The sequence below is a fragment of the Falco biarmicus genome, chromosome 16 (assembly GCF_023638135.1).
Source record: "Falco biarmicus isolate bFalBia1 chromosome 16, bFalBia1.pri, whole genome shotgun sequence".
NCBI lineage: Eukaryota > Metazoa > Chordata > Aves > Falconiformes > Falconidae > Falco > Falco biarmicus.
The window spans coordinates 3,566,481-3,705,167 of NC_079303.1; the positions used below are offsets into that span (position 1 = coordinate 3,566,481).

General features: G+C 56.3%; 2 protein-coding genes across 4 annotated transcripts in view; both read left to right on the forward strand.

Moving 5' to 3' along the window:
- The first annotated feature begins 48,376 nt into the window (after positions 1–48,376).
- FOXP4 (forkhead box P4) lies at positions 48,377–110,326 on the forward strand. 3 transcript variants are annotated; one of them, XM_056361828.1, is made up of 17 exons: positions 48,378–48,514; positions 70,695–70,911; positions 79,781–79,870; positions 88,197–88,319; positions 90,271–90,357; positions 96,200–96,347; positions 96,891–97,095; positions 97,360–97,464; positions 99,959–100,046; positions 102,078–102,161; positions 102,947–103,148; positions 103,252–103,328; positions 103,550–103,651; positions 107,958–108,079; positions 108,207–108,273; positions 108,400–108,566; positions 108,795–110,326. In XM_056361828.1, the coding sequence occupies exons 2-17, from the start codon at positions 70,711–70,713 to the stop codon at positions 108,937–108,939; spliced, it is 2,013 nt and encodes a 670-aa protein (XP_056217803.1). In that variant the 5' UTR covers positions 48,378–48,514; positions 70,695–70,710; the 3' UTR covers positions 108,940–110,326. The 3 variants fall into 3 exon arrangements, with proteins under 3 accessions (XP_056217805.1, XP_056217803.1, XP_056217804.1); XM_056361829.1 differs by lacking the exon at positions 48,378–48,514 and adding an exon at positions 49,463–49,661; XM_056361830.1 differs by lacking the exon at positions 79,781–79,870 and having other exon boundaries at positions 48,377–48,514.
- Positions 110,327–134,098: 23,772 nt separating this feature from the next.
- The window catches only part of MDFI (MyoD family inhibitor), a 6,475-nt gene continuing 1,886 nt past the window's right edge, over positions 134,099–138,687 (forward strand). The window contains exons 1-3 of the mRNA XM_056361848.1: positions 134,099–134,128; positions 134,336–134,636; positions 138,546–138,687. The exon at positions 138,546–138,687 is cut by the window's right edge and continues 113 nt beyond it. Coding sequence (XP_056217823.1) covers positions 134,099–134,128; positions 134,336–134,636; positions 138,546–138,687 — 473 coding nt within the window. The remainder of the gene's footprint in view (positions 134,129–134,335; positions 134,637–138,545) is intronic.

Consider the following 138,687-nt stretch of genomic DNA (forward strand, 5'->3'; position numbering starts at 1 on the left):
CCTCCAAGGGGCTAGAAACCAGACCCGGCTTCAGAGCTGAATTTTCCTAGTCACTGGCTTTTAAAGCTAGGAAGAACCATTATGATCATCTAAGCTGCAAGTACCGGATCGCCTCAGCACCTGGGGTGTCAGAAATCCTGATGTGGATTTTATAGTGGCAAACCTATCTCTGCAGAAAGAGGGGCACGGGTCTCCAGGCTGTCATTTTGCAACATAAAGATTGGGGGGAGCAGTGATTTCTGCTTCTGTTGCTGGCACAGAGAGCCCCCACACCAACGAAGCACCTCTACGCTGTTGATACTAGCATTATTAACCCTGTTGCAGTTATATCTCCCTTTGGTTCAGCTGGCTAGTTTTGTCCAGCCATGAAGAAATTTATCCCAACTTTTGACAGTGACTCAGTTGTTAATTTCCTGAAAAAAAATCTGCAGTCTCAAATCTCTTTTGAGGGATTTTGCTTTTCCCCTTGATGGCTGGTTAAGGGGGAGAAGAAACACACCTACATCAGAGACTAAAAAGACTTCCCTTGAACAAGCCAGAAATTGCCCAGCCTTTCCCGAGCCCGGAGCTGCCTCCACCTGTATTTATGGAGCGAGCACTCGCCAAGCTAAATCACAGCCACGTCACCCAGTTCAGGTCCAGTTGGACCAACACCAGTCCACAGGCCACCACCTAACCAGCCGTGTCCATGACTGCAACATGTCTTGAAAGAGGACTTGTGCTTGCTGACACATCTCCAGCTGCCCTTTCGCTCCCTGTCTCACTCATGTGAGAGAAATGCACAGAAAGAAACTGCAACCAAAATTGGTCTTGGGATAAAAATCCCTTTTTTCACCTCTTTGTATGGAGACCACAGTTATATTCTGTAGTTGATCCGAAATTTAACGTCGGTGCATGGACACACACTGCAATGTTCCTGTGCTCTAGTGCACAGGAGCTTATGGGAAGGCTTTTATCCATCAGCTGTTTATTTTCTAAAAATAAAGTGGTAGTCGGAAATGTATCAATTATTATTATAGTGTCTGAGGCTTGCGCAGGAATCATATTTTGGCTGCCGTTCTCTTATCAAGCAATTTAGCATCCTTCAAGGTGAGAAGGGCCCAGTGAGTGAAAATCAGCTCAGGTCTGTTGATCTCGGCAGAACTGGAGTCATTTGCACCAGCTTGGGATGCTGCTTTCACGCTTGCCATTCCCTCTTTCCCCTGTAACTCCATTGTCCATCCCAGGCTGTGCAGAGACACTGGCGAAGCCCCGGGCCGTGCATCCAGATGCTTTCCTGATTTCTCTGCATTTCCACATGGGCTCTTTCCAGGCTTCTTTCAGTGGAAAGGATCCTCTGGCAGTTCATGGAGCTGATTTTAGCCCCAGAGCCACACACTGAACTCCTTCCCACAACATCAGGTATTTACCAGCTGAATTCACCATGTGGGAGGCACCGAGGTCCCCTCACTGCGGGTTTCCATGTGACGGGACTCCGGGAGTATGGCTGTGTCTGCTCATTCCCGAGACTACTCACCACCCATTTCTGGGAATTTCACCATCTCTAATGCGCATGGGAAGAAGCCCAAAGGGCTCACAGGGAGCAGAGATTTCTATTTATGTGGCTGCATCCCACAGACACCCCAGACAGGCTGGGCACCCGAGCCTCTGCCCTTCCAAGGAGTGCCTGGTCAAATTCCCAAATTGAGATGGATTTTGCCAGCCCCACCCCGAGCTGTTTACCCTGCCCTTGCTATCAACAAATCCCCTGCTTAAAGCATGCCTGGATTTCCTCGCCTGGCTCGCCCCAGGCCTGCAGTATGAGACGGGGACCAGCCACAGGCAAACCCGGAGCGCAGGAGGAGCTCACAGCCTGGCGGAGAGGTGCGGCGAGCTGGCTGGGCTGCGAGCGCCCTGCCCTTTGCCGGGAGAGGGATTTGGATCCAGCACGTGCGCCGGGAGGTGTCTAAATCCAGAGAGAGACCCTTGAGGGCGTGAAGGAGCCATGTAGCGGTACGCTGAAGGAAGGATCCTGGTCAAAATAGGATAATCTCATCTCTCTCCTATTCTATTTTCATCACCGCGGTATTGGACCACTTCCCACTAACATATTTACCCAGCGAGGTGACTACCATCTGTCTCCTCTTTATTAAAATACTCCAGGATTTTCCCCCATGAGTCGTCACCCTTGGGAATGGGAAGAAAGGATGTCAGCGAGCTGGAGGGAGGACTGGGAAGTGGGTCATACCCTTCAGGAGCGCTCTCAGCCCCTCCAAACTGGGGCATGCCGCGAGTCCGGGGACACGGCGCTGTTTGGACTCGGCTGCACAACGGATCCTGGGGCTTTTTTTTTTTGCCTAAAGCAGCCATTTCGAACGGTGCCATGTGAGTTGCCAGCCCCCACCGTGCAGCAACTTGTTCCCCGATTACGTCACCCTGCATAAAAGGGAATTATTCAGACCCTCGTTTCAGCTGAAACAATACTGCAAATTAGCTAAACGTGTGCTCCGCTCCCCTCCCGCCCCCCACCCGCCCATCTTCCAAGAAGCAAGACCTGCCTGGTGCAGGTTGAAGTAAGACCTGCTCCAAGGTTCAAGGGATTAAGTCACTGAAACCGATTTTGTGGAGTTTAGAAAAACGCCCATTTCCTTTGGAAAAAAAAAAGAAAAAAAAAAAAAAAGAGAAGAAGAAGAAGAAGAAGAAAAAAAGGGTCTTGAAACAGGCCCCACCAGCAGCAGCGCCTGCAGCAGCTGCAGTGCCCCAGGGACCCTCCCGCGGCGGCGAGCTCTGCTCCCAGTACCTGGCCCACCTCGGCTGGGCATGGATGGGCTCCGCAGCCTCTTTGCATCCCTCCCACTGCCCTGTGCCCCCTTGCCTGAAACCCTCCGTGTATTGCTAGCTGGAGGTCTGTCTGGCAGTTGCCCCCACCAAAGCCTCAGCAGCCTCCATCACCAAGGAGGTGGCCATGCCCTCACGTTGCCACTCCAGGGCCCTGTGCAGCTCTCAAGGGGGGCCCGACACCCCCAAATTATCTCCTGGGCAGCAGAGCAGCCTCCGCACCCTCAGCCCGCTCTCTGGTCAATGGTGGGATGTGGGACATTTCCCAGCACATCTTCCACCGCCGCCGTCCCAAGCCCCGCTCACCCCAAGAAAGCACCAGAGGCAAAGTGGAGCTTAAATATTTTTGTTCTCTCATTCACTTAGAGGTTGGGGGGAGGAATGAAGGGGGGAGAAGGGAGAAGAAGGGGAGGGGGACAAAGGGGGTTTAATAGGCTCCAGTGACAGCACAATGTCCACATTGGGAAAAGATTAATGACGAAAATTAATCGCATGACCTTTCTTTCGAGGAGCTGGAGGTGAGGCGAGCCATTAAAGCCTCTTATGTTGTAATTAACGTTTGAGGGGAGAAAAGACTGGCTTTAGAATGGATGCGATCATTTAATTAGGGTTATGCGTCAGTGCCACAACAGGTTCAGAGAAGTCATAATTTAACTATAGCTTTAAATTACACAGTCAGAACGCGGATGGCAGGGTTTAATGGCAGGGAAGCGCTGCCACTGAGGAGTCGGGAAAACAATTAAATAAACATCTCGAATGGGAGAAGGAGAGGGGAGACGGCCGTGGAGGCGAGGAGGGCATCCTGGGCAGGGAAGTTGCGTCTTGGGTTTGTTTGAAAGGGAATCCTGTTAAATCAGAGCAGGACAGACCTCGAGCCGCCTCCGTCCAGCTATACGCCAACAGGCTCGTGTGTTCTCCTTGACCAGAGTTTCCAGGGTAGTGGGGTCTCTTCCTCAGCCTGGTATTAATCCACCAGCCCTGATTTCCCCTTCTTTCACCCCAGTGGACACGGGTCTTAATGTGATTCATGTTGAGGCACCGTGGCCCAAGACACTCTCTCGGCAGTATTTATTTGATGCTTCTGTGCAAGGCACAAGGCATCTCACGACCAACATTAGCAAGCAAAAGCAACGTATCTTTACAAATACAAGATTTTAGAAAGTCAGGATTTCTTTTTCTCTTTCAGGAGAAGAATTCACCAAAAATAATCCAGACAAATGCCTAGCTTTCCCTTCATCTAGGTAGAAACATCCACTTGGTGAGAAGCACTGGCTGCTTTAGCACTGCTGCAGAAAGCAGCTCTTTTTGGTCCTTGAAAGGGGAGTGAAACGCTGCTCACAGCCACGCCGGGGCTGTGCGGCATAGCATCGGCACCGTGTCCTGCTGGGCTTTTTTGGGGAGGGTTGATTCAAAACGGAAAAGTTGGATTGCGTTTGACTTTGGCGCAGGGAGCAGGTTTAACAGCTACTCGGTGCGGCGCAGGCGGGTGTATATGTTAGAGAGAAGGTGAAGGTGGATGTGTAGAGTCTTGGAAAATTATATGTGAGAAATGAGTGTCATGATCAAGTGCTGCATATTGGATGGATTATTAAGGTTCAAAATTAAAACATATACAATATTGCCGATGCCAAGAGCTCTCTAATCATAAATCAGTTCCCCTGACCCCTTCATAATCATGAGATTGCCCTAAAGAGCATGAGATTTTACATAATAATAAATGTGAAAGGGTTTTTTTTTTAATTGGCCTTCTGGTTTTTTGAGCCTGCAGTGGTCACATTGTCAAACTCTTCTTGGCAATCGGAAGGATGTTTTATTTGTTTTTTTAGTGAAGGTGGAGGTTTATCTGTAATGCTGTATCATTGTGAAATTATGCTTTAGGAAAAACCCGTACATTTCTCATGAGCCCCTTCTTTGGCAACACAGCAAACAGAAGCGAGAAAACCGAAACTCTGCGATCCCAGTGCCGATGCTGAGCTCCCTGTGTGGCGCAGGCTGGGGGAGCAGCCCGGGAAACGGCAGGTTGAATCCTTCGCATCGGTGCTCCTTAACCCGGGGGGTAAATCACAAACAGCTCTGTCGCCTTCAGCAGAGGCAGAAGTCTGGAGTAAATAGTTCTCTGAATCTAACCAGCTGCTTAAAACCAGTATGATACTCCTGCTAAAAGGGAAGAATTTTTTACATTGTCCTTTCCTTTCATCATTCACTTTGGTTTTCCTCTTGCTTTCGCTCACTGAGGGACCATTATTACTGATGTGCGCCTCTCACTTTGTTTTTTATCCGCTTTGCCTTTCAGTGAAGGTCCTCCTGTCTTCCCACTGCACCGTCAAATTTGGGCTGCAAACCCTTGCTTCTCTTTGGGGACAACTTGTGAAATCCTTACAACGCATAAAAATTGTGAAGGAAACCCCCAAACACTAGCACACGATTAACCGTAAATTCTGCAAAACCCTTTCTCTCCTGGCACACATGGGCTGAGTGCCTCTCACTGAAGAGGTGCTGCCCCAGGTAACACAAACCACCTTTGTGTCACCACCACTGTCATCTACAGCTTCTGCACTGCCCTCCACAAGCATCAGGTCTTAGCATTTTCATCCTGTTGATGTTTTACTCTCAAATGAGGGGGAGAAGAAACGAAAGGGAGAGCGCACAACACCCCCCCTGTATCTTGCCCGCTCGCTCTCAGCAGAAGGCATCTCAGGCTGTGCTGGGTGCGGTCACTGCACCCGTTTTGATGCAAAATGCTGAATTTTCCACCCTCTGCATTTTTGCAAGACCTGCCTCAAAGGGGGAGCGTTCACTTCCATCACGCCGCAGGGCTGCATTTCGTTCCCCTCACCTGCAGTCACACACCGCTGCAAGCACGGCCCGGCTCCTGCTCACCACGGTGGGAGCTGGCGGACACTGCCAGCCTGCCTGGATGGCAACTCGTGTCCTGGGGCTGGCAGGAGGGCACCATCCTGCCTTCAGGAAAACTCAGCAGCGAGTGGCTGTGTTTGCTCTGTAGCCACTACAGTTGCGGTGCCTCCAATTCAGCGACGTGCACAAGCACCTGCTTAACTCGGAGAGCGGGGTGAAGTCCATCCCTGCTTAGCGAGAAGCACTTGAGACAAAGTGCTTTGCTAAATCTAAATCCAAATGCAATTCTGGGCCGCATAAACAGAGGTATCCACTTGTCAGCGAGGCCATGAGCATGCCAAAGTACCTGCTTGCAAATAGCCCCAGCTCTGCACCTCCTGGCTGAGCAGTAAGTGATTTGAGCCAAATAGCCCCCAGATCCTAGCCAGCAGCAGTGACCCGACATCCAGCATCCCTCGAGCTCTGGATTTTGGGGAATGAATTCTCAGATCACTTCTGGACTGAGTTTTGGAACAAAAAAAACCCAAGCAGTCTCCCCGCTCCGCCTGTCTCTGCAATCTGTGCGTGTGCACCAAGCCTCCCCAAGGACAAGGTCATTTTGCCCAGCCCATGCAGGACTGTTCAGGTGACCAGGGTGTTATTTCTGCGCTTGCATGAGCTCAGAACCAGCACAGGCAGACAGGACAGGTGAGTTATTTTCCTGTGGGATAGAAGTGAAAATATTTACCATGTTTCTCGCCGTAGTGCTGGAGAGATACAGAATAAATAACAAACAGGTCTGCTCTGGAGCAAGGGATGGGATGCTTCAGTTGTCCAGTTACTTTGCGCTCAGCTGGGATATTTGCATGCTTAGACATGTAGGGGGATAAAAATGCACAACAGGATCTCAAGCCCATTGCCTCTTTCATCCCACGTCCTCACACTGTTGGGTGTCAAAGCCATTGCCTAGTTTTCCCCTAAACACCTGTCTCTGCAAGAAAGCCTGGGATTTGGGAAGAACCAAGTGCAAAAAATAAAAAAAATCAACCACTCCAGCCCACATTATTGCAAACCCCATCCTTGGGGACGTACCAGGACCCACAACACTGCTGCCCTGGGCCCTGCCCTCCCCAGCGAGTGTGGTGGCCCCAGTGCTGCCATGCAGAAGCCTCGTCGATCCCAGTTGCTGACTGCCCCATAAACCCCAGCACCCTCGAAAGAGAGAAAAAAATGGAAATGACTTCTCTCCTTCACGGAGGTCTCGTGGCCTTAAAACTTAATAGTCTCTCAAATGCCGTAATGCAAGAGGGGACTTTTATGGACTCGACAAGAGATAATATTATTAAGGTGTGTTATTATATTAATTCCAATATTTCATGAGATGGGGCGGGGGGAGAGGGTGAAGAATAAAACCTTTCGCTGGGGAGTTCTGCGTTGTCTTATCCCTCCCCAGGGATGCGCAGAGCGGTCAGTGAAGGCTGCTGGGGCTCCTTGGGTAGCAATGCCACTGTCACCAAATGCATCTTCCCCTCCTCCTCTGCCCTCCCCTTGTGCCAAGGCAGACGTCGAGGGTCCTGGTGGGAGGTGCAGTCCCAGGGTGGCTCTCCACATCTGAAGTGCAACGAGTTCAGAGGGGATGGCTGGGTAAATTACCAGCCCTTTGACTAGTGACCAGTCATTTAAAGTTTGTGCCACCATCAATGGGGAGCAGATAGAGAGGACTTGGGAAGAAGCAACTTCCACTGTGCTGGGAGAAGCCGTGGCTGGATCCAGGGATCTCCTGGGAAGGGCAAAGCTTGCACCCAGTTTTCTTGTTGATGCTTAGCTCTGGCTGCCCCTAACCCAAGCTCTGAGGGCTGGGCTATTGGCTCTGCATGCCTGCGGCAGTGCTCACGGTGCTGCAGGGCACCCTGGTGTTACTGGGCTGCGGCAGCATCCCCCAGACCTCTGCTCACGTGCCAGGCAGCAGCGTGGGTGAGGCACCCTGTGCCCAGGAACCATGGCTGGCTCAGCTCTGGAAGGATGGAGAGTGCTTTTTGGCACTGAAATCCCTTGAGGAAGACTGCACCAACTGCAACATTTTGCCAGAGCGGGCAAGGAAACATCCAGGGATCTCCCTGTCGGGTCATCTCCACCACAAGCAGAGGCAGACGCAGTCCCTGCGATCTGCCATCACCCCATCCACTAAATGCCTTCACTGTCCAAACAAGGGCTGCTCGATCGTTTCCTTTCCTAATCCCATCTCTTTCTCCTTTTTTCTGTATTTCTCTCCTCCCTTCTTTTTCCCTCTTTCTACTTCTCCTTACCTCTCCAAGCCAAAGCGCCTGCTGGGATTTTGGAGTCCAGCCACTGCCCAGCTTTCACCGTGTGTGGGCAACACCAAACAAACAGACTGTAAATAAAATACCCTCTCTCTCACACACACACATATTTTCTCCATTACCTCCGCTAATACTGTCTTTCTTCCATCTTGAGTTCAATGTTGTTTTTTGTCTCTCCCAAACCCCTCCTCCTCCTCCTCCCTGCAATTTATTCCAGCTGTGAAAACCTTTCTGCCATCCCCTCTGCCACACGGGCGGATAGGTGAGTGGCAGCGAGAGAAGCCCCTCTAAGCCACTGTGGCTAATCTATCCCACATGTGTGACTTGGCGGGTGTCCCACGCCGGAGCCCGGCCGGACTGTGCGGCTCCTGCTGGAATCAGCCGGGCTCCTTACAGGCTCCGGCCCAGCCGCTTCCCTCCCTGTGCCGGTGGAGAGCAGCACTGGGGATGAAACGGGCCATCTGGGGCTTCTCTGCTCTGCATCCTCTTGTACCCGGTTTGTCGGTGTGGTCTGAGCCAAAGGAGGGAGGTGGAAGCCTGTGGGGAGGAAGGGTCACCACGAGGAGGACAAGAGAGGACAAGCCACGAGCACATCTAACCATCATAAATCCCTGTGCTGGGCTGAAGGATGTCATGAAGCCGGCCTTTGCTCATCTCAATACCTTTAGGTAATGTTTTCCACTTCAACATCAGCCTGTTGGGAAACAGCTACCACCCTCCCCATCAACTGCTGGGGAAAGAGCACTGCACACCTTGGGGTGACTTGTCCCAGTTGCCACCCTGAGCCATTCACAGGGCTGAGGGAAGAGTTTGGCTTTTGCACGCCCTGTATCCACACACAGATTCACCCTCCCCAATCTGGGAAAGGGACCTGGGAGCCCTGACATCCCAGCTGGATGCACTAAACTGTTCGGCTCTAACATGTTTGGATCCCTCTGTCGCTGATGGAGACAAAAATGAAGTAAACCCCACACATTATTCCAGTCCCATGACGCTGTATTAGTCAATAACACATCCTCGTTCATAAGCACGGGCATGCATAAAAAGATCAGATCATCAAATCCTTCCATCCCTCTGTTGTGTGTGGTGGTGGTTTTTGGTTTTTTTTTTTTTTTTTAATAAATACACATTGAGGCTTTTGCAAAATAGAAATGAGAAGCGTGTTTGGCAGTTGGCAGAACTTTGTGCGGGAGCCAAAGCGCCGTCCTGCCTGCCAGATCTATTTGTCTATCACTTGGAGCTGCCAGTCAAGGCAACGCTGCCGGCACCCAGGGGACGGCTGACAGCACGAGCCCTGGAGACTTGGTGGGGGAAGAGCCTCGCTAAACCTTTAAAGACCACTTTATTTAACAGATAGCTTTAGTTAAGCAGTGGTTCCTGCTGGGCTATTTTCCTGGCTTCCCTGTGGTCTCAACACCAAGCAAATAGACAGGAATTTCCCGTCGCAGCCCAGGGATGAGGCGAGAGGAGAGGTATAATCCTCGCTTTCCGGCAGGTTTGAGGCAGAAGCGGGACATGTCCGTTGTCCTGCAGTGCTAATTGCCACCCTCGTCGTGGCCTCGAGGCTCTCTGGAAGTTGTGTCTGCCTGACCATGTGTCTTGGCCTGATTTTAGGCTAATAAGGATCTTGAAATGCCCCTTTGCTCCGCTATTCTCCATCCCAGGCAGCTTTTCCTCGCCTAAACTGTGCTACCACCCACGCTTGGAAATAGGAAAGACCTCGAGGAGGCCGTGTCCTCCTGGTGACACCAGCTCAACCTGGAGATGTAGGGAAATAAGCACAGCTGTGAGTACCGATCCAAAACCAAGTGACCACTGGCCCTTCACTAATCCTCCACCACCGAGACAAAGCCTCCTGCAAACCCCAGATCCACACGTGTGCACACACCAACACTGCAACATGCACAGGGCGTGCAGCCTTGTCACCCTCAGATGACAAGTTATCTCTGATCGCCTAGAAAGAAAGCAGGGCAGATCGATCAATCAATCCACCCATCAGCTTTTCTCACCTGCCTCTCACCTTACTATCGGGGCTGCAAAAACGCAGAAAGAAACCAGAGTCCGTTGGAGGACTGGTGTGAGGGTGAGCTCCGTTGCACCGTGATGAGTTGGTTAGCTGCAAATTGTGTTTTTAAATAAGGATTTTAGAAAGGCAGGAACTTGTAAAACAAATAAATAGGAGCTCTTCTTAGTGAACCTGTCTCTGAGGCAGAGCAGAGGGTTGCTGTGCTAAAAGCAAGCCACGTTTCCCAAATGAAGTGCATACTCAGACGGTGCATTGCTCAGACACACCAGCGAGGTCCTGACTCCTCCAAAGTGAACATCTGCTCAATAAATGTTGTCTCCCACCTGATGGAAGCAGTTGAGTCAAGGTGTGGATTTGTTCCAGATGGGGAGCATAGGTGCCATCGTCTGAATTCAAACCAAAAACCTACGTGTTGAGCCCTGCTGAAGGGATCGTCTTCCTCCCCACTCCCACCGCTTCCACGCAGGAGGCAATGCTGAAAATGGGAGAAAGCGTGCAATGCGGAGGTACAAGGGTAAAGCACCAGCCTCTGCTCTCTTCCCCTGCCCCCTGTGCCTTTTCCCCGTTCTCCTCCTCCCTCTGGCCCCCGTCTTGCTTTGCACAACCAAAACGGGGTGTTGAGGTCCCTTCGTGGGGATTTCCCTGGTCATTTTAAAGAGCAAAAATTTGACGGCAAGTTGGAAATCCCACTGCCCAGAGGAAAACAGCTTATGCAGCGTGTAAAGCCCCTTTAGCACTTGTGCAGGGTTTGGGGCTCAGGTGATGGGGAGCGGTGGCAGGGAAAGGACCCGGGGGGTGGAGGAGCGGAGAGGGTGCAGCAAGCCCAGGGAGGGGAGCAGACCTGTCCTGCGTTAACTCTGGGGGTATTGACTGCTGGGACGTGAAGGTGGGGAGAAGAAAGGAGAGTAATGGCCCTGGATTTCCCCCAGATGTGTGGCGGACCCACATGATTGATGGCATCTGTCTTTTGCTTTATTAAACTTGTGCAGCCATGTTCAGCCAGGGATTTGCAAGCGGCTTAATGAGTATTAGGGAGGAATCTCCTGGCAGGACGGGGAGATTTCAGGGGTTTGCCGAGCCACTGGCAGGAAATGTCCTGCACAATGCGGCGTGCCCTGCAGGACAGGAGCTGGGACACCGGGAGCAAAGGGAAGGGCGGAGGAGTGATGCCTGCCGGGGCGCACTGCTGGGGGTCCTTACCTCCCCCTGCAGCCTGCAGCAGCGAGACACACGGGTGCTACAGGTCTGGAGGTGGGTGCCAGCGAAGGGAGCCGGCAGCAGGCTGGGAGGAGGGCTGGTGCTGACCAAGGAAAGCACCTTAGCGCACAAATGGGCCAGGACACGGGCAAGAACTGATGACAGCAGCCCTGGTTTGCTGTCTAGGTCCTGAATCCAAACCCAGAGCTCAGACTGGAACATCCCGAGTGACAATTTGCTGGTGTGTTCGGGGACAAGTTGGCATTTGGGTCCTTTTTCTGTCGGGCTCAAAAGGCACTTTGAGAGATGAGTTCACCCAGAACCTGAGGTCTGTCCTGGTCTCCGCTGCTGGATCAGACCTCTCCTGCGCACGAGCTTGTCTACACAGCCCCTTCCTCCTCTTTCCCTCTTTGATGGGGGGTTTCAGAGTGCCAAGACCTCGTGTCATGTGCCTGCTTATCCTAGTTAGGGCAGATGTACGTGCACATGTGCGCAAGAGTGCACATATAGATGCGTACGGAGTATTTGTGCGTATCCACATGCAGACTGGGGAAGACTGACATAGAACTTTTCATCTGCAAACATTTGCACCTTAAAAGCCTGGTTAAACGGCAAAGTTTCTCAGCTGCAGATGAACACAGTGCCTTCCCCACGCCTTGCTGACCCAGGAAAACACTCCAGGATATTTCCAAGTTGATTCTCCATCCATATTTATAAGAACCACTATGTGAGGCTCCACTGGCACAGGGTACCATCGCTGTGCCAGTGTAAGGCCACAGAAAAATCTTCCCTTTTCTCTGCCCTGAGCCTTGAGACATAAAGTACCTCAGTGTTCTGCCAGCCCCCACCACTTTCCAAACCCTGCAGGGTACGTTCCCTTCTTTCAGTTCTTGTGACCCTTTCCTGCATCACTTTAAAGCCTGTTTGTGATGGAAGGCACCCCTGGACTAGATACTGCAGCGTGAGACGCTTTGCTTTCTCCTCTGCCAACCTCTCTCCTTTAATCCCTTACCTACGTCACTCCCCGTCTCCATCCACACCCTCCCCACCCTGGGCACGTCACGATCACAAGTCTCTGCACAAACTCAGGCCTCTGACGCACAAACAGCATTTTGAAATGAAATCAGTTTGGTTTCTTTCCATTCAAATCCTGATTTTCATTTTGTGGGGTTTGGGGTGTGGGGTTTTTTTTGTTTGTTTAAACCATCTACCTTGGCCACAGCAGCTTGATGCTTCTTTTTGCATTTTAAACAAAAGCTGCGAGTCTTGGGTACCGCTTCCACTGTGTTAATTTCAGAGGGTTTCCAAAGAACTTTTACAAATATAAAGAAAAGGGATTTCAGGAGAAAGTGAACCCCGAGCAGCAGGATCCCGGTGAATCCTGGTGAATCCGTGCAGTGGCAGGGTGGCCGGGGAGGCACAGGGAGGCGATTCCCTCCTCCAAGCCAGACCCAAGGAAGCAAACCCAGGAGCTCCAGCCCAGCCCCGCTCGGGAACGTGCCCTCTGGCCTCCCATCCCTCCTTCCTCCCCGCGGCCTCCACGCTCCCTCCTTCCCCCCAGCCTCCCCCTCCCTGCCTCCTCTCCAGCTCAGTTGTTTTTCTTATTTTAATTTTTTTTTTTGCAGAGATTTTTTTTTTTTGGTGCCTCTCTTTGTCAGAATTAGTCAGGGCTGAACTGCCTCCACTCCCCAAGGAGACCCTATTTCACCCTGCCTAAAGTTCACCGCCTTGTCAAACCGAGCTAATCTCCTGCCGGGGAAGGAAAAAGGCTCATTTCAAACTGCTGCACATTCGGGGAGCGGCTGGGGGAGGAGGAGGTCTTCCTGGCTCCAGCCTGAAAAGACCCTGGACAATAATACCCCTTTTGTTCTAGGACAGTGGGAGGGGGCTCAGCGGTAGGAATGAAAGATGGGGGATATTAAAGGAGCAGGTGAAAGACATGCGTCTTCAACAGTCACAGATAAGAGCTGACCCCCTTCTAATCTGACTGAAGCTTATTATCTTACTGCCACAGTCATTACTATTAATATTAAATATGAAAAAAGAAAACTGCATGAGACAACAACCTTAAAGAGGCTGCGCTAAGGCGTCAGCAGATGCGGAGGTGAAGCCGGTGGCTTGGGCCGGGTAAAGGAGGTGTTTCTCCAGGGACCCCCGGCTGGCGTTTGCCGGTGGAGGAGATGTTCTGGCTGCAAGTTGTCCCTTTGGGCCGAAGTGTTTGATGCCACAAAACTGTCTGAACCAGAGCCTCACTTTTCTTAGCAGAAAGCAGCAAAACTGGGGTTTCTCGGCATACATGGGGACGTGTAAGGTGGCAGAGGAGCAGGAACTGGGGGGTGCCTTGCTCGGACTCTTTGTGGGGGGCTTTGCTGGATGAGGCTGGGCTGGCGGCTGGCAGCCGGGCTCAGCAGCATCTCCCCCAGCTGAGATGTTTTATAAGAGAGGCCAGAAAGTTCGGAGCGGTGCGTCTGCATGGACTAGCACAGCACAGCCAAGGGAAGGGGGGGGATCCGGGAAAAAACAGGCACATGGAGAAACTAGCTCCCCGTTTCCCCCCTGTTTGTGCCCTCTGCTCACCGAACATCTCGCCAGACCTCGCTCAGCCAAGGGCTGCTAACTCTCCGCCGTGTCACCAGGCTGCTGGGGGGAAGGTGGCCCCGAGCCCACCATGAAGCGCCAGCAACTGGGTCTGGAAATGTCCCCTCAGCTCCATCCCTGCCACAGGTGGCCTTGGGAAAGGCACTTGGCGGCTCTTTGTCCCCTTTCCCCCTCTGGGAAGGTTTCCTTTGTTCCAATTAGTCCATAGGCTCTCCAGGGCGGGGGGATCCTCCTGGAGCCTGTTTGCACAGCGTTCGCCCCAGCAGCCCCGCGCTGCCTCTGTAAATACCAACCATGCAGCAGCCGGACGCTCCGGAGGTTCCTCTCCCACCAGGAGTCCTGCCTGGGCAGGAGGGGAAGCAATTTTCCTCCCGGCACAGGAGAAGGAAGAGGGATTTTTTTTGGGGGGGGGAAATTTGACAGTCCCTGTCTCTGGGGCGCTGATGCTTTCTGTGTATGGAGGGGAATGGATGGATTTGGCAACTGGGCTATTTGTTCTCCGTGTCAGGGGGTTACCAAGTGTCAGCCCAGCATCCCGGTTGCACCAGCCCAAGGAGCCATGGTCCCAGCCTGGCTCAGGGGCTGAGCTCCTCTCCCAGCTAGGGCCAAATTTGCTCCCAATGAGCACAGCTGGGGTGGTTGCTCTCCCCGCTGACCTCTCCTGTCCACCTCCTGCTCTCCCTTGGCAGCTCCTCTGTGGCACGGCAGGGGGGCAGCGGGGATGGAGGGTGGCTCCTGCCAGGTGTGTGGGGGTTTCCCTGCCAGAAAGCTTCAGGGGGGCCTTCGTCACCCTGGAGAAGAGATGCTAACGGCTGGGTAGTGGTGCTGCAGCTCACAGTGCTCACTGGACTATCATTTATTAACCACACTGGGGTACCAAGCAGGGAGAAAGGCCCCAGGAGGGGATTTGCCCGCTGGTTTGGGCATGGAGCTGGGGGCCATAACTCCCTGCCTAGTGCTGATGTTGCAGTAGACCTTGAGTGTGAGGATGCAAAAGGATTGGGGCTGAGGTCTTGGCATGGCCGTGCCTCCGGGGAAATGCAGCCTGCTCCATCGTAGGAAGGAACCAGCATCGTCAGGCCCTTCATCTGAAGGCTCAGGGGTCTGATCCTGAACGCCACCAGCCTCATTGCAACAAAAGGGCCTCTGAGAGGGGGGCCCTTTCCCCACCGGCTGCACCTGCGCGAGGCGGGCAGAGCCGGCTCTGCGTCCGGCAGCCTTTCCCAGGGCACCGGGACTGCCCGACGCGGTGGGAGAGCTCCCGCCCGGGTGAGGCACCAAGGAGGAATGTTTGCAGCGGCCTCCTTCCCCTACAGTAAACATGAACGGATGACCCCGCAGCGACATGCTAGGGTTGAAATAGTCTGTCTGTGCACTGGAGAGCCGTGGGAATGCGGCGGTGGTTACGTCACGCCGGGGAGACAGCACAGCCTCAGGGACCAGGGGCGCAGCCGTGGCCTCCACGAGTCGGGGCTGGGGGGTCCCCAGTCCGGCCATGCCCTGGGCAGCAAACGCGCGCAGACCTTGTCTTTGCAAGCAGGAAAAGATAATGTGATTATTTATTATCAGCAGCTGGCTAGGATGGATGGAGTTGACAATGGCTAAGCTTGCGGCAGGATGCTAAGATGCATTCGCTAAGTTATATCAAAATATCCTTCAGCGTCTATAGCTGGCAGAATTGGGCGGGATATGTAAGGGAACAACTTTTGCACAGCAGTATGGCTCTCTTGTTTCCATCTAAGACAAGCTTCTGGAAAGAAACGGGAAAAATCCCTGCAGGGAAATCGCTCAAAGCCTTGCAAAAGTTTGCTGGGATGGAGCAAAATGGGAAGTGCCTGTTCTTCAAGCTGACGGGCCGGTCCAGAAAGCAACAAATAAGGGCTCATTCTGTGACACTTTAATATTGCTTTGTGAGTTTTAAGAGGGCTGTTCCAGGAGCCCAGAGGCCTCTGAGCAATTTTTTACCGTTTGCACCCAAAGCAGATGTACATTGCTGTGCTCTGAAGGCGGCAGGAGCCTGGGGGGTTGCATGCAGGGGGTGACATGTTGGTGGCATGATCACACCGCGCACCAAGGGAAGCCAAGCCACACTGACCAGCACAGGCAGATTTACCTCCCTTTTGGGTCCAGAAATCAGAAGTGAGGGCTAAACTCCACTTATGGGAGGGAGCCCACAGCCTGCCACCCTGTGAACAGCAACTGGCACCTCCAAAAAGAAAAAGCTTGGCTTTTACCACTTGCAACTCCCATTTCAAAACCCCTTCGCTCAGTTGTATCGCTTTGCCCTCCTACAGGCAGACAAAATTCATCGTATTAATATTACGGGCCCCGCGTTATTATGTGTTAAGTGCTAAATATCTGCGGACACTAGCTCTGCATATGGCACATCTGCCCCCAAAGGGCACAGGAAATCCCATGGTTCTTGTTAAGTCAGACATGGAAGGGTGACTTGTTGCTTAGTTTCAGACCGATGTGTGTTTTCATAAAATTAGTCCATTGAAGCAGGGATGGAGGCCATAACAATATCATGCGTGCCGGCAATTTTCCACTCCTGTTTTTCAAAGCTAGGTACATTTTTTTCTGCTCTAGACAGCCTAAATGTGCTGTTCCTTATCTAATCTTGTATTGATGTGTCTGTTAGACAAGGTATGCAGCATGTGTCACTTCTGAATACCGTCATTCAGGACCAGCAAGCTACTCTGGATAAGCTATTAATATTTTTGCATTTCACACCACACAAGACTTTTTCTTTGCAGATCTTAAAGCACTCGCTTAGTTAGTTAGTTCATTATTCTTCCAGTTTATAAAACAGTAATAAGTAGTGTCTATAGAGACAAGCCAGCCTTTGACACACACATGAAACCGCATCAAGTCGAGGGAAATGATGGCAATACCATACGTATAACAATAGCAGAGAACCAGACAGCCCCCAAAATAAACCTAATTCCCCGTGCTGCACGAAGCGTTGCCTAATAATGTTCAGCTCGAAAGAGGCAGGACACCCTGCAGTTCCTGAGATGTAGGCTATTATTTTGGCCTTAACAAATATTAATTAAGCCTCTGAGGATGGATATTTGTTGTATTTTTTGCTCTTGACACAACAAAAATAATCTGAAGAAGCTACAAAAGCAGACAAATAACTGTGTTTACCAGATATGTGCAAATACCTTCATCCAGCTGGAGATATAGGGATGTTTCGTCCTCCTCTCTTGCAAAGGCTGTGCCCGGCACTGGCTCGGCTGCACCCTGTGTAATGCTGTTCCAGTGATGGAAACAGCTGAATTTTTGACAGAAACTGGCTTTTGCTCCTTAACTTTAAACGCTGGGATGAAACAAACCAACCTCTGCTCCGAGAGCCCCAAACCACTCACCCTTTGGGCAACACAGCTTGAGCGGGCAAAATTTTTCCAGCTCAAGAGCCTGAATTTGGGCTCACAAATCCATTTTTAAGCAGCTGAACAAGAATCCTCGGGAGTCCGTAACCCCTGGGGGGATGGAGATGTGCTGTGGTTAATGCTGTGGTGGTTGTTGTCATCACCAACCCCCCAAACAGGGTGTCGGGTACTTTATAGCTCATTGGAAGGAAGAGTCTCTTCTCCGAGCACAGCAAAATCTGCCTCTGTAATTAATTCTAGGAGCGGTGGGTGTGGAAGATAGCAGGCAGACATATGTACGTACTCATATTTGCACCACAGTAGGTCAGGAAATGAGGGTTTTCTCTACTGAAAATGTGAGCTTTTTTTCAGGGGAGAAGAGAAATTGGTCTCAGAGCCACCCCAAAACGCGGCAGCGGGAAGAGAGTGGGGGGATGCGCCCGGTCCCTGGTCTCTGACTTTCCCAGGGTGGTCACTGCCTTTTTGGAAGGGGCAGGGGGGCCCTGGCCCTGGTATGATTTGGTTTTCAATGAAAAGTTGAACCATTCCTGGGGTAAAAGGCACATTTCACCCCCAGAAGCCCTTGCCACCCATACTGGCATGGGAGAAAACAAATTGTCCATTGAAAACCCCCTCCGAGGCGGTTTCTGGCTGAGAGCAGGTTTATGCCCACACACCTCCTGGGCCATACGAACTGCACGGCTCCCATTTTTCCAACCTGGGGAGCTGGCTCGGGGCACACACATCTGGATTTGGGCAGCTAAACCGGGACCCTGACTTTTGGAGGAACCGAAGCACCATCAATCCCACCGGCGCTGTACCCTTCCTGGGCACCGAACCCCACGGGGTGGGCACCGGGGCAGGATTCGGTGGGTTTGCTTGTACATCTGTGGGTACCAGCAGCCACCGGCTTTGTCCGTATGGGCTGTGCCACTAGATTTTCTAACTGATCCTAGCCAAAAAAAAAAAAAAAAAAAGCAAAAGAAAAAGCAGGAGGGGGTAAGGAAGGTGGAATTAATAAAAGAATGGGATTAAAAAAAGAGCAGAGAAGAAAGTTTTCTGAAAAAGAGAAAAAGGAGAAGTAGCTTCACAAAGTGACACTTAATTCAAAGCTTTTACTTTGGCTTTTCCACTTTGGAAGCATGAAAGCAGCTAAATTAGCAAAACAGAAGTAAACTGTTGACTGCTTCATTGCAGGATTAAGTGTGATAAATGGAGGTTTTGTTCAGCCTCTGTCCAGATGTTGTGTCTACGCTGGGTGTTTTTTTTTTCTTTTTTTTCTTCTTCTTCTTCTTCTTTTTTTTCACATTCTTGGCCTAAGGCCCATATATATTTTGGATACTGCAGGGAGTATATAATATCATTGGAAAATGATGTGGTCTGGTAACCTTTTAAATAACATTTCCTCCCTCCTCTCTTTTCTAATAGTTTGTTTTTCTTTCCATGTTTTCCTTTTATTGGGGGGAAATTTTTTTTGGAAATTAATGAGGCCAAGGTTTTAAAACAAACAAAACAAACAACCCCCCCAAACAAACCAAAGCAAAAAACCACATTATTTCCCTCCCCATTTGGGGAAGGGGGGGAGCAGGCGGGGAGAGTTAAGGGACTTGTAAGGGCGCAGGCTAAGGATGTGTTTGGGACTTTTTTTTTTTCCTGTCTAGAAAACCTTCCTGATTATTTTTTAACATTCCCAGCTCACTTGGCCCAGAAGCCAGGCTGGGTTTGGGACAGCAATTTCAGTTCCTCGCTCTGTTAGCGTTGTCAGAGCCCCCCGACCCCTGAAGCATTTTTTTTTTCCGCCTCGCATTTCGTGAATCGGAAGTACCTGTCGCTCCTGGAAGCGCTGGATGGAGAGACCGATGACCAGCCTTTCCTGAATCTCAAACCCAGCATCCAGCAGGAATTCAGACCTCCCAATTTTAAGCAAAACAAGCCAGGGGAAGGTGGCGAGGACCGTGCCCATGGAGCTGCACGGCCACGGGGCAGCCATCCGGTGGCACTGCCGAAGGGAGGAGGAGGTTGCCAGCCCCTTCCCCATGGCCGGGCAGTGTTCCCCAGGGTTTTAGCATCCCCCCCAAAAAATAGCAAATCTGGATTTTTGCATCTCTGCCATGCTGCCTGTTCTGCAAGTGGCTGGGTGCTGCCCAGAGCAGCGTTACCCCACCACTACGGCTGCTCCGGTGGGAATGGCACTCCCGCTCCATGCTCCCCTCCTGCCTCCGGTGCTCCCCACGGGGCTCCCAGGTTTTTTTCCAGAGTCCACCTTAAAATCCCATCTCGGCGGCAGCTGTGCCTCCCTTGGCTCAGCCTGGCTCTGGGAGAGGAGCCCGGCCCAAGCTAAAATTGTGCTATTGACTCACCCGCTGGCAGCGGGCTGCGAGGCCGGCACGCCACTTCAAGGCAGTTAAAAGAGCATTTGGGGTCTCACCCCACGGCAGAAGGACCATGCTGCTTTAACCCTGCGAAGGCAGAGCCCTGCTGCCCGCGGGGGGAAGCCCTCTCCCTTAGGTGTTAGGCAGGCAAAGGGGGCTAAGTAGGGGAGCAGCATGGATGGTATGGGGGAGTACCGAAATGGGTTGATTTAAGCCCTTGATGCCATCTAGCATGGGTTCACTGCTGGGGGAGTTAGGGCAGGACAAAATGAGGGTGTTCACCACCCAAACATGGGGATTTTCCCCCTTGGAGCACGATCTGGATGTCAGCACCTACATTACTTAGGGCTAGATTTGCGGCAACTTTTAACAGCCCTTATTGCTTCCCACTCTGTCAGTGCAAGGTGAAGGGCAAACCCGCTGGCTCCCCCGATCAGTGCCAGGGCTGTTGTGCCTGCAAACATCTGGGAAGGGATAGGGAAGCATCCCTATGGGATGAGGCATGAGGGTGGGCAGTGCAGGAGCCCACTGTGGCTCTCAGGTGCTGCCCTTGGCCGAGGCACAGAGCCTGGGTAACCCCTTCCCGGCACAGCTGGGCTATCCTGGGATTACAGCTGGACCTGGCTGGCCGTGCCACCGGGTACACCCCAGGCTGCAGTGGGACAAGTCCCCGCTCCCCAGCATGGCTCCATGTCCTGTGCGTTTTGTGGGTTTTTCCAAGGTGATGTTAAGCAAACGGAACCCAAAAAAAAGAAAGAAAAAAAAAAAGGGTGAGAATTTCAGCAGATAAAAATGCAAAGCGGCAGCCATTCGCAGCAGTAAACACCTTGGAAAGTCGCTCTCAATTTTTCTCCCCACCATCACCTCCCTGCCTCCCCTCCTCTCCCTCTCCTTCCCTCCCTCTCTCTCTTAAGGTAGCAGCATGGGAGCTTTGCCAAAACATTGTGGTCCCGTGGGGAAGCTTTGCTCTCACTGAAAGAGCCCTTGCGCCTGCCAGCCCAATTAAAACAACGTGAAAGGAAAGCAGCATCTGGAATTGCGCTGCCTCTCACAGCCAAGTCACAATTGTTTAGTCTGAAAGTCGTTTCAGGGAGAGCGGGGCTGGCTGGCTGCGCAGTGGCCCCCACATCTGGATTTGCGGCTAGACAGCCTCTTTGGCTGCAGTCCTGTGTGCATGTGCATTTTTAACTTTAGGATATGCTGACAAGTTAAGAAGTCAGAAAGTCAGTCACAGTAACAGCCTCCGCGGCCCCTTCCTCCCTCCGCCCCTTTCTAACACACACACGCAGTTGACTAAATACAATTTTCTGACATCCTTTCATCTGGAGAGAGTTTCTTCCCTTTCCAGCCTGCAGCTCAGGTCCCTGATGAGTTATTTGAGCTGAGCCAACACATGTGAACAAAAAGTCTTCTCTTCGGTCTATGCTCAAGGGCCCGTCTGTGCTACCCACATTTCGCCGGCAGCGGGGCTCTGTCACGCTCACACCGTGGCTGCCCCACGCGGGGACCGTCACGGCCACCTTGCCACTACCCACAGGGGACAGGTTGCCCACGGGGTCTTGCTCCTTGCCGGCCGTGAGGCACTGGTGACGGTGCGACAGGGGCAAGGATGTGTTCAGGGCTGAGCTGCCCATTGAGGCGTGCAGGCTGATGGGGAGGGCAGGGGTGTGCAAAAAAAAAATAATTCAGCTACTGATCCCAAGCTGCACCGTGGGAGCGCTTCCAAGTCAGCCTCACCATGTTTTGGCCAAAGATTTTGCCTGCATTTATGGTTTTTTTTCCTCTGAAGGTCTGGCTGTGGCTGAGATGTTGGGGTGTTGGCCATTCCTTCGGCAGGCAGGTTCCCCGCCAAAAAAAAGGGATAGGAAAGGCAAGTCTGAGCTTTTATAGACCCGGTTCAGGAAAGATCACTGACCATGCTGCCATTACTGCTTTCGTTTGTTCCCACAGTGCCCAGAAACACGCTGAGCCCCCACCGGTGTGGTTTTGCCATCCCAGGAGCCAGGGCAAACAGCAAAGAGAGCAGGGCTGGCGCAGGAGCCGATGCCCAGGCAGCACCGAGCTCCAGCTGCCTGCAATGAGCCCTGCTCACCAAAGTGCTGCTGGGCAGACCCCTCAGGATGGGTGCACATCCCATCCTCCTGCAGGACCAGCGCAGGAGAGGACCAAAGCAGTGAGAGGCTTCAGAGAAAGCCCTTTTTTTAATGACCGACTTCCCTTTGAGCTTCCAGAACCATCAGCGCAGCCGAGTTTGCAGCATCTTGTGTCCCTCCCTTTGCCCAGCTGCGCTTTGCAGCATTCCCTGCGCGCTGCGTCGAAGCAGTAAAAGGGCGATAAAATAAGGGTAAAACAGTGGTAAAATAAGGGAAAGTTTCCATCTGAAGGAGGAGGGTGGTTGCTGTCGGCTGAGGGCCCCCCCTGCCACCTGGACCCATTCCAGGCTCTGCTTTCAGACCTGCATCAATGGCACAAGTGCTGCTTCATGGTATGGCCACCAGTTTTCAAAAGCGGCTACTGATCTGGGGACTGGGCACAGTCAGGGTTCTGTGAGGAGATCCCAAAGCTCATGAATTCCCATCTACCCACCCCATTAAAGCAAATGCCATAAATCCAGGGTCGGAAAAGCCCGGGGGGCAACGCTTGGAGGTTTCCCCTCTGGGAAAGCAGCTTTCTGCTTTTTTCCCTTGGTTTCCTTCTAAAACTAAGCTTATCCTGCCCCTCACCCCAGCGTCAGGCCACGTTGCTTGGCCTTTGCTCAGCTCAGGTTAACCAGCACCCAGAAACGGGGCTCCCCCCTGCACAAAACAGGGCTGGGGGGGGTCCCAGTGAAGAGGGGGCTGCCCTGAGCCCCCGGGGTTTGGGGTGAGCTGTACAACCCCTGACGGCTGCTTTTCCTGCTGCCCTTGCACACGCGCTGCCGGGTGTCCCTCGCGCTGCCCGCGCCTCTGCCTGTGCAGGAGTGTCGCTACCAAACTGGTTTAGCAGCTCTGTAGGGTGAGTTATGTTGTTTCGAAAGGCTCCCAAATACATGTTGTTCACAAAGTTCTCCTGTACAAATAAATAGCAGCATTTCTCTGCTGACCTTTGCTCTTTTGCCGGGTTTCTCCTAAATGCAGAGCATACAAAACCGCCTTTTATCCCCCGAGAAGCCCGAACCACCCTATCTCCGTGTCTCTGTGTGCGTGGTGGTGCAGAGAGACATCTGGGAACTGTCTTCTTCATCCTCCTCCCTCCCCAACAGCCTCGGACCTTGGGCTCACGGGAGACCCAGAAGCATCTGAGCTTCTCCTGCCTGGAGCTGAGGGGCCGGAGAAGGGATGGAAAAGCAGTACCATCAATGCCAGCATTCACAAATCCCATGTGAGGCCTCCAGCTTATTCTGAAATAGGCTGAAAACCCGTGCCATGATGCTGTAATGGCTATCCCCGATAAATTTCTTGGGGTTTTCTTTATTTGCCTTCTGCTTTCCTGGCCTGCTGCGCTAGTGAGGTCATATCTCCAAGGGTGGCTGGGTGACCAGAGCTTTTGCAATTGTATCAGGAGTTTCATCGTAGCCAGTGTTTACTCTGAAACCCGTCATGTGGCTTTGTTCCCTCCGGCTTGCTAAAACGCTGGGAGATCCAGGGAGCTGGAGAGCCACAGAGGAGAAAAAAATATTCATATAGCAATAAAAGAAAATAGAACCTTTAGGAGCCCAGGCCTGATTGCAACCTCCTCCCTGCGGCGCCTGCAGCGCAGGTTGCTGATTTTCAGTGGTGCAAGAACAGCCCCTCGTCCTCTGTGTGGCAGAGACCCCAAGGATACTGGATGACAGAGCATCACCTGCCTGGCTTAGATCTCTCACCCACCCTGAGGTTGTTCTTGCCATTGGGAAGCAGTGCCTGCTATCGATAACTCCCTGATTGATGACTGAGTAAACTTGCCTTGTTTACCAACGTGGGTGTCATACTGACAACAAACAGGTCTCTACCTGAGTGTGTCATAAGCGAGGGAGGACAGTAAATAAGAAATGACACGTAATGCTGCAAAGCCCTGAGCTGCTGGAAACAAGGGAACAGATTCCTCCTCTGCACGGCACGTTGCAGCAGAACCAAATTGAGGGCTCGGTCATCTCCTTGGAAAACACTGGAGAAAATGACATAAACTGCTTGAAAAAAAAAAAGGAGAAAGAACATTGAACCCTGCAGCTAGATTGCAGGGTCTCTGGGGCAGGGACTGTCTTTATTCAGAGTTTGCCCAGCACACAGGGGCATTGTGGCAGGGCTGTCGAGACAGCTCCACGTGGGCATGGTGCAGCCGGCCAGACGGCACTGCCCTGGGCACAGGCACCTTGTGCAAAATCCCCTCGGAGCAGCCCCCGCGCCGTAGCTGTTGGCACATGGACAGTGATCCAGGACACCCAAGCCAGCTGGCCAAGGTCCCCCCTATACCTGGGGCCGTGGCAGGAGCCCAGATCATGCCTCGCCGCATCCTCTCCTGTGCTGCATCCAATGAGTGGTAATTACAGCGGTGCCAGAATCTCCTAATTACACTGTTGTGGGTGCCAGGAAAACCCATGGCTTTGGTGAAATTAGTCTGGGCTTCAGCAGAAAGCCAAAGCCTGCAGAAAAAGCCTCACTGAGGCAGCTCTCCTGGATATACATGGGTACAAGTGGGGACAGAAAATGCCCCTTCTCCTGCCAGCTGCCCCAGGCATGGTGCTGGGAGCCAGCACGCAGGCTGCCAGGGATGCTCCCCCCTTCCCCAGGCACCTCCGAGCAGCCCTGCAGCATCCAGCCTTCCTGCTCCAATGCTGCCAGCCCTTCCCAGGACCCCGGGGGGCAGCCCTGTGCCCCCACGTGCTGCTTTTCTCCCTGCGTAGCATGGGCTGTTCTGCTGCTTGCAGAGGGGGTGGGAGGACCAGGGGCTCCCAGGCATGAAACCATTCCAGGGGTGATCCCTGGCTGATGCTGCCAGCGCTCAGGAGGCCTCAGCTCTGCCCGTCGCAGACCAGCTTGACAAACCCTCACAGCCCGTGTGAGGGGCTCTGGAGCTGGTTGAAACCCAGAGCCGTCACTGCAGAGCCATGGGCAAGATGCAAAAGGCCCCAGTTAAAATCCAGGTGTGATTTCTAAGCACTGTGGGCAAATGCTCTTCCCACTAAAATGGTTCAGCTCCTCCAGAAGCACTTTCAATCTGCCTTTTCCCATTTCTTCATGTTGGAGTCAGAAGCAGCCGATCAGCCTTCCTCGAAGCAGGACCATCTAGTATTTAAACTCAGGTCCAATTCCTGCCATTTGCTTCCCAAGTGTCCTTGAGCACATCATTTCCCTCTCCCTCAGGTTCCCCACCTGTGAAATGGGGCTGAAAACGCACCGAGACAATATAAAGTGCTTCAGGCTGTACAGACACCCTCGCTGCTCTGGCAGTAACTCTGATGTCTTTCGTTTTTTGCCGGTGGTTTAATGAAACCTGCTCTGTGAACCGGGCGGCGTGACGGCGGCGTGCCCCGTGGAGGTGCTGAGCTGTCTGTCACGGGTGCTGCTGAGAGCTGCTAGAAATGCTTCATCTCAGAGAGACCCACACCAATTGCTGGGATGAAAAATTTCATGGGAATAATGTACGCCATGGGATAACAACGTGGGATGCTGGAGCCACGGACCGGAGAAGCTGAGCATGACACTAACAAGGTCGAAACTTTTCATTTACTCCTTGCCTGGACCCCCCCACCCATGCCACGCACCCGCGCGCGCGCACCCACACGCACATACAAAGTTTCTGGGTTTATTTTATATTTTCCCTCGTAAAGATTTGTGTCCGTGCTGCTCTCGTATCAAAGCCAGCAGTGGCCCCTAGGATAAACATGCGGTCAGAAGACAGAAAACTCCAGGCTAAAACACTATTCGTTTCACCCATAGCAGCATAAACTGAGAGGCTTTTAAGAAGGGCGAATGGTTTTCTGTAAATCTCTCATATCAGCAGAAACCTTTGAAAGAGTTTGTTTAAAGGCTGTGGAGATAAACAGCCCGGCCAAGTGTTTGTTTAAGATGTATGTACTCTGTGTCGACTGGTAGGCTGGTATTTATATCAAGGGGGGGGAAAGGAGGGCTGGGATCTTTTTGACCCTTTGGTGGCTACGGCTGCGTGAACTGGAGTGTTTGGAGAGCTGGGGGGGCTGGGCTGGGGGTCACGCAGGACCCTGGGCTGGAGCTGGGGACAAAGCCAGGCAGGTGTGCGAGGGCGGGCGAGGGGGTTTGGGGCAGAGTCAGCATTGCTGTGCTGTGCAGAGGTCCTGGCTGAGATCCCCGTGCCAGGCACGGGGTAGATAAATGTCTGATGAGGGATTCCCCCCGCCCTGAGCAGCCTGGAAGCTAAATAAGCCCCACGCAGGGAAGGGGAGGAAGGAAGGATGCGCAGCCCCGGGAAGCAGACGGGCAAAGCTCAGCCCAGATGGCCCTTGGCCGTGCAGCAGCCTGGGGCTGACTCGGGAGCTCAAAGTCATCGCCCGAGCCCCGCTCTGCGCCTTCAGCCGCAGCTGGAAATGGCCTTTCGGCAGCTTGGCAGAAGGCGAGTTGAGTGAAGGTGTGTTGGATTTCAAGTGACGTTGGCTGCAGAGCCGTGGGGCTAGAGGCGGTTAGCAGCGCGCTGGCACGTCCCCACCGCGGTGGTCCCAGGGACGGGACCGTGCTGGCAGAACCGAGGGGGTGGAGGGCTCTTGCGCAGCCCCAGAGGTGCCAGGCTGGGGAGGTGCCTGCCTCGCTTCTTGCTTTCAGTCGTGGCTGTCTCCAGCCGGGTCCGAGAGCCAGCTCTGCCAGCAGTCCGTCCTAGCCACACACACGCCGAGCACCACAGCTCAGCACCTGTGGGGTCCTGCGCCGGGGCCCCTCCTGCATGGGAGAGGTTTGGGGGGGTCAGTCTGCCCTCGCCTGCCTGGCCGGGAGAACGCCCCAGCAAAGAAGGCAATGGAGACTTTCCTGGAGACAAGCCGGTTCTGTCACCTTCCCTTTCAGACCTGTCCCTGTAAATCATCTGGATGGCTTTTTCCCCCCTAAACTAAACAAAACGTGGATGCTTAGCAGCCTGTCTCTGGGAAGGAGGTGCAGTCAGAAGGGACTTGCTCTAGATTTACCCTTGTGTAACAAGAAGCAGAATTTGGCCTGTTTCCTGGACTGGGAGGGTATGCAATATCCATCAGCTGAGCCGGGCACGTGAATAACGCTTATAGCATCTTCCCTCATCCTGAGGGATCCCAACAGCACATACAAATCTTCCAGGTGCACTCAGTGCTCCTTCTGCCACTTCTAGGACAGATCCTGAAGTCAGGATCAGGGTGTCCTGCATACCTGCTGGACATGAGAAGTGAAGGGAAAATGCTGCAAACGGCCAACTGTCAGGTGGAAAGGAAACCCTGGGAGCTAAGAGCTCAGCTGGTTTAAATCAACATCTGAACAGTGGTGCTGGTGGAGTAGCACCAATTTACACCGGCTGATTTGGCCCAGGGTGTTTTAAAACCCAGCCAATGCTTGCAGCTTCCACCACAGGCAGCCCAGGGGCACCTGAATAAAAGGGGCTCAGTCTTAATGCTGTGCTCCTCTGGAAGGATGGAGCCTCTCTCCTTGCAGTGGTGTTTACACCCTCCAGGGCAGTGTGCTGGCTCTGTGATCTGTAACTCCTTGTGTGATGGATGAGGTTTGTGTGCCTATCACAGGAGCATTTGCTCTGCAAGGTGAGTCTTGACTTGGGTAACAAGTCCAATTGCATGTGATGTTTTATAGCCAGAAATTACATAAACTGCTCTCCTAGCCTGCTGTGTTTTGAGTGTTCAAGCTGTTGGGGCCCCAAGCTCTTGCAGGCATCATATAGATTCATAATCAGTGCAAGTCCCACAACTTAAAAAGAAAACTCTATCCATGAACAGAAAAGAAACTTTTTTTTTTAATTAGCATGAACTGAAGCTTGGAAGAAAACCCCCAACCTTCAACTGACTGAGGGTTTTGTTTACAGAAAATCAGGTGATCCTGTTTTGAGCTTTTAAAACAGTTGTCATATTTTTAAGTGTTAGAGGCACTAAACGTTCTCTAAACAAACCTGTTCAAAACTGCCCCCCACACACACCTCTTCCCCCATTTCTGAACTGCTCTCAGCCTGCTCCTGTTTCCTTATTTCTGCTCTGAGGAGGCTGCTGAAGCTGACCTGCTTTTGAAATATTTCAGTTTGGCCCAAACCAGCAATATTTTTTTTGTATTTACCCTCATTACTCGCTGAACTGCCTGTTTGGATCGCCTGGCTATTGAAGCATCTCAAAGTTTGTTACGGAAATCTTCATTTTAGTCCCACCGCAAACATTAACATTCAAGAGCAGCTTGGGGTGGGCGCCCAGCACTGTGCTGCCAGTCTGGAGCCCGCGGTTCCCAGCAAGGCAGGGAGGCTCAGAGGGTCAGGTCTTCCTCGCAGGCGGCATCGACACCTTCCACTAGCCTCTTCTTTTAAGTCTTGTTACGAAAAATATTGTGACCTTCCTTGGCCCATATTGCAGAACCTTCGTACCAAGTTTTCCCTGTCCTAAAACTGCAAGCGAAGCCCCTTTCTGCTCCTCCCGTGCTGTTACGGAGAGCAGTTGATCCCTGTCCTCATCACAGCAACCTTTTATACCGTAAGGCTGTTATCATCGGCCCTCCTTGCCCTTCCCCAAGCTAGACTAAACACACCCAGCTCCCTCAATCTCTCCTTGTGGCTTGTGTTTTCCAAACCTCTTATCATTTCTTTTCTGCTCGTCTTTGAACTCCCTCTAGCTCGCCGATGTCCCCCCTGCCAGGCGACGTGGGCTGGGTACCTGGCTGAGCCCCGCAGCATCCCCCCGTGCAGGCTCCCTCACCCTGGCTGCACTAGGCAATTGTTGGCTCGTATTGAGTTGGTGATCAGATATAAATCTCACTCCTCGTTGCGCGGCTGCCTTGCCAGCCTTTCATGAAAAAGTTATAGTTCGGCTTTCTGCTTCTTATTCCCTGTCCCTTTGGCCTGGCTGCAGCTCATTAGGTCATTCATTCTTTTTATTGAGAAGGTTTTGAGCTCCAGTCCTGTCCCCCCAGGTGGCAGCCCCTCTCTGGGGTGTTCTCACAGACATTATACGTGTCCTTTCTGTGTGCAGCTTAACTCACCACCAAAAAACCCAGCCTGAGCTGAAGACTATGCCTCCTGCCCCAGCCTTGAAGTCCTTTCTGTTCGATAGCAGGTTGCTGATAACTCCTAGCATGGTTTCCCACCCAGCTGTGCCTTTGGGATGGTGATTTCATCGTGAGACCGTGTTACCTTTACTTATGAGAATACTGGGGAGGCTGCACCAAAGCCTTCCTGCAGCCAGCCTGCTGTGCCTGCTGCTCTCCTCGTTTCAGCCAGGCTGGCTGCCTGGGCGAAGAAAGAAATTGCCTTGACGCAGTATTCTAGACAAACCCATCTCCTCGCCATTATCTTCTAACTCCTTACAAATTGATTGCTTAATAATCTATTTGTGTATTTTTCTGAGTATCAATTTATTCTGACTAATCCCCACCCCCTTTAATCATAGATGTTATGATTGCCTTTCCCAGTCCTCCGGGAATTTAACATCTGACTTCCTATAGACACAAACCAATGGATCAGAGAGGGCTTTAGTCCCTCCTTGTGTACGAGTGGGGACCACCGAGGTTTCTCCAAGCCCGGCCTCACTTGGAGTGGTGACAGCATCTGAGGGGGGAGTTTGTGCCTCCCCCTGCCCCAGCCTGGGGGTCCTGCGTGAAGAGCTGCCAGGGCAGATGCTGGGGCAGGGGCCCAGGGCTTGGCTGGGCTTTGGTGCGAGGGCATTGCTCCTGCCGAGGGATGGAGATGTGCCAGCCTCCCTCGCAGCAGACCTCTTCACAAGGCCAACTCGCTTCTGCTCTTTGCCATGCCCGTCATCTCACTGTGTCTCACAAAAGCAAACCCTGAGAAACCACTTTCTCCGCTCAGTGGGAATTTGGAGCTACTTGGTTCTTTTTCCAGCCCATAAAACGCCCAGTCCCCACCCTGGCTTGGTTCTCCTCCACCCCCTTTTAATTTCTGTGCAAAGGAAAGCCCTGTGTGAGATAGTGATTTAAAACCCAGAAGCCAACACTTTTCTTTTCAAACCTCGATATTTCATCTTTCCTCTAAGAAGGAAGGAAGCCCCTTTTGTTGAGTACACAGCCTGTAATTTCCCTGTCAGATCCTAGCGGCAGGTCAGTGTTGTGACTGACTGAGTGAGGATCGCTCCCTTAAGGGTAATTACACTAAATTTCCTTTTGAAGGACAGCTTTCTCTGGATATGATACAAGGAACCCGCTTTTTTCCATTCACTTAAATTCATGAATTCAGTGGCTGTCACCAAGTGTGCAGCGATCCGGGACTTACACCCCTTCCAGCTCCAGGGGGAAGCCTGAGGAGGTGGCGATGGGGACATGTGGCAGAGCCCCCACCGCATCCCCCATGGAGGGGCTGAGCTGGGATGGACCACGCTGAGGATGGGAGCTCATCGTGGATCCAGAGGACGGAAGAGGATCACAGAGCAACCTGGGCTTTCTCTGCCACCTCCATGCATCATTGTGATCTTCCCTTCCTTCCACCTGGGTGGCATCGCAAGGCTTCATCCGTTACTTTCTGGCATCTCGATTGCTCCTGTGGGCTCACCCACCATGTGTCCAGGAGTCACTCATCAACAACAAACAGTTAAAAGGAAGAAAATAGGCTGGAAATATCAATGCACTTTGGTAACAATAAACCCTGCTTTTAATTTATGCTAATATGTAGGGTTGTGGTGACAGTAAGAACAAAATTACAGAGTGGCTTTCTAGCTGGTAATTATCCCTCCATTTTCGTTGCTCGGGAAGATGGACACACAATTATGCTCTCTTGCTGTATATTAATACGGATTCTTGACATCTTCAGCAGACCTGGAGCTGTCATCGGGCTTTTTGTCTACTTTAATTGAAAATTAATGGTTACTGTGTTACCACGGAAACCGTGGCAATGGACGCCAATAGCGCTCACATATCAAACAGGCACTGGTGGCATTGTCTGTCCGTGTTGACCTTGAAAGTTAAAAGAAAAACTTAAATTAAAAAAAAAAAAGGGGGGAGAGGGATAGGAAAGAAGGAAAAAGGGGGGGAAAAAAAACCAAAACCAAACCCCTTGAAAACAGAGGGTTGGATACTGTGAATCAAGGGGAATGTGAAGGAAAAACTTGGTGGGGTTTGTGTCTTGACAGGGAAACAAGAGGGAGCTTCGAAATGAGAGTTGGAATGGTGAAGCGGAGAAGGATGTTTGAGTCTATAAACTATACGGGAGTCTCGCGAGCAGCTGCGTGGGGCTCTGCATCCTTGAGTCACTGTGCGAGCAAGGGGTATGTGCGGGGATGTTGGTGTAAACCACGACAAAAAGCTGCAAAGGAGCCCCAAGGAGGGGAGGGAGGAGGGTGGGCAGGATGGGGGGAAAGTTAATGGTCTATGTGAAGATAAGAGAGAAGGAAACAGAGGGGCCCGGGGGGGGGGGGGGGGGGGGGGGGGGGGGGGGGAAGGCAAGAAAGGAGAGAAATAGGCTGAAGGGAAGAGAGTCCAGATTTGCTTTGACTGAAAATATCGCCTGGATGCGGATGGTTGCAGAGCCCGCGGATTAAAGCAGCCCTGCCAGTGCTCTGGAGAGTGTTTGGGGCCTGCCACCTCCTCCGGCTGCGCAGCACAGAGGGACCCTGCAGCCCCCTCCCTCCCCCAGAGATAAGAGCTGGGGGCGCGAAGGGGGACCCTGCTCCAGCGCCTGGGATCGCTCAGCTGTGGGGAGTGCTGGGGGGGCTGAGCCCAGCCGGGGACACTCAGCCTGCTCCGCCTGGGTCAGAAGCGGGTGGGACTTTTTCTTCTTGGAAATGCAATTTTAGGGATGTTTTCCTTTCCCTAGCATCAAACTTGCGCTGTCTCCTCTCTTCCCCAGCTCACCCAGGGGAAACGCGGCAGGGGCTGCTCCGTGCCCTTTCGCAGGACTGCAGCTGGGGCAGGAGGACCTTGGGGCAGCCTTTGGGAAGGTGGACCTCCAGCCCTGCTTGCCAGGGTGCAAACACACCTTGGGGACAGGCTGAGGGAAGCAGAGCAAAGTTGTGACATTGAGTGTGGCACGTGGCTGGGTCTCGGTGACGTGGTGGAAAGCGAGCAGGGGCCAGGCAGCAGGGGTGGGCAGTGAGGGGCTCCCTGCCTGCGGTGGGTCCCAGTTGCCTGCACCAAAATGAGCTCCACAGCTCACCTGGCTTTCCCTCTTCCTTTCCTGCTCTCCTTGAGGTTCCCATGACCCGCGGTCCTGCTTTTAGCAAGGGCTGGAGCATGGGGAAAGGCGACTGCTCGGCATTCCCATGCGTAACAAAATGCCACCTTAGAGCAAAAGGATTTACAGCTGGTAAGAAAGTTGTCACCACCCCAGGTGTGCCTGCTTATGTGGCCTGGAAGGCAGGGACATCTTGGCCGAGAAGTGCTTGTGGAGAATAGAAATGGGAACAGTTTAATCAGGAAGCGAAACGATGAAATTTTAGAAACCCCTGTGAAAAGGTGAGTAATCCCCAGGTACCCACGGCTGCTCGGTGCTGCTCATTGCATCCTCCCATAGGATGCTGTTGGGTCTGCCCAGCCTCTCCCTGCTGCCGCTGGTCCAGCTGCACCAGGAACGTGCCTGCTGCATCCTCGCTCCCCTCACAAATGTCACTGTATGAAGCACCGAGGTGTACCCCAGCCCCTTCAGGAAGGCGACTGGGGGGCCTTTTACAGCCAGGAGCCTGTCCCTCGCCCAAGCAAACAAGAAGACAAACACAGCAGAGGCACGCCTGGAAGCCGGAGTCTTTTTTCATTTTCCCCGCATCCCCTGATCCCAACCTTAATCCCCATTCTGAATCCTGTCAGCCCGGCTGTTCTAGCACTGACATTGCTGCAGGCGTCTTCTCTGCTGCCTTCCCTCAGATCTGCCTCCTCCTGGGACATCTAAGAGGACTCCGAGATTTCTGTGTTACTGGATGATTCACTCCGTGCCCTCCAGCAAAGCGCCGGGGTTCCCCGGGGAAGACACAGGAGAGGGGGGACGGGGTTGTGATGCTTTGCTGGTGGATGCTCCAGCACGGGGGCTCGGGGCTGGTGTGTGGTGGCTGTGGGCTCTGGCCATCTCGAGGCGGGGGGGAGCTGCCAAAAGCAAAGGATGGGCAAGGAAAGGGTGCTGGTGCCAGTGCCCAGTGGGGAAAATGAAACCATCACCACAGGATGGCATATACCAATTTTGCTGTCAGGTTGTTAAAATAATGATGCACTGGAGTAGTTTGCCCAACCCGCCATCGATCGGATGCTGTAAATGCTCAGTGATAGACACGTCACCGGGCCAGGGGCTGCTGCGGGAGAGTGGCTCTGAAGGAGCCTGTCTGCCTTTCTGCTAGCCCCACACATGCAGCCAGCCTCGGTGTGAGCAAGCCCATGACCGAGCTGGGGTGGGGATAGACTGCAGGAGAGCAAAGGGGTCTCCCTGGAGGGGGTCTCTCAGCCCTGCATCCAGAGGGACAGGTGCAATGAGCTCCCCTGTTTGTGTGATGCTGGGAGCAGATGCTCCTGGTGATGGTGCAGAGACCTGGGCGAAGCCCACCTTTGACCCTCCGAGAGGGGGGAAGGAAAAGAGGGGGGGAAAAAAAGTCTTTAGGCTGAAATCTTCTTGCTCAGCTACGTCCAGCTGCAGCAACAGCACAGGGTCTGGATTGCTGCAGCGTTTGGGGGATTTCTGCCTCTGCGCCTCCGGAGCCTGGGCGGCACCAAATCCCGGATCCAAACACCTCTGCCTCTGTGCAGGTGGAATGCTGAGATTGTTCCATGACTGCGAGTCACAGGCTTCCCCTTCAGGCAGGTTTCCTCAATAAAAACTGGCCAAGCCGAACTGCAAACTCCCCAGTAGGCATCCCCCTTGGCTTTGGGAGAGATGAGGATTTCTCACACTCACCCTCAGGCTCTGCAGCCCCTTCCCCACCCCCCATCAGCTTCCAGCAGGGAAGTGGTGGGGTGGGACTGAGACTGGCAGCCCCCAGTACCCCTGATGTTGTAAGCCCCCAGGATACCCCAACTTCAACTTGTGCATTGCAGTAAGGAACTGAGCGGTGTCTTTAGGATGCTCAAGCTGGAAAAGAGGGGCAAAGCTCAGTTACAGGGTCAGGGTAGGGTCTGCCCCACTGCTGATGCCTATGGGGAGGGTCTGTCCCCCTGCTAAACCCCCCTGGGGCAGCTGGGACACCCCCAGGCACTGGCACCTTCTCTCCGTACTTTAATCGCCGTTGCTGCACACGCATCTGAGCGGGTGTTGGTGCAGTGGCATAAAGCTTTTACTGTGTTTTATGTGGGCACTTGCAATATAGGCTGTGGGTGGGTTGTTTTTTTTTATTCTGTATGTGGGGACTTTAATAGTACATGTTTGGATTTTATTACCCTGCGTACGTGGGGTTTATGACAGGAAAGGTGGGCATTTTAATGAACTGCTCAAGACACAGGAACAAGAATGAAAGATGTTTTCGATGGCCCTTTAATAAATAACAAAGAACTCATCCATTTAAACATTGTAAGCAATAAAACCCATGTATACGTTGTTGAACATACATAGTTCCTGTGAAGTTAAAATCCGTTATTAAGCTATGTCCATTAGCCAGGCAAGAACAGTTTTACTTTTGGGGTTGGCAGTGCGTGATGCTGGAGGCTCTGAGGTCCCCAGGGCAGGACAGACCAGCACGAGGGTTGGTCCCTCGCGACTGAGCAGAGACTCTTTGGAGCAGCCCAGCAGCTCCTCTTTGAGCGCTGCGGTGCCACACAGCAAGTGCCAGGGTGGTAAAGAGGCAAGAACTGTCTATCCAGGACCATTCAGGCATTTTCTCCCCTGGGAAATTCCCCTCACTGCCCTGCCCTCTGCTCTTCCCGGCTCCCCGCGGGCAGAGCATCCCGGCCGGTTTGGGCACACGGCTGAGCCTGGCTGCCGTGGTGCCCTGGGGATGCTCCACCAGCTGCCCGGCTGGTGCCAAGGCGGTTGCATCGCCGAGCGAGCCCCGTGCCAAATCCCAGCGCTATCTTTCGGTTCAAGTTCTCCTGCTTTTTGAACACCCGCAGATGAACGTAAAGTGGGCTACGAACGCAGCCGAATCCTGCAGTAACCCGACGCGGGTCGGGGGGAGGGCTGGATTCCTGCAAGAGCCTGAAAATATCTTTCTTTTTTGAAATGTTTGTATAGCATGACTTGGCCGATTTACCTCATAATATCTCACGTTGGCCTAAAGCCGAGGGCATTAGCGAAACTGTGAGCCAGATAAATGATTCTAGCGCTTTTTCTTCTCCGTATCTGCTGTTACAATAAAAAAGGGCCTTTTCCATCCAACTGCCTCCCGTTAACCCAGGCGGTGCCGGGCGGCAGGAGCAAGGGGAGGCGGAGGCGGGGTGCGGAGGCGAACGAAGCCGGCAGGAGCAGGGGCCGGGTGTTTGCACAGCCAGGAGTGGAAAAAGCCATGGAGAGCCTTTATGCTTCCTGGCACGGCCGCCGTCCGGCATAGCTGCGGAGGTGGGGGCTGGAAGCCTGGAGACGTGAGATCTGTGGGTAGGAACGTTACCCGGGGGGAGATGGTTTGATGTTCCCATGCAATTGCATTAGATCCAGTTCCCAGCTGATGGACATCTTCTCCAGAGGCTGCAGACCCCTTCCAGATGCCATCTAGGTGGTCTCCAGGATAGCATCTGCAGCGGTGTTCAACAGGAGGCAAGAGGATTTGGGGTCATCATCTCCTGGCTGATGTGACCTGCAGCAGGAGGTGACGCAGGTGAGGAGGTGGCACGTCCCACGTTGGCCAGGACAAGCCACCTGGGGCTGCAGGAGCTGCTGGGGGAAGCATCTGCATCTCCTTTGCAGAGCACAAGCCCCCTCTGCGCCAAGAGAGGTGTAACAAGGCATGTCGAAACCACCAGCGCTGCGCAGCAAAGGTTCAGTTTACAGAGGCAAAGGGGTTTTAATATGAAATAACCCCAATTAACCTGCAACAAATTCCCAGCCCTTATTTTTTTATGCTTGCGGGGAGAGAGGAGCAGGACCTGGAGGCCTGAGGAGTGGGTTTGAGCTGCTTGTGGAAGGCTGTAAAAATAGCTGGGGCAGGAAGGGGGTCGGGGGGACCAGTGGGGTCCATCTTCCCCCCATCTCCAGCTCAAGCCCCACAATGAGAGCTCGCTGTGACCTGAACTGAGAAAATACTGATTTTTACTCAGTTAAATTGCTTTAAAAAAGGACAACTCCATCAATACGACGTGTGTTCAAACACTCGGTGTACAGTTCGGGCATGGAGCTGCGGTATTTTTTCTGGGACTGTGGTGGCTCCATTCTGGGTCACTTTTCAGCATTTGGGTGAATTTGAGCACAGTTTTGACAACAATCTGGCTGGCGGGACCTCACCTCCGAGACCTGGAGGATGCTGGTGCAGCCAGTGACGTGCCAGCCTCCCCCCAAACCAGCTGCTTCCGTGTATCACTAGAGCACACGCAGCAACCAGCGAAGCAAAGTGCCGTGCAAACGCCTGTGTCACGCAATTGCACGTGTGTGCGTGTGCAGGGCTGGGGGAGCAGAGGATGATTCTCTCCCTTTCAGGCACGCCGGGATTATTACACACAAAACCTCTGCAGAAATGGTTTTCGTACGTTTTCAAAAGTAATCGGCCGTATGAGGAGGTGTATTTGCTAAATTTAATTGCGGTAATTCAAACACAGCGAAGGGCTTTGGGATTCTGGTTGTAGAGATTAGGTATCATAGCTAACATCGTGTACACGCCGTGATTACACACTCCGTAACAGGACCTGGACCCCGTCGAAGGCAGGCGGAGCGATGGGTCAGTGGGTCTTGTTTCAGGAGGTCTGTGTGAGGGAGATATGATACTGGGTGCGATTTCAGGATGAAGGGGCACATTCAGCGCTGGCACAGCACCCCCAAAGCCCAGGGCAGTGCATCGGGCAGGGACGCTGGGAATCGGCACCACTCGGGCTCTTACACCCACCCAACCACTGCTGCATCTGCACCCAGGTACCTGATTCGGCTTCTGGGATTTACACCACAATTAATTGCCTGTTTCCTTGGTGTTGGGATTGGGCTCTGGAGAGAGCCCAAGTGCGGGATCGGGATGAGCCGAGCTCCCCGGCACACCCCGTTTGGCCTGGGCTAGGTGTGCACCTCCCCGAACGTTGGTGACCTCATGCCGCAGACATGGATGAGGTCACTTGGATAATTGCTCTCCCGAAACGATGTATCTTGCGGGAAGAGGATGTTATGAAGCCGGAGAACTTGCTAGGGCAAAAAAATACACTGCACGCCCCTGGCCAAGAGTGCTCCGAGGGGAAACTCATCGGCAGAGCATGCCAAGACCTCCGAACAACAGGCTGCCGGCTCCGGGGGCATGGCAGGAGAAGAGACACCGGCAGGCGAGATGCAGCGCTGGGGGAAGCCAGGGGGATAATTGCAGGAGGAAGATGTGGGGTACCTGGCGGGGAGGGAGAGGGGTCCTGCAGGGACCTGCCCTCCCCAGGGCACACGCGGCGGGCGGGCAGAGCAGGGTGCACGCACCGAGCTCTCCCCATCACCAGCCCCGGCTGCGCAGGGCGCTGCAAGAGCTTTTCCTCGGGGAAGGAGCTGTGCTCATCGGAGATCTCCTTTGACTGCCAGGCCGCCTCCTTCCCCTCACCAGCTCCTTCTCCCCCAGTTAAAACTCCGCTTCTGCCACTCTGGAACGGATCGGTGCGGGTGCCCGGGGTGCTTGGCTCTGCCGCTGCATGTTCGCTGCCTGGAGGAAACCTCTGCAACACATCGTGCCTCAGTTTCCCCAGCTGCAAAACCAGCAAGAGCGATGCTCTGTCACCCTTGCAAAGCGCTCAGAGAGCCTTGCTTGCAAAAATGTCCCAGTTATCGCTCACCTAGCCCTCCTTTCCTTTGCCAGGGAAAACTCCAAAGGTTTTATCCTCCCGTACAAAGTTGTTGCAGCCCGCGAGACACGCAGGCTCAGCTCTTCTCGCAGACCTCACTCAGGGTGGTGTTCCTTCGCCAGCCTGTTTTCAGCTGTTTCTTCTCCCTGTAGCCCCGTGACAGGTATTTGAAAAGAAGCTGAGAATAGTCCTATCAAACCTTCACAGTTATTGGGACAAGCCAGACTTTAAGGAGACTGAATATGAGTGAGTTTCACAGGCAAACAAACAGAATTACTTTTGTCACTGCACCAGGAAAAAAAAAAAAAAAAAAAAAAAGTTGGGAAAAAAATAGCCGCTCTATGGAAAAAATCAACTCTTTCCTGAATAAAGCAGAAAAAAATGCTGCTGTATTGAGCTGTGACATATGGTTACACAAATAGAAACCACAGAGGGGAAAATCATGTTTTCTCTTTCATTATTTATCACTCTCTAACTGTCTCCAGCTGGGTGAGTAAACAGCCTCATTGGGCTGTAATGAGAACAGCCTGCTGCCATAATGAGAACAGCCTGCTGCCACTGTGCTCCGGGCTGCCGGAGCCCGCTGGTGCACAGCGCGCGTGCGAGCGTGCGAGCCGGCGTGTGACACGCCAGGCCTCGCCTGCTGCTCACCCCGCCGCCCCTCGTGGCATCGCCACCCGCGCTGCGGTCCAGCGGGATGCAGGCACGTGGCGCCGGCACCCGCAGCATCCTCCCTTCGGCAAGCGCTAACTAGGTGCAGGCTCCGAGTTCAATTAAGCAGGCTGCTCCCGGTTATTGTTCAGGGGAATTATGTGCCCAATTTCCCCCCTGAGCCACCTTGCAAATTGACTCCTAAGTGTCCCGTGAAACGGCTGCATAATTTGCACATTGGAGGAGCTGCAGCAAGAGCGGGGCTGAGAGCTGGGTGCTTTGCTTCCTTCTCCACCTCCATCGTTTTTAGCCGGTTTTATCGCTTGCTTTCGCCCTCCCTGCGTCTCTCACAGGGTTTAACCGCAGGGCCCATGGGTTCTGCGGCTCGCGGAATGCATCTGCCCTCCTGTCCCGTCTTGAACGGCTCCAAAAAGTGAAGATTTGCAGCTCTCCCCTCCCTGGGGACCAGACCTGAGGCCACGGTCCTTTCCCACACCCAGAGCCCTGGTCCCTTCCCGGGAGCCCCAGGGAGGAGCGTGTGTAGATGCACGGCAGCTGGCCCCCGCCTCCCCAGTTTTCCCATTTGCTTTACTGGGGGGGATCAGACTTTAAGATTCAGATCCCCCCTGATTAGGGCAGGCTTTGGATTAGGCTCTGAATTAGGTCAGGGTATGGGATGTTTCAGCCTCCCAGTTGCTTTTGTCTTTCCATCCTGCATCTTTCCCGGGGCACAGTGGAACTGGAGGCTCCCTGGCCAACGCGCAGCTCGTGCATGTGAACCAAAGGGCAAGTTACACACGTGAGACGGGCACAACCACCACGGCCCAGCTTCGAGCAGCCCCCGTCCCTCCCCGGTCCTTGCACCCAGGACCCTGGGGAAGGTGCAGTCACCGCAGGCACTGCGTAGCACGGAGGCACCGCGTCCATCTGAGCCTTCCAGGGGAGAAAGGTCTTAGCTAAGAGCCAGAAAGTCCTTGAGCATCGGCAGCGGTGACAAGTGATTTCCCATGAAGATTAACCCATTTCTCAAGTCGAGAACGGCAGCCGTCCCCTCTGCGCCGAGCGGCGTTTTGAGCGGTGCCGAGTCCTTCCAACAAATGAAAAACTATTAGTAAACGGAAGCATTTTTAATGAAAACTGACCCAATTTTGAATGGCACTTCTCCTCCCACCTCAGGAATAGTCTGTGCCAGAGTTTGAGTGAAATTAGGTCATTGTTGAACAAAGGTCATGAAAGAACATGAAAAGCTTTTCAATGGGAAACCCCAGTTTTTATGGCTTTTTGTGGAAATCCCCTCCCCAATAAAGCCGTAAACAAAGTGACAAAAAATTGCATGGAGCAAATCATCCCTGTATTTATCCATTATGCCCAACTGGGTGCAGTTAAAAAATCCAGTTTGAACCAACTGCAGATTTCACCCTTTCTGAACTTGCAGTGATTTTTGGGAAGGAAAAAAAAAAGAACCTGGAGAGAACCTGACTTTTTTTCCTGCTAAAACTTTGCATACTTCAAACCTGGCCATTGCAGCCTTCCTGCAGGACTGGGATTTGGGTGTATGTCCCAAGGGAGCTCGGGGAGGGGGGGGAGAGCAGGGAGGGCTTGGGCTGCGCCTCTGATTCAGCCCTGCACATGCTCCCATCCCATTGACTTAGCACTTAAACAGCCGCCTTGCTGAATCAAAGCCCTCTTACAGTAAATACTCACTTAGCTTTCACAATCGCCATGGATGATCTAATCCCTGCCCCTTTCCCTGGGAAAGGATTGCAGAAGCAGCTCCCTTCTGCAGAAAACCAGTGCAGATGAGTGCCCGATTCGGAATCCTTAGGAAACTTGCACAAATAAGTAAATAGATGTGAAAGTTTGGGGTCAGGCTCGCCCAGGAAAGTTTTCCAGAGCGCAAAGGATAGCTGAAGGGGTCTCCTGTGGGATTATGGCCCTGCGATGCCCGCTCAGGCACAGATGCATCCGATTGTCAGGTGTGTGCGAATGGAGCAGCCACCTGGGAAACTCAGGTCTTTGGATTTTGGAATGAGCTGGGGGAGCAGGAGGCCTGATCCTGCGGCCAAGGCAGCTCCGATTCATGGTGGGACTTGATTTGTAAAGGCTTCCGCACCTGTGTGCGTACACACACACATCTGCAAACGCAAAACTCGGTGTGTATTTTCCCCTCGCTCTTTAACAGAAGTTTGGCCTCGATGGCACCTGGTTTGGGTGGTTGCTCAAGGTGCTGGTGGCTTCTTCCCCGTCTGGTCTTGCAGGAGCAGCTCCCTCCTGCCACTGCCGTCCTGTGCGTGGTGAATTCAGTGCCCTGCTGCCATCCCGTCCCCACCCGTGGCACCTCTGCAGGGGCTGGGGACCCGGCCCCAGGGCATGGCGAGCACCAGCACGGGCTGCACGAGGGCTCGTGGCACGTGTCCCTGTTGTCCCCAAGCTCACGGGAGCTGCTCTGTGGCCCCAGCCAGGATCCCGGGCTGGCGTCGGACCTGGGGATGCTGCAGTATTGTTAGAGTGAGGCGGCGGCGGAGCCCTTGGTGTGGGAAGCAGTGCCAGAAGCCGAACTCCAGCCCCAAACAAAGCGCTTTTGTGCTCCCGCCGGAGGGCGAGCAGGGATGGCTTCCTGCTGCCCAGCTTTTGGGGGCTGTTTCCCTCGTCTTCGGTGTCCTGTCCTGCTGCTGGAGCATTAAATAGGCCAGATCCTGACCTCCAGAGCCTTCCCCTAACCCCACATTTTGATGCGAGTGCATTGCAATCCCAGGACCGGCTGCTTTGCCATCTTCCCCTCTCCTCCTCTTCCTCCCAGCCACGTTGTTAGCATCCTCCCTGTGTAAATTTTAATGAATTGTCATCAGACCAAAGTAATCACCAGTCAGCAAAACTTAATTTTACAAAAAGACAAAAAGAGGCTTCGCTCTAATTGATGGAAAATTGGTCGTTTCTTGTCAGGTTATTGTTCATTTCCCGTCCGCTAATGACTCCTCTCCTGCCAGCCATGCCTGGCCCAGGAGCCTGGCGAGCATCACGGCTGCCCCACGCAGCAGCTCCGGCGGCTCTTGCCCTAAACAGAGCTCTTACAAAACCTGAAATAAAGAGGAATATTTTCATTAATAAACTTTGAAAGGGCAACGCAATGGAAACTTGAAAAAGGCGCAAGGAAGATGAGCTGATGTCCTGCCCGGCAGCCCCAGGGGAAGCAGCAGGAGCGATGGGAAGCACTCAGCTGTTTTCATCAGGGCACACAAGCAAGCAAACAGTGCTGATAAAGAGAGAGACGAATATATTTTTGGATGCCTTTCTGTTTGAGTCACCCAAGATGAGAGCCAGGTAAACGAGGCTGGAGCACCGGTGCAGATCCAGCAGAGCTTTGCTGAATTCCTGGACCCACACATCAGAACTGGGTTTTAATGAACCAGGTGCTGTCCCATTATCCGTGGTGATGGGGGATTCTTGGGATGGGGAAAAAAAGGTGGATAACTTTCTTTCCCTTCAAATATTGGCAGCCCAAAGGAAACCAGACCTGCCTCACACCATCCCAACCACTGTTACTTACGGATCATATTGCAGTAGTGCCCAGGGACCCTGGTCTGGTCCCATCTTGTTCGGAATGGTCTAAACACACCCGTGGACTCCATGGAGTCGCATCCCGGGCGTGAGGCAGCCCCCAGCCTCCCCGCACCGCTCCATGAGCTTGGTCTACACAGGCTATTACGGTAATTTGATAAGCCAGTTCTTCGTGATATGAATCTTCGCCTTCGTTAAAGGGAGGAAAAAAAAAACACCATTGCATTTTGATGGCTCACAGGGACAGTTCATTAAGCAATCAACTCTTTTAATGAAATATTTCTTTGTTAAAATATTCATTGATCTGCCGCGGTTTTGCATGGAGAAAGGGAAGGACCGTGTCCCAAATGCTTTTCTGTTGAGTCTTCCCAAGCACGCACTTAAAACAGCGGGTTGTGCCCCAGCATCACAAACACGGTAATTCACACATCAGCCCTTGGCAGGCACCCTTCAGGGAGCCCCTGGGCTGGAGCAAGGATCCAGGGCTTTCCAGAAATGGTTTTTTTTCCCCACCTCTATCAGGCTGTTATGCCTAAGGACGGCTGAGGATTTACACACCCGCTCTGGGTTTCCCTGGGAGGAGGCAACGGAGGGATGTCTTGGGCATCAGCTTGGGCAGAGCAGCTTGTGCCGCATGGCCGGGCACCGGGTGCGGACGTGGTGGCAGAGAGGGGGCAAAGCTGGGCCAAGTGTGAATAGAAATGGGAGCGGGCAGAGTGGTGGTGATGGGCAGAGTGGGAACAGGGGCGTCCCAAAGTGAGGGACTGGTTCTCCTGGTGGGGTACGAGGGGACGCAGGACCCCTTTGCACCCATGGGGCAGCACAGCAAAGGCCATTTTATATCCCGCAGGGATGCTACGGCCCCGGTGTAAGAGCAAGGAAGAGGGAGCTCGGAGAGCCAGGGTAGAGAGCATTGGCAGAAGAAGAAAGAGAGGAGGGAAAAAAATATCAAAGAGTAAGAAATGAACAACTGCAGACAAAGCGCCGAATCTGGCCTCCCCCCTCCTTTCTCAAACCTTACACCATGAGTAATCCCCGCCGCTCGGCACCGTGACGGCTCAGACAAGTAGTCACCACGTGCGGGTAAGCATCTCCCCGAAGGAAACAATGCAGACAAACACGGTGAGTGGTGCATGCAGACGTCCTGCTCTGGATGAGTAATGTTATTTGAAAAGCAGATAAATAAAAAAAAAAAAAAGAGAGAAGAGAGGAAAGCGGGGGAAAAAAAACCCAACCAAAAAACCCTCGGTGTGTGCTGGTGGGGAGAGGGAAGCCATGTGTCCTGTGTCCCTGTGTCTCAGTGTGCTCGTGGCATGGCACGGCACGGCACGGCAGCTCCCGAGCAGGGGGTACGGCTCCGTGGGGGTGCCACGGACCCTGCAGCGGGGGGATCTGCGGCCCCTCCGCTCACGGGCTCCTTCCTCTCGGGCACTGAGACTTTGCAGGCACGAGGGGAAACGGGTCACTGCCTGGAGCCCCCCACACCACGTCCCCTGCTCTGCGTGTGGGAGCAGCACACGCAGGCGCTGGTGGTTTTGCCTCTCCGCTGTCTCTCCTTTAACCAGCTGCTTCAGCTCACTAAAGCCCCCTGAGCCCGCTCTCTCTGACCTTCCTCTCTCTGTGCAAGTAGGGGAAACTGAGGCACGGTACAGCTGCAAGCCAGAGGGCCTTCAAAGCCCCTGCCTGGGCTCTCTGGCTGTGCTTGGGTTGCTGCACCCCATTTCCCTTCATATCCCTGCTCTGCAGACAGCTCTGGAGCAGGTGTCGGGATCCCCCGTCCCAGGGGGCTGCTCTCCCAGGAAACTCCGAGGGGTTTTCTGGCCAAGGGTGATGGGGGACACGCTGGCAGAGCAGGGGGGAGTGATGCCAGAGCCCGGACAGACAGCAGCCTGTCGCTTTAAAAGGGAGCCAGGAGCCTCTCATCACTTACAGTAACTCGGTGCATCATTTCTTTGCCTTACGCAAGAGGCGAGTGGGGTCCAAGAGCTCAGCGTGGCCACGGCCCTGCCAGCACGTCCGGGCAAAGCCGGATTCCTCCGGGTGCTCAGCAGCCAGCGAGCACGGGCTGAGCAAGGCATGTGGCCACGCCAGCACCCTCCCTCGGGGGCCCTGGGGGTCTCCTTGGGACCCCCGGCTCTGCCAGCCCTGTGCTGGCTGCGGATGCAGCAGCTGGAGCTGTGGGCTTGCCCTGGGGGACTGATCCTGCACCCTTCACCGTGGGTCTGTGCATCCTGCCGTGATGCTGAGATGAACCCCGAGGTGGTTCATACCCGGACCCCGGGGGAGGTGAGGGTGCAGGGGCTGGGCTCAGGGTGCTGCCTGGCACCGCGGTGTCACAGGGTGCTGCAAGAACTGCATGAAAGTGGCTGGTGGAATTTGGGTGGAAAAACAGCTTTTTTGCTCATCTATTGAAATTTCCACCCTGGAAGGGATGGGAATTTGGGGCTTAGCTGTGTCAATGCACAGCTCCCTCTTCAAAACACTACTCTGGAAGGGAAAAAGTAACTTTCTTCCCTCATTATCCCTATTTTCCCATTCCCAATTGTCTTCTTTTTCTTCATCCCATATGCTTTTTTCTTTATTTTGCCTTGGAAGAGGGAGGGAGAGAACCCGAGACAAGGCAGGAAGCAGAGGAGGGTTCAGGGGACTTGTTTGCATCATCAAATACAGATTTTTTTATATAAGCATCTTTTAAAAAGTCAGGTTTTCCTTTCAAAGTTACCCTTCCCATAGAACAAAAATTAGAAAACAAATGAGATGTTCTGCACCACCCATTTGGCAGAAATGGCCAACCCATAACCTGTGGCAAGTGGCTTTGGGTTTCGGCTTGGAGAGGACTCTCCTGGAAGGATGAGGGTACTGCCTGGTTCAGAGCTGCTTTGTCTTGAGTAGGACTTAAGACAAACCGAAACTGACCTTTTCCACGGAAGATTTCAGCTTTCTGTCAACCTTACAGCAAGCTGAGAATGTTTCCATCCCAGGCAAGCTCAGGAGCGAGAACCTTCGGTTGAAATTTTTCACTTTTCAAAGGTTTTCAGCATTCTGGTTGGAAGAGCAGACGCTTTCTGAAGGAGAAAAAAACCCCAAACAACTTTGCCAGGAAAAGCGATTTCCCACAGGTAAGAGTTTGGGGATCGATCGCAGAAGCATAGGAGTGAGGGTGAGCTTGGAAGAGGTGGAACGTGGGATGTTCCTAAGAGCCGTCACTTGCCCCACACCAACTCCTGGTCCTACAGCCACGTGTCTCGGTGCTTTCTAACCAGACATGATGCAAAACGTTTAACCTAAGAGCTATAAATCCTGCTGCCCCATCCCCTCCTGAAGGTGCTTTGCCTGTTGCAGAACAAAAGGAAGTTTTTCCCTTTTTTTTCACTCTCTCTCTCTCTTTGGGGAGTTCAGCACTGTATCACAATCCCCCATGGTCTCTCCTGTTGTCACCTTCCCAGGAACCTCCCGGCCACCTTTGCAGCATCCCTGCTGTCCCTGCAGCCATCGGCTGTGGCGGAGGCAAGGTGGTCCCTCGGGGACCGAATCCCACCGGGCAAGGTGCCATACAAAACCCTGGCTGAAGCCTGGTCAAGCCACATCTCCTCACCCAGATTCCTGCTCACTCCTAGGTTTTTTTTTTTCCTGGCTGACACAGATGAACAAAGAGGGATCTTTGGGCCACGCTCAATTCACAAACTCCCCTTGGTGGAAGGCTGCCCGTGTCTTTTTGTGCAAATCCTTCCCGCTCAGATGCTATTTGATGTCTTCAAAGGGGCTATTCTTATGTTGAGAAAAGAGGGCAAGCGCAGGTTTGACGAGGCTCGTCACTCAAAGCTATTTTTCACTCGGAAAAGTGCCAGTTTGGGATTAAAAAAAAAAAATATTCTGTTTTTCATAGGCTGATATTTGGGTGAATAACTCATAAAGACAGAACACTGGGTATTAGGGTGTAAACTTGGGGAGGGGAAGGAGAAAACAGCTTTTTTGTGTATCTGGGAGGGAAACAAAACTCCTTGAACCCACAAAAAAAATGCCTGAAGAGAATTGTCTCGGCCGAGCCAGGGGCAGGCCGCAACTTGCGGTGTCTCCATTTTGCTGTTGTGGGTCAAGGCTACATCCCAGAATGATGGTGGGGCAGGAGAGGGCAGTGAATTTCTGCGGGGGGCTGCCCCTCTGCTTGTGGGGAGCAAAGACATCGCCCTGGGCTCGAGCTGCCAGCGCCCCGTGGGTTTGTGATGTGCCAGGAGGGATCTGGTCCAAGCTTGGGGGGGAGCGAAGCTGCCCCTCTTGCCCTGTGGTACCCAGCCCTGAAACGGGTCCGGGTGTCCCATACTGCTCCAGCTGGACCGCGGAAAGGATGGAGAAGTGTTGAGTGTCTCCCCCCACTTTCTATGATTCTTTAAAATGTCCCTTTTGAGCAAATTAATAGCAAAATCAAGGGGGAAAATGCCCCGACAAGGGTGCTGCGGGGTCCCGGGAGGTGGCAGGCCAGTTCCCGCAGGAGGTCCCATGGGTGATGCTGAGGGATGCAGAGCCCGGCCACCGCGGCCGTGGGTCCGAGGAGCTGCCCGGGAGCATGGAGGGGGCTGGCTGGAGGTTTTTTCGGTTCTTTTCATTGCAAGGGAGAGGGGAAAGCTGTCTCTCCCCGCGAGAAAACGCACTGGCAGGAAGCAGAGCCCCCACCTTGTACACAGCGCCAGTGCACAGCGCTTCCGAGAAACGGGTCCTGGGGGGCCTCTTCCAAGAAAGCCGGGCTCCTGCCACCAGGACCTGGTTCTGCAGAAGTGGGTGTGCAGCAAACACTCCTCTGGAGCCTGGGAGCTGCCTGAAAACCAGCTGAGCCCTCCGGAAAATCCCAGGCCTCCAAACAGCTCATCCTGCTCACCCTGCTCGTCCTCTGAGGGATGATCTTCAAGGGGGCAAAACTGATGCTGGGGCCACCAGAGCTTGTAGCCTGGGAGGGGGGGAAACCAGCTTTTCCACCCCACAGAAATTCCCAGCTACAGGCTTTCAATTCAAGAACAGATTATTTTTTTTTTAACAACAGCTTTCCTGTAAAAAATTAAATTATAGGGGGAAAAAAATCCAGGTGGGTTGAAATACCTTTCATTCCAATTTCACCTTTTAAAACTATTTTATCTGTCCATAAAATGGAAATTTCAAAAAAAGCTACTTTTGAAGTAAAAAAAGAAGAACATAGAGTGGTCCCACATTGGTGCTGTTGAAATATACCGGCTTTGACATGTCGTGGAAAACTTTGTTTCACTCCTTCTCTGCGAGATTTGGACCATCCACCCCCAACCCACATGGATGGCTGCGGGTGGGGGGAATGGCACCCCCCAGCCTGCTGCTCCGAGCCAGCCTCAGCGGCAAGGCCAGGGCCCCGAGCCCCCCTCCACAGCTGGCTGCATTCCCCCGATCTGCTTGGTGGTGGCCCCAGTGCCCGTTTGTGTGCAGCACCTGGGTGATGGTTTGGGTCCAGCACCCAGGAGATGCTTTGGGTCCAGCACCTGGGTGATGGTTTGGGTCCAGCACCCAGCGCCTGGGTGATGGTTTTGGGTCCAGCACCCAGTGCCTGGGCAATGGTTTGGATCCAGCACTCAGGTGGTGGTTTGGGTCCAGCACCCAGCGCCTGGGTGATGGTTTGGGTCCAGCACCCAGGAGATGCTTTGGGTCCAGCACCCAGGTGGTGGTTTCGGTCCTGCACCCAGTGCCTGAGCAATGGTTTGGGTCCAGCACCCGAGCAATCGTTTAGATCTGGCACCCAGGAGATGGTTTGGGTGCAGCACCTGGCTAATGGTTTGGGTCCAGCACCCAGAAAGTGGTTTGGGTCCAGCACCCAGAAGATGTTTGGGTCCAGCACCCAGGTGGTGGTTTCGGTCCAGCACCCAAGTGCCTGAGCAATGGTTTGGGTCCAGCACCCGAGCAATCGTTTAGATCTGGCACCCAGGAGATGGTTTGGGTGCAGCACCTGGCTAATGGTTTGGGTCCAGCATCCTCACGGAGGTTTGGAGCCTCCATCCAGAAGATGTTTGGGTCCAGCACCTGGGTGATGGTTTGGGTCCAGCACCCTGGCACGGACTCTGCTCCCCTGGGGGCTCTGGGGACCGGATCTGTGCTGGTGGGACGGGATGTTGGGGTGTGACAGAGCCGGGCTGGGGGCTGTGGGGGTCACAGGCTCAGCCCCTCACTGTTCCAGCTGTAATTTGGGGTCAGCGCCTGTGTCCCCGTTCACGCTGTGGGTCGAGGTGTGCCCCCCCGGCACCGCCCAGCTCCCCGCTGCCCCCTGCCTCAGTTTCCCCGTCGCAACCCAGCCCTGGGGCATCGCCGCGCTCGGGGGGGACACACCAAAAGCAGCAGAAACCAATTAGCGCAGGCGTTAATGAGGAAAAACGCGGAGGGGCAGAGACTGGGGCACGTCGCACTGGGGTGGGGGCATCTCCCCCCTCCTCAAAAGCGCGAGCGGGGGGGCACGCACACCCACCCACCCTCCGCCGGTTGGGGGAGGAGGGAGAGAGCGGGGGGGGGGGTGCGGGGGGTGGTGCGGGCGGGGAAAGCGGCTGCACCTGCTTTAGAGGAACTATGGTAGGGCGGCCCCCGCGCTGCCGCCGCGCCGCCGCCGCGCCGAGCCGGACCTGAGCGCGGCGCGCACGGCCCCGGCCCGGCCCCGGGCTGCCCGCGCTGCACGGCCCGGCGCGCCCAGAGCCGCAGCGGGGCAGGGGCGGCGGCGCCGGTGCCCGCAGCCCCCCGCCATGCCGCGCCGCTCCTAGTGCTCGCAGCCCCGCCGCGGCCGCCCCGTCGAAGTTTGGGGAAGGTGCGGGGGCTGGGGGGGGTGGAGTGGGTGGGCGGGCTGCGGGGGGGTGGGGTGGGGGGTGTTGGGGGGGGCGCCCCCCCTCCCCTCGCCGCGGACCCCGGCGCTCGGCGCGACCAGGTGGGTGAGAGCGGAGCGCGGCCGGGGGGGGGTCCGTGCCCCGCGGGTGGCCCCACGGGGGGTGCGCGGTGCCTCCGCCCCACCGCGCCTGGTGGTGGCGGGGGGGGTGTCGTGTCGGGGTGGGGGGGTGTCCCCCAGGTCCCCGCCAGCAGGTGTGGGGCGGGGGGGGGGCCGCCCTGCATGTCCCCCCCCCTCCCGCGGAGCGCGGCGGCGCCGTCCCCCCGCGCTCGGAAGTTTGTTGCCGGACAAAGGGAGCGGGGCCGGGGGCTGGGGGAGGCGGGGGGGGGCGGAGGGTCCCGTTGTTTTGGGGAGGGGGGGGTGTCCTCGCTGCGCCCCCGGGGCAGCCCCGCCGGCGGCGGGCGCGGGGGTCTCAGCCGCCCCCCCGAGGCGTTTCGGCGGCCGGTGGAGGGAAGGGGGGAGGGGGGGCAGCCCCCTCGGGGGAAGGGGGCGGGGGGGGTCGAGCACCGGGAAACTTGCGCTGCCGCCGGGAGAGCCGCGCTGCCGGGGCCGGAGCTGCCGCTGCTGCGGCGCCTGGGGGTCCCGCACCCCCGGGGGGGCTTCGCGCCGGGCGGCTTTGAGCCGGGGGTAGGGGGGGGGACCCGGCCGCCCCTGCCCCGCCGGCCGCCCCAGGGGCTCGCTTTGTCGTTCCATCCCATTTCCCCCCTCATCCTCCTTTTCTCTCCCGTTTGCTTTTAATCCCGGCTGCTTGAGAGGCTTGGGTGGGTTTCCCCCCCACCCCCCTTTTTTTTTTTTTTTCTCCCCATCCCCCGTCCCGTTGCATTTTAACTCAGTCCCCCCCAGCCCTCCCCCCCCCGTGGATTTGCCTCCCTGGGGGGGGGGGATCAGCCAGCCCCAAGTTTTGCAATTCCTGGGAGCAGCCGCCGTTCCCGTCAACCTGCCGCCAGCCCGGCCACCGCTCCGGGAATCCGCCGCCTCCCACATCCTAACCCGGCCGGCGAGGTGAGGGGCGAGGAGGACAAATGCCTGGCTTCGGATGGAGCTGGAGAATATTCCCGAGCAATTCCCGCAGGTTTGGACTCCGGCGAGGGGGGGGGGGGCGGGGGTTGAGGGCACCGGCTGCGCGGTGCAGCGCTGCCCCGCGTTTCACCCGTGCTTGTGTTCCACCCGGTTGCAAAGTTTGAGGAGCTTCGGTGTGGCTTTGTTGGAACAGGGAGCGAGGGTGGGGGTGGTTTTTCCAAGGATTTAGGGGGGTCTTTATAACTGGACACGATGCCGGCTGCCTGCGGGAGGTCCCGGCGAGCTGGCTGGGACCCCGCCGGGCAGCGGCTACTCGTGCTGTCGGCGCTAAGCATGTGCTTGGAAAGAGTTGGGATGATGGACTTGGCTTCTGGAAATTCAGAAATTCCCGGGCACGCACGGTTTGGCGAGGCTGGCGGCGGGTCGCCTGGAGCAGCCTCTTTCATCCCATTCCCACCCCGGTGTCCGCCTTCGTTGCGAGATGCTCTCCCAACCCTGGCAAAGTTCAGATCCTTCTATTCTTCCCTGATCCATCTCTCCCGGCTGTGGGATAAACAAACGCGCCTCTGTCTCTTCTCCCCTCTCCCCCTCTCTCCCGCTAAAAAAGAAAAGGCACTTCAGAAAGTGCTGCCTGAGCAGCAGATTTGTTCGGAATATTTCTTTTGGTGGTAGGAAATCTGTTTTGAGTTGGCAGGCGCGTTTCGAAGGTGTGTATAGGAGAGAACAAGTGGAGTGTAATTGGTTTTTCTTTTTCCATTTGGGAGTGATTTTTTTTTTTTTTCTTTTCCTTTCCCCTTTTGAAAAATAAAAATATAAGCGGAGGGTTGTCTCTCTCCCTCTTTCCCTTCCTGTGCACTTTTTAATACAAATGAAAAATGTGCGTAGGAGAAAGCAGGAATAATTCACAGGCATCTGCAAACTCCACTTTGCTCGGAGTAGTGGTTGGGAAGCGCCCGCTTTGAAAACTTGCGCTGGGATTTTTTTTTTTTGCTGCTCTTAATATAGTCCTAGAGGAATTTGTGTCTGAATTCCTCCCTGGGATCGCTCGTCGGCTTCGGGCAGCTCTTCCATCGCCATCGGTCTGGCTGGGAGACCGCGATTCCCAGGGATTTGCCTTTTACCACACTCAGAACCAACTTAGCGTCGGATTAAGACCTCACTTTTCCGCAAGCATTGTAAAGCTGTGGGGCATACAATAAAAATGTTATTAGTTTCTGTATGAAAAGGTTGGGTTGTTTTTAACCCAAACCAGAAGTAGGATTTACTTTTACAAATTTCTTCTTGTGTGTTAAAAATTTACACGAGAAATATGTTATGCTGGAGGAACAGGCATTTGATGTTAAATCAAGCCAACATGTGTCTCGCGCAGGCGGTGTGACCCTGGTCCTTGTGTGTTCGCAGAGACGTGTTGTGTTCCCTTTCGTGCCTCCCGGTATTCGCAATTAAATGTAGCGAAGTCTCAGGCTCTTGTGAAATCTAACTCTTAATTTATTACGATCTATTTTTTGGTTGTAATTTCCACCCCACCTTCAAGTCCATAAAAAAAAAAAAAAATAAATCCAACGAGACCCCAGGAGTGGGTGGATGGAGAAAAGAGATCTGAGAGAATTGCCCCCTTCCCCCCTTTTTTCTTTTTTTCTTTCTTTTTTCCCCCCACTCCAGGTCACTGAAATCAAACTGGGAAGGGGGGATATGTGAGGGAGAAGGGACGGAATGTCTTGTGCTGAGCTGGGGAGCTTTTGTCAGGGCTGCGGAGCCCTCGGTGGCTCCGGCTCCTGCTTTTCTTCTGCCCTTTGTGGTGCTGGGGCTGGGGTCGAGGCGGGGAAGAGCCTTCCCCAGCCCTTCTGCTTCAAAATAATGGTCGGGACCTACTGGTTCGAGATGCTCCCTATTTTTTTATTATTTTTTTAATTTGTATGTATTAGTTGTTGTGGGCGTTTTGTTGTGGGTTTCCTCCCCCCACCCCTATCCTGCCCCAGCTCCTTGTGCTGGGGTGTTTGGCGTGGGGATGGGGATACCCGGGTCGAGCATCGCTCCAGTGATAAAAGCCAAAGCGCGCCCAGAAACTGGCTGGTGCGAAGCTGGGACTCATCAGGGGGAGTGTGGGGGGGGTGTATGTGAGAGAAGGGGATGAGCACGGACCCCCCCCTCCTTAACCTGCGTTGCCCGGAGGGGTCAGGGGGAGCGGTAGGTGCCCCCCGAAGGAGGTGGCGGTGGAGAAAGCGAGGGGAGGGCTGGGACTGTGCTGGAGGGGGGGCCAGGAGGCTGAGCAAACAGAGCGAAATGAAATAAAACAGATTAAAGTTGCTGCTGGGGGGAGGCGGGGAGGGGGCTGATACTTTGGAAAAGAAAAATAATGTAAAAAGTCTCTGTAAACGCCGTGTCCAGCCCTAGTCACCTCCCTGGAAGACGGGTGACTGTAGGTTTTCCGTCCTCCTTTGAGAAGGGAAGAGCAGGGTGGGTTGAAAAAAAAAAAAATATAAATCTGTGCAATGTATAAAATCAAGTGACACTAAAATATCTACTCCGGGCCCTCGCCCTTTCTCTCCTAATAACCCGGCAGGAATGCGAGTGCACTCAGTTGTGAAGTTGCTGCCCGGAGAGCCCGGGAGCTTTTCTTCTCCGCCGCTGGAGAGGGGGATGCTTTGAGTCTGCTGATGTTTGTGTCTCGCTGTGGGGCTGGGGGGAAAGGGGGGTGGCAAAGCTCTGGCTTTCAGGGGGGTTTCTTCTTTTATTTTATTTTTCTTTTCCCCCCCTCTTTCCTCTTTTCTTGTTGGTCTGGAAGGGGGGAGCGAGGCCGGAGGAGGAGAGGTGCAACGCTGGGTTCGCCTTTGTAGCGACAAGGTGGGGGGTGAGCTGTGCCCCCGGCCGGGAACGGGGCTCATTCTTCCGACGGGAGGAAGGCGGGAGAGCCCGCAGCCCCCCGGCTTTTCTTTTGCTCGTTTAAAAGTAATACGCGTTTGTGGCTCTTTGCGTGGCGTTCGGGAATTTGGAGGAATTCTCTTTATTTATGGAAGGGAGAACTGGGGTGGTTTTCGTCCTTCATCCCCCTTGCCCACGGTGGTTTCAAAGCGTGGGAGACCCCCCCCCCTTCCCCCGCCCCAGGTTGTGGCTGGCGGGTTTGTGCGGGTCTGGTGGGGATGCTCCCCACTGCTCACACCCCAGCATCTCCCCGGCTGCGTGGGGGGCTCCCACCTCCTCCCTGGGGGCCATCCTGGCTTTATCCTCTGCTCAGCACCGGGGCTCCCGGAATGACCCTGCTGCTGCCTCGGCATCACCTGCCACTTCTGGAAGTGGAAACTTGAAATTTCCTGTCCCGTCCTCTTTGATTTCCAGCTCCTTCCTCCGGCGCGGCCGCGGGGGTTACGGGGGGCTGGGGGGTACTGCCCCGGCGGGGTCGTGCTGTGGGCATCCTCCCCACGGAGGGTCAAGCGCTGTGTTAGCAGGAGAGGGAAGGGAAAAGGGGGGAAATAAATCCACAAATGCGCTCGAAGCTTGGAAACCCATACGTTTGCCTCCGAAGGTGTAAAAATCCTCAGTGTGCCACTTCGGGAGCCCCCCGGTGCACCTGAGAGAGACGAGGGGGGTAGCTACACACTTGGCAATAAAACGGGGGGCTGTGCCGTCAGGTTTGCAGTGAGTTGCCCTGTGGCTTGTGACCCTGTCGGGCTGGTCCCTGCCGGCCCCTCCAAGCAGCCGCGGGGGCTTCGGCCACTACAGCTCCCTCCTCGGCCAGCTGATGGGCGAGCGGTGTGGGGAAGGGCTCGCACCCATTTTATCATCTTACAAAACCTTCCCCCTCCCCCTGCTCACGGTGCTGCACCTTTTAAAGTCAAATATAACTTGTAGATCAAGATGGGGCTGGGTGCAGCTTGAAAAACTTCCTAATTTTTCTTTTTCCCCTGCTGCAAGTGTGTAAAATACAGTGAAGACACCACTCGAGGGTTGTGTTTGTGCTGGGGTTTGGGATTTTTTTTCCAATTTTTCCTAATATAAACCCCTTTTGGCAATCGCAGAGGCGAGCCCCTGTGATAAAACATGTTGCTGGTAATCAGACTGCCCGTGACAAAAAGGTGTTTGCGAGTGGAACGGCACCAGGGAAAGGGAAGAATTACGAGGCAGAAGCGGCGGCGGAGGAGAGCTGCTCCCTTCGGAGGTCGGCAGCGCGATGCTGCGGAGGAAAAGGCAACCCGTCCGTCCGCCACGTTATTATTTTATAAAGATCCTGCTGGAGGAGAGATTAGATCTGGGGACGGAGCTGGAGGGAAGTCATTAAGGGATTACGATGCCTTGCGCCGGCAGCGCAGACGTGGGCATGGGGCTGGCAGTAACGGTACCTGGATACTGGGGCAAGTGAGCCCGGCATGCGCGAAGCACTTGGCACAGGGAGTCGGGATCCTCTCTTCTGGTTTGGGTTTTTTTTTGGTTTGGTTTTTTTAATTTTTTTTTTTTTTTTAGGGAGAAAAAAAAGCCTGTGTTTGCAATCCACTCTTGGGTAAAGTGAGGTGGTATTGCTGCCCGGCGCTCGTGCCCTGGCAAGTTGGCGAAAAGTCTGTGGCGTGTTCCGGCGGAAACCTCCTCCTGCGTGCCGGGTCCGGATTAGCAGCACAAACATGCCGGTTTTTTAGCAAAATAGGGAGTGGTGGGTGGCTGTGGGAGGAAATTTCACCTGGTCCCGACTCTGCTGGCGGCTCCTGGGTGTGTTTATCGGAAGGAAAAGGCTGAAACTTTTCTTTGGAAGATTACTTGCAAAACCGTGGAAAGGTGCAAAAAAAAAAAAAAAATTTCTTTTTAGGGTGCTAGAGGGGGAAGGAAATCCCACGGGTGGTTTGGAAGCTGTTTATTGTGCCTCATTGGCAAACCTTCTCCACGTGACCGGCTTCGGCTGGGTGCTGGCACTGGGCAGCCAGAGCTGGGAAAGCTGGGAAGCACTGGGCTGGGCCGTGAGGCTGACTGGGAGCAGGGGAGCCACAGCCCCCCAGGGAGGAGGAGGAGGAGGAGGAAGGTCTCCATGTGATGGGTATGTGCTCTGCGTGTGTTGTGCGGGCTGTTGGGCAGCTCCCAGCCTCCGGGAGATGCCGTCCCCCGGAGTGGTTTTGCTGGGGAACGAATGCCCCTGTTTAAACGAACAGGGGGGGCTGCGGCTGGGATCAGCCGGGATGAGCCGCTCGGCTGGAGCGGGTGGTGTTGAAACGACCGATTTCAACACACCTTTGCCAGGTCACTGGCGGAGCTGGGGTTTATCTGGTGGGATTTAACTGTACTGAGGGCTAATAAAGGCATAAAACATCACCGGTGCCGTTGGGGGCAGCGAGCGCCTCGGATGTGCTTGGGCAGGGCTAGCCGAGCATCACCCCACGGGCTTGCCTGGGGGGCCAGGAGCTGCTGAAGCTCTGACCCCAAACCCTCCAGCTGTTCGCTGCTGCCTCAGAGTCCGGCTTTATTCCGCAACCTGTAGGTTCTTAGGTGAGTGATTTTTTTTTTTTTTTTTTTTTTTTTTTTTTTTTTGCCTGCTTACTGTGAATCTGCAAGCAGGGGACTGTCGTGTATTTGCTCGCCTGTGGGGAGATTGGGACGGGGACCACCTACGAGAAGCTGTCATGGGCTTGGTGAGAGATGCCTTCAGCCTTGGGAGAGAGGGACAGCGGAGGGAGGCTCGAGGTTGGTTGCTTAATGCAAAATAGAAGGCCAGAACCTGTGCTTGGGAGCGAAGGACGCGCTGGGATCCCATCTACCCAGGAGCATCTCCTTTTGGTGGCCCCTCCGCTTTAGTTTGCTGTCTCTAAGTGGTCCAGTGTGGCCCGTTCGTGGGACTGCACTTGCCCGGTGACCCTCTGCCAGCGTTCCTTGGCCCAGGGGCCGGCTCGCTGGTGTGCTGGAGCCTGCGGTGGGCTCATGGCTCGGCTGCGAGGCACCCATCGTGTGCCGGGATCACGCCGCATCCCTGGGGTTGCCCCTGTGGGATGGGGTTTCCATCATGGGCAGTCCTGCTTTGGCCGTGTTGTCCTGGGTGCCGCTGGGAGGATGCTCCTGGCTGCGGGACTGTCCCCAAATCCTGTGGGGACGTGGGGCTTCGGGGGCACCTCGGCTCATGGCTTCACCCCCAGCTCCCAGGGGAAGGAGGTGCATGGCTGGGGGTGGCCAGGGACATCTTGCCACCTCCCGGGGTGGGGGGGGAAGGTGCCCCATTGCTGCGTTGGCAAAAGCCTTTGAGGCTCGGGATGGTCACGAGAGTGTTGAAGGAGCCACCCTCTGGGCTGAGGGGACAACTTCTGGCAAGAAATACCTGGCAGGGATGAAGTTTCTTGTTCAGCATCGGGAGTTTTTGCCTGAACTGGACCAGATTTTGGGCAGGAGTGGTGGGCAGAGACCTTGTACTGGGGAGGGAAAAACCTTCTGCTGGGACCTAGGGCTTCCCACGTGGTGGTGTGTCCCCTCTGGGTGCCACTTATCAGGCTGTGCCCTGGCAGCTGCTTTGCCAGGGAGCTGTGTGGCACCGGGGGCAAGGGCTGCACTGGCTGCTGGAGAAGCGCCCCCCAAACCTCACTGCTCTTAAGCACGGTGTGGAAGCAGCATGGAAATCTCAGTGCCTTGAACAAAACCAAAACAGCCTTTAATAACTTGCGAATTTTTTTATTTTTTGGACATCTCCTTTTTCTCCCAGGGGCGCTCCATGCAGCCGGTGAGGGGCTAGTGCTGCTGAGCATCCCGTGGCCCCGCATCCCTGCCCCGGCTCCAAGCTGGGAGAGAGGCAGGAGGAGGCGGTGAGATGTGTTGTGCCACCCAGAGGGATTCCCGGTGGGTGGCCGTCACCCAGCGGGCTGGGTCCTTCCTCCGGAGTCCAAAGTCCCCCAGCCCATCCCTCCTGGATGCAGCTGACGGCAGGAGGGAAATTCCCTGAAGTGCAGGGTAATTCGGATCTGGAATATAAATACGGCATCGTCAGGCCTATGAAAAAATGGAAGAGAAAATAAAGGTGCAGGGGGAGCGTGTCCCATAACTTTTGTGGCAGGAAATGTGGATTTGGAAAATGTGGATTTGGAAAATGTGCTGTGCCAGGCGTAGCTGCCAAAAACGCCGATTTTGCTGAGGTGGGTTTGGGGCGGGGGGGGGGGGGTGGGCGAGTCTGTGCTTTTCTAAAGTGCCGTCTCCAGCTTTGTTCCCAAAGTTATTTGCTCTTTCTGCCTCTGCTCCCCCACCTGCTTTCCCTGCGGTGAACTCTCTTCCCTGACCAGAGCGGTGACACTTTCATCCCGCATTTCTGCGGCCGGATCGCGGTGGGATGTGGTTTGGTTTATGGGCATGGGGAGGGTCTCCCCCTCCCCATCTCCTGCTGGTGCTGCTGTGCCCAGCGCTCGGCTTCGGCTCTGCTGGGAGCAGGGTTTGGGGGGGGCTGGGCTGCAACTGCTCTGCCTGGCACAGATGTTAGCTGCTTATAAATTAAAACCTCAAAATCAACATGATTTCTGATTTGGAAAACAAAAGGGGCGTATGTCCCCTGCTGTGCAGGTACATCGGGGGCCAGGAGGAGGAGGAGGAAGGTGCTGCTGTGCATCCCATCGCTCCCGATTTGGCTCGGGCTCTCAGCACCCGCGGTCCTGAGTGCTCGTGCCTTGCTCCTGCCCCCGCAGCGGGTCCCATTCCCGTCCCTCTGACCCCCCCAGCGCTGGGGTGGGTTTGTAGGGTGCAGCTTGTGGAGGGGGGTCTGGGTCTGACAGCAGAGCCCTTGCTGCCCCGTGCGGGTGCAGGTGGAGGAGAGGAGCGGGCAGGCTGTGCGTGGGGCCACATCCTGCACCCGTGCAGCCCTGGCTGGGCTCAGCGCTTTCCTGGCTGCAAGTGGATGGGGGTAAAAACGCCAAAAGTCGCTGTGCCCAGTGCCATCGAGGAGGGGGCTGGCCCTGGGAGCTGGGCTCCACATCACCTCCTGGGAAAAGGGCAGGGGAAGGTGGTTGCTTCCCGCACGCCGGCGGGTCCCTTACGTGCACTGGGTGCAGGGTCCACCAGGGCAGGGACGTGGGGGCTGCAGAGCCTGGGACATCACTGTTGGGTACAGGGTGCGCGAGCAGGTGCCACCCCCCGGCTGCCCTTTGGGGGCTCGTCCAGCCTGTGGAGGCATCTGCACAGGCTCGGGGAAAATCTCCCCAGATTTGGGGTTTGTTGTGCATGTTGGGGAGGGGGATGCCCGGTCAATGCACTCCCAAGAGAAACAAGTAAAGGAAAACATCCTAAAATTATGCCAGTGGGGGTGAGGAGCCCCAGGAAGGGATTTCTGGCCAGGCTCCGCGCTCGTGGGGTGGCAGCGGGTCCTCTTCATCCCTCGTTTGCCGAAGCAACAGGTGGAAGGTCTGTGCTGCACTTCGGGTCTGGGTTTCCCAGCTCCTCCGCTCACCCAGGCAGCGTCTGCGGTGCTGTGGGACCAGCCCGGCCCTTTTAATGGGACAGATCCTGGGAATGGATCCTGGGGCTGGGCTCTGCCTGCCCTGAAGGCGCTCAGGACCCTCTGAGTGCAGCGGGCAGGTTGGGATCAGCACGGCTCCATTCGGGTTATTCATCCTTCTCACTTGGAACCGGGATTTTATTTATACCTAGCGTGGCAGAGCCGCCTCTTAGGGGCCGTTCTGAAATCCCTTGAAGCCTTTCCCTGGATGCTGGTGGGCTCGAGCCCAGGATAAATGTCCTTTTCCTTGGGAAGTGGAGCCGCAGCTTCAAATCTTGCTCTGTCAGGGCTGTTGGAGCAGCCCCATCCACAGATGGAACACCGCGTTACCCCGTACCACGCAGGGATCGCACCGGTGCCGACACCGGCATCGCTGGCAAAAGCAGTGCCGGAGCAATTTTCCCCCAGGTTGCAGAGCTGGTGGGTTTAAAATACTCCCTGATGAGGCCAGTCCATTTAGAGATACAATGAGGGGAGGTTTAACAGGTGAGGGAGCTCGTTTGGGCGTTGGTGCTGGTTCTGGGGGAGGACGGTGCCACCTGGTCACTTGTGTCCCCACCATACCGGAGCAGCGATGCTGCAGTGGGGACCACCTGAATTTGCAGCCATAGATTTGGGTTGCTGCAGGAGGAGCTGGTGGCCGTGCCCGGCTGTCTGGGAGAGGGACAGACCCCTCAGGGGGGATGAGCGTCTCTGTCATCACAGGATCGGTCCTTTCTGACCGTAGCAGAGGTGTCTGCTGGTCCTCACTGTTGCAGATACAAACGCTCCAGGAACTGCCCTGGGAGCGAGCAGGGGGTCACTGGATTTTGCCAGGGGGGTTAGAATAATTGATGTTGTAAAATTCCTGGCAGTGGGCAGGAGCCGTGGTCTGTGCTGGGGCTGGCTGGGGGCGTGGGACCAGGGTGGCCGACACAGGGAGGTGGGTCGTGTCCCTCAGGGAGCTGGTGACCGAGACTGTGTCCACTTCGTGTCTTGCCTGATGCTTTGTGCTGGTGTCGCGGTGATTTTTGGTCTGGGGAGGAAGGGGGACATCCCCTGGGGTGGTGCCCTGCCTGGGGCGGCTGGTGACAGACCTGGTGGCACTGTGCCCTACAGTTGGTGATGATGGAGCGCTTGCTTCCCACCCAGGGGCATGTGCTTTGGGGACAGGGCTTGGCTGTGACCCTGTCTCAGCAGGAGATGCAGAAAGATGTTGTGACCCGGTTGTGGAGGAGCGGTGCCGGCGGGGAGCCCAGAGCCACGGTGCTGCTGCTGTGGGGCTCATGCCGAAGCCACCCCTGCGTGCACCCAGCTCGAGGGGGGCACCCTCGCCTGCGACCCCCTGCAAGAGCCCACGCATGCCTGCAGCTACGTGGTGCCCTGGGCTGGGGTTTTCTCGGTCTCCCATTAAAACAAGGAGTTTGTGATGCCCGAGCTGCTGCTGGGGTGCCTTGTTGTGGTTCTCAGCAGCCGGTGGTGAGTCCTCCCCAGGCAGGGAGGGCACATCAGGAGCCAGCCGGGCACTGGCCACCTTGAGCCCCGTTCTCTGCCCCAGCACCCATGGGTGCTCACGGGGCCCCTGGAATTTGGCAGCTGAGAGCTGCGGGCCAGGGCGAGGTGCAGGGTGTCACAGCTTGCAATTGGTGAATCATAAACTAATATTTTAAAGAATGAGGATTATTTTTAGGAAGGGTGGAGGGAGGAAAAAAACTCTTATTTTTTTAAGTGTGCTTTGTAGTAAGGATGTATCTAACACCTCGTTAATGGTAATAATCCCCCGGATTTGCATGGTGCTTCTGTCCTGTGCCAGTGGCTTCCATGGCTGCTGCAGCACGGCCATATCTGGCCCGGAGCATCAGTGGCCACCGGCGTGCTGCCCTTGGGTGTCATCTCATCCCAAAGCTGGGCTTATTCAGGGATCTGGCTGTTCTCAGGAGGGAAGCATCGCCCACTGCCTGGGACGAGCAGGGATTCGGGAGGTGCAGATCACCTCAATTCACTTTGTCCTTCCAGAGCTCTGTCCCAATCCGTAAAGCAGGGATGCGCTGCCCATATTTGGGAAGATGCTGTGTGTCCCAGTCTGGTAAGGGCTGAGCTTGGGATGCACAGGGCGTGAGAGCCTGGATGGATTGGCATCGCCTGGGAATGCTGTGGGTGACACCAAAGTGGTGCTGTGGGACCAGATCGCCTTCCTGTGTCACCGGCCTGGCAGCAGTCCAGAGGGATGCTGAAGCTGTGGAGGTGTGCCGGCATCCCTCCGGGAACAGAGGGGAGAAACTCTGGATGCATTCGCGGCCGTGGGTGCGCTGGGCAAAGCGTCACCCTCCTGGATTCCCCAGTGAAGGGTGCTGGAGCGGGGATGCTCACCCAGGGAAGAGGACATGGCAGCTGAATGTGGCTTATCCAGGTGACACAGAGAAGGAGCACGGGGAACCTTGGCGATCTTTTGGCTTCAGCACAGGGTCTGCATGGGGAAACGCTTCCCCCGGCCGGCGGGATGCTCCATGCCTTTCCGCTCAGCCTTGCTCTCTTCCTCAGCACCCAAAACATGAAATGCACCTTCCCGATCCCTTCCGTGGGTGGTGTGGCCTCGCGGCCGCCCATCACCATTCCCGGTGTGAGACCCTGGGACGGCCCAGCCTCTGCTGAGCACGCCGCATCCCAGCTTTTCAGAAAGCACTGGAGAAATCGCTCGTGTTCTTCCAGTCGCTGCTCTGAGCAGAGGTGTCAGGGCTGTCGGCAGCCGTGTCGCTCGCCGTGGCTGCCGTTTGCTCCGGGATGGTGCTGAGGCTGCCGTGGGGGGTGCTGGGCGCCCGGGCAGACCAGAAGTTGAGGCCGTGCAAGATGGAGCCGAGCTGTGCAGAAATAAAATCAGGAAGGTTTTTTTTGAAATTGCTGAGACCGGCTCTGGCAGTGGCTGCGAGACTGAGCCGGCCTCGGGTGATGCTTGCCTCTGATTTGGACGCAAAAAAAATGGACTTCAGACCAGGAGTTTGAAAATGCCCAAGGATAGTTCTCCCCCCCACTGCCTTTTTTCTTCTCCCTCCTCGTGAGCAGCATAATTTCTGGATGGAGACCAGGCCTCTTCCTGCATAGAAATGGGATTTGCCATGGAAAGCATCAGTGTGCAGCAGGGAGCGCATTAAATAGAGCGTTTTCTGGATGAATTTTTGCACATACATGACGAAGTCTGGGAAAACTTGCAGCGTCCGAGTTCCTCCCTCCTGCTCGATAGGCACCATGACTTTTTTTTCCTCCCCTCTGGATTATTTAAAGGCCAGAAGAGACTTTTAGCAACGTCCAGTCTGACTTCACACAAACTCAGCTGGAAAATTTCGCTTGGGGGTCTGATATGGCAGCTCGTGTCCCAGCGCCAGGTCCCTCGCGCCAGTGGCCCTGCCATCGCTCCTCGCCCTGGTCCAGTTTGTCCCTCACCTGCTCCAGGTCATTTTCTTCCTCCCTGGCTCTGCCCTTGCCCTTTGCAGCCTCCCCTGAAGAGATGGGGCGGGGGGAGCCCCCGTGGCTTGATTTTTATTTTTGTGGAAGAGCTTCCACCCTTGCTGGGAGCCTTCCTCCACCCGGCGCTGAGCTCGCCGTTCCCAGGGCTGTGGTCCTGTGCCTCTGGCAAGTCAGGATGCTTCCCCATGGCCCTCCTCTTCCTCGGCTCATGGGGGGCGATGTCCTTCGTGGCTCTATCCCAGAGGAAGAGCCCTGGTAGGCAGGTGCCTCGATGGGGACACCCGCGAGCGCAGGACCACGTTCGGTGAGCGAGAGGGATGGAGGTGATTTTGCATGTGCAGGGCATGTTGCCTGTGCAAGGCGTGTTGTGTGTGCGTGGGGTGTTGCGTGTGCCCCGGCTGGGCTTGCGGGGTGCTGCAGCAGAAAGGCTGGGGGAGATGCACACCATGGCTGCGTGTCACCGATGGGGCAAGAATAATAAATAAATTAAAAAAATAATAAATAATAATAAAAATAATGGTGTGAGCTAGGCGTGTGGGCAGAGGCTTAAACCCGAGCCGGGGTTTGCGGGGAGATGCTGGAGGTGCCTCTCCAAAACGCTGGTGTGAAGCTGGCTGTGTCCCGGCGACTGGTGGGGATGGAGCAGGCTGCGGAGCGATGCTGGGGAGCAACTTCGTGAGCACGAGAGTGTGGTTGCACGAGTGTGCGTGCACACGCGTGTGCGTGCACCAACGTGCACCGTATTCTGCGCTGATGCCCCTGCAGCCGCTGCCGTTGGGCTGGGGCTCCGCTCTGGCTGCAGGTGCATCCCATGTCACACTGGCGATGGGAGGTGGTTTTAATTATTGTAATAGGTTTGGGGGGGGGAGAAGGTGTTTGCGTGGAAAATACCCCGTATTTGAAACCCCTCATCCCATGTGGAAGTGCAGAGCGTTTCTCGACAGCAAGTTGTGCATGTTGGGAAATCACCTGCCCAGTGTGTGTTTTGGGGTTTGGTTTTGGGGTTGGTTTTTTTTTTTCCTAGTAGTTTGGAATATATTTTTTTTTTGTTCCCCATGAATTTTTTCCCCACCCTATTCATTATAATTTTTGTTAATTAGATTGTGCTGGGGAATGGTCTCTATTCAAAAGAAGAACCACTGAGAGATGTTTCTCCAAGTGTGTGTGTGTGCATTTCAGGGGAGGGGGAGGAGAGAAGATGCTTGAAAGAAATAATTTTCAAAATAATTTCTTCATAAAGCTCTTTAAAAAGAAAAAGCCAGGTCCCCTTCCCCCACCACGGCCACCTCCCCTCGGCCCCCCCTAATTAAACGATTTGAATTTTCACGTTAACCGCTTGGTGCTTCCTCAGCGCCTCAGATGATTAGAAAGGGATATTCATTTATGCCTTTTAAACACCGCCCCGATTAAAATCAGAGAGATTTTTTCCTTCATCAAAATCTAACATCCTTGAAAAATTAATTTGATGCCTCTTGTTATCAATTAATTGAATCTCGTTGGGAGAGAGGCTTGTACGGCGGGTGGTTGGAGCTGGCCCTTCTGTTCTTAGTTGCTTTCCCCCCCTCTCTTCTCCCTTCTGCTGCTGCTTCCAAACAGTGACATTATAAAACTCTGCCTTTTTTTAAAATATATATTATTTTTACTCATCTCATAAAATAAAATAAATGAATAAAACTTGCTCTCTCTTCCCGCCTTCCTCCCCCATTCCCTTGAGTTCCTCTTGTATGAAAGACCCTTTTTTTTTTTTTTTTTTTTTTTTTTTTCCCTTCCTTTCTCTCATCCCTCTTTCCTATAACTTCCGAGGCAGGGGGAAAGAAAGAAAGTTGGGGCTTTAGCAATTTCTCGGCATAGTAAAGCGGCCAGGGTCCATCTTTCTTCCTTTCTTTAACGGTGGATATTGGATATTTCATTTGAATCTCCCTCTTTTCAATTAAAAGTGCACAGCTCCTTCTCTTAAAGCCGCTCTATTCTCCTCCTCTGTCTCGGCAGCCGGAGAAGCGATTTTCCTTTCTTCAACATTTCAACTCTTCCCCGGAGACAGGCTGCCTGCATTTTTTTTTTTAATAGACTTTTTCTCCCTCTATTAAACTTTTCCAATCTTCATCCCTTTATTTTTTTTCCCCTTCCCACCTCTTTAGACAAAAAAAAAAAAAAAAGAGAGAGAGGAAAAGTTACAAAATTTAAAGAAGTGGGTCATTCAGGAAGTTATTGAAGTAAGTTAAAAAAATAGGCGTTCGCTTCATTTGTGCTCTCCTTGGGGTGAATCTATCTGGTTACTTATAGATTCACTCTTCCCTGGTTATTTATGTCCCGTTGTGAATTTGGGGCTGGGGGTTTTGGGGGAGTTTGGTGCTAACTCCAGTGACTGCCCAGGGCATCCCAGCTTGGGGCTGGGGAGGTGCTCTTGTTTTCTCCGAAGTGCTGTGGGATGCGGGGGTGGGGGATGTTTTCCTCACGGGCTCCCCATGGCTGCTGAGGGCATGTGCCCCCCTGGTCCGGTGCCCTGGGCGAGGGGTGATTTGGTGCCAGGGCCCCCAGTGTGCGCATCCCCCCTGTGCCATGCGCTGTTCCATCCCATCGTGGTGAGGGGATGTTGTGCCAAGCTGGATTTGGGGTCCTCTGGTGAGAAATGCCGTTGCCTGTTGCCAGCCCTGCCTGTCCTCGCTTGGGGGTGCTCTGTGTTGGTTGCTGAGGATTTCGGGGGTGCTCTGTCCCCATGGCATAGGGGGCTGCAGGGTGGTGTCTGCGCTTCGGGGTGTTTATCCTTTGAATTCCCATTTGGAACGTATTGGGCAGAAAGAAAGCAAGTGTTTTGGCGGAATGAGAAATCAGGGGGTGCTTTAACCTCCCTCCCTGCTGCCAGGGCCAGATCCTGGCTCCAGGGGGGGTTCCTGAAGCTTGGCCTTTGCCCCCAAGCCTCGCTCGCATGCATGCATCTGCCAGAATGCAGGTACCGGCCAGCATCCCAACCCGCCGGGATGCAGGTACCGGCCAGCATCCCAACCTGCCGGGATGCTCCGGCATGGCAGTGGTGACTCACGCTGGGTGCAGGGCACCGGCACCCACCCAGCTGGCACCCACCGAGGGTCCTGCCCCGCTCGGGGTCCCCCTGGGCCCACACATGTGGCTCCTGAGCAGCGAGGCAGGAGCCCCCGTGCACCACGTCACTATTTAATTAGACGTCCCTGATTAACAAAACTTGGCGTTCGGCTTCCTCCTGCCCTCATCTTTCCTGGCTCCGAATCAATGGCTTTGATATGCTAATTAGGGAGTAATTTAATTTCAAAAGGCCGCAATTAACAAGGGTGTTGTGGACATGCTGTAGTTAAGCGGCATAATCTAATTTGCATTAGTAACAAGCAGGGACTAATTAGAAGCTTAATTAGACACTTAGACGGCTCTTGTGTTTACTTTCTTAATGAGATGGAGTGGGGCTCTTTTTTTTTTTTTTTTTTTTTTTAATCTTTTCAAGAGCACAGCAAGGGAAGCGCAGGATGGAGCAGCATCCCCAGCGCCCGGCACGTGCCCAGCACCGGAGCTGCCCGGCACTGGTCCAGCCAGCCCCGCATCCGCCATGGATGGGATTTTATTTTCCTTGAAGCCTGGCAGGGAATGGGAGATGTGCCAGCCAGCCAGTCGGTGTCTCCGGGGATGCCCCGTATCCCCGTGCGGGATGGCTCGCTGTGGTGGGCACTGGGTGGAGGGTCTCCCGGCTGCGGTCAGGGTGTTCTCGCTGCTGGAGAGCTGGTGGGTGCAAGCTCCGGAGAGCAAAGGATGCTCCGAGGGAGACGTGTTTTGGAGGCAGGTGGGCTCACTACGATTCAGCAGGAGTTGTGCCACATCCCGCTGACCGGTGTGGCACGGTCCCGGGGGCTTCCCCGGATAGCGATGCTCACACTTCCGGCTCTCCAAGTGAGATGACCCACCTTTTTGGGGAGAAAAACTTTCCTGTGGTCGTTCTTGCTGGATTCCGCTGCCTGACGGTCACCGGGGCAGCGATGGCACCAGGGTGGTCAGGCAGGGAGAGTGGCAGGGGATGAAGGTCTGCCCGTCAGCCAGGGCAAGCGCCCAGAGGTTGGTTCTTCCCAAAGAAGTTGCTGGGAGCGAGATGAAAGTGGGAGATGAAAGTGCCCAGAGGTGAGATCCCATTAAAGCGGTGCCCGGGCTTAGCCAGTCCTTGGTTCCTTAAATCTCTTCTAATTTACAGTAATGCTCTAGATTCGTTTCAGCTCCCCCAGACTTTTATTTTAATCCCCTTTCCACATTTCCATGTGTTTATGTGTTAATTAAAGGGTAAAAAGCCACTCTCCAAGCAATCCTGGCTGCTGCTTCTCTTTAAGCCAAAGCCTTTCAAGATTAGCGAGCCACTTCCTAAAGCCTCGGCGGTGCTGGATCCGGATGGGCAGGTTGCTCAACTTTCCAGAGCTCAGAGCAGATCCGGTGCCTGGGATCGAGCCCTCATCCTCATCTCTTCCCATCCGTGCCGAGGAGCATCCTGCAGGACTTGGCAATGAGTATTTGCTTGGTCCATGCTCCTGCCGAAGGGGCAGCTGGCGTGCCGGAGCGAGAGCCCTCGCGGTGCCGTGGGGCAGCCCCTGCTCCATTCCGGGTGCTGGCAAGGCTGGAGCAAGGAGGAAAGGTCTGGAAAACCGCTTTGGAGCTGGGAAGTGGCAGAAAGGGTGGAAAAAGCCTCTGGAGCATCACAGTAGCAGGCCACTTGTAAATGTGTGGTACCACCTGTGCCGTCCCTTGCAAAATGCGGTGCAGCACCAGCAATGTGCTGGGGTCACCGAGATGTGGCGAGGAGCCTTTTCCCACCAGTGTTTCCCACTGTTCATCCTCATCCCTCCCAGGTGGTGGGTTTGAGCTTTCTGGGTTTGCATCTGGGGAGACAGAGCGAGGATGGGGACAGCTCGAGGACGGGGACCCGCTGGCCACGGGGCTGGGGCCGTACGCAGCCCTGGTCCTGCCGGCAGCCCGCGAAGGGCAGCCCAAAGTTACAGAGCCCCTGATGGCTGCGGTATTGAGGATACTTAAAAATAGGAGAAGCTGCTAAAATAAGTGTTCAGGCAGTTGTTTCTGAGGAGCTCGTGGTCTTGGCTGTACCTGTTCCTGCCGGTCCCGTGGGCTGAGAAGCGCCGGTTTAATTTTCACGTCCGTGGAGCTGAATCAAGTGGAGAAGTGGCCACGCTTCGGTTGGGTCTGGGTGCCCCAAAATTTGTTGGGAGCTTTTTGGGAAGAAATCACTTTGTTAATGCTTCATCTCTTCCTGCCCCCACGTCCTTTGGTGCAGATCTTTGCTTTGAGTCCGCTGGCTCGCTCGTCTCCGCGTTGAGCCTCCTCTGTCTGGTGGGGATGCGGGGATCCGTGGGGATGCTGGGCTCCGTGGCATGCACACATGTGGTGCTCCCGTGGGACCCCGGGAGCGTGGTGCACACGTGATGCTCCCATGAGATCCCAGGCAGCGTGGCACACGCGTGTTGGGCACACACACAGCTCCGTGTCCAACAGCCCGGCCAGCTGATCTGTACCCTCCCTTGCAGGGAAGCTCTGGGCATCCATCAGTCTGTTAATTGTGCTAATTAGAGAGTGTGGAGGTGTTAATTGGAAAACCCTGGTATCGTGCCTGTTTGCAGGGCGGGGTGGGGGGGAATGTCAATAAAATTGAATTGATGACTTGGCATGGCGCGTGCACTTTACAGGTTAGCAGCAAGTCAGGGGATGTCAAGGAAATGTTACTGCTCAGATGAAGCAATTGTTAATTAAAAATCAACGGTAATTAATATACTCTCATTGCCATATGGTACTGCTAAAGGCAGGGGGATTCTTTACTCCAGTTGTAATTCTCTGTTTCCTTTTCTTTGTCCTGCGAAAGGTGCGTGTTTAAGTAAAAGGAGGGGGGGGGAAAAATAATAAAGAGGCAGAGTGCTTATTCAGTGAAGTGATTTTGAGTCTGAAATGGTAATTAGCAATCCATTTGCGCAGCTTCTGGTGCTCCTTGCCATTAGAGGGGTCTCCTCCCCTCCCCTTTTAAGTAAAACCATCCTTTTCTACTTTATCTGGGTGTTGTATCTTCGGTGATGACTGTCTGGACAGGGTCCCTGCCTTTCTGCCTGGGGGAAGGTCTGATCCTGATTAGACCCTCTGGATAGCAGTGTGTGGAGAATCCCTAAAATATTGGTTGCGTTTGAAGTAAAAGAGATGAAAAGCAGGAGCTGGGATGCTGCAGAGCCTTCCCGTCTGTGTGCGGGGATGCACGTGTGCTTCGGCGCTCGCAGCCGGTCCTGCAGCCGGGTTTTGCTCTTCCCAACACGGCTTCAATCGTCCGGGATCAGTCCTGGCTGGAAAAATGCTCGTTCCTAATTTAAATCAACTTCATAACGTTGCAGACACTGGCTTCATTTTTTTTTTTTCTTTAAGGTTTTGTAAAACTTTTATATGAATGGAAATATTTTCATTATTATTATTACTTTCTTTATTACTTCCCTTGCAGTGTTGGGAACCCAGACGCACCAGCATCCCAGTAGGGTTTGTGAACGGGAAGTTGAGTTTTACTAGACTTGGAGAGGGAACCCAACTGGCCTGGTGTCCCGGGCTTCGGGAATCACCCGGCTGGACCCCAGCGCCGGTTCATCGGCTCCAGCATACCGCCTCTGGCAGGGACCAGGGATGACAGAGCAAGCCCACGGTTACAGCTCCTCCACCAGCAGAAATTTCCTCCTAATTCCCAATAGTTAAGCTTCAATTTATGCCCCGAAGCCAGGAAAGTTTTATATCCTTTCCAAAAACTTTTTTTTTTTTTTCCTTTTTTAATACTTCCTGTTGTAACTCTGGATATTCTTGTTCTCCGTATAAAAGTCAAATCCCTTTTTGAGTCCTGCCGAGTTTCTGGCCATGGTGATGCCTTGTGACTGCCGGACACGGGCAGAGCCTGGCTTTCCCCGTGGGGCCACTTGCCTGGTTGAAACACGGAGCAGGCAGCGGATTTCAGAAGGAAAATGAGAAAAGAAACAGCAATAATTTAATATTCCTGCAGTCTCTTATTTGGCGTTTGGGAGGGGAAAGGAGCAAACGTCCTTTTCGAGGGCAAAAGGTGTTTTCTGTCTTCCAGCTTTTTTTGCTCCTAATGCAGCATCTGTAGGTGAGCATCCCAGCCTTTCCCGATCCTTCCTGGGGAAGCTGCTGGGAGCGTGCCACGCTCTCGCCCCGGCATCCCAGCTCCTGTGCTTCAAACAAAACCAAAGCCCGGTAATCCCGTTAACCTTGAACTCTCCCACAGCCACCGGTGTGTCACCCTGCCCAGGTTTGGTAGCACCGGGACAGCGGGAGGGAGCCGGCAGCTCCACATGGGAATTAATGTCAGTCATATACCCTGCGGAAATGACTTTTGAAATGCATATAATCTCAAACATGCAAATGAGAAGCTTGCTTCACCCTGTTTAATATGAATGATCAGCTTCTGAATAGCTATTATTACACGCCACATTTCAGCAATTATGTTGTTCACGGTTTGTCTTTCTGTCTTTTGGGGCTGGGGCAGGGGGAGATGAGGAAAAAAAAAGAGAAGAAAAAGAGAGAAACAGTATTTCTTCTCCCCATCCCTCTTTCTTTATTCCCCTCCTGTTTCAAACTCGCCGGCCGGCTGCGAGCGACGGTGGGTGGATGCTGAATCCCGCTCCGGCACCCACCAGTGGGGAAGGAGTGGGACTGAAGGAGGGAAAACTGCGTCCTCTGCTTTTCCACGGAGCAAAGCGTGTGTTGGGAAGGAGAGGGAGAGCCCTCGGGCTCCAGCGGGGCTCCCGTGCCTGTGGCAGGGCTGCAGGGTTTGGTGCTGGATGCGGCGGTGGTGTTTTCCTCTAGTGCCAGCCCGGATCCAGGAGTTTCTCCTAGAAAAGGGAACCCTCGGGTTCATAGCTAACGACCTGCCCGCTAATCACACCCAGACGAGCCAAGACTCTTCGAAGCCAAGCCCTGTAACTCCTGGGGGTCATGTCCCACCTCCGTAGCCCCTTTGCCTTAATTTATACAGCATTTAAGAGCGGGGGGGGAAGGGATGCACTTAGCACCCAGCACCCGGCTGTGTGTTGGGGTGCAGGCGGCTTTTGCAGCCTGTGACTAGCCCGGTGGTTTCCCCCAGCTCGGCTCCGTGGCTCAGGAGCCTGGATTTGCTGAGCAGAGCTGCAGATGGATGCCCTGAGCTGCCCGCATCCCACGGCTCGGCTCCCGGCATTGCCGCAGGCTCCCTTGCCACGGCGAGCCCTGCAGCCGGGGAAGAGCCGGGAGCTTCGGGCGTTCTGCCCTCGTGCCCCGGGTGTCACGGGATGAGTTTCCAGGGATAAAACCCATCCATGGGGGTAAAGCATCGCGCTGTTGCCTGGTGAGAGGGAAACCTGTGGTTGCAGGAGGTGAAGTGCAAGAGCTGGGGCTCATGCGGGGCTGGGAATGTGGTGGGTGTTGTCGCCCCTGCGCTTTGTGGTGGAGGGCGAAGTGCCCAGCTTGGTCCTTCGAGGGGATCCAAGGGGTACAGCAGGAGGGCGGGATGCTCGGCAGCATCCGGGAGGATTTTCCGACCGATATTTTCTGGAGTGCTACCCTGCTCTCGTTTCGTTGCATCCCAGCTCCACGGTACCTTTGGGCTTCCTTCGCCTGGTGGCAAACTTTCTGCTGGGTGTTTTTTCCTGCTGGGAAGGGCTGGTTTGTTGGGAGTTGAAGTGCTTTGTGGAAACGTGACAACTTTGTTGAGATTTTCGTGGTGAAATGCATGGCACAGGCTCCACGTGCTTGGTGTGTAGCCTCGCTGAAGCTTCAGCTTTGCCGTCTCCGCCGTCTCAAAATGAAATATTTTGGAATTCTCTGAAAAACGCCCGGATTCCTGGGGGTTTGTGTCTTGTACGAGGCTGGGAGCAAGCTGAAAATGTGGTGTTTTCCTAAGGGACAGCTTGGACTTGCTTTGCCCCAGTGCTTTATAGGGCTGGCGGCGCATTCATGGCAGCTTCTGCTGCTGCTGCACATTTATTTTTTTGGAATAAATTGGACGCAGGTAAAACTGGCCGGGGTTTGACATCCCATCCCTGCATCTTGCCACCAGACCTTGCGGGGATCGGAGGCAGGGCACGGCGAGGCTGGGGGACGGGGCAGCGGAGTGGGGGATGGCCAGCCGGGGGGTTCAGACTGTCTTCTCAGCCTCTGTTCTCTCCTCCTCCTCAGGTCCTGCTAGCAAGTCATGATGGTTGAATCTGCCTCGGAGACGATACGGTCCACTCCCTCCAGCCAAAACGGGGTCAGCAGCCTCAGCAACCAGCCCGATGGTGGCGGGGGCGGCGCAGGCGGTGGCGGAGGGGGCGGCGGGCGCGAAGGAGCTGCGAGCGGGGAGACCAACGGCGAGATGAGCCCCGTGGAGCTCCTGCACTTCCAGCAGCAGCAGGTAGGAGGGATGCCCCGCTTCCACCCTACGCAAGGCAACGCGGGACTGGGTCCTTTGAGGATTTGGGGTGGGGGCACCACCGGATTTTACCCTCCCTTCATCCCCAGGGCTGGGCCAGGAGGTGGGTTGCACCAGGCTTGGTCATCCCTGTTGGAGCTGGGGTGCAGGTGCCTGTGTTTTGGGGTGCGCATCCCTCGGGAGATGGAGTCCACCCATCCGTGCAGCTGGTGGGCTGGTGCCTGCTGCCCCGGGGGGGGGGGGCTGCGTTTTGGTGGGAGGTCCTGCCTGTGCTGGTGGGGTCTGCCTGCTTGGTTCCCCATCGGTACAGGGAAAATGGTGCTGCAAAAGGAGGAGGGCTGAGAGAGCAGCGTGCAGACCTGCTGGCTATAAAATAAGGAGCAGGTTTTCTCTGGGTCTGTGTTTGGTTATCCAGGTGGGTGCGCACCCCTTCTCTGGTGCTCCCGGTGCCTTGAGCTGAAGCACGAACCTCACACGCGTGGCCAGAAACACGTGTGACCGCCACAAGTGCGTGCAACAGCTCTGCCCTTGAGCACACGTGTGTGCACCTTGGGGAGCTGCGTGGCACACGCCTCCCCTTGCACTGTGCCCGCCCAGGCGGCTGTGGGGAGGGGGGGGGGGATGTGTGTGCATGCCTGCAGGTTACCTTTCAAAACAAACTTTGGCAAAAACATAAATTTTCCTTCTCGGATACTAAATAAGGCAATGATCCCTGCCTCGTATGGAGATCGCCTCCCTGAGCCATAAATTCCAGCGTGAAAGCTGTAAAAAATTGCTGTGTCTGATACTTTAGTAGTGAGTGCTGTAAATCCATTACCTGAATAACAGCCGTTTCTCACGCAGTTAAGCCCCTGTTCCCCTGATCTGAAGGCTAATCATGCGTGTAATGCCGCTGCGAGTCACCCCTGCCGAAGGAGCCGTCGCTCGCTCCCCTCCCCAGCCCCGAATTTCACCGCACGCGGCAGCTGGAGCCAGGGGTGGGAAGGAGATGCTCGTTCCTGCCCAGCCGAAACAGTGCGAGTTGGAGGGTTGTGATGAAATGGGGTTATTTCCTCCAGAAAAGAAAGGGGGGGGAAAAAAAAAAAAAAAAAAGAAAAGGGGGGGTTTGGGCAATGCGGAGCGCTGCTGCTGCAGGCTCGTCCCTGTGGATGGTGCTCACCCGGTAAATCCTGCCCTGCCCAAAGCACAGCCCACGTTTATTTCCACCCTTTTGCATTTCTTCTTTCGGATTCCCGGTGTAATTACACTGGGAAACTCACCGGCACGTGGAATTATTAAGGCAGAGGATTTGGTAAACTTCCAAAAACAAATGACATCTGCAATGACAGCACTTTGGGGGCGGGAGGGGGGGGGGGGAAAGAAACCATCCCGAGGACTATCAATCTTCATGCTTCAGGGAGCAGGCTGAGCACCAGCTGGGGTCAGGAATAAATGTCCCCATATAGAGAGTTTTGCACAATTAGGTGCTTTATGAAGGCTTTACACCATCCTCGGGAGCATCCAGCGTTCACCCCTTGTCACAGGCAGGCTCTTGGACCACTAGGCTATTCCCGTCTGACAGCTCCTCCGTCCCGGCTCCGCTGCAGCTCCCGAAATGTCAGCACTCCATCCTGATTTAACCAGTATGAATCCCCAAGACATTTTAGGAAGCCTGGAGGGGTGGAAACCCACCCAGCCTGGGTTGGAAGGGCCGTCGGTGGATTAAAACTCCACGTCCATTGGGGTTTGCCTGGGTGATGCAGCTCACTGGGGACACATGCTGTGCCCTCTCGTTTTTGGCTGGTTTTGCAGTTTTTGGCAAAACGAGCTGGTTTTGACCTTCTGGGGGGCCATCTCTCTGCTTCCAGCCTTTTGAAAGGGTGAACCCGGACAGCCCTGGGGCTTGTTGGCAGGGACTTCTCAGGTTAAAACTCTTCTCTGAGGATGCTGTCTGGAGGGGAGTACCCTGGGTGGGAGCTTGAGGGGAGGTGTGTGTATGGGAGGGTGCTTGGGGACTCCCCCAGGGCTGTTCTGTAGCTGCTGGGGGGTCCCCAGAGCAAGGGGACGTGGGTGTTTGATTGCACCAGCCCGGCTTTGCCGAGATGGGGGCTGCCAGCCACGGTGCCGGCTCTGCTCCAGCGCGGAGCACAGCTCTCTGTCGCATCCTCGGCTGTGCCTGGTCCACCTGCCCACCCCAATCCATGCAGAGCATCCCATGGTCCGGAGAATCCGGAGGGAGAGTGGAATGGGGTGGGGAAAGGGCATCCCCCTCCTTTCCCTCCCTCTTTCCCTCTCCCCCCAGCCCAGGGGATGGTGTGCAGGTTAAATCCTTGGATTTCAATGGCAGGATTCGGCTGAAAAGCTTGAATAGCGCGCGCCTGCATTGTGCCGGGGTTGGCGGAGGGGAGAGGTCGGCCCGGGGCATGGGAGGGCTGCCCGCCGGCCGGGGTCTCCCACCGCCGTTGCTGTGGGAACGTGGCGAGACCTCCAGCGCACTGACATCCTCTAACGGGGCTCCAAAGGGCCCCGCCGCCTTTGCGCATTAATGAGTTTTTAACGCGGGGGCCAGCCCCTCGCCCCCTGCCACGCCAGCCCTCCTCCCCGGTAATCCTCAGCGGAGGAAAACTGGGCAGGAAACGGGGGCAGTGGGGTGATGGGGTGTCCCATCCCGGCGGCGGGAGGAGGATGGGGGATGCCCCAGTTTGGCTGTCAGGGTGCAGGGCTGCACCCCACGGGAGCAGGGGGGTGCGGGGAGACCCCCGGGTGGGCATTGCACAGGGCTGGGTGCCGAGCGGGCGCTGCTCCCCGATGGTTTGGGTTCCTCCAGGGTTTCCTTGAATTCCTGCGAAGAATTCCGGGTCTCCAAGTCTTACCCCAGAGCTGGGGGTTGAATCTGTGGGGTGTGGAGTGACAGGGTCTCGGGGGTCGTTGCAGCTTGGGGGTGCAGGGGGTGGCAGGGTGAAAGCGCAGAGGTGCTTGGAGCAGGGATGTCATGGGGAAAGTCCCCGAGCCCGGTGGCCCCACGGTAGCTTTTTCCAACTTGCAATTCCATGGAAAAGGAGCCATCTGGAAAATCCAGCTGCTCTAGCGTTGTTTGGTGGTTTTTTATGACGAAAAAAAAAAATCGAAAAAAAATTTTGCAGTTTATTGCAGACACATGTCCAAGAAATGTTAAGTTATTAAACAAAAATAAGACTTTTTTTTGAAAAAGAAGCAGCAAATGAGACTTTTTTGGTAGTTAAAGAAGGGTGTGGAGGGGGGAGGAGAGGCACTTCTCTGCCATAGGAAAGATACCATTCCATAAAACATGTGATCACATCTCAAATATATTGTGTAATCCGCTATTATTAGGGTATTTAAGATAAAAACGAGACCAGAGCACTTAAGTGAAACTCATCTCTGTTAGGTTCCTTGATTTATATTTCATATTTTTCTGAGTACAAATGCAGGAGGGGTTTTCCTCTCCTTCCCCCCGCCCCCCACCCCTTTTTTTTTTTTTTTTTTTTTTTAATAATTTTTTTCCTCCATGGGGTGGGATTGTCGGGAGCTTGTTCCTTGTGTTCTTCATTAGTGGAAATGGGTTTAACCCCTCGCCTGCCAGGACTGAGGAGTCAAGAGCGGAGGAATAAAGTCCAGGAGCATTAGCGTGTGCAGCGAAAGGGAGAACAGCTGGGGCTGAGCGAGAGGCACAGAGCCGGCTTGTAAAAAGGACTTCCCCCCCCCCCCCCCCCCCCCCCTGTGAAGAATTGTGTCATTTTTGTTAATTTTGATCTCTTTGAGCCATTTGGTTCTGGTTAAGCAAGACCAGGGCTGGGCTGGGTGGAAGTGCTTCTCAATATGGCATCATTTACCGTTAATATCCATCTAAAAATATCCGTGTGTGTGTGTTGTTTTAATGGCTCTAATTCTGGAATGTGGCGATGTCATTTTTATGAGGTTAGTGTAAGAATTTTACTTTTTTAAAAAAAAAAAACACGTTTTTTTCATCCCTTCCCAATTTCTACCCTCCAAAAGGAAAGGAGGGAGAAGGGAAGATACAAGACTCTCTTTATAGATGTTCTTCCTGCGCCCTTCCTTGCAAAATTCTCGGTTGAAGATAAATTTTTAGGGTGGCTTTTCACTCATCGGAGGTTAAAACCCCATGCACAACTTTGATCCCATCCAGGTGGAAAATCCCTCGGCTATTTTCGGGCAGCGGTTCCCATCGCAGGCCGGGCAAACCCGCTCCCCCCTGCGCGGCAGGCAGCCGGCACGCTGCTTTTGGCTCCGGCAGCTGGAGCATCCGGGCACCGCTGGGTGTAATTAAAAACTACACCCTCGTAAAATGAAATACCTGGTAGAATAAGGTAGTTTAAAAATACCCTGGGCAAGATTTTCCATTGCACTGTTTGATTTTTTTTTTTTTTTTTTTTTTCGGAGGGGGGGACACGGGTGGTGATGGTGGAGTTGGGGCTTGTGCTTTTGGCAAGAGCCATCCGTGTCTCCATCCTCACCAAACTGTTTTGAACCTCTTGACGTATTTCTTCCCAATTTGACCAGGCAGCGGGAAGCCTCGGAGAGGCTCAGCCCAGGCAAGATTTGGGGAGAAAAAAGCAGGGATGAGGGGTGAAGGTGGGGGCTGAAGTGTGTGTCAGCCACCCTGAACGGGATGGGGGTCGCCGTCTCCTCTCTCCCGGCTCTTCCATTGCTGCGGCCAGCTGGGACCTGGTGTTCCCGTGGGAGAAGGGGGAGTTTGTGGTGTTTGCTGTGGGAAGGCAGCCGAAAGCTGGCCCTCCTGCCGCCCTGGGGAGCCTCCACCATGTACAGGCTGGAGGTGTGGAGTCCCACTGGCCCCAGCATGAGCCGTTGGGGGAGGAATTACTGATAATCCCCAGGTGCGTTGGGTGGAAGCCGGGATAACGGGCTGCTTCCCTGCTGGAGCATGAGGTGCTTTTGCCTGAAGTCAGGGAGGATCCAGCTTCAGTTTATCCAGCAGACTGGAGGGATTTGGTGTCTCCAGGGAGAGACGAGCATCCCCGTGGGCTGGGTACCCCCAGAGCCCCTTTCCATGGTGGAGAAACCTCAGCCGCCACGGGAGCAGCTCAGAGCTGGTCCTGGCAGGGTGTGGGATTCATCCCAGGCACGGTTTATTTATAGACCCCCTTCCCCATCCCAGCACGTACCTTCCAGCATCTCTCTCGTCTCTCCCTGCCAAAATCTGGTGTGTTACGTGCCCGTGGCTATGGGCCACCCCCGGCAAAGTCGGGGTCACCCTCCTCTTCCTCAGCCCAGCACCATGCAGCTGCTGCTGCTCTTGGGGAGGGCAGAGCCACACAGCATCAGCTCCTGATGTAAAAGTGTCTGAGCCACGTCGAACTTTTTTTATGGGATAATTTGCTGATCAAAGGGAGCCATCCAGGAGCATGATGAATTTGACACAACCCATTCGTTCCTAATTACGGGTAACGTGCTAATGACTCTTGAATAACACCATGCAGCAGGATACAATTTTTAAAAGAAATCAGTTTTCCTCTGGTTCACAGAGCCAGGAGGTGGAAGCCCATCCGCTCCTTCAGGGGAGGCTTTTTCCTTCTGCTTTCACATCTCCTCAGCTCTAAGAAGTTGTGGGCAGCACCTTCCTCACTCATCCCGTGGGAAAGGCTTTATCCCATGGGCAGCTGGGCTGGTCCTTCTGCCCTGGGGGTAGCAGAGATGCAGGTAATGCAGGGCTCTGCATCCCAACATCCAGTTCTCAGGGCTCCTCCAGCTGTGCAACAGGTTTGCGGAGCCAGGTGCTGCCAGCCAGAGCATCCTTCGTTTGCAGGCTGAGCTGAACTTGGGCTGAAGTGGAGAAATCGCTGCCGAGTGGTGGGGAAGGAGGGAGGGGGCAGCTCTGGGACACTGGCAGAGAGGCCCCTGTGTGCAATTGTAAGGCCATGTCATATTTTTTTTTTTTCCCCTGTAAATCTTGTAATTTCGTGCTTCAGAGCACAACAAAGTGAGAGAGCCAGCAGGGAGTGAATTAAATTCCCCCCTGAGAGGCGGCGCGGGGTGGGCAGCCAGCAGCAGGGCTGAGCCAGCCGGGTGCTGGGGGCTCAGTGGCACCCACAGGCCAGCCAGGATTTGGGTTTAGAAAGAGAGATTCTGGGAGAAGTCCTGCCTAGCACTTTTCCTGAGTGCTGGCGTTACGTCTCTTCTGTTTTCCTCTCTTTGTTGCATTTTCCATACCTGCTGCGCTGATTTTTGTTGGGCTGGGGCAGGGATTTGCCTCACCGATCACCTCTGAGACGGTGCTTACAAACACAGGAAGGAGAAAGCAGATCCATACAACCTCTGTCAAACGGACACCCAGAAAAATAGATAAAGCTGAGGCAGCTGGTATACGCACGGGATGCAGCCAGTGGTCCAGCACCCATCCTTGGGTAGGTGCCTTGGACCTGCCAGCCCTGCTGCGTGCTGGTGCTGAGCAGCCGTCGATTGAATTCCTCCACCCTTGGCTTTTAACGGGAATTACTGTTTTCATTTCAAAAAGTAATTAAAATATCAGACCTTGAGCTGTCATAACTGTCACATGGTTTTTGTGTTCACATTACCGATGCACATCTATTACTGTTAATAACAGGGAAATAACATGCCCGTGGAGAAACGTGCCTTGTGCTGAGGCTGCATCGGCGCCGGGAGTTGGACCGCGGGCTCGTGCCATTCCCGGCAGCAAATTGCCATGTTTGTCCTCAAGGATTTTACGTTTTTAATCATTTGGATAAAGTGAGTTTGCAGGTTTGTGGGCGTGCGGTTTTTGTTCATTCCCAGCAGCCGGCCAGGGATGCTCGGGAAGAGGCGGTGGGCACGGGGCAGCTCTGGCTGCACCCACGCTGGGCACGCCGGGCTCCTGGCTACACGCTGGGGTGCAGTTCATGGTAGGAGCGTGACATTAGGATCCTGTCTGCTTTTGAAACTCCTGGGCTTTTGGCTTTCTCGAGGCTATTTGGTTCATACACGTGGAGACAAACACAGCCAGGCAGGGCAGGGGGTGCCCTGCGCCGCGTCTGGAGCACAGTTGTTGGGTTTGGGTCCCTTGCGCTGAAATTGTGATGGGTTTTAATAAAATAAGTAAGGCTGCATCTGCGAAACCCTCTGCTCACAGCTTCCAGGTTCAGCAGCAACTTTAAAATTACGTCTCATTGCGCAAGTGCACTTCTGACGCCTGTCCGTGTGCAAGGAGTGGGTCGGATGGATTTATCCACGAACAAAAAAAAAAATACGGCACAACTCGGACATCCTTTGCTTTACATCTGTTGTGTACCCTCTTCCCAAGCAACCTCTAGCAGAGGGGTGTGAAAGGGGGCCTGAAATGCAGGTAGTGGGTCTGTATGGGTGCTCCATTGAAGGGTGCGGTGGGTGCTCCTTGGTTTAGTTAGAGGTGAAGTAAACAGGCGAGCGGAGCCACGGGCAGTGCTGCTCCGGGTTGCACGTGGATTTTGGCAGGGAGGGACGGAGAGGCGGTGCACGGGCTGGGGGCTTTCTTCTTTATAGCTGGAAACACAGAGAATTAACAAGCAGCCCTTTCTCGGGGGGCACAGCTGCCTGCTGGAAGCCGGGACGGTGATTTACGGCCGGGGCGATGACAGCCGGGGGAACCCGTGTGGCACCGCCGAGCCGGGCTCTGACCCCGTGCCGGGCTCTAATGCAAACCTGTCCTGCAGGCAGGGCTACAATGCCTTGCTTGTTCAGAAACGGACTCACTTCCCCCCCCAAAAAAAAAGGAGAAAAAAAAAAAAATTCTTTAAAAGCAAAAATAAGGAGCGTATGAGGAAGCAGGTCTGGGAGCAGCAGCGGGTACCACCGGGTTGTTTTCCTTAGAGCTTTATTCCCTCTCCTGGTGCTCAGCTCCTGAATGAAGCGCCTTTTCTCGGCTGGCACACGCTGGTGCTCACCCTCGGCCGTGCTCACCTGTGACTTCTGCCGGTTCGCACTTGCTCCTCTCTCCTCCTTGTCTCTTCGCAGGATTTTCCTTAATTTCACCTACTTTCTTCGACTGCCAGCGCTGCCGTGCGTGGCTCGCTCATGGTTGTTTGTGCCGGCATGTGTTTCCACAAGTGTTTTTTATCGATTTACATTGACTTCTCCCTCTTTTGCCTGTTGGGCAACTCCCTAATGAGACACCTTCATCCCTGCAAACAAGTTAAGGAAACCTGTAGCTCTTTCTAGGCAAACACCCGTAAAAATAAGCAGGTTTTGTCTTGGTCACTTGTGCGAGTTGCTGAAAACTCCTGCGTCACCATAAACTCCGTGTGGATGTGTTTGTGGATTATTAATTCAGGGTGTAATCCTGCACTCGGCCTGACCCGAATCTGGGCGGTGACTGGGACTTTTTGCTACTCCAGCCTGACAGTCAGATGTAAAATTAACTATATACAGTCGCTTTTGACACACAGGTTGTCAGCTGCAGCGGGAAGGTAGTGGTGGCTCCGCAAGGGTGGGATAAATCCATCAGGTGCTGGTTGTGCCGGGGCTGGGATTTGGGGAGGCTGCGGATGATGCGCGTGAGAATCTGCCAGAGGCACAAAGATGCGGGACCTGGTGACTCGCTGAAGATGGGGCAGGGGGTTTTTGGAACAGGATCGGATTGTCCCCATGGCCTTCTGTGGCTCCACAGGGTAGGGACAGCAGTTGGGATATACTGGTTGTACTGGTGTGGCAGGAGGGAGCGTCGGGGGGGTCGTGCCCTCCTCGTGCATCACTTGCACCCCATGAATCAAACCTGCGGAGAACCAGTCCGGCCGGCCCCGCGTCTGGGCGCTGCTCTGGGGACCTGGAGGGGGAGCGTGCCCGGAGGAGGGAGGAGGAAGAAGGCATCCTTCCTCCTGCCCACCCCGCTGTGTCTCTTTTGCAGGCTCTCCAGGTGGCACGCCAGTTCCTGCTGCAGCAGGCCACGGGGCTGAGCTCCCCCAGCAGCAATGAGGGCAAGCAGCCAGCGGTGCAGGTGAGCCCCCAGGACGTGTGTGTCCCCCCATCCCTCCCTATTCAGGAAGGGCTCGGCTGCAAACTTAACGCTGTGGGCAAGCGCACGTGCAAACACCCATCGTCCCCATCTCTGGGGTGGCTAGAGCAACACCAGGAGCCCTCGAAGAGGGAAATCCCCTGTAAACCTCCAGAAATTTCTTAGGGTTATTTTTTTGGGGGGTGGGGGGTTGGTCCCCGGTGTGTGCTGATGGTGGGAAAGGGCGATGCAAGGGAAGGGCTGGCTCCAGGCAGGGTAAGGACCGGGGAGAGAAGGTCACCGTGTGCCACCATACGTTGGGACAGCGTTTCCGATAGGGAGGTGCAGAGTTTCCCAGGATCGGGGCACCCCAGGATTGATGCCAGGTGCTGTGAGCAGGGTGCAAGGTCTGGACAAGGGACAGTCCTTTGGGGCTGGAGCCAAGGCAAGTCCTCTGGTGTGGGACAGCCACTGGCATGAGACACGGGCCCATCTGGGATGGGGTCTTTGTGGCACTGGCAGGAAAAGGGGGCTTTGGGTGGGCGCAGCACCCTCGGGTGGCATCCTGTTCCCATAGGAGATTGAGGATCTCCCCTTTTCTCCCCTGCTGCCCTCCTCTGCCAAAGGAAAGGGGCAAAAACTGGGAAGGAAAGGGGCAGAAGAGGGTGTGATCCCGGAGAGAGGGGGAGGCAGAAAGAAGCAAAGCCCAAGCGATGGGAAGTGACAATTTAAATAGCTGTGCGGAGGGGCCGTCCCTTCAGGCTAATTAAATTTATCGGAGAACAGCAGGTTACCTTATTAGAGCCACGTGGGTTTAATTAACAAAGGAAAGTAATTAGCACAAACGCTCTCAGAGCTGGAGGTCCTGCCTATGCCAGGCTGAGCCAGCACGGCAGCGGGAGGGCGGCGAGAGCCAGGGCTGGGATGGGCAATTCCCGGCTCCTCTCCCGGCTTGGTGAGCCAGGGCATGGCTGAACCTCAGCCAGCAGCGAGTGGCACCAGCAGGTCCCAGTCCCAGTGCTGCCAGTCCCAGGGTGGGCTGGCAGGGGCCGGGGGAGCCTGGAGCCCCTCCGAGTTGGGAAGCAGCAGCTGGGTATGAGAAGCAGGAATTAGTCAGGGCTTCTGCGGCACAAACAGGCGGCTTTTTCCAGCGGTGCTTGCAGGAAGGAAATGCAGTCACTGCATGGAAAATGTCTGCAAAGGACAAAGGCAGCGAGGGTGAAGTCAGATTCCGGTAACCGGCGCCTCGCTCCCCTCCGTGGGTGCGTGTCCCTGCGGAGCTCCTGCCTGCACTCCTGCCTGCACTTCTTCCTCTGCCTGTCCCTCGGCTGCGATGCACGCATGCTTCGCTGGCTCGCCGCTCGCTTAGCATCCCATTCTCCTCTTCTCCGCTCGCTTAGCATCCCGTTCGCCCGTTCTCCCCTTCTCCGCAGCTTCCCCTCGCCTCCCCTCCCTGCCCATCTGGCCAGCGGCTTTGCCAGAGTGAGCTGGATCTGCCTTCCTCTCCCCTCCTCCCTGTTGGTGTTGCAAAAGGACTTGTGAAAGTTGTAGACGTGAGTCAGAAATAGCTCATAACTCAGCAGCGAGCGGCCTCTTCCTCCCCCTCCGGCCGGGCCGGCAGCTGGAGCGGGATCTGACCGAGGGGAGATAGAGGATTAAGCAGACTCCTTTGAAAGGAAGTTTATCTAACGGCAGAGTGGTGTGGGTGAGACTGGCCAGGACGGCGGGAGGAGGAGGAGGAAGGCTGGATCCCAGTGCCGCAGCCCCTGGCTGGGCAGGGAGCAGGGAGCATGGCAGGACTGGGGGGTTCACTGCAGCATTTGGGGACCGGGGTGCCCTGGGTGTGCCAACCAGGGCCCCCGCGGGCTTTGCTGCCCCGCAGACCCCACAGCTGGGGGCTGGGTTTCCACATCGCGTGGGTATTTTGGATGAAGCGAGCAGGAGGGTTCGCAGCGTCGGGCAGAGAGAGCAGGAGCCAGCACCCAGCACCGCTGCGGATTCCCCGTGCTCACCATCACCATGCCCTTGTGTTTGCAGCGAGCACCCCCTGCCACCTTGCTGATGGGGACGGAACGATTAAGGGACACCAAGTCAGCGGGAATATTAATGTCAGTCGGCAGCAGCATGCTCTTAAAAACAAGGAGTTGCTGGGCTTAAAAGGGATCTCGGGTTGTTTTTTTCTTTTTTTGTTTTTTTCTTTTTTTTTTTGGAGTATGAACCCTCTCTCGCCCCAGATGCCTGGAGGTATGTGTGGAAAGCCTCACAGCTGACACTCAAAAGTACAGCTGCATCTAAAAAAACTGCCAAAACAACCCACCCCCTGAAACATTTTAAAATGGTTTTATTTCTTTGCAACTTGAAAACTCTTAGAAACTTGGCAGATGCCGACAAAGTGTTGCATTTGAGGAGTTTTGCTGCAGCTGGTCCGCAGGATGCTCTGCTCTTGTGCAAGGCTGGGTGGGAGCAGTGGTTCCCCCCTCCCCGGGATCTTGTTGGCACGGGGAGATGCTGCCGGTGTCTGGTAAAAGCCCATGGTACGAGGTGCTGGAGCACGTTTGGAAAGGCAACACCCCGTGTTTTCGGTGCTGGGGTGTTTCTGGCTCAGAGGCACCACTGAATCACAGAGTGCCCTCTTTGGGGTCCCTTCCCCAGCTTGGCCCCTGGAGCCAGGGGTCTCCCAGCCTCCGACAGGAGCAACTTGCTGAGGTTAAAGAGCCTCTGAAATGGGAGAGGGGCTGAAGGGCGCTGAGGAAGGGGAGAGGAGTTTGGAGCAAACTGCGGGAAATTGCTTTTCTTTTGTCTGCTGCAGCAGGGAGGGCAGCAGAGCGGAAAAGTGTATTTTGTTGATTTGAAACTTGAGTGAAATGGGTAATGAAGACAGATCAATACCAGCCCTTCTGCGTTCCCTCTCCAGGAAAAAATACAGCAGCCCGTCCGTCTCGGCTCGCACAGTGCTAGATTTTTCCATTTGAACTTGCAGCAGTGCCATTCATCCCTGCTCCCCCTCCTCCTCCCCGGAGCCCCTGGCTCTGCCAGCCCGGAGCCCCTGCCACCCCCTCCATCCCGCTCCACTGTCCCTGATGCTGTGACCGCAGCAGCAGCAGTTTGGATTAACAGGGGAGCAAAGGAGTTGCTTCAGTCCCTGTGGATTCATCAGCATGATGTGCCCTTGGAGGAGAGGTGGCCCCCCAGGGACCCTGCCTGGGTGATGCTCGGGGGCAGCAGCTCACTGCGAGCCAAGGAAGGGGCTGCCAGGCTGCAAGGCTCCGGTGCACCGTCACCACCAGCATCCCCCAGCCAGCTCCCTTTCAACTTCCAGTGGCTCACAGCCCAGCTACGTGCGATTAGTGCCTCCCCGGCGGGGCACGCCGCGCTAACGAGGATGCATGTTGGGTTGAACACGCAGGGGATTGATTCTTCCTTTCCGTCGCGTGCAGCTGAGCATCAGAGGCTGGTGGTTCTCCATGCAGCTACAGTGGTGCCCCCTCACCTGCTCGCCATGCTCTGCTGCCCTCCTCCTGTCGCCCCAAGGCAATTAATCCTTTGGTGCTAGGGCTGTTCAATGTGTCCGTCAGATAACCCTGCAGCCTCAGACTCCAGCCTGGCACATGGAGCTGGAGCTCCTTTGCGGACCTGGGTTTGCTTTCTCCTCTGACCCTGGGTAGATTTGGGTCTCTGTCCCACCTTGGTAGGGTCTAGACGCAGCGCAGTGCGAGCAGAGGCAGGGTGGAGAAGTGTTTGGGTGGCCCTGTGCCATCCGTCAGGGTACAGAAAGGATGGCTGGGGTGACGGCGGCGATGTGAGCGGCATCACTGCCTGGCCCCAGGCGCTGGAAGCTCTTGCAGATGGTCTGAGCCAGCTGAATCTCGCAGCTTGCCCGGGGATGCTGCGCGCAGGAGGGGATGTGTGGATGTGCCTGCGTGCTTTGGCTGGGCTCGGAGTGAGAGGTTTGCTCTTCTCCAGCTGTGGCAGCGAGAAGTGGGTGCTCTGGAGGGGGGTGTTGCTCATCCCCTGCCCCCACAAACAGCAGACTTCAAGCTGCTCTTGGTGGTGGTTGTTTCCCCACTTCTGTTCCCGGCTCCCAGCCTCCCTCGCCGACCTCTTTGGTTTGTTTCTGTTGGTTTTGGATTTGAAAAGGGTGTTTTTTAAAAAAAATAAAGTAACAACAAACAAAAAAATGAAACGGCACAAACACGTTTGCTGTTGTTTCTAATTGGGAGTTAAAACCTGAGATTAGATCAGAGACCAGGATGTGCAGTGCTGTGGGCTCGGTGGGGAGCACCGAACACCCCAGGTAGCTGGTGTGCACCCACCACAGGGAGTGGGTTGCTCATCCCCAGAGCCCCCCATCCCGGGTCTGCAGGGACTGAGGGGGACAAGGTCTGGGCTGTGCCTGCCCTGGCGTGGGAGCTTGGATGTGTGGTTTTAGGTGTGGACCTGGAGATGCTCTTTCCCGTAGCGGCGGTGGCGTGCTGCCCCCGGCTCCCCGGGGACACGGTGGCTTCTGCGGCAGCCTCCCGACGTGGGTGACGGAGCGGCTGGGAGGTGAAGGTCGGTGCAGGGATGCTTGGAGGCTGAGCAAACCGCAGGCTTGCTCACACACCCGCGGGCTGATGGGGGATGTCCCGGCTCTTTGTGCTGTGCCAAGCCAACTGTCCCAGGGGTCAGGAGGGCGGCTGTCCCTCTGATGGCAGCCCCGCAGCGCTGAGAGCCAACACCGGCCGTCGGGCTGTGGCTTTCCCCGCTCTGCCTCGTGGCTGGGAGTTGCAATCTGCTTCCCGTAAAAAAAAAAAAAAAAAAAAAAAAAAGTATTCTCAGAAAAATTTAAATAAAAGCATCATTCCCCCATCCTGCTGCGTTACACCCGGCCAAATCCTGTTTCGTTCCGCCGGCTTTGGCAGGAGTTGCTCCACGCTTAACGCTGAGCGCCGAGTTTCCTCTGTAATACCTGTCTCATTTTCCACCCGCTGCCTGATGATCTGCATCCACCTCATCCTCTGGCACGGAGGGATTACAACCAGGACCGCCTGGAAAACCACCCCCTCGAGATCCCGCTCGCCGCTCGGAGCCGCAGCGCCGGGGCTTTCTGGGAGGCAGCCGGAGCTGTTAGTAAGCAGTTTTGCGGCGTGGCAGCCGGCCAAGGAGTGAGTCAAACCCTTCCTGACTCGGTGTCTGGCAGATGCCAGCTCGTGACACGGCGGCCGGGGACCAGCCGCTGCTGTGGGGCTGCCTGCGGGGCCCTGCATCCCGAGGGATGCTGGGTGCGGTGCAACCGTTGCGGGCGAGGATGGTCCCCGGCCACTCCGGTGCCTGGGGAGGGTGGGATGGAGAGGAGGCAGCTGGGCACACCCCAGACACCCTGCGCCCCTCTGCTCAGCGCCCGCTGGCTCTCGCTTGCGTCACTGGCTGCTGTGACCGCCTGGATCCCAGCTTTTAGGCAGCTGTTGCCATAAGACCCCCATTATCCAGAGGTGCTGGGCTGGCCTCATCCCCTGCCACCGGGAAGCTTACACGCCAGCGGTCACCGGGCTGCAGGTGAAGGGGCTGCACTGTGCTGTCCCCCTCCCCGTTAGCAGATCAGACCCCAGTGGGGCTCTCGGCCAGACCAGGGGTGGACGTTGCCGTCCCCATCTCGTTTTGCTGGGGCAGCAGCTGTCACCGTCCCCAACAGAGGCAGCAGGGGCTGGCACCGGAGCTCGGGGCAGAAAAGCGCAGCACCACGGTTTGCTGCCCTGCGCTGAGGTCCCGGCTCCAGCACCGGTAGGTGATGGACGGCCACGGTGAGAGCAAAACTTCCTGTAAATGGGAATTTCTCCTTTTGCGAACAAAAGTTCCTGCCCTCCCTGGAAACCTTAGCCAGCAGGGGGATGTTTTCCACGCTGGGGGGGGGAATTATTCCTGTGGCTTCGGCATCTGTCAGGCTCTGAAAGGTGGTGGAGCCTGGATGCTCCTTGCAGGAGCCAGCACCAGTTTGCCCCGTTTGCACCTCACCCCCTGGCGAAGCCGACGCCATTTCCCCATGTCAGCTCTGCATCCCAGCACGGAAGAAAAAGCCATTTAATGCAGACAAAGGTTGTATGAAAATATAATTCTGCTTTTGTTAGCAGCCATCAAACTCTAAAAAGCGTCACTTTTGTTTTCTTGTAACATTGTGAAAACCTCGTGTCGGATCGAGAGCTGGGGCCCTCTCGACTAATCGCCTCTCCTTTGTGTTTTTAGATTATAGGGGCAATTAGTGTTGTCAAAACCTCTGGCAATTCTCTTTGCTCTTGACAGGGTGTCAGTCCGCTGGGCGAGAAATGGAAGGTGTTATAACTCTCCGGTAATTAGGATGCCTCCGATTTGAAAATGCCAGCAAACGTGTACGAGAGGCCGCACAGCGGCGGTGGGGGCGGGGAGGCCGCCCGGATGGGGGATGCGGATGAGCAATTAATTAGGGGCTCTCATTCCAAGCACGTTGCCAGCTGATGAATTGGCAAAGGGAAATTAGCAGGATGCTTAGCTCCCAGCGAGCGGGCGCGCACCCTGCTCGCTCTCGTCTTGCCGTCCTCGCGAGCTTCCCTCCTTCCCAGATGTTCACCGAGGGCTTTGCACAGCTGGCTGCCAGCACCTGTCTGCCGAAACAGCAGCTCTTCCCTGGTGCTGGGGGGGGGGGATGCTAGGGGTTCTCCCAGCTCTCCCACAGGTGCCAGAGCCCTCGCAGGGCATTGCAGCTCATTGCTGGGGATGCTCCTGCATCCCGAGCCCTCCACCGCCAGCCGAGCCGGGGCAGTCGGAGGCGCCCCAGCCCTTGGGTGTGAGCATGCAGCAATTAATTAATAACTCTGACACGAAGGCGGCTGGGGGGGGGGGATTGCTGGTGACAAATGAAACTCAGCCCACTTGCAACGCCTCCCTCCAGCAAAATGCCTGAGTAAATAGATAAGCCTTCGCAATCTCCCTTGAAGGTCAGCGCGCTCCAGCCCGGCCTGCTGCCCACCATGGACGGGGGCGGGGGACGGGACGGGACTGCATGGGGCTGCCCCCGGGGTCCCAGCCCCACTCTGTGTCCCACTGGGGTGGCTGGAGAGGGGAGGCAGCCCCCAGGGTGGGCAGCAGGTCCAGACTGGGGAGTCTGGGCATCGCTGGGGTCCTGAGCAGGAGGGACTGGCGGGTCCTGGGCTCTCATTTAGAGTTGTCTGGGTGATCTGAAGCCGGTTGCTTTGTTTCTCTGTCACTTGGTCTGTGAGCTCCTGAGACTCTGGCATGAGAAGTCATCTACTTTGGATCAAACCGGGGTCCTTGGCTTGCGCCGGCGGCCTGGTGGGGCTCTGCCGCATCCCACGTGCCGAGGAGTCGCCTCCTCCTGGGGTCCCCTCAAAGACCCCGAGGCTGCTGCTGGCTCACCCGCTCTCCTGCTCCCAGCCAGCAGCAGCCATCTGCTTTCCTAGGAAAAGGGAGCATCTGGGAAGGGTTATTGGATTACAGCAGAGCCCTAACCCTGCCCAGAGCCTTGGGATGGGCTTTGGGCTGGTGGGATCCGCGGAGGGCTGGGACCAGGCAGCACTGGACGGCTGTGGTTGGGAAGGCAGCGTCGCTCCACCTGGGAGAACCAGCGGAGCTGGGTTCCATCACCAACACCTTCTCCGGCGCTTTGCCGCGGGGGTGTGGACCCATGTTATGATAACCAAAGGCAGGGGGTTGGCAGGTTTTCTTAGCCCTCCCTCCACTTGGCACGGTAATTAGGTGAGTTACTGGTGTCAACTGGAGGTAAAGCTTTGATGTGTCTGTGGAAAACCTGGTAACCTCTTCCTCCGTGCGCTGCTTTGCAAAATTATTTGGGTGATCGGTATCTTCCCCACTTCCCTTGGCGTTTCCCTCCTCCCTGCATCCTCCGGGACCCCAAGGAAGGGAGCGGTGCCCGGCACCTTTCCCGTGCTCGCAGGAGGGGAGGGAGCTGTGGTTTGGAGCTGACTGCCCATGTGCTGCTGCCTCCTCTTGCTGCCTGATTCCCCCGGTTAAATTTCATTAAAAGAAGACCCTGCGGGCAGAGAGCACCCTGCCCTCGTGGGGGTGGGGGGGGGGCAGCTGGTGGCGTAGGAAGCTTCACCCTGGTGCCAGCTGCACCACAGGGCATCTCCCTGCCATCGCCACGTCCCCAGTGCTGGCTTTGGCATGCCAGGACAGACTGGTGGCCAAGGGCTTCCCCCCAAGGTGATGCAGGGATGGGGGGACACGGAGGATGCCCCGGGAGAGCCTGGGGGTGGGGGGCACTCACAGGCTGTTGGCATTTGGGAAGGGTTTTCCAGGGCTGGAATTGGGAGTGGTGACGTGTCCTCGCTCTCCGCAGGTCCCCGTGTCCGTGGCCATGATGTCCCCGCAGATGATCACCCCACAGCAAATGCAGCAGATCCTCTCGCCGCCCCAGCTCCAGGCCCTCCTGCAGCAGCAGCAGGCGATAATGCTGCAACAGGTAACGCCGGTGCTGGGCTGGCTGTGCGTGGGCTGGATCTGGCCAAGCCATTTCTCACAGGTGTCCGTGGGTGCTGGAGCTTATTGAGGGCAGACAAATTGGTCCTTTCCTCCTGGGGCTCCTGCGTTCCCCACGTATTTCCTTGGGGATTCCCAGTGTGTCCAGCACCAAGGGATGAAAAGAGCCGCAGGTGCTAACAGTGCAGGTTTGGGGCTGCCCAGCTCTTGGGGACAGCTGGGGACAGGGTGGATGATCCTGGCTCCACCGACCCCACATGGAACCCCCATGGCCAGGGCTTTGGGGCAGGAGCCTGGGTCTGGCTGCAGACCTGAGTGCATGGGTTTGTTTCTCACGGCCCCACTCGGCTTTTCCGGAGCGCTCTGTCAAATGTAAAATGAATGGGAAGGGAAGAAAAAGGAGGGGAAGAGAAAAAAACAAACCTCAACTCCAAAACAAAACAGGTCTGCTTGGGTAAACACCTCCTGCCTGCGGGAGGGAGAGAAGGAGAAATGCCACAAGCATCCTCCACGCCCTTCCTCCTGCCTCCGTACCTGTTTACTCCAAACAGGCTGATAAGGATTCAAGATTGGCCCCAGGGAAAGAACAAAGGGTAAACACTACCCTGGGTGGGTCCTTCCACAAGCCTCTTTGGAGCCGGATAAAGAAACACGTTTGACTGCAAATTAAACAACCCAGGCCGGAATAGCTCGCATTCTCCACCAGAAGAAAACCAAACATCACACCTCTCACCCCTGACCCAATGTTCCTGCAGCCGCGCTCGACCATGCTGCAGAGACCTGGCTTTGACTGGCTTGCGGGTAAACACCCAGGCTTTCCAAACCTGTTTGCCGACAGAAAAAGCAAAGTTGCTGCTGTCAGCGCTGTCAGCCCCGAGCTGATAAAGGCTTCCCGGCATCCAAAGGGGCATTCCTGAGCTGCTGCCGTTGCCCCTGTGCGGGGGTACGGGCTGGGTGGGAGGGGGCTGCTGGGTCTCACTGACCTCCCCGTGCCTCTGCTCCCCTCCTGCGCAGCAAATCCATCACCAACAGTTTATTTTAGGGGCTGGGGCGAGAGCTGGCATCAACGCCAGCAGGTCGTGGGGCTGGCTCCTGCAGGCAGGGACCCTCTCCAGTGGCTCATGGTGGTGCTGGGGCTGTTTTTCTGTCTTTTACTGGCCCACCAAAGGGCTCCTCCAGTGAGAAGCTGGGTTGCCTGCACTTGTCCGTGGTGCTTGTGAGGGGGGGATGCAGGTCTGAGCCCCTGGTGCTCACACGGTTGCACCGGTCAGTCCAGGAGCTGTGGCTGATCCTTGCCCCTTCCCAACTGGGAGCCCACCGGCTCTCACAATACTTCCCAGGGGTGTTTTGGGGTCCCACCGTACTGAAAGTGGGGTTTCTGCACCGCTGAAACATCGCAATATGTGCCAGAGCGCCTGGGCTCGCTTCTTTAAAGGGGTTCACCCATCTCCTGGCATTCCAGATCTTCACATCAAACAAAATCCCCCCTCAGCACAGCCACAAAATCCCCAGGATACAGAGAATTTAGTGAGCCGGGGCGGGGGGGGGGGGGGGGTTGTGGCTCTCCTCCCCGGGGCCGGGCAAGGCGGACCTGGACCAGCCGGTGGCAGAAAGCCAGGGCAGCCGGTTGGCATTAAGACGAACAGCAGGTTTGGCATTGGGGTTGTTTGGGGCTTTCGCTTGCTGTGAAGATCCAGAGCCCTTAGGAGCGTGTGCTCAAGGTTTCTTCTGCAGCCGTGACTCCTTCGGCGGGTGCTTTTCCTCTTAACCCGCAGCCAAGAGCCTGCCCTGACGGCGCGGTGCCAGGAGCTGGCATGGCTGTGGCAAAGCCCAGCGCTGGGCACAGGGTAGCGCCAGGCAGGGAGATGCAAACGAGGTGTTTCTGCTGCTAATCTAGGCTGCTCTCTCCCCTCCCGTCCCTCCCTCCCTCCCAGTTGCAGGAATACTACAAGAAGCAACAGGAGCAGCTTCACCTGCAGCTATTGACACAGCAGCAAGCCGGAAAGCAGCAACCCAAAGAGGTGAGCTCATGCAGATGGGTTCTGGGCCATCAGATCTGGCAGCAAATAAAAGGGGGACCAGCACAAAACAAGGTGTGCGTGGATCCCAGCACCCAGGGCAGCCGGCTAGGAGCTGGCAGGGATGGACACGGGGTGTCCTGCTCCTGGGGGGTGCCAGGGTGGCCGGTCCGGGTGCTGGGAGTTCCTCCTCCTCCTCCCTAGCCGCGATCTGGCACATGCACCGAGCTACATCGTTCTTGGCACCGCATCCTTGTCGGTGTATCTAGAAACTCCGGGGTGGGTGTGAGGAGCGGTGAAGTCAGTGGGTGCGGGCTGGCAGCTCTGGCGAAGCCGCTGGACCCTCAGCAGGAGGGGTGGGTCGCTGCCCCCCCAGCACAGAGCAAGGGCTCCCCAAATCCTGCTGGTGGGAGGGGGGCAGGCGAGGCTGGGCTCAGCCCTTGCCCGATGCGCTGACCCTGCCAGGCTCTCAGCACGGCTCGGGCAGCCCAGTCCTGGTTGAGCTGGCATGGCAGCACCCTGGCAAGTAGGCAGGCAGGGCTGGTCAGGTGGGAGCCCAAACCAAGGCTTTTCCTGCCAGGAAAGGTGGTTCCACAAAACCTAAGCACTGCATGAAATAGCCGTGATGCTGGCGAAGGGCTTTTCCAGTGAGAGATGCTCAGGTAGGGGATGCTGTCAGCACCCCCGTGACCAGGGACCAGGTTGGCAGTGATGGGCCCTTTGCTGGGGAGGTGGTTGGCTGAGGGAGAATTGTTTATGCTGGTGTGATTGCGTCAGTCTTGTGTAACTCCCTTTACACAACAGGTTCTGCTGCCGTTTTTCGGAGTAATGCACTCCAAGGCGTTGTAGCTTTATCAGCAATGCTCGGGTTTGGGGATGTGCCGGTTGCACGGATGCTGGGGGTTGACCCTGACGGGCAGCGGGCAGGTAGCACTGCTCCCTTCCTTTTTCTTACATATTTTTGCCCTTTTCTCTTCCTAGATCGGTGCACTTGGTACCATTGGGGGGTATTTTGCGTTGCATGTGCTGTTGTATGCCTGGCATCACTGCCCTCTCCCTCGGGCATCCTTCCTTGGGCTCCCAGCACCAGACGGACATGGAGCTGAGCCATTTGGTCCCTGTCCCCGGCTGAGCATCAGTAGCAAGCAGGGAAATGGGTGCTGGGGCCATTCATTGCAATCCCCCTTCGTGGAATCCAGCACGTTGATTTACACTCACCTGTTCTCAGCACTTAAAAAATTCAGCTTGCTTTTGGGGAAGAAAGCATATAAGCCCAGGCTACATATTGGGGTGGGGGCTTGATGGCAAAGGACATGCCGGTGCTGGGGGAACAGGAATGCTCGGGGTCACACCGGCACCCACTCAAGCTTTCAATAGACTTTGACCCAGGCTTTCATTGCGGGCTGTGGGCGTATTTACGCGGCGTGCGTGGGGTCAGGCTTTATCAGAGCCATCTGCAGGAGCTGGAGTAGCTGCTGGTGCTCCAGGAACGGGGGAGGCATAAATCTGAGCTTCCTCAAGGGCTTTCCTCTTGGCCGTGGTGATGTTATATTGCAGCAACGAACGGGGATATAATTAAGCTCTAACAAAGGGCTTGCTTAGTGGGCTCCTGGTTTCAAAAAGCGCATGTTAACTTTTAATTAAATGGTACAGAGGAGACGAGAAATTTATCAGCTAAGAAAGTCTTGAGTGGCTGGCAGGGGGGAAGAGGCATTAGATGCTGCTATAGGGGTGTGTGTCCAGCTCCTGGCAGCATCACCACCCCATGGCTGGGAAAACCAGCCAGGGGTTCCCCACGAATGGATATCGTAGTGTTTCCACTCCCCAAACCCCTAGCCGGGCTTTGTGGGGTCAGCTTCATTCCGTGAATTTGGGCAGCTGCTATTAATAAAGCATGCGTTCGGCAGCGGCGTGTGCCTGCCGGCAGCGGCGGTGCCGTTGCTTCCCCCGACGGCGCAGGGAATAGCTGGCGTGTCTGGGATGCCGCTGCAGAGCCGCTCTTGGCCGACGTCGGCTCCTTCATGGAAATCCACAGCGGTATTTAATTACGGCCCCGCTGCAAGGTTTGTAAACCGAGCGCCTTCTGCTTTCCCTCTGCTTGATTTCAAGGACTCGCCTCGGTGTAATTGTTAAGTCAGCGGCTCGTCTGCGAGCGCGGAGGAGGATCAGCAGGTGGGAAAGGCTTTGTGCCGCCACCACCACCGCCACCGCGCCGAGGAAGGTGCCGGGAGCAGGTAGCAGCATCCCATGGAGGAGCGTCTCAGATCTCCCCAGGAGGAGCGGCGTGGCTGGAGGTCCCCTGGCGGGTGCGGGGAAGGGGAGAACAGGAACAGAGGGAGCGCGGAGGATGGAAACGTGTCGGAAGCGCCTGTCGGCAGCATCCTGTCCCAGAGGATGCGGGGGGGATGCTTTGTGTCCGTGGTCTGCAAGGAGCTGCGTGGCGGCGGGGGGTGCGAGGAAGGGGCTGAGGAAGACGGCTGATCCGTGCATCCACACGTCTTGCCGGGATGGGGCTGAGCTGCAGCAGCTCCCAGCCCTTCCTGGAGCCTTTTCCTGTGCTAGGGTGTACGGGCGAACCGCCGGCCCCCAGCAGCATCCTGGGCACGGGGGGAGCAAGGACCTGCGGCGCAGGGCTGGGACGGCTCTGGGCAGCCCCTCGCCCTCATGGCAAGAGGCAGCGAAGCCAGTGGCTGCCATCCCGCTCTTTCCCTGGCTGCTTTGCCTCTCCAAGCCCCGCTCCTGCAAGCAGCGTCCGGGTGCAGAGACCCCAGTATCCCCTGGGGACGAGGCCAGTGGATCTCCCTGTCCCCCTAAAGCTGCTGGGGGGGGACGTGGGTTGTCCCTCTCCCGAGTCTGGTGGGGCAGAGGAGGGGGCTGGCGCAGGGGGGGGGTTGCCTGCTGCCTAACCTCGGTGTCAGCTTAATGAACTGCTCCTGTCAGTCCCGCGTGTCACGCCGAAACTCCTCCTGATGTGCTCATAAATCAAAGTGACGGCGGCTCTTACCCCAGTAGCTGCATCCAGTCATCTGCGTCTAATGTACGCCGAGCACAGGCGCAGCTCTGGACCCCGAGCCCCTGCGCTGGGATGGGAGGCAGGACTGGAGGGGGGGGGCAGGATCTGACCCTAACACAGAGCAAGCTTCTCCGAGGAGTGCTGGGGGGTCCCCTCCGGGAGGGGCTCAGCCGGCATTTGCCAGGTTGGGGCTTGGTGAGAGGAGAGGAGCCGAGCGAAACGCACAGAGCGATGGCAGGGAAGAGGTTTTCTGTAAGGTTGGGGCTGAAAGTCAGATTCTCGCCGCCCTGCCTTCTCCAGGGCAGACTTGACTGCAAGACCCCGGGCTGGTGGGTGCTGGTGGGTGGGTGTGCACGTGGGTGCGCATCCTCACCCATCACGCTGGGTGGGTTTGAGCCCGTGCAGTTTATTGGCTCCGCAGTGCAGCAGTTGCTCCCTGGGGACTGGCAGGTTGGCTTCCCCAGGGAGAAGTGATCCTTGTTCTGGCTCAGCCCAGGCATTTGTGCATCCGCCAGGCACCAGGACTTGTATTCCCAGGGCTGGTCCTTACGTTGGTGGTCTGGTGAAGCTGGAAGGATGCACATGCGGATTCGAAGCACGGGAAGGTGCGGGTTCAATGTGGACAGCATCGTCCCTGCCAGAGCCCGTGCATGGGTCAGGGCTGCCCGGTCCCGTGGGGCAGGGGGGGTCTGACTCCACCGGCCGCAGCTCCGGTGAGGCCAGGTCAGGAGAGCCCAGCTGGGCTACGAGGTGCAGGTGACGTGCCCCGGGGATCCTCGTGACTTCATTCACTCCAGTTTCCTCCTGCCCTGCAGCCTGGAAGTGACATGAATGAGGCTGTGTTCATGCGGAGCCAGGGCTTGCCCTGGGGTCCCTGGGGAGGGCAGCAGCAGAGACGGGAAGAGGAGGAGAAGCCGCCCATCCCATCCCAATCCCATCCCAGTCCCATCCCAACCCATCCCAGCTGCTGTTCTAACGCAGGCGAGGGCACGCAAGTCCATCCCACGTGGTGGCAGAGCTTCCCCTGGCAGGGGACAGGGACGGTGCTGCCTCTGTTAAGGCCCTCGGGTGCGCAGCCTTGTCCTTGGGGTTTTTTTCCTCCATCATGATCCTGCGGTCCATGGCCTGCTCCCTCCTGGCTCAGCACCTTGCTCAGGAGCCAGGGCAAGCACAGATTTCTCTTCACTGAGCAGAAATCGCTTTGATTTGTGCTGTTATCTTCAAGCATCAGAGGTGCAGGACTGAGGCAAAGCCAGAGAGGGTCTGGACCTGACGCTGGGGGTCAATCCTGCCATGGCCAAGAGGTGGACAGGACAGGGAAGAGTCTGCACATCCCTCTGAGGCTGAGAAACTAGACTTAAACTCTTTCTGTGACCTAGACGGGACTCACAGTCGTGCCTGACATTGCAGACTGTGGAGGATTTGCAGGACCATGCCTGGAGCCCTATCCTCGCCCTTCATTTCACAAAGCCGGGGCCAAGCACCTCCAGGGGACCACCTGTATCCCAGGGGTGCTTTCGGGTACAGCAGCGTGCGCTGGTTCTGAACTGGGTTTGCCGTGGAGAGCATCTGCTGTTCCCTGTTGAGCAGAGAGCGGGATGCAGCCTCGGGGATCATCAAGCAAGGGAGGTGCGGCTGTGCCAGGTCCCTGAAGTCCCCAGTGCAGCAGGAGCCTGAGTCCCCACGATGCTCAGACCCAGCCAGAAGATAAAGGGATATTTCCTTTCGCAAAGCTCTTGCGCTCATCAGTAAGAACATGGCTGTGGAAATACTTCTTTTTGGGGTTGCAAAGTGCCTTGGCCGTGCTCCGCCGAGGAGGGGGCTTGCTCTGCCGAGAGGGGTCCCGATGCTTCTCTCGCCGAGGATAACGGAGCTGCCGTGGAGGGGCTGGGCTGCTGCTGGGGCTGGGTGGCGCGGCACAGCCGGCTCAGGCTGCCTGCAGCCCGGCTCCGTGCAACCTGCAAACAATGTCTGCACAAACAGAGGGGTTCGAGGGGTTCAAGGGGTTACGGAGACGCCTGCCCCGCTAATGAGGCCGGGCAGGCCCAGGGCAGCTCCCCTTTCGTGGCCGGCTCGGATTAGCAGCTGCCTGTCCCCATCCCTAATTGAATTCTCTCCCCTTCAGTTAATTCTCATGGATTTCTTGGTGCCTCCCCAGGGACCCGTCCTGCCTAACTAGTTTAGGGCTTGGCTGGGTTGGTCAGAGCACGGCCGGCTCCTGGGGGTGGGTGGGAGAGTTGCCTACCTGGGGAGTGCTCCTGGCCATGGTGGGGGCACCCATCCTGGCACAGGGCACCAGCTCCCCTGCGGACAGTTGTTTTCTGCCCCCTGTCAAGAAGGGGCTTGTAATGGTCATTTTTGGCAAATAGGGACCATTTCCCTGCTTCAAGGAGGGTCCTGTGCAGCCAGGGTGCCTTTTGGGTGCTGGGAGCCCCCTTTGGGTGATGCTGGGTGCCTGTGGGAGCTCACCCTGCAGCTGAGCCTTCCCCTGTGGGACCCCACAGCTTTCGTTTGCGGGTTCGCCCACCTCGCAGGCAGAGCTGGGTCTCTGCTCTGAGCAAGACCCCAGCTCTGCTCACTCCCTCTCTTCTCGGTGCTTTATTTTTCCCTTCCCCTTTCCCTTTCTTCTCCTCCTCTTCCGACAGATCAAAGCCTCCGTCCGGCTCAGCCACCAGCTGAGCAGGCTCAGCGCCCAGCAGCAGGATGGAGGCACACAGGGCCGCGGCACCACGGCTGCGGGCATCCCTCACGGCCGCCGCCGGGCCCCTGCGAGGCTTCTGCTGCAAGGCTGGAAATAACACGCTTTGATTTCTCCCTTTTGTCTCCTGGCAGCCGTTAGGGAACAAGCAGCTGGCCTTCCAGCAGCAGCTCCTGCAGATGCAGCAGCTCCAGCAGCAGCACCTGTTAAACCTGCAGCGCCAGGGGCTGGTGAGCCTCCCACCGGGGCAGGGCACCGTGCCCCTGCAGACCCTGCCCCAAGGTAAGGACCCCCGCCCAGGCAGAGCGTTGGGGGGAGTCCCCGTGGCTGCAGCTTCTCCCTGCTCCGAGTGATGGAGGGCTGGGGAGGGGGCTGGGGCATTGCTTTTTCTAATGTACCCATTTAAAGTTTGGGATCTGGTTGTATTCATGGCCGGAGCAGCTTTGGGAGTGTTTGAGCAGGGCTGGGTGCAGGATTGGGTCCCCAGCTTCCTCTTGCTGAGGGGTGCCAGGGTGTGGGGGGCCGGGGTCTCCTTTCCTCTGGTCACAGCTCTGCAGGGCTCCGTGGGTGCTGCGGGCACCTCGTTTTGGGCTTCCCGAGGGTGCTGTGCAGCCTCCCGGCACAGCTACCGGCACAGGGGGCTCTGCCCGGCTTCAGGAGATGATTTGGTGGTGCATGGTCCATGCTGGGCTGCCGGAGCTTTGGGGAGCCAAGCTGTGCCGGTAGAGGGGGGAATCCGAGGGGTCCCGAGCCAGCCCGGTGCATGGGTGCCAGTGGGTGCTGCTCCTCCCCGCTGACAGCGGGTGCTTTCTCCCTGCGCCGCAGCTGTGTGCCCCTCGGACCTCCAGCAGCTCTGGAAGGAGGTCACGGCCACCCAGCCTGTCGAGGACAGCATTAAGCAAGAAGGTCTCGACCTCACCACCAACACCTCCAACTCTACCTCGTTTTCGGCCGCCAAGGTCTCGCCTCCCATTTCCCATCACCCTCTGCCCAATGGACAGAGCACCATGCACACGCCGAGAAGGGACAGGTACAGCCCTGGCATTTGGGTTTTACCCCTGGAGAGGTGGAAGGGGCTGGGATCCATCACCCACAGGGCTGGCGGCAGGGTTGGGAGGGTCGGGGGTTTTCTGCCTGCCCCCAAAACAATCCTACTCCTGTTTTGCTGTGCCCATGGAGGACTGGGAACCACCGCTGCGGGGTGTCCCGTGGGTCCCCGAGGGCTGGTCCCGTGCACGGGAACGCTGGAGCATCACAGCTGCCCCGTCTGATGGTCCCTTTCCCTCTTCTGCAGCTCTTCCCACGAAGAGACCCCCGGCTCCCACCCACTGTACGGCCACGGAGAGTGCAAGTGGCCCGGCTGCGAAACCCTCTGTGAGGACTTGGGACAGTTTGTCAAGTAAGTGACTTTGGGGGGAGGTTTTCCTGGAGGAGGGGAGAGCCCAGGCGCTCAGGGTGGAACAGCATGGTGCTGCTGGAGGGGGAGACCCCAGAAGTAGGTCCGGACCCCCTAAAATCTGTCTGCCCAGAGATAGGGGGGCCCCGTGCAAAAGGCAAAAACCCAGCAGGGTTTGCTGCTGGAGGAGAACTGGGCAGGCCCAGGCAGCGGGCGAGGGGTCTGCAGCTCCCCTCCTGGGGGGCGAGGGGAGGGGAGGGAGCAGATGGCAGCGCGGCACCCGCTGACACTGCTTGTGGGCTCCGGCGCTGACTGATTAACTCCGCTGTCGAAGAGCCCTCTGCTAGCGTCAGGGTCAAACAAATTGTTTTCACGCTTCGTCAGAGGTTTACTTAATTAGTTCATTTGCAATTAGATCTCTTTGTAGCCGGGATTTTTAGCAAAGACATCAGAAGGAACTGACGGGCTTGCTTGCTCCTTCCAACCCGCCCCCCCCCCCCCCCCGCCGCCTCTCCGGCTGTCTGCTCAGCGCGGTGGCCGAGACGCACCGACGCGTGCTTTGCTCTCCATCAGGGAGATCTGGGGGTTTTACAGACCTGTCCTGTCTGCTGCCACGCACTCAGGGCCGGCTCCACTGGGAGCATCCCTTGGACCACACCAGCCTCCTTGTTGGTAGGGAAGGAGCCGGGCGGAGGCCTTGCAAAGGAGGATGAGGAGGTGCGAAGGCAGCCTGCGGATGCTGGGGGAGCCCTGCCTGGTGGCGACGGAGCGGGTGAATGATGAGGCATCTCCTCCCACCTCTGGGGCATGTGTACACGGCACGGGGCAGATGAGCAAGCTCCGCTTTGGAAGCTGGAGCTGGGGTTGGCCAGGGCTAGGCTGTGGTGCCGAGAGAGCCTTGCTGTGCCAGCCAGGGCTCTAGGGTCCTTGCACTCCCCCGTCCCACCTGCCTGCCCCCCCAAGCAGACCTAGGGCTTGCAGGAGCAAGCTCCCCGAGGGGCAGCCTCGCCGGCAGCACTAGTGAGGTGTTTCTGTCCCCTCTCCGCCAACATGAGCATATGTCGGGGTGAGGGATGGATGGAACGAAGACCTCCAGCTCCCAAAGGCTGAGCCCACCTGCAGCAGGGACCTTGCTTGGAGTCCGGGCACCAGCTTCAAGCCTCCTCTGAGCATCACCTCCATGGAGTAGCTCGGAAGGCCTCAGCAGTGGGGGTGGAAAGGGGCAGCAGATCCTTTGAGCAGTGGTTTATAAAAAACCTGTGAGGGTCAGGGGGAGGCGTATCTGTTCCCGGCCAGCACAGCTTTGGCTCTCGATAGCTTTTTCCCTGAGGAAACAGCTGTGCCCTCGGTCTGCTGCGTGGGGAGAGGAGCGGATGGCTCGGTCCAGCTGCAGCCCTGTGGAGTGGGGTTGGGACACCGGTGGGGTTTGCTCACGTACAGGCTTGGCAGCCGGTCCCAGTTACCTAACTTGTTTTTGCAAGTTGGGGCTGGAAGTCTTGCAAAGAGCCGGGTGAGACTCCTGCTGTCTTCTGCCTCTGGACTGAGGGTAGATAGTCCTGGGGCACCTTCTCCTGGGATGTCCCAGCAGAAATATCCCAGCCTCGGTCCTGGAGAGCATTGGCCCACAACCCTGGGACACCTGTGTGTTTCCCAGCGTCAGATGCCACCTTTTGGGGTGTTCCTGGGGTGGCCCTGGTACAGTTTGCCCTGCTGCCCAGCATCTCCCCCTCCAACCTGTCCCACTCCTCCAGTGAGGAACCCCGGGGTTTGCACCCTCCCCAGCAAGGAATTGGCCTGGCTATGTGACATCTCTGGTGCTGGATGTGTCCCCAAGCTGCTGCTTTGCTGGGTCTGGGGGCAGGGACCCCCAGAAGGTGATATCCCTGGCTCTGTGGCAAGTGGCGTCCCCATCATCGACTGCTTGCCTCTGCCAGGAGCCCTTCCCTTCCCCATGAGGGAGGGAGGGCAGGAAGGACCAAACGGCCTCGTGCTTTATAAACATAAAGTAGCCGTATAAACATCAGGCATGAAAGCGGTAGAATGAGGAGCACCCTGGAAACGTCACCTTTTGCCTTCAGGGGTTTCCTTAGAGGGTGTAAGTAAACCTCCATAATGCCACCTTTGTCCTGGAAACCTGCTCCTCAGGTCCTCCTGGGCACCTGCTGCCAGCAGCCTTCTCCAGGACTTTCCATCAACCAGTGGGTGGTCATAAGCACTGCAGGGCTGCCCCAGCGCTGCCACGGGCAGGGCTGGTTGTCTACAGCCACCCTCCAGCCCAGTTTGCTTGGTGCCTTCGTGCCTCAGTCTCCCTTCTGCTCGTCACGCTGTGGGCAGCGGTGCCAGAGCATCCCCAGCACAGGCAGCGCCTCACGGGCATCCTTGGGCGTTGCTGCGGTACAGACGGTTTGCAGGTCAGGGCTGATCCCAGGTGTGGCCCAGGTGGAGGGGCCACATTTTGGGCACGTCCGGGCATAAACGCCCGTGTTCTCCTCCCCAGACACCTCAATACAGAACATGCACTTGATGACCGAAGCACGGCCCAGTGTCGAGTTCAGATGCAAGTGGTACAGCAGCTGGAAATACAGGTGGGTACCACCCCAGCCCCCAAGAACGCAGGTTTAAAAAGCTGTTTCCTTTCCAACTCTGCACGCCGTGTCTTGGCTGCTCTCTGCAAGAGGGGGTTAGCAAGGTTGGGGACGGTAGTGAGATAACCAGCCACCCCCGGGGCTCATTTTAAGCATCCTTCCCAAATAGGGGTGCTGGCCCTGGGCCACATCCTGATGGAGATCAAGGCCTGGGGGACCCTCCAACTAATTCCCCTTCTGACAACAGCATCCCTGCACAATTAGAAGGGATAAGTCATCCCTTCTGCCCAAAGTGTCCCTGTGGGTACAAGGGGATGCCACAGACCTGGAAGACACATGCTGCCTGGGGGGGTACGTGCCCCTAGACACGAGCTGTGCCCCTGCCCTTGTGCCCAGCCGTGCCACTGCAGTGAGAGCCACGGGGCTGCTGGGTGCCTGGGAAATCAGGCCACTTATTTTGGTGGCTGAACACGGTCTTTGGAGCCCAACTTCGGGGTGCTATTTTTGGAAAGCCAGTTCTTTAAATAGTGCCTTTCCCAGCATCTCCGACTCCCCGATGTGTCGTGCGTAATTCGGTTAATCGAAAAGGGGTGGGGGTGGGGGAGGAATGGGAGGAAGCGGAGGGTTGTCATCTTGGGACTTAAAAGTGGTTGAGGAGGAAATTGAGACAGGGCAGTGGTCTCTGTCGGAGGGTTGCTCACCGAGCCCCCCACGGCATGACAGTGCCCGGGTGTGTGGTGGGGGCTGGCAGCAGCTCAAGGCGGTTTGTGCCCATCGCCATGCGGGGCGGTGGGTGTCACCACGGGGGACACCAGCCCCGGGGGGCGGACAGCAGCCTTGGGAGCCTCTGCCCAGAGTTACGATAATGGGGGCTGTGGAGGCGGGGGGGGGATGCAGCAAAACCTTCCCGGGTGGGGAGGCTGCGAAGCCGCCTGGGCGAAGGCGTGCGAGCGCATCCTGCTCCCCAGCCCCAGCTAAAGGGAGAGGTTGAAAGCAATTACTGGGGCTTGAAGAGGGGAGGGAAAGGAAGGGGAAGAAAAAAAAGCTGAAGGGCGAGCAGAAAGCTGCATGTGCAGAGAGGAGAACCTGCCACCAGAGCTACCAATTATAAAGTTTTCAGCGCGGAGCTCCCGCTGTGCCAGCGGAGAGCGCCTGCATCACGAGGGGAGACCTGTCAGCTCTAATGAGCACCACGACAGCACGAAAGCATCTGAGCTGCTCCAAACTTGCAGCAAACTCTACTCTGGCTCCTGCCTTTAACTCCTTCCTCGCCTGACTCCCGGCTCCAGAGCCTGCCTGGGGAGGGGGCTTGGCTGGCAGGGAGCTGGCAGCACGTGGTAATGTGGCCGACCCCTGAGCTTGAGGGGTCGCGGTGGAAAGGGGAGGTGACGGGGAGAGAGAGGGTGTCAGATCCCATCGCCTCCGCCGGGCTCAAAATCTCTCCTGGTGCCACAGTGAATATTTCACCCTTCTCCGCACTCGGGGGAGTAAACAGGCGAGAGCGCGCAATTAAAGCGATGTTGTGCGTCCGGGTGGATGGATGGATGGACGGAGGGATGGGTGGATGGACGGACAGAGGGATGGGTGGATGGACGGACGGAGGGATGGGTGGACGGACAGGGAGCTGCTGGTGAGCGGGAGGCAGCAGAGGCTGGAGGAGGGCGAAGGGGACAGGGACAAGAGCACCTGGGCAGGAGGGTGAGGCTGCGGTGGGTGGCTGGGACGGGGCCATGCTGTTGGATGGCAGCCAGAAGGCACGGGAAACAACTCCATTTCATCCTACATTTTTCACCTGACTGCACACATGGAGCTGGAGCAGCAGTAGCCCCTGTGCCCCCCACAATGCATGCCACAGCCTGCCACAGAGCCGTGGCCCCGCTGGTGCTCTTGGGAGGGCTCAGCGTCAGGCAGGAGGTGGCTCCTGTGGGGATGCTGGAGGATGCTGCCTGCCCAGAGCCAGGGCTGGGGGCACCTCTGCAGTGGCTGCCGGCACTGCCTGACCATCTCCCTTCTGCTTCTTGCCTCCTGCAGCTGGCAAAGGAAAGTGAGCGTCTCCAAGCAATGATGGCCCATCTTCACATGAGACCTTCAGAGCCAAAGCCTTTCAGCCAGCCTGTAAGCGTGCGTCCCCCTCCTGCCCTTGTACATCCCCGCAGCCGCTGGCTGCCATCCCCTCCCTGTCCTGTGCACGGTCACCACAGCCCTGCGTGGCCCAGCTGGACGGGCTTCTTGGGGTGGCCATGCCTTGACCGTGCTCCGGCACACATAGTCTGGTCCCTTGTGCTGGTGCAAGGCATCAAGCAGGAGTGAAATGCAACCTGCGTCAGAATGTTGTGCTGTTCCGCCAGTTTGGACATGTAATGGTTGCATCCCAATCCCATCCCATCCTGTGGCTGCAACCTCTCCTGCAGCTGCATCCCATCCCGTGGTTGCATCCCCATCCTGTGGTTGCAACCTCTCCTGCAGTCGCATCCCATCCCGTGGTTGCATCCCCATCCTGTGGCTGCAACCTCTTCTGCAGCTGCATCCCATCCCGTGGTTGCATGCCCATCCTGTGGTTGCAACCTCTCCTGCAGTCGCATCCCATCCCGTGGATGCATCCCCATCCCGTGGCTGCAACCTCTTCTGCAGCTGCATCCCATCCCGTGGATGCATCCCCATCCAGTGGCTGCAACCTCTCCTGCAGTCACATCCCATCCCGTGGCTGCATCCCCATCCCGTGGTTGCAACCTCTTCTGCAGCTGCATCCCATCCCATGGTTGCATCCCCATCCCGTGGTTGCATGCCTTTGCTGCCTGCTTTTCCGTGCCGAGCTGCCAGTGTGCCGGGGGGCTCTCCCCACCCGTCCTTCCCCGTGCCGGTGCCCAACCACCCGTCCTCCCTCCCGCCTGTCCGTGCAGCTGAACCTGGTCTCCAGTGCCACCCTCTCCAAGAGCACTTCCGACACGTTCCCCGACGGCTTACCTCATCCCCCCACCTCCGCCACGGCGCCCATCACCCCCCTGCGGCAGGGCCCCTCCGTCATCAGCTCTTCCACTTTACACAACGTGGGGCCCATCCGCAGGAGAAACTCGGAGAAGTTCTGCACCCCAATATCTTCAGGTGAGCATTGGGATGGGGCTCAGCACCCTCCAGCACGCGGTTCCCAGGTCCCCAAGCTGATCCCTTCACCCCCCCACCTCCAAATTTCTTATCCCCTCTCCAGAACTTGCACAGAATCACGAGTTTTACAAAAACGCAGATGTCCGGCCACCCTTCACGTACGCCTCGCTCATTCGGCAGGTGAGTGGCTCCCCGTGCCGTGGGCTTCAGCTCTGCACCCCGAGACCTGCCTGTGGGGCACCTTGGGCAAAGCCCCGCTCTCCCCCATTTATCTCAGTCCTGGGGGAGCCCCTGCACGCGCTGAACCCCCATGTCTCCCCCCGGTGCCTCCCTACGGGATGGGTGTCAAGCCCCACCAGGGCATCACGGGTGATGCTCTTGTCCCCTCTCTGGTTTCCCAGGCCATCCTGGAGACCCCCGACAGGCAGCTAACGTTGAACGAAATCTATAACTGGTTCACGCGGATGTTCGCCTACTTCCGAAGGAACACGGCCACCTGGAAGGTGAGAGCAGCTCTGCTCAGCGCCGGGGGGCTCACCCCATCCCACCCAGGGCTCACCCAATCCCACCCAGGGCTCGCCCTGTCCCAGCCAGAGCTGCCTGCCATGGGGGATGCTCCAGCTTAAATGGGCACCTGTGGTAAAGGACCAGTTTATGGCACAGCTCTGAGATGGTGCAGGAAAACTGATTTTGTGGATAAATCCCACATTTCTCCCCCCAAAGGCTCATCCCATCCCACCCAGAGCTACCTGCCACGGGGGATGCTCCAGCTTATATGGGCAGCTGTGGTAAAGGACCGGTTTATTGCACAGCTCTGAGGTGATGCAGGAAAGTGATTTTGTGGACAAATCTCACATTTCTCCCCCCAAAACATATCCCTGGTCTCTGGGAGCACATCATCCATGCAGTAGGATACAGCAGAGGGCTGCACTGTAGAAAGCTGGGGCTTTTTGCGGAGCTGGGGCTGGAGCAGAGCTGCCCACTATGAGAGAAGGGCAGATAAAAGCGAGACACCCTCGAAACAGCAGATCAGGGTAACGGTAACGCAGGGCAGCGAGGCGCAGTAGGGTGCAGATGCTGGTCCATGGGTATGGAGGGAGAGTGGGGATGGTCCATGGGGTTGGAGGGAGAGTGGGGATGGCTGGGGGGACGGCTGGCAAGCAGAAGCACCCGTGGTGCGCCCCTGCTTGGTGCTTGTTGCTGTACAGGCAGGTACTCGCAGTTTTTGGTGCTGAGCAGCCGTTTGTCAGGACTAGGCTGATGGGCATCAGTTCTGGGGCAGCGCGCAGGTGCTGGGGCTGCTCCCCCCTTGGTTATTTAGAACTGGAGAACTGAGAAAACGTGTTGTGGAGGAATGGGGTGGTTGTGAGAAGGAGCAGTTACTGCCCTGACGGGGGAAGATTTATTTCTTGTTTCCTGCTGCGTGCGTTTACTGAGACGCAGCATCCTCCTGCTTAGGGCAGCAAGAAATAAAGGGGCAGAGGGAAAGTTACACTTAAAAAAAATTTGAATAAACGAGGCACAAGCGAGACGGTGCATTTTGAAAGGGTTAAAGGAGGAATCGGTTCTCCTGGAGCCCAGGGCCCCCGTGTGTTGCTGCTGCAGATTCCAACAGCGAACTAACGGGTGTTTGGGCTCCAAAGCGCTATGGGTGGCCGCTGGCTTGGGCACAGCCCACCCTGAGCATCCCCACACCCCAGCAGGGAGGGTGGCAGTGGGAAGGAGCGGGGCTGGAGGGGTCCCAGGTGCCTGGGCCATTTCTGGTCCTGGCCGTGTCCCTGCGTCAGGCTGGAGTCCCCCTCACGGCACGCGCGCAGCACTGCAAGCCGGGGAGCATCGTGGGGAGCATCCACCGCTGGTCGCTGCCGCTGCTGTCGCGAGCTGGGGACACCCCCAGCTGCGGGGACAGTGTGGGCAGTGATGGGGAGCACTGGGGCAGAGCCCGCGGTGGCCGTCCCTGCTCCCAGGACGGTGTCTCGCCGGCCAGGGCAGAGCAGGGGCTGTCCCCAGGGCAGCACTTCACCCGTTTTTACAGTTTTCCCATCTGTGGAATGAGACAGCAGCAGGTGAAAATGCCTTTTTCTTGCCTTTTTACTGGCTGAAAGGAGTAAATATTTTGGGTTTTTTGCTTTGCAGCTTCCTCGCACCCCGTGTTATCCAAGGGCAGAGCTGATGTCTTGGACAAGGGCATGGTTCCCTTCTTGCTGCTCTTTATTTTTTCCCATTCCACCACCAGAAGGGATGGCAGGGGATTAAAAAGAGCTACCAGGGGGGGATGATTCCCTTCCCAAATTCCAGTGTCCAAGGCAAGGCTTCTTTTGAAGGAGCGGGATACACAGGAAAAAATAATGTATTTCCACCCTTCAGAAAGCCACCGTTTCTGCTGCAGCTTCTCCCTCATCTGCTGCTGCAGCTTCCCCATGGGATGGGGCACGGGTGCTGGGGGCCAAGGTGGGTACCCCATCCCCACAGGGGGGCAGAGCCCCGGCATGATGTGGGGGCCCACAGGGGGACCCCCGGCACGGCACGGCACGGGGGGCAGGGCCAGGGGTGTAAAGCAAACATCATTAGAAAAGACAAAGATGAGAAGCAAACAGAGCAGCCAAGTCTGGCACTGAACAAATACTCGACTGAAATACAGCAGCCACGTTAGGATGAGGCAGGGGACCCATCCCGACACGAGGTGGGAGGATTCCCGTGGCGGGGGTCTCGCCTGGCACCTCTTCCATGTCCTGGGGCCAGCACCCTGCCTGACGCCCAGCACAGGGAACAGGGCATCCCAGGCTCCGGTGATGCTGAATCGCATCCTGCCCAGTGCCAGGATTTATTTTATTTCCATTTTGGCTTTTGCAAACACATACCCGCCAGTGCCTCGACGCAGGGGGGTGTCACCAGAGGGAGAGGGGGGACATGGGCACTGCTGGGCTGCGGCTGCGCCTCCACGTGCAGGAAAGGTTTCGGCTTTGCCACGCTTCTTGCCTTTAATCAGGGCTTTGTTTGGATGAGGAGTCCCCTGCGTGCACAGGAAGGAGGAAGGGGAGCACGGGCAGGATCCGGCCCCAGCGAGGGGAGGAAGTCCTGTGTTTGCTCGCCAGGGGAAGGGGCTCAAGGGCAGCAGCAGGACCCGGCCCCGGCCAGACCTCAGACCCCTGGTTGCGGGCAGGGTGCAGGGTATTCGCAGAGACGGTGCAAGGACAGAGCCGCGGTTCATCCTGCTGCCATGCTGGTCCAGGAGCACAGTGATGTCTGGGGTCCCCCTGGGATTACCAGCTCCCCAGGGTGTCTGCATGGTGCTGAGTGCAGCCCGAGCCTCCTCTCTGGGTGATGCCAGCACGGGGTTTGAGGATGAGAGATGCTGAGGCCCCTGGGGCAGGGCATGTCTCAAATGGAGCGTATCCCCTTGGGTGCGAGCGGCGACGGCACCGAGCTGGGACCCAGGGACCTGGCTCTGCACCGCACCCAGCATCGCACGAGGAGCTGGGCTGGTTCCTGGTGTGACTCAGGGGTTCCCTCCAAAAAATCACATCAAACAGCACTTGACTGCCCAAATCTCTGTCCCCAGGACCACCGCCACCTGGCTCCCACTGGGGCCATTGCGGCAGCACTGGGCACACTGGGGTGGCCGGTGAGCAGTGGGCACAGGGCAGTGACCAGAGGATGGATGAATGGATGGACAGATGATGGATGGATGGATGGATGGATGGATGGATAACCAGGGAAGGAGCCCAGCTTTGTTTATTTTTGTCCTTAAATTAAAAAGAAGGAGGCAACAGTGCAATTCGATGAGTTTCTGGGAACTCTTCACACTTTCCAGGGTGGGGGGGTTCAGTCCTTGTGTCTCCTTTTGCCTTGTTGTGTTGGCCAGCTTCTTTGTTTATACAGCCCCCGTTCGACCTTTTAAATTGCTGTTAATGTTTTAGCGTAACGAATTAGTCTCTCATCACGAATCAGGACTCGAAATAAAAAAAAAAAAAAAGAAAAAAAAAAAACCTCCGAGGCCAACTTCCTGAAATTGGGGTCATTCTCATTTGCAAGGCAGAGAATCTGAGAACCTTAATGCAAGGAAATTTATTCAAAGGCAGAGCCCCGGCGTGATTAGGCCCTTTGTAATTATAGCTCGGAGAGATTCCACTCCAGCCTCCTGCCTCCCTCATGGATTAGCAAGTGAGTCGGAAAAATACACAGGATTTAATTAGAGGCAAATTAAAATTGGTAATGAAATAGGGGCAGTAGCAAATGGCAGGGAGTTGGAAGGGGAAAAGGGAGCTGGTATCTCTCGGGGCTGTGCTGTCTGCCTACGTGTGTGTCTCTTTATTTTACATTTAGAAATGTAAAGATGGTCGATGTAAAGAAGAAAGGGAGGGAAAGGACCAAAAAGGGAGGGTGGGGGGAAAGAAAAAGAATGAAAAAGATTAGCTGGCTTTGCCAAGCTTCCCTGAGTGAGCTGCAGTGGAGAGGGTGGCTCAGCTCCTGGGTTCTTGCTGGTGTGACTTGTTCCTTGTCCCACGCTGTCCCCATCTTCCTCGGCACCTGGCCAAGGTCCGTGAAACGGAGTCGTGTCCAACGTGCAGCTCCGGGGCTCAACTCCTAAACCCTCCCGGTGCCGACGGGGCGAGCGAGTGTTCGCAGCACCCATGGGTGGCTTTGCAGAGCGTTTGGCTGTAGACACGCCGAGCGTGGCCAGGACAGCCAGGCAATGTGGGGACCTGCAGGGGCTGGGCGAGGAGGAGAATGGCGAGGAAGAGGAGGGCTCTGGGCGGCGGGGTGAGGGGCCGTGCCACTGAGCTCTCCTGCCCGCTCTGCCTGCAGAATGCCGTCCGCCACAACCTGAGCCTGCACAAGTGCTTTGTGCGCGTGGAGAACGTCAAGGGAGCCGTCTGGACCGTCGATGAGCACGAGTACCAAAAGCGAAGGCCACCAAAGATGACAGGGTGGGTCCTTCTTGCCCATGGGGGTCAGCCCAGCACCCGCGCTCCCACCTGCCCCTGCTGCCAGCGCCCTGGTTGCCGCGCCGGGAGCGCTCAGCCGTGCATTGTTCTGCTTTTTCTCTTTCTGCAGGAGTCCGACTTTAGTCAAAAACATGATTTCAGGACTCGGTTACGGAGCACTTAATGCAAGTTACCAGGTAAGGACCCAGTCTCGTCCCCGGCAGGGATGCGGGGGGCACTGAACCATCACCCCTCCGTAGTCCTGTTTTCCGTCACGGTCTCACATCCTCCACGCCTCAAGCCGCTGCCGCTTTCTGTTGCAGGCAGCGCTGGCGGAGAGCAGCTTCCCGCTGTTGAACAGCCCCACCATGATCAACACCAGCTCCGCCAGCGGCATGCTGCACGTGGGCCACGACGATGTGAGCAGCACCGTGGAGCAGGTCAACAGCAACGGCAGCAACAGCCCGCGCCTGTCCCCGCAGCAGTACAGGTCAGCCCGGCCAAGGGTGAGGGGGTGAGGGACAGGGCTGGTGGGGGTCACTGGGCTGCGGAGGCTTTGGAGCTAAGGGACGGTGGCACGTGGGGCACCCAGAGCTGCTTGTTGCCTCCCACGGCTCCTTCCCCCCCCAGCATGAGGAGCAGGGGTTGGACCAGGAATTTCGTGGGGTTGTGGCGAGTGGGACCAGCTCCCCGAGGCTGAAGGCTTCCCTCCCCGCAGCCATCCAGTGCACGTGAAGGAGGAACCAGCTGAGGCAGAAGATGACAGCAGACCTGTCTCGCTGATGGCCACCACCAACCAGAATGTGACGATTCCTGACGACAGGGACCTGGAGGAGGAGCTGCCGGTGGAAGACTTGTCCTAAGGACCCCTGCCTCCTCCCCACCGAGGGGCAAACCCTTTCCACCCTCCCGACTGGAGACCAAGCGACGGCTCCCACCTCCCCAAGGTGACCTTCGGCGTTAACCTGTTTTTTAAAGGCACTTCCACAAAGCAAAAGGGTTTCCTTGGTGCAACAACCTGTCGCTGATGGCTCGTCCCTCACGCTCCCCACCACCCCATGCTGCAGACCCGGTGACTGACCGACCCCTGCCGCAGGGGACATCCCATGACACGAGAAGCAAAAACCCAAGAGCTGGACTTTTTCTCCCCTCCTCCCTTGATTAGTGACTGGTGAACGAGGATGGTAGGTTGTTTCTGTCCGAAATGGTCCCTTTTTCCTTCCCCGGGCACGGTGGGCACAGGGAAGGCACCTCCGTCCCCTTTTCCCCTCCGGTGTTCTGCCCGGTGATGCTCAAGCCTCCACCAGTGACCACCCTGGGGAGGGAAGGCGGTGGCAGGAACCCGCTGTCATCTCTCCGTCTCCCAGTGGGTTTTGCACTAGGAGGGACCGTGGACCCTGCCCACGTGCTGCCTCCACCCGGCCTTGGGGGAAGAAACGGCAGAAACGGGGGCGAGTCCCCTGCCGTGGTCTGGATGTCGGGCTTGCAGCATTGGCTCGTGGCTGGGGAAGGATGAGGACCAGCGCGTCGGTGGGACCGTGTCCCCTTTGCCTTGTCACCTCTGGCAGGTTGCTAAACTGCCCGGCGAGCAGAGCAGCCGCCCTGGGTTGGCCCCTGTCCCCACTGGTGGGGGGGCTGGTGGCACCCAGCGGTGATGACCATCCCCAGCCAGCCACCAGCGCCGGGCAGCGAGGACACGGCTCCCTGCTTCCTTCTCGACACCGGCTGCAGCAGGTGACACCTCTCCCAGCCCATGCAGGGACGGCCAGTGGCCCGACCTCGCCGTTGGGGAACGTCTCCCGTCCCCTTGCGCACCCGGTTCCTCCTGCCAAGCCGGGGCAGGGACTCCGAGGATGGGCAGTGGCACAGGGATGCAGCACCCGCCACCGCCGAGCCTCCTCCGGAGGGGCTGGCATGGGCAGAGCCCGGCGCTGAGCTGCCTCCCAGCCATGCCGCTGGCAGCAAAGCCGCCCCCGGTGAAAACCAGTGGTGGGCAAACCTGGCCGTGGCCCCCGGTGAAAGCCGGTGGTGGGCAAACCTGGCTGTGGCCGGTGTGCCGAGCCTGCTGCCACCGGCGCTCCCGCTTTCATCGTCTCTTTTTGTTATCCTTTTGTGTGCGTGTGCGTCCAGATGGGAAGATACCAAAAGATTTCTAGAGACAGAAGGTCCGTAGTTCAGGTGAACAGATGGTAATAATGCCAAAAAAAAAAAAAAAAATTAATAATAACGAGAACAACACAACCAAACACCCCTCTTCTCACTGCTCTTTCTTTCTGTGGTGGTGATGTGGGTACCCAGCGCCAGGCTCCTCCCGGCAGGCAGCTGCGGCCACCTCGGTGCCCTGTGCTGGCCTCAGGGACCAGCACCTTTCTCGGGGACCAGCACCTTCCCCAGCACGGCCGGGCTGGCACTGGCTGTCCTGGCATGCAGCAGGGTCTTGGGGGATTTGCCGTGATGGATGTGGAGCTGCTCCCGTTTTCGAGCCCAGCTCTGGGCTCTCCCGAAGCAACGCCGAGCGCTGCTCCATCCCTCCCTGTCCCTGGTACCCTGGGTTGAGACTTCGGCGGTGGGGGCTGCATCGCTGCTCCAGCACGTGGCCCCCAGCCCCATGCGGGGTCCTGGCGCCGGCACGCCGGGAGCTGTGGTTTGGGTTGAAAATGCAACACACAGCTGTGGGTCAGGGGGATGTGTGCTCGTGTGTCCCCATGCATCCATCACCTCTGTGACATCGCAGAGGGGCTCTTGGCCCTGTGGCATGTGTCCCTGGGGCAAGCCTGTACCTCAGATCATCTTCTTTGCTGCCTGGTCCATCCTGGGTACCCAGGTGGCTGCAGAGATGGCGGGGGGCTGGCCCTGGCTCCCCCCTGCAGCCATCGGTGAGGCTGAGCGCCCCCCCCAGCCTTGTTCCCAGTGCCACCCTGGCACCATCCAGGGGATGCCGAGCCCCTCGGGAAGCAGCAGCCACCCGGGGGGAGGCACAGCCCGGGGGGGCTGTTGATGGGGGTCAGCAGCATCCCCCGGCGGGTGTTGTAGAGGCGCCCTTGAACCTTCTGAAAAACCCTGAAAATCCTGCAAAACCCACCCTGGCCAGCCCCTGGCGTGGGTGCCCGTGCAGTTGCGTGGGTGCTGGCCGTGCCGTGCCGTGCCGTGCCGTGCCGTGCCGGCCTTCGCTAGGTGTCTCCACTCGACCCGTGTTTCTCTCCACGCCGCAGCCTCGCTCGCTCCCTCGCTGCTGCCAAAACACCCTGGCCAGGAGGTTTGCCAGCCCCTTCCCCAAGTCCTCCGGCCTCTCCCGGCTCATCCCTGCCGCTGCTGGCTCCGCCAGACACCAAAGACCCTGCTGGGGCTGGGGGGGTGCGGACTGAACCCCATCTCTTGCAGTGTGGGTGCAGCCCTGGCCCCCCATGTATCTCCAAAGGAGCTGCAAGGCCAGAGGTGTTGCGTATTTTCCCATATTTTTCCATGATTTTTTTTTTCTTTTTTCTTCTTTTTTCTTTTTTTTTCCTCTCTCATTTTTTCTTTTTTTTTTCCCTTTCTTTTCTTTTTTTCATTTTTTTTTTCAGTTTTTTGATCTTAAGTTATTATTTAAAACAAGTTTACAGCTGCCGCAGGCGGGTGTTGCTGGAGGGAGGCTGGCATTACACGTCGCTACTTCACTTGTATGAAGGACCAGGGAGGGATGGAGGGGCTGGATGTTGGGGTGCAGCCCCTGGACCCCCTCCGCTGCTGCTCCACCACGGTTCACCCTTGGCAGGGGATCGCCTGCCTCCCTCCAGGCTTTTGGGTTTTTGGTTTGCATCTCCCCAGCCGGGGGGGGGGGTGGGGGAGGCAACTGTGGCTCTTAGGGCAGTGCCAGCACCCGGTGTCATCCCCGTGCTGCTCCAACGTGTCTGTGACAGCCCAGTGTCCCTGAGGAGGGAATAACCTGGCCTCGTACTGATTTAATTTGTTTTTTCCTCAGGAGGGGGAGGTTTTGCAGCCTAGTGCATTCACCACTATTGCATGGGCGCGGGGAGGGCTGCGGGTGGTGGGTGCTGCTGGCCCCAGCTCCCCCCCACTGCGGGAGGTGTTCTGCGTGGGGGTCCTTCCCCCCATCCACAGGGCCATGAGCTCTGCCTGGGTTCAGACCCCCCCCTCGCTGTTTCAGGGGGGTGTTTCAGTAGCTGCTCCCCTTCGTTTGCTTTTCCTGGGTCCTTTCCCTTTGCCTTCCTCGTGCTCTTCAAATTCCAGTTTTTAGCAGCTCTGCAACCCCCTAGTTCCACGTATGGGTCAGCAAAATCCAGCGTGGTCCAGGCACGAAGTGCCCCTGGCATTGGCAAGCCCTCCAGCGCCTGCTGCAGTTCCTGCTCGGGGCAGGGGGTGTGATGTTTTTTGGGGTTTTTTTTAAGCTTTTCCAGAGGTACAGACATCCCCGAAATGCTTCCCAGGGCCAGGGTGAGCCGCATGCCTCCAGATCCCCAGGGGTCCAGCCAAAACCCCTGTACACCATCATGCCATCACCCCCACCCCCCACGAGGACAACCTGGCGCCTTCCCCTCCGCGCTGTATATTCCTATAGGTCTTTAGCCGCCAGCCTGGCTCCGAAGAGCACTCTCTATATATATTATATATATATATAAATAAATATATAAATATAAAGGAGTTTTTTTTTTTCTTTAAACAAATGCACAGGTTTGGAAAGTCCTGTGGCTCCAGGTGATGCCTCTTCCCCGGCTGTTGCTGAAACGGGAATCCTGGTGGGTGTTTTCACGGGAAACGCGCCCGGTTTGATACTCAGGGGTAAATTTAATTCATTCTCTTACCCCCTGCCTGGCCCGGCTGCCTCTGCAGGGTCCCATCCGAACCCAGGTACTGTGTCCTCTCCCAGCCTCGCCTGCGCCTGCCCCTCTCGCCCCTCTGGTTTATTTTTTGCTGGTTTGAATGTTACAAAATTCTGCGGGATTTACCTCAAACACGCCGGAGGCGGGGGGCGGGGGGGAAGGGAGAGAAGGAAGGATAAAGGACCAAACGCGATGTGTGGCAGAATTGTATGTCTGTATATATTGAGATATATATATACTGGGTTTAAACCTACCAACACAAATTGTTCTTTTGGGGGGTTTTCTGGTTGTTTTTTTGTTTTTTTTATTATTTTTTATTTCTTGTTTCTTTCTGCCCTGGGGCAGTTCTGTGAGGGGAAGGCGTGGGCACCTCTCTGTAAGTAAAGGCATTTTTCTGGGTATCTCCCACTGAAGGAATTACTCATTTTTCCATGTTTTTCTTTTTTTTTTTTTTTTTATTCCCCTCAATGATCCCCTCTCCCTGAATAGCTAGAATAGGTAGAGCTGGGGAGGATCAGAAACCAGTGCTCAAAGGGAAGGAGTGCTGGGAGCACTGGGAGCTGCTGGGGAGGCCAGCGGAGGCGAAGGGAGAGCAGCAGCCGAACCTGCGTTAAACCAAAGGGTTTCTTTGCTTTGTTTACACGCCTGGCCAGCCCCACTGCCCGGGAGGCTCTCCCTGGATCTAGGTTTTTGTCCTGGAAGCACTGGGGAAGGTAGGGACAGGCCAGAGCCAGGGGCTCAGGGACCCTCCGCTCCCAGGTGATGGCCCGGGGGGAACCCAGGTGGGTACCCAGGCTGGGAGCATCCCTGTCCCCTGGCTGCTCCAGGCAAGTGCCAGCCCTGCCACAACCTTGTCCTTTCCCCCCCCCCCCCCGCCCTCCCCCCCCCCATCCTCTTTGGCGCTGGGTGGGAAGGTGATGCTGGGGAGGTGGGATGAGGTGGGATGAGCTCCAAGAGGGGGCCGGAGGGTGGAGGGGAGGGAGGATGTGTATAAAGTGACCCTTTCTCTCCCGCCGCCGCCTTCGCTGCCACATCCCTCGTGCTGTATAAAAGGAAATAGCATTGCTGTGTATTTGTACTCTGAACTTCCGTGTGTCTGCTTTGGCAGACGGTAAACCCTTGTACAGTAGATCTAGCTGCATGTAATCTGTATGGACAATGGCATTATAAAATGCAATAAAATAAATTACCTATCATGCTGCTGTGCCGGCTGCTTTGTTATTATTGATAAAAAATAATCTGCGTTTTTTAATCCTTGTAGGCTCTTCAGCAGCGAGGGATGATGGTCAGCCAAGCATCAGAGGGGAGAGGAGTGACTTGCTGTGCTCTGTCAGTGTCGAGATAGCTGGGGGGCTACAGCAGCCCTGGTAATTTTGGTCCCTGTATCCCAGAAACCTGGGAAGTGCCTGAATTTCCATGGATGAGTCGATGGCAGGACAGAGCCCTGCCAGCCCTCCACAACACCCAGCTTGTGCTGGTGCACTCCTGCAGATGGGATGGGATGGGATGGGATGGGATGGGATGGGATGGGATGGGATGAGGTGGCAGCGGCTCCTGGAAAAATGCAACGGCAGCTCAAACAAGAGTGTCCCTCATCTTCCTCACCAAACAGCCCTTGCTTCACGCTGCTGAGATGGGAAAGGTTTTCCTTAAAGGCTGGGGTGAAGGTGAGTTGCTGGAGTTACCACAGCAGGAGATCTCCCTGTATGAATGAAAAATAACAATTAGTAGTTATTTTAGAAGTTATATTGAGAATTGATAAGAAGTTAATGATGAGTAGGTAAGAGAGTTTTTGCCACTGCTCTTAGGGAATTTTGCTCCGATCTCTTTTTTTCATTTTTTTTTAAGACCAGTTCTGCAGTGTAGCCCCTCCACAGCACATTTAACACATGCCCAGCCATGTTCTTCAGAGGCTTCTGCAGCCAGAGGGCTGGAGGTTTATCCAGAAACCCTCCGGGCACATCAAGGCTCCAAAAGCAGGGCCAGGTTTGCAGCCTCAATATCTGCCCCTTAAAAACAAAAAAAGTGAGAGTTTGGCCATCCCCTCGGGGACACGACTTCCCGGGGCACCTGGGCTTTGCCATAAGGATGGCAAATGGCCTTTTGGCCATTGCTTTTTTTTTGGGTGGTTTTTTTTTTTTTTTTTCCTGAATATCCTCGCTCTGATTGCCAGCCAGGGCTGCAGCAGCAAAGGGGACAGGGTTGAGGATGGGACAGGGCAGGGAGCAGATTTCGGCCGCCACTGCAGCCCCCAGCCGCTTCGCAGCCCAGTGAGATGGCTGGCTCCCATCTGTGTCTAGACCCTGCCAATATTAATAGACTGTTATATCCCCTTTCCCTCCGCTGCTCCGGCTCAGCCAAATTTGCTTAATCTTTTTTCCAGTGGCCCTTTTCCAGGGCTCTTTGAACCGCAGCCAGCTCGCCGGTGGCTTCCTGGGGTGCACTGAACGTGCCCCACTGCCCGCCCGGGGGGGCTGAGCCAGCACCCATGGGTGCACAAGCCATGGGGAGAGTGTCCCGTTATCCAGCAGGTCCCCAGCTCCCACGGGGAGGGTGCGGGGGCTCGCGGCGGGGCTCAGGCTGTCCATCATTTGGGGGAACATGTGGCTTTGATTGATTTAACACTTGGAGAAAGAGCTTTTAACTTTTAAACTAGAAACTTTTTTTCCTTTTTGTCCCCTGCTATGGACATGAAAGCTTTCTTGGTTTGATTGCTAAACCAGTATGTGGAGGGGGGAACAGACTGGGACCAGCCACCCCCTCCCTCAGCTCCTGGGCGCGGAGCAGCACCACCCACCCAGAAAACTGGAGCAGGAGGCACCCATCCCTCTCCTCTTATTCCCTCCTGGGTGCTCCAGAGCTTGCATCCATGAGGATATCACCCTTCCCTGCAGCTACCTCGAAGCTTTGCCCCAAATCCATGGGAGTTTTGCCCACCCCTGAAGCACAACGCAGGGTTTGATGCTGGGGACTGAGCCCCCGACCAGGGGCAAGTGGCTGGCTCAGATGCACGCAGCCGCCATGGCTTTTAAATAGTTAAAAAGAAAGGGAAAAAAAAAAAAGAGTGCTTTTGGTTGGTTGGTGGGGTTTTTTTAAATGAGCATGAAGGAATTGCAGCACGAAGGGCCAGGAAGGGATGTGGCCATAGTGTTCTTGCTCTGAGATCTGTACCCCTCCCTGAGCCCTGATGTCTCCGGGGGTCTCCGGTCCGTGTGGCTGTGTCCCCCCCCCCAGGATCAGGGCTGAGGAGGGGTCCCAAAAGAGCACGTTGGGTCCAAAACCAGCACGTTGGCTCCACAACAGCTGCCCACCCGTGGGCTGCAGGCATGTTTGCTCCCTGCTTCAGTTTCCCTTCTGCATCCATTTCGCTTCTCCGGTTTCGTTGTGGGGCTGGAGGCTGCTGCAGGAGAGGCAGCACCTGGGGGTCCCAGCTCCCCCCTTCCTGGACGGGTACAGACAAGTTCCTGTACGAATAGCCCTTGAATATACTTTGCATGCAGCTGATTTCTTCTTCTTTTGCCGTTCAGTGGTGTATTCCCTGCAAAGAGATGGTGGCTGATTTAATATCAGCGTTGCATCGTGTGCGGAGCAAAGCGCAAGCTGTGATGGGGCTGTGAGCCCCCTGCACAGGGGATCTCAAAAAGCAGTGGGAAGAATAACTGCTTTAGTTAGAGGATATGATATGATATGATATGATATGATATGATATGATATGATATGATATGATATGATATGATATGATATGATATGATATGATATGATATGATATGATAGAAAGGAATAGAATATAATAGAATAGAATAGAACAGAACAGACCGGAATAGAAAGGAATGGAATGGAATGGAATGGAATGGAATGGAATGGAATGGAATGGAATAGAATAGAATGGAATGGAATGGAATAGAAATAGAATAAAATAGAAATAGAATAGAATAGCATAGAATAGACTAGAGTAGAATTGAATAGAATAGAATAGAATAAATAGAATAGAATAGAACAGAACAGAACAGAATAGAAAGGAATAGAATAGAACAGAATAGAGTAGAATGGAATAGAATGGAATGGAATAGAATAGAATAGAATGGAATAGAATGGAATGGAATGGAATGGAATGGAATAGAATAGAATAGAATAGAATGGAATAGAATGGAATGGAATGGAATGGAATGGAATGGAATGGAATGGAATGGAATGGAATAGACTAGAATGGAATGGAATAGAATGGAATAGAATGAAATGGAATAGAATGGAATAGAATGAAATGGAATGGAATAGAATGGAATAGAATGGAATAGAATAGAATGGAATAGAATGGAATGGAATGGAATAGAATGGAATAGAATGGAATAGAATAGAATAGAATAACGTGGCTTTAGTAGGTGGGAAGGAAAAGACCAGGGAGAGGGGGAGCAGGCAGTGGCTGGGTGTAAGCGCCTGCGTTTGCCACCCCGGCCTCTTGGAAAGCCTCGGCTCATACCCATCTGTGCCGAAAACCTGGAACATTGACCCCAAGCCTGCAGGTCCCCCAGCACAGAACGGGGAGGAGAGGACAAAGGGGACCTTGCTGGCAAGTGTGAGCACAGCACATCCCTTCCCACAGCAGGATCCGGCCACCTGCGGTGCTCTGGGGGTGATGGGGAGCCCCAGAGCAGCTCCAGCCAGGGCAGGTGGTCGCCCCCACCCCAAAGCCAAATCTGCTTTGCTGACCCAAGCTCAGCGTCAGCCCCAACACAGCAGCGGTGAGAAACGCTGTCACCGGCCCCGTGCAGGGATGGTGCTGCTGAGTGTTCCCTCTCCATCCCCACGTGCACCCGCATCCTCAGCACTGCGCGGCCTCACGCCTCCATTTCCTTCCTTGCAAAAGGCCACAGTGGTGCTCAGCCCCCCACCTGGCTGGGACCTGTCCCACTCACCCCCCCAGCACTGGCGGGCCAGAAGCCACCACTGCCACCCACCACGGCTGCCCCCCCGGGTGACTGCTGGGACCATGGCCCCCCAAGCCATGGTCCCAGCAGTCACCCGGGGGGGCAGCCGTGGTGGGTGGCAGTGGTGGGGCTGGTCCTGCGTGATGCTCCTGCAGCTGCTCATGTGCCTTGGGCCCCCCCATAGCAATCCTTGCACACAGCCCCCCCGGGGACAGAGCGTGGCACAGAGGGGAGGGGGGGGAAATCTTTAATTTTTCCATCTTCAAAAGATGAATGTTCATGGGGGCCCTTTTTTTTTTTTTTTTAACGTCCATTTCCTTATTATTTTTTTTCTTTTATTATTTACAGAAATAGCTCGTGACTCATCAAAATCTTTTAGCAGAAAATCTAAAACAGTGGGGTCATTCACTGCGAACCCAGCCTCTCCACCGCCCCCCCCCACCTCCCGCCTGCTTCGCCCAGAAGGTTTTGAGAAGGTTATTTTGTTTAGAGATTTTGTGTGCGGGCAGCGACTGGTAATGATGCTCGACAGATCAGGGGGTTATGGCTTGGACCCTAAGCAAACACCGCTCAGCCTGCACAGCCCGGCTCTGTGCTGAGACACAGCCGAAATCTACAGTCCCATTCATGGCAGGTTAACCGCATGCTGTGGTTGGGGTTTATTTTGGGGGGGTGGTGTGTGTCTTGGTGTGTTTTTTTTTTTTTTAATACTTTTTGCTTTGTTTTGTTTTCGGATTGCAGGCGTTTTCTCTTATTTATTTATTTTTCTTTCGAAACTGCAAAGGGTTCGCCGAGGGACGGATGCCGGGAATGTTGCAAAATACTCTTTGAACTACAAAGTCGAGGCTTTAATGCTAAATCCTCGCCAGGGAAGGTCAGGGAGGTTTCAGTCTCTGCGCCCCCCCTCCCCCATCCTTCTGTGGCACCCCCCAGCCCAGGTGATGGGGGGCTGTGGGGTAAAGGGGGAGCAACAGAGTCAGGGGTGATGGGGCGCCGATGCTGATCCCCACGAGGAGCCCGGGAGCTGGGAGGACTCGGGTGGATTTACTTTGGCGCCGAAGGAGCTCGGAGCAGTGGCTGGTGCCAGGGCTTGTGAATGTGGGTCAGTGCAGTCACACACCTACAGAAATGGCCTTGTTTTCCAAAATACAGCCGGCTCCCGCAGCGTTCCTTGGGGTGCAGCAGTCCTGGGTGTATCGCGGCATTAATCCAGGTGTAATCAACCGCAGGATTCATTTGTACACTGCAGGGCACCCCCAGCTTCTCACCTGCCCACCCCAGAACCCTGCTAAAACTGCTCAAGGGCAGGTTTTTAGAGGGGACAATGCTTTGGTGGAGGGGGGAAATACTTGTTTTTTGTGGGAAACGCTCCTGTTAGCGTGCTGGGTGCTCAGCATCACCGAGCAAATTGTAACCCCCCCATGACAGACCTCATTCACACCTTCCTGCCCACCTCCATCCCTGGAGCTTTCCAGTACAGGGACAGGGCTTGGAGCCCTCATGGGACCCCCATGCCCAGGGACCAGCAGCCCCACAGCGAGGGAGGGGGTCAGAGGCTGGTTCGTTGCTGTTGGGCACCAGCGATGCAAAGCAGCAGCATGGTTTTTTCCAAGGCCCTTCACGGGAGAGCGGCAGCGGGGCCAGCTGAGCCGCTTGCCCTGCCAGATGCTGCTGGTGACCGATGCTGCCGGTGACATGCCTGAACTGTCCCTGCGACGCAGCACGCTAAGGAGAGGTCGGGGAAGGCTGAAAAAAAGAAAGAAATTTGGACTTGCCAGATTTCGCCTCCTGCTTCTGAATGAACATGGGACGCAGCAGGAGAGAAACCCCCATGGGAGGAGGCAGCAAGGAGGTGGCAGGAGGACAGCAAGTGCCCGCGTTTGGAGGGGGAGCGGTGCTGTGCCTCTGAAGCCGAGGGTGTCCCCGCTCAGGGCATGGGAGACTGGGTGGGATGGCCCACGGGGCAGGCAGCACTACGGTCCCAGCGTTGCTGTGGGTAAAGTGCTGCTCTCCAGCCCCAAAACCCCTGCAAAGCACTGTCCTGCACGGCATGGCTCCCACCGTGCCCAGGTCTCTGCCAGCCCCAGGAGCCCCTTTCCCCCTCCAAAGCCAGCGCTGCACAGTGGGGCAGAGCTAGGGCCACCGAAGTTGTGACTCAGCTTCCCAAGTACTAAATTTTATTATTTTTTTTTTTGTGGGGGTTATCAGGCCAAGCTGTCAGCACAGAGTAAAAACGCTGCTAATCCCCAGCTGGCTGTGCAGCCTCATGGCCTGAGCCGAGCACGTGGCACCCAGGTTCCTGGTTCCATCCTCCCCCAGGCAGAGCATCACCCACCCAGGCAGCCGCCCTCCTCCTTCCCCAGGTCCAAGGCATCCCAAGGTTGCTGGGTCATCCTTGCATCGAGCACCTTTGTCCAGTGGGACCACGGGGCTGCCCAGGAGGAGCGAGGGTGTGTCTGCCCCAGTGCAGCCGGGCTCACGGGTGTCTGAGCAGGTAAACAGGGAGGAATGTGGGGCGGCAGTGCGTGGGGCTGGCGTGTTCCCGGTGTGACTCACAGACGCTGCCTCAGAGGCCGGCCATGCCGGCACACCCCGCTGCCCCGCTCGCCGTCACCGGCTCGGCCGGCTCTGCGCTTGGATGCTGCTTTAATGAAGCCTTGTGGAAAGCTGGCTGGGTCCTGCTGGGGCGGTGTCAGGTGAGGGAAACGGTCCAGCCGCTGGCTCCTGGGGGGGTGACCTGTGCTGCAGTGGCCTCCCTGGGGACAGGGCGTCACAGCCTCAGTTGATGCTTCACCCACATTAACAACGACACACAGAGAAAGGCTCATTGCAGCTGGGAAGGAGGGTGCATGGCCCTGCATGGTGCTGGACCCCATCCTGCTCCCCGTCCTGCACCCCATCCTGCTCCCCATGCACTCACCACTGCCCAGGCAGGGAGCACGTGGGGCTCGGGCGGTGTCAGTGTCCCTATTTTTCCAACCTGCCAAGCAGGGACTGCGATGTGCAGCACCCAACACAGCAGGGTGGGCAGGATGGTGCTGGCTGGCTCTCAGGAGGATGCAGCTCCAGCAGCAGGATCTTAGGGCCACTGTCGGGTGCAGGCAGGAATACTCGCAAGCCAGTGACAAGTTGGCTTTAAAGCAGACCCTTTTTGGAGGCCTTGGACAATCCTCTCCATCTCCCTGGCTTCAGGCTGGAGCTTTCAGCAAGATCCTGAGCATGCTGGGTCCCTCCAGTCCCACTTCACCCCCCAGGCTGCCTCATTTCCCCCCTTCTCAACTTGTTCCCTTACATGTGGCCACAGCGGTGACGTCTCAGCGCCTTCCCCTTCTCCCTCGCCACGTTAAATGCCACACCACAGCGCAGGGGACAGCCCCGATGGCAGCAGGATTACAGCATCACCAGGCGGGAAAGCAGCGGGATGCGGGGAGCCAGCTGGGGCTGTCCCATGGGCTCAGCGCTGCTCTGGGAACTGGGAGCCACATCTCGAGATCGTAAAATTGTGCCATCACCCAGCCCCCCGGCGTGTCTGGGAAGCGGTGACCGAGGGAAGTGGCGGCTCGTGGTGACCCCAGCCCTACGCTACAGGGGAGGGCGGGGGGGGGGGGGGCAGCCCCCCATGCTGCCAGCTGGGCCAGAGCCAGGCTCCCGCTGGCAGCATCGTGGCTCCAGCCGAGCCCGGGTTGCGATTGCAGCCTCTCTGCAGGCTTGGCGAGGCTGGGCTGTTGAAATGCGGGAAAACACGGCGGCGTGGTTAAAAAAAAAAACAACCACAAAACCAACAACTTTGAAAAATGTCCCGCCGGGTTCTACATGAGGCTCTGCACGAGGATGAATCCTCGTGGGGATCCGGCAGGGACACAGCGCCGGAGCGAAGCCAGCGGAGCCTGGGCTGGCCTGCTTGGGGGGTGCTGCTACTGCTCGGAACCTGGGTCCCAGCCCAGCACCTCCAGGCGTCGCCCCGAAGGAGCCGAACCTCATTTACCAGTTGGGGAAACTGAGGCAGGGAGGGGCGAGGCGGGGGCAGAGGGTTTCCCTGGGGTGCACCAGCAGTTGGGAACAAAAGCACCTCCTTGTTTCTGGGCACAGAGCGGACAGGCTGGAGCACCCAGCCGGGGGTCCCGAGCAAGGCTGGGCGGTGGGAGTTCCCCAAACCCACTAATCCCCACGACCCCCCTCCTTCAGTTTTGGGGTGGTTGGTTGTTTTTTTTTTTGGGGGGGGGGGGGGGGGCGCAACACCGAGCCGACAGCGCAGCAAAGCTGAGAAATTCGAGGCTGGCCCTGGGAGCCAAGCAACCTCTGCCTGCCCTGCGCCTCTCCCCTCCCCGGCTCTGCTCCAGCCCCCAAAAGAAACTTTTCCAACCCCCCACCCCACCCCCCACCCCGGCGCTCCGCGGAGCGCTGCGGCCGCGGCTGCTTGTTTGTTTGTTCTCGCAGCTTGGCTTTTTTTTTTTTTTTTTTTTTTTTTTGTAAATCTTGTTTTTTTAAGGAATTGGGAAGCAAAAAAAAAAAAAAAAAAAAAAAAAAAAAAAAAAGCGGCCGAAGCCCAGCCCCAGCCCCGCGCCCCCGAGCGGCCCGTTCCGGGTGGCGGGGCCGGGGTACGCGCGGCGGGGGCGGGCGCGGGGCTGAGCCGAGGCGCGGCGGCCCCGGGGCCCCAGGTGAGCGCGGCGGGGCCGGCAGTGAGCCCGTGGTCCCCGCCGCCCCCCGCCGTCCCCCGCCGTCCCCGCCGCAGCCCCCCGATGTCCCAGCCCGGCAGCCACCGGCCCAGCCGCCCGGAGCCGCGCCGCGCCGAGCCGGCCCCGCCGCCAGGTACCGGGGGGCTGCAGAGGGGGGGCGCGGGGCTGGGGGGGGGCGGCTGGGGGGGTGTATAAGGGGGGGGCACGGCTGGGGGTGCGCGGCTGGGGGGGTGTATATGGGGTGCGCGGCTGGGGGTTGTATATGGGGGGGTGCGTGGCTGGGGGTACGCGGCTGGGGGGGTGTATATGGGGGGGCTGGAGGAGTGTATATGGGGGGGCACGGCTGGGGGTCCGCGGCTGGGGGTGTATATGGGGGGGGCACGGCTGGGGGTGCTCGGTTTGGGGGAGGTGTATGGGGGGCTGCGCGGCTGGGGGTGCCTGTATGGGGGAGTTGCGCAGCTTGGGGGGCGCAGCTGGGCAAGGGGTGCGCGGCTTGGAGGGGGCATGTGTGGGGTAGGGGGTGCACGGCGGGGGGGTGCGCAGCTTGAGTGGTGTGGGTGCATGGCTGGGGGGGTGTGCACAGCTCGGGGGTGCGTGGTTGGGGTGAGGGGCTGCACAGCTGGGAGTGCACGGCGCCGGGGGGGTGGGAGCACGGCTCGGGGGCGCACAGTTGGGGTGGGGGGTGCACAGCTCGGGGGGGTGAGCACACGGCTTGGGGGTGCACGGCTGTGGGGTATGGGGTGCACGGCTTGGGGGAGGTGGGCTCAGGGGTGTACGACTTGGGGTGGGGGATGCACGGCTTGGAGGGGGTGGGCTTACGGCTTGGGGGTGCACGACTTGGCGTCGGGGGGTGCATGGCTCGGGGTGGATGGGTGCATGGCTTGTGGTGGGCAACTGGGGGTGGGGGGTGGGTGCACAGCTGTGGGGTGCCCCGCAGGGGGGTGCATCGCTGGTGACGGTGCGTGTGCATGGAATGGGGGGTGGGTGGGTGGGTGCCGAGGGGCTGCATGTAAGCACGGTTTGGGGGGGGGGGGGGGTGTGTTTAGTGGAGTGTGTGTGTGGCTGGCGGGGGGGGGCTGCGTGTCCAGGAAGGCTTGAGCATGTGTGTGCGTGTGCACGGTGCTGTACAGTGGTGCGAGGGGGGTCCCTGTGCATGTGCTGGGTGCGATGTGAGCGCAGCAGATGCAGCCGAGCTTCGCTGCACAAACTTTGCAGCAGTTTGTGTAACTCAGCCAAGCGCACAGGGCAGCAGCCGGGGCGTGGGGCCAGCCAGAGCTGAAGGGGTTAAACCCCCCCCCACCTACCCCGGGGCTGGTTTGAGGGGCTGGGGGCTGTTCTGCAACCTGGGGGGTCTGGGGGTCCCCACTCCGCAGCAGCTTGTGGGGCTCTCGCAGCAGGATGCTGGGGGGCGGCAGGATGAGGCCATGGAGGAGTGGATGGAAAAGTTTGGGGAATCCTCACTTTTTCCATGGGGCTGAGCCCCTCGGCTGGCGGGGCGGTGTGGTGGCTCTGCCTGGGGCGTTAGGACCTGCACTGGTGTCCCACGGTGGTCGGTCCAGGTCCCCACCAAGGTTCAGGTGTGGAAACTGTTATTAAAAGTCCTGATGTGTGAGAGGGGAAAAAAAAATAATGCCGGAGCAGGAAGCTGATGGCAAGAGGTGAAACACCTCGTTGTTCGTGCTGTCAGGCCAGGCACAAAAGGGGCCAAATCCATCCCGGGACCAGACCCCTGCGTGCTCCGCAAGCTGAGCGGGCAGGAGCACCAGGCATGGGGATGCACAGGAACCGAGCTCAGCACTGCTGGATCTCTCCCCTTGTTGGCTTTGGCCCGGAGCATGGCTGGGCCCAAGTTTCGGAGAATACATCCTCTTGTTCTCTTCCCCCTGCTTTTCCAGCTGGATGCTGCGGGCTCCGCTTCCCAGCTGAACTCGCACTGCTTTGTGCTGCAGCCGCGTCCCGGGGCTGAGGCAGCTGCAGGGGCTCTGCGGAGCTCGTTTCTCTGGATTTCCTTCCATTCCCTTCCCTCTCCAGGTGGGAAACGGTGAATTGTTCATGCGCGGACCTAGTGCAAAAAAGCTTTTGCACGGGAGCTTGCCACCAGCCTGGGTTAAGAGGAGCTAGCTACTAGCTACTATAAGGTCACTAGCTACTGTAAGGTCAAGTGTGGGTTATTTTAAAAAAGTAGTTTAGCAATCTGTTAAATGTGTCTGAAAAAATGGCCGCGTAGCTTTTCCACATTCCCGGCCGCTGGCTGTGCCGGAGTGGTGTGTAGGTAGAGCAGGATTCATCCTCCTGGTTGTACTGGTGTCCTGAGCAGGAGCGGTGGGACCCAGCCGAGGTGCATCCCAAACCAGCCCCTAACCCACCTCCTCTGCCCCAGCTCCTCCTTGGAGGGGGGCACGGGCTGGATGGGGTGAACCTGAGCAAAGCTGGACCAGCTTTGCCTCCTTGAGACCTCCCTTTCTAGGTTTGGGGGGGTGGGGGGGTGGCAAGGGGGTCTCCAGGACACCCTCACTTTCCATCTGCCCAGGCTCCAGGGACTGAATTTCACGCCAAGAGAATATCCCTGCCCTCTTGCAGGGAGCAGCTTTCCGGTTGCATGTCTGGAGCGTTGGATTCTTGCTCACATCACTTCGGTCTGTCTCGTCTTTTTTGGTTTTTTTGGTGAGCGATGAATGGAGGGGGCCTGATGTGCTTTTCATGCCTGTTTGGCCTCGTGACGTTTGGGTGCAGGGCCGTTACCGCTTGGGCAGCGTCCAGGGGCTCTGTCACGCACCACGGAGCCTGGGAATTTTTTGCTCCACTCCCTTTCCGATGCTTTGCAAATTAGACCAGCTAATCTGGTAACACCAAGCCTGTGGAATAAATTGGGGAAACTGAGGCAACGGAGTTGTTTGGCCCAAGTTAGTGCGTTGTGGGTTGGCATTGCCATGCTTGGTCCTGTTTGCCAGCCTGAGACGAAGCCCGTTTCCCAGAGTTTGTTCCTTGGCATCTCTGGAGACGGACCTGGTGGAAACCAAACCCTTGGGATAGCCAGAGGTAGTTTGCAGAGGAGCCTGGGGGAGAAGAGGCAGTGGTCTGCCTGTGTGGAATATGTGGGCTATAGTTACTTAACGGAATTCACAGAAAACAGGAGAAAAACCAGAAAGCCCTTTGGCTGCTGAGATTATTTTTGTCGTTTTACTTCATGGGGAGGAAGAGGAGGGAGAGCAGGGACAGCGGGAGAGGGGCTTCCCTTATGGGAAGCAGAGGCAAATCCATCTCCAGAAGAAAAACCTTTCCTTCAGGTTTGCCTCTGCTTGCTCCCACCTCCCTTCCTTCCCTTCCCAGCAGGACATGTGCTGCGTGGGGCCACCGCCGCGTCCCCCCTCCATGTCCCCCCATCCGTGCGTGCGTGGCCCGCAGCAATGTGGCTCTTTGCTGGAGCTGGGCAGGGATGGGATGCTCACACGCACTTTTTTCCCTCTAATTCTTTCTGCCTGTTCCCAAGGAGTTTGCCCCGAGGTGTAACAGGAGGTGGAAAGCTGTTGTAGCCGTTTTGTGTTACAGCTTTGCCCGAAATGCCTGAGTCCAGCTGCCTGCACAAGGATGCTGCCACCCTGCTCGGGGTCCTGAGCACCCACGGGTGCTCTGAGCATTGTGGGGCAGGGGAGGCTGGGCAGGAGTTGGTGCCATCACTTGGGTACCCGTTACTGGGGCTCTGTCCTGCCCCGGGAGGGAGGCAGAAGCAAAGGCAACTCCCTCCAAGGTCAAAATAAAAAAGTCTTTGCCTGTCTTAGCACTGACTTAAATGCAACTGGTTGCAGATCTGCATGCAGACATCCTGTCAGTGCAAAGGAGGCAAAATAAAAAGCCCTGAAAGAAAAAAAAAAATTCTTTTTATCCCTGATAAAGACTTTTTGCACCAAAAGATTAACTTTGGGGTGTTGGGTTTTTTTTCAGAGTTTCTCATGAATCTGCTCATGAAAACACTTCATTTTTTTTTTCTTTTCTTTGAACAACAACAAAACTCCAAAAGACCGAAAAAAAAAAAAGGCAGATTGCTGGCTTTTTTCAAATGTTTCTGGATTTGAGCAAAACAAAGCAGGCCCTTCGGGGCTGTGCCGCTTGCCGCCCCAGCGTCCTGCTCCCTCTCCAGCTCCTTATTGAATTTCCTTGGAAAGCGCCTGCTCGAGTCTATTAGTTGCAGAAATCCAAGCTGTCCGCTGGGCGTTTGCTGTAGTTTTTCTGATATTTCCCAGAGCTCTGCCTTGCTGGGGCCATGCCCTGGGCAGCCTCCTGCAGGATGGGCACTGGCAGCCTCCCGGGGCAGCGGGATTTGGGGCAGGATGGAGCCTGGGTCCCTGCTGGTGCTGGCAGCCCCTTCCCTTGTTCCCCCCAGGGTGTCACACTGGGGTTGTACTGGTGGGAATGAGCTATTGCATTGTAGCAAGGATGGGGTATTGGGATTTTTTTGGCTCCAAATCCCAATCTTCAGGCTTTGCCTGCTGCAACCACGCTCATGCCGGCTTTCGCCCATCTCAGATCTTCAGCTGGGCTTTGGCAGCCTCCTTGCGCTCGGTGTTTGACCTGGGGGGGCAAGTTCCCCCGCTGGCTCCGCTGATAGATTCCTGGCTCTGCCACAGGACAGGGAGCAGGCAGTACCTTTGGGAAGCGCTTCCAGCCCGCTCCCATCCTCTCTTGGGATGCTCCCCCTGGGCGCGCAGGAGGCTCCAGCACCAGCTCCTGTCCCCGGCACGAGCAGCCATGCCCGGAGCAGGATGGTGCTGACCCAGTTTGGCTACTTTTGGTGATGGGCTGGGGCTGAGCTGCCGGTGTTCCCCACGGTGGCTGTGCCTTCCCACCAGGAAGAAGCGGGTCCCCTGGCTGGCTCCAGGAGCAGCGACTCGCTCCACCCGGATGGCTTCATCGTTGGCCAGCCTCGCCGCCTTCCTGCAGCGAGCAGGCACGCTGCTGCCCTGCAAGCGGTGCCCAGCCCCCTTCGGACCACCCTGCAGCTCCTCCAAAGCTACTTTGGGGTCTGTGCTTAGAAAGAAACCCCAGCCCAGTGAGCACGCACGCCAGCGGCAAGCTGAGCACCAGGACTATAAGCTTTTAGGCTCCATCACCATAGGATGTTGCTTCGGGCAAATCCCTTTTACGTGCCTCAGTTTCCCTGCTGGGTCGAGCAGTGATAAGGTTCCGTCTCACAAAGGCTTAGAGCTGCAGCTGTGTGAATGTTAAATATATATGGGTAATGTGTGATGGGCCCTGCGCTGGGTAGATCTCAGGATGAAAGGTGCTGCATAAGTGCAAATTATTATTCTTGTTAATAATGATGTCCACCAGCTCACATTTATCTGCTCTTCAATTAACTTTTTTTAAGGACTCTTAGCATGTTAGAGAGAGACAAATTTTCCCTGGCAGAACCTGTACTGGTTTAACCCTGTAAGGTTATGCAATTACTGTACTGGCATGGTCCTTAATTAGACTCTCCATAATTTTCCCCAGCACAGCGGTGTGGCTCCTTGCTCTGTAATTCCCAGAATCTGCTTGGATCTGATAGGCATCGCATTAGCCACTTTCCAGGCTTCAAGGATAATTGCTTGTCCTTAAGGGCACCTGGGATGTCACAGGATCTCCTGCATCCTTCCTCCATGCCAGGCTCCCATGGCACGGAGGGTTTTGCATCTTTCTGGTGACCAGGGCGGGGGGGGGTTAGCCTGCACTGTGCTCCTCTAAGTCAATGGAAGTTGACTTAACCCCAGGCTGGATCTTTGACCCTTTGCTTTTCCCCATCATTTTTCTCCACTTCTTGGCCCCACGGTGCGTTTAGGGTGTTACAGGTGCTTTGACTTGGCAGAGCCGGGGTGTGATGCTGGGAGATGGGCTGGCCGGGCAGCTGGGAGGCGGAAACCTGGCTCTGCTGGGTCTGGTTTGTGTTCCTGGGGCAAGTTGGTCCCTTGTCTCCAGCTTAGGCTTAGAGATCACGGCTTCCCTCGCACCTGCAGCTGCTGTCCTGAATGCTGCCTTAATACATTTATGTTAAATATATTCTTATGGCATAAAGAATAGGTCCTCACCGTTGCTGCTGTAACAGAGGGGCATGACAGTGATTTTATTTCTTATCTTCCCTGAAACCCCTTCTGGAGGGCTATTCCCACCACCCTACTGTCCTCGCTCTCGCGTAGGAGCAGCTCTTCCATGAGGGCTGGTTTGTGCCTCCTTTGCAGGAGCCAGTCAGGTCAGTGAGGACCTTTGGGTGACAGAATTTGTAGGGACACCTTGTGCCCCACACCTGGAATCGGGGCTTTGTCATCGCCAGGGTTTTGTCATTGGCCGAGCTTTCGGCCGAGGTCGGACACAGGTGGACTGGATAGATGCTGGTCCTGGCCTGTCTGGCCAGCCTGAAATTCCTCCCTTCCTACCCACCCAATGGCTATAAATAACAAATAATAACAACTCCCAGGCTGGCAAGCTATTTGGGGTTTTGTGGGTTTTTTTTGCTTTGTTTTGCTTTTTTGCATTTAGGAAGTAACTTTTCATAGAAACCAGTATTTTTTGGACCAGATTCCTCATTGTCCCAGAACTGACCTGTTTATCCAAAGCATTGCCCAGGTGAACAGAGACACACTGGGGCAAGGGAAGCAAAGCTGTGCTGGATCTGTCCCGGGCGTGCTGGGAGCTCTGGGCATTTCTCCTCATTCCCCTCCCACCCTCCTTTTCCTTTCCCTGAATATCATAGAATCTGAAAATGCTTTAGTGCATTAATTTCAGACTGAATGTAAATAAGCTGTTCGGACTTTTCCCAGTTGAGCAAACTTTCAAACTAGAATTTTGCTTTCCTCTCCTCCAGCCTGGCTCATGGGATTGGAAGGATTTGCTTCAGTGCCATCTCTTCTGCACTTGAAACCACTTAATCAAGCTCTAAAATATCCCTTGAATAGGTCAGGCAGACACCTGATTGGGCCAGGCAGCGTGTATGGGCAAACCAAGAGAGATTACACACTCGTTTTATCTGCATAAAACAGATTAGAAAGCTCCCAAACTAAATATTGCTGCAAGGTAGTGTGTTGTTAATGGCAAACGCCTCGCTAGACTTGTCACTGTTTGTGTCTCCATCCAACATTATCTCGTCCCTGACCAGCCATTCCTGAGGGATTAAAGGGAGAGGGAAGGGGGGGATGGGGGGCTCTCCTGAGCATCTCCACATCGGCAGGAGTCGCGACCCACGGCGTTCGGTTTGGATGCTCTCCAGGTCCAGAAGAGCTCAGGTGTGGGTCCAGACGTGTCAAGACCCTTCTACCCTTTGCAGCGGGTTGACAGCCCCTAATGCAAGCACGCTGCCTGCCAAAGAGGTGGGATTCGCTTCGGAGCTCGCCAGTCCAAGCCTGTCTGTAGCTGCTTGTGTTGGAGGCATTTTTCTCTCCCGTGCTGCCCGTCAGTGTGGGGCAGCGGTGATGGGCACGTGGTCACGCAGGTGAGGTGTCCATCCCTCTCCTGCCACCAGATTTCTTCCATTTGAGCCAAAGGCACTGGGATGGAAGAGTGGCGGATAAATCAGAGATCCCAAGCAGCCAGATGGATCATCTGCTGAATTAAGCTACAGCTCAGGAAAGCTGAGCAGGAGCCGTGGGACAACCTGGGTGGCTTTGACCCAAGAGCATGGCTCCAGTTTTCCATCTTCCCACATCCTCTGTGCCTTCCCAGCTGGGGGTCTGGGCACCACAACCAGCTGCAGGGAAGGAAACCCACAGGTCCCTGTGAGCCGTGAGGTGCTGTGGCCGTGCTGCTTGTGGTGTGGCTCATGTTTGTGCTGCCGGAGATGCTCTACCCCATCCCGGCTCCGTGCAGCCAAGGGCTCTCACCAGCTGCTGACACGCTGCTCTTTCCTTTTGTTTGTCCAGCGCTGCGGGGATGGGCTAGCTCAGTCCTGCAAGCTCATCAGGAATTAAGTGTGCCTCCCGGCCAAAGCACAAATAATTGTTCCCCTAATCAGAACAGCCCGTGGCTTCCCCAGAAGCTCCTGCAGGCACTGGCCCTGCAAAGCGGGTCCTTCCCGCAGCTGGTGCTTCGGGGGGACCGTTTGGAACATTGGACTTTGCAGGAGTATTGTAAGATACTCGAAGCCAATGAAACCTTCCAGCTTCTTTACGTTTTTCCTCTCCTCCCTCCATTTTTCTCAGTTCCTGAGATGCTTGGTGGACTTTGGAGCTTACTGATGCCTTGGGGCTTTTACAGCGGGTGGGTCTGGACTTTGTAAATGGGAAGAAAGTCAGAAAACATGACCCCCGTGCATCTCCCGGGCTTGGTCATCAGGAGGCAAAGAAAGCAGTTCCATGTCTATCGGCTTTCCTAATCTTTCGTACCTTACGGCAGTGCTGTGATTTATTGGAGCCTGGCTTATTATTTTTAAGTGCTTTATTATCTCTGTTCTGATAAACAAAACATGTGAGTCGCTCTCCCCGTGCCGCGTTCCCTTCATTTCTCCCTCGTGTTTTACCAAAGGTGGTGCAGAATGGGGAGCAGAGAGCTGGACTCTCATCCCGGGCTGTTTCTCCACCATATGATGAGCGTTCACCCCGGCCAGGAGGGGCTGGGGGTGCAGCTGCTGGGGGGGTGCAGGCAGGTTTGGGGATGGATGTCCCATCCCGAGGGACAGCTCTCCTTAGAGTTTGGGCCACGTTTTGCCCGGGCTTGTAGTTGGTTTTAAACGTGACAGGTTTAGGACAAGCCTGGCCTTGTTCTGGCGGCAGCGGGGTAATAGCAGTGGAGGGAAGAAGCCAGTCGGTGCCCTGGTGTCAACAGGGAGAGGGGACCCTGGGGGGCTTTGCCTTGCCAGGGGACCCGCTGGCAGACCCCAAGGATGAAGGGATGGAGCCTCTTTCCCCACTCACCCTCTCTGCTCAGCTTATTGTGGTTTGGGGAGCAGGAACCCTTTTCTCAGGGGTTTTGTGCCCCAAAACAAGTGTTTATAAGTGTGATGAGGGCACGAAGCTGAGGGGCAGGGGATTATCTACACGGGACCCCTGCAGAGCTCATCCTGGTCCATGAGAGGTGCCCGGCAGTGCCAGACAGAGCACTGTGAGCCCCCCTGTGGACAGGGGTCAGGGGGGTGGCATTTAAAGGAGGAAGGGGAGCCAGGCAGCTGCAGGATGAGCCCGTATCCCAACGGCTGTGCCAGTGCTGGGGTCTCTCTGTCCATCTCTCCCTGCGCCATCAGGGGTGATGCCTCTCCTTTGGGTGCGTTTTGCCAGGCTTGTTTGAAAGCTGCCGTGCTCATGCACACCCAGTGCTTGAGCATTTCCCTGTGCATTCCCACTGCGTTTCCCGGTGGGTTGGAAGGTGCCTGGGAAGTGCCCAGTCCCAGCAAAGTGGCGGTGCAGGCAGGGCACTGTGGGGCAGAAGCCTGCGGGGTTTGTGCTGAGCCCACACGTGTCTGGCTGCCCCCAGCCCTACCCCCGGATCAGGACCAGGAGAGCAAACAGCCCTTCTCCATCTCATTCCCAGGGGATGCCATGCGCCTGGGGTCAGCACCATCCGTGTGCTCCCCATGGACATGCAGCAACAGGAAAGCCAGGCTGTATAAGGCAGGGAAGGACCAGCTTACCCAGATGTCTTTCCTGTCTATTTTTGCCTCTCTTCTGGCCAGCTTGTTCCAGTGGGAGTTAATTTAATTGCCATCTTCCTCCCTGCATCGCTGTGGTTGTGTGTGAGACCTCTTGTTGTGCAGGGTAATTATATGTGTGAAGTGGACACGGCAAAAACGAGCCTTGTCTCAGCCATCGGTGGACCAGCACGCTTGCCATCCGCACGGCCCGGTGCCGCTGCTTTCTCGCAGAGCTCGGGGTCTAAACAGACCATCCTTGTCCTCAGCCCCTTGGGAACAGGCACAGAGGGGCAAGGAACATGATGGAGGCAGCGCAGGGTGGCTAAGGCAGAAGCAGGGACCAGCTGGAGCTCTGCCCGTGCACACAGCAGCTGCCAGCCCTTCTCCCACTGCAGCACCTGATTTTCCAGCTCCTTTTACCAGTGTGAATTGCTCCCTGCAGAGGGGAGCACTGACCTGGGGGGTGAGAGCAGGGCAAGGGATCTGACGGTGATGGAACTGCTCTGGGGAACCCCAGACTTTGGTCTTGATTTGGCTTTTAAGCCCTGAGCGCACTCCAGGCATCTCATGGCAGAAGCCGGAGCAGCTCTCCGGCTGCGCTGATGCCCAGCGGCTCAGATCCCATCCCCGGGGACCACGCGGGAGCTTCACCCTTCATGCTCTGCACCAGGTGCCTCTGGCTCAGGGCTTCATCCAGAGCTCCTCAGCCATCGGGGTTTTCATGTCTGGCTTTGAAAGGCTTTAGATCAGGTGCTGACTAATCGCCGCAGGTCTGACTCAGGCTGGTCCAGGTTGGGACATGACAGAGGACATGGATGCAGCAACCTGTGGTTATTATTCACCTGTACACCACGCCTATGTGCAAACACCTATAGGTAGATGACAGCTTGCTTTCTTCTCCTCTCTTTTTTGCCCTGGGCTTTCCAGGGACATGGGAACGAGTTTTCTCCTTTCTGGGGCTCGTGTACTCCCATTCCGCTTGGCATTTGGAGGTAACATTGCTGTGCAAAATTCAGCCAGAGCAGCTGGATTTCCCTTGGTTGAGCCTCAGTCGCCACACCGGGGAGAGCTGCAAGCAGGGCTCTGCATCGGGATGAGTTTTCCTTCCCAGCAAACCCCGCCACAGGAGCTCCCATTCCCCCGGCTGGATCAGCATCCTGCGGAGGGCAGAGAGGTCCCGCGGGGAAACTGAGGCAGGTGGATGAGCACGCTGGGCGGAGCGGAGCGGGGAGCTGAGCAAGCATCGCTCCAGGCTTTTTGCAATGCCTTTGCAGCATGGCCAGGCTCCTGCCGACCCTGGGGTGTGGATGGGGCCCTCCGCCTCCCTTGTAGGGCCTCTTGTTTTAGTCCCTATAATTATCCGTGTGAGGTCTGCCTGCCTTCCTCCCCGGCTCCTGCTTGTAGGACCTCTTGTTATATTGAGTATAATGAAGTGTCCAAGGGCTCTCTTCCCCCCACCCGCCCTTGCCTGCCTGCGTGTAGGACCTCTTGTTATAGCCAGGGAAATTATGGGTCTTTGGTCTCCCTCCCTTTGCCCAAGCTATAATTTAGTTTTATATAAAGTGTGGTCCAACCCCTGTTGTGCAAGCGGTTGCTATTCCGAGTGCTGGGGAGAGGGATGGGGCGGCGAGGAGGGGGCTCGTGGGGGGTGGGGGCAGTGCAGCATCGCACTGAGCAGCCCCCAGCATCCCACCATGGGGAGGGGCGACAGCCCACAGCCCACAGCGCTGGCTCGGGGGGAGGTGGTTGTACCTTCTCCTCGCTGGGTTTCTGCAGGGGGTGTGTGGCGGTGGGGTTTATCCCCACAGGCATAACACATCTCTTGTTCTGGGTTTTGCTTGCCCAGGGGGTCCCGCAGGGGGATGCTCCTGTCCCAGGGCAAGCAGGAACACGAGGGGAGGTGGTAGCCGGCTTCCGCAAGGAAGACAGTGGCCCTTTCATGGGAAGGGGAGATGAAAAATCCAGCTTGAACTGCTGAGTGTAACCAGATCCCCTGGCTTTTTAGAGCAGGAATGTGGGACCTCGGGAAGGTTTTTGGGAGGGTACTGCTGAACCGCTGGCATTGCAGTGGGGTGAGCAGCTGCAGAGCGTTGCAGCCCCGATGCTGATCTCGAGCAGCCCCAGATCCCTCGCCAGTGCTCCAGCTCTTCCCCCCGCTGCGTGCTCCTGGCTGCAGGAGCAACAGGCGCAGCTGGATTTGGCTCCTGCCTGAAATCAAAGTCCCAGAGCACCGACTGGTGCCATTGCAGCAGCTGCGGACACGCTGCAGTTGTGATGGGTTTGGGTGGCTGGGGTCTCTGCCCACAGTGCCGTGCACCCTGGGGTGCTCAGCTCCGACCCCGTTTCTCTTGCAGAGGCAGGTGAGACCCTCGCGCCCTTCGCCCAGGCAGACGCCAGCGTCACCGGCCACAGAGCCCCGGCCGCCCAGCCGCCCCGCTGCTGGCCCCGCCGCCCTGAAGAAGGAGAAACCCCTGGAAGATGATGAGTCCCAAAAAGTCCTGACGAAAGGCCCCCGGGCCGAGCTTGCAGGCGCTCCCGAAGCTGTGACATGTGAGTGTTTCTCCCCGTGAGGGTCTGACACCTCCAGGTGCCCGTGCTTTGGGCTGCTGCCATCTAATCAGTCAACAGGGCTCATTAAAAAGGCAGGCAGCTGTGGTGGGAAGCCATCTCCTCCCTGCTCTGCTCTTCTCCACATCAAAGCAAAAGGTTTTAGCTGATCGTGAGTCACTGGGAGCTGGGGAAAGTGAAGGGCGGCATCCAGCAGTGCCGTGATGCCTCTCGCTGCCCTCATCCTTGGGACCAGCCGGAGGCAGAGGCGGAGGAGGGTGGGCAGCTGGAGGAGCTCTGGGTCTTGTTGGGGTCCTGCTGGGATGCCATGGTGGGAAGAGGGACCGGACCCTGTGGGAAGTAGCTGGCTGCGGTATGGAGCATCCCCCAAAGCCACAGCGGGAGAGAGAAGAGCCCCCAGCCGAATGGGCTCGGTGGCTGCAGCCGCAGGAGGGGAGTGCAGCAGCCCTTTGCTGGAGCAAAGGGAGATGCCTCCTGCTGGGACAGCTCTTGCCTTGGCATATCCAGGGCAAGGGTGAGGCTGGTGCGAAGCCTGAACGAGCAGGGGACGGGCTGGGCTGGCTGCGCTGAGGATCTGGTTTGGCTGGAGGCAGTGGTGGAGCCAGCAGCACCTCCCCGTTCCTGCTGCTGCAGACCTGCCGGTCCCCCCGCCGTGAGAAATGCCGGGGTGGGGGCTGGGGTGCCCTTGCTCCCTTTCCCATTGCAGGGGCGGGAGAGCAGAGCTGGCAGACGAAGGAGACCAGGGGCCAGGCTCTCCTGGAGTCACGCCGTCCATCCTTCCCTGGCCCCCAGCCTGGATCCGAGGGTTTCGCTCCCGGGCTGCCCCTTACGCACACAGCCGTTCCCCTTTTGTTGGATGCGAGCGTGCAGCTTTCCCTTCCAAGGGGTGTAAAGTGGATGGATGCATCCCAGCGGGGAGAGGGAGGGTGGGAACGAGGTTGCAAACTTCGAAGAGCGGGCAGGCAGGGTGGGAAGGGGAGGGGACGGCAGAATCCAGGCGCTCCTGACGGTGTACGTGGAGCGAGGAGAGCGCACGTTTCCTCGAGCAGAGCTCGAGCCCTTGCAAAAAGCATCTGGGAGCTGGGCTGGCTGCCCACAGACATTCTGCACCTCTGAGTCACGCTGCAGCCTGCTGCACCCTGCATGGCGCGGCCCCACGCAGACCCCTCCCCAGCCCACCCCCCTGGGGCAGCTGCCCCGTGGGCCCCGAGGCTGGAAGGAACGTGGCCACCGGCATCTGGGCTTGCCTGGGTGCTGGGTGCTGGGAACCCCCCTCCTTCCCCTCTCCTCCGTGGGAAATGAGGTTCAGCTCCCTGCGCAGCGTTGCCTTTGGCATCCTTCGCTTTGCAGCCTGCTCCTCAGTGCATCCCGCTGCGGCTGTTAGCGGGGGGTCACCATTGCTTGTGGGGGGCAAATTCCCCCCTTCAGCAGTACCTGGGGAGCACAGGTAGGCTCCCCCCATGGGAGGTGAAGAGGGTGATGGTGGCATTTTCATGCCAATCCGGTCAGGAGGAACTGGGCAGCAAGCGGCTGTGGGGTGTAGGGTTGTGTCCTTTGCCAGCGATGCCAGGATCAGCCCCCCACCCCGAGGCGCGGCGCTGCTGGTTAAAGCCTGCCATGGTTCTTAAATAAATCTGTCCTCTGGCAGTTTGGGGAGCAACCAAAGTGGGGATTGCGGGTTTGGGGCTCTGGGTGTTGAGTTTCAGGCCAGAGCAGCAGACTCCGCTCATGCAACCGCAGTGTTCCAGTTTGTCCAAGCCCTGTTAGCAGCTCGGGAAGATTGGGCAGAGCTGATGGCCGCGGGGGGGTCACAGCAGGGTGAGGACCGTTGCCGTCTGGGCATCAGTCCGCCGAGCCCCTGTGATGCTGCCGTGGGGGAACCTGAGCTGAGCCAGCACCGCAGCTGTGCGGGGGAGCATCGTCGCGGCTGTGAAACACAAAGTGAACATCCAGGAGGTTTTTCAGTCGTTGACAAGCCAAAGGCAGGCGCTTTCCCCCAGAGCCCTGGTGTCCCACCCCAGTGCTGGTGGATAGATGTGGTGGGGGCCATTGGGTGGGCTGGTGCCCCCTGCTCCCATCCCAGCACTTGTGTTACTATGGAGTGTTACACACTGCTCCCCCTAAGCCTTGGGTTCAAGATTTATCTTTTAGAAGAGCTTTGGGCCTCTGTGAGTTGAAAGCTCTCTTAAAAAATGGAAGCGATTTTTCCTGACTTAGAGAGGGGGATTACTGGCTGCCTTTCGCTGCCACTCGCTGGAGCCGGAGCGTGATTTTGATTTACAAACAGTTTAATCTGAGGAATGCAGTGAAATGGAGAATGCCAAAGCGAGCGCGTTGCATGCTGCTGCAAACCCTTGGAGAAAGCCAGAACTTGAAGCTGCAGGGTCAGACACGGCCAGCCAGGCTGCGGTGCGGGTCACTGGGCTCTGGGTAGCCCTGGGCACCATGGTCACCCTCCGGCTCATTGCCACTTGGTGCCACCTCAGTGTGGCAGGTCCAGGGCACTGGAGAAGGGTGCATGGGAAGCCAACACCCCAGGAGGGTTTTTTTGGGGAGCCAAACCCAGGGGGGACACACATCCCATTTTATCCAAGACCTGTTTTCCTTTCTTCTTTCTGCCCTTCTCCCACCCCTCCTGCCTCCAGCCTGCCCAGCTCCAGTTATTTTGAGTTCTCTTCCCAGCACGTATCAAAGATGCAACATCGCACCCAGTTGAACCTTCATTCCCAGCCTGAGCCCGGCTCAGTCTGGCAGAGCCGGATGCTGGATCCATGTGCTTGTGGTTTTTTAACCTCCATCTATTTTTTTTTTCGCTGGCGAGGGCAGATGCAGGACAGGGGCCGTCTGTGCCCCCTCCACCCCGTGGGTCCGCCGTGCCCAGAGAAAGCAGCTCCTGTTCCCGGCGGCTGGAGGTGCCTTTGCCCTCGAGCCTCTCGCCTGAATCATCCCTTGTTTACCGCCGCGGGAAAGGAAAAGCAAAATTTGGCCAAAGCACCATCGGGCGGGATTTTATTTGTGGCTTCAATCGCCGTTGCTGCCGGGGGGAGGGGAATGGACGCTCGAACCCCCTCCCTTGTGGTGGGTTCCCAGCCCTCTCCCCCAGCGCACGGACATGGGGAGAAGGACGGCAGCGTGGGGACGCGGTGCTGAGCAGGAGTGAGGGGCTGAGCCATGGCGCTGGCTCCGGGAGCATCCCGGCAGGGCGCGGGGCTGCCGGCCTCTCACACGGCTGCAGCGTGCGAGGGAGGCGCAGACAGAGCAGATAGTTATTTTCCTCCTCCTGCAGAGAAGTTCAGCCAGAGGCTGGGGAGGCCTTTAATTAAGTGGCCTGGGAAGATGAGCAGCCCAGCTCTTCGGTGGCGCTTCATCTTCTCTGGCTGTATGGAGAGCGATGGGGACAGCCAGCAGCTCCGTCTGGCAGCACCGTGCCCGGGGCTCATGGGATGGTGGTTTGGCCATCCATGGGGTGACTTTTAGCTGGAAGCAGCCACAGGCTCTTCTCTTCCCCACTTGGCCCAAGGCGAGCGTGCCTCACCGTGCCTCTGCTCAGCCTCAGTGGCTGCATCCCTTGTGCCTGTGCTGGCAGCAGTGAGACCCCAGGAGACCTCCTTCTCCAGGTCCTCTACTGGGTTTTGGCAGCGTGTCCTTCACAACATTGTTTCTTGCTCTTTTTTCATCCCTTCCTCTCTCTGGAGCCTCCGTCTCCTTCCCTCCAGCCATCTCTTCTTCTCCATCCTCTTGGACCATGCATCCGTTGGCATCACGTCTTCCCAGCCACGAGGCTGGGGATGCAGTTCCCATGCGGTGGCAGGGAACCTGGGATGTGTTTCTTCCCCAGCAGAGCACTGCAGGGTGGGCTTGGGGGGATAACATGCTGTTCCTCCCCCCCAGGCCAGCCCCAGGTGCGAGCAGCCCCGCAGCCCCCCAGCCCCTGCACCCACCTGCTGCAGAACGGTGCTGGGCGGGGGCCGGATCCAGGCGGTGCCAACGGGGAGGCGGGGAACGGGGTCTTCCGCCCCCTCCCCAGCACCCA

Bases quoted from the DNA above. Each gene is read 5' to 3' on its own strand.
- FOXP4 (XM_056361828.1), top strand. From the start codon at position 70,711: ATGATGGTTGAATCTGCCTCGGAGACGATACGGTCCACTCCCTCCAGC. The intron at 79,871-88,196 runs GTGAGCCCCCAG...CGCTCTCCGCAG, and splicing joins GCAAGCAGCCAGCGGTGCAG to GTCCCCGTGTCCGTGGCCAT. The intron at 102,162-102,946 runs GTAAGCGTGCGT...CTGTCCGTGCAG, and splicing joins CAAAGCCTTTCAGCCAGCCT to CTGAACCTGGTCTCCAGTGC.